Consider the following 144,179-nt stretch of genomic DNA (forward strand, 5'->3'; position numbering starts at 1 on the left):
ACTTGCAAAATGTGCATATTAGTCAAATTTGCACTAAAACGCTGTAGAATTAGCATGAGGATTTTTTAAAAAAATGCAAATTATTGCAGAAATGTAAATAATTGAATTTAAGAGCAGAGACACACTTACTGTTCTGCCGGTTAGTGTGTCTCCACATCTCTTTTCTGAAAATGGGGGCCCAAGACACTAGCCACACCTCACCCCTTTTTACTGTATAATCTGGTGGGAGTAGCTTGAGTGTTGTTTTTTAATGCTTCAAAGAGATTTTGCAACTGACTGGCAGATCAACCTGTTGCCCCTCCAGATGTGGCTAAAGGAAACACTTTCCAGTAGTTGACTAGTGTGTTCACAGCCTGAGACTGGAAAAATGAGAAACTGAGAGAAGTGAAATTGACAGATCTTTCCATTCCTAGGTCCTGTCAGTCAGTTAAGAAAAAGCAGACAGAACTGAGCTAGATGGACTGATGGTCTGACGTGGTATAAGCAGTAGTGTAGTGGTAAATTCAGAAGTACGGGGTCCCTTCATGATAGTCATGCCACACCCCCCATAGCAACGCCCCTCACAGTCACACCCCCTCACTCACTCACTTGCTTTTCGTCATCCTTTCCACACTCCTTAGTTCTCCTCCAGCATGCCTTCTCCCACAACAACAGATGTTCCTAGGAGCCAATCAACATGATAGGAGAGTGTGTTAGCTACTGACAAGAATCTTCCCAGTGGCTGATTCACCTCCTTTCATTCTGTTTGGCTCCAATCAGCAGGAAAGGACAATGAAGCATGTTAGAAAATTCTTTTTAGTGGCTAACACACTCCCCTTTCATACCGATTGGCTTGTAGGACAGTGAAGACATAGGGACCTGGCTGGGACCCTGCTCCCCAAAAAGTAAAGGGCCTAAGACTTGCCCCTCAGACCCTGGATGACTACACCCCTAGTTAAGGGAGCTGGGAATTGTAGCTCTGTGAGGGGTAAACAACACTTCCCAGGATTCTTGGGTGGCGGCGGTAGACCTCAATGCCAGGATAGGATCTAATAATGAGGTCCTCCTGGCATCGAACTTATGGAGGGGTGAGGACAACAATCACCTTCACCCAATTCACGAATGGACCTCTAAGGACCCCAGAATTAATTATCCGGGAATTTGCCTTTACCGCCTAGTGGGAATACACGACTTAGTTATTCTCAACGGTTTAAATGCACTGGATTCACTTGCTGAATACACCTACATATCGGGCAGAGGAAGCAGCGTAATAGATTACGCCATCATCTCACATCAGCTTCTACAACAAATAGTGGAATTTTTAGTAGAGAAAAGACAAGATAGTGATCATCTTCCCCTCTCCCTTCTAGTGCAACTAAAAGAGAAGACCCATGTGTCTAAGGACTCCAAGCCTTTGGCTAACACAGTGTACTTTACACACAGAAGAACCATCTGGACGCTCCAGGTGGCTTCCATGTTGACCACCTTTATTTCCTCCGATACAGCTCTGGCTATACAAGAACAAATAACGGAAACTGTCAGCCTCCAAACGGCCCTAAACGCTTATGATATTCTGAATGAGTCCTTGAAAACTCTTTTAGTACCAAAAGCTATGGCCCACAGAAACACCCAATCCACAGGAACCCCTAGCTGGTTCGATAACGAATGCCAGCATATCAAGAGGCAGTTGAGACAGCTGTATAAACAATACCGCCAGGAAAATTCTAGCTCTTTACCAGCTGAATATTACAATATTAAAAGAAAATATAAGTCCCTTCTAGCTTTCAAAAAAAGACAGGCATTGCAAGAAGGATGGAAGTCTCTAATTCAGGCTTCAAAGTCCAACAATTCTAAAAGTTTTTGGACTTTAGTATCAGGTGCTTTCAGGCCCACAAATTGTGCTCCCTGCCACATTCCTGCTCATATCTGGGAAACATATTATAAAGTTACTCATGCCAGTATTACCCACCGGCCCCTGGAACATTCCTTTGATTTTGACATTGGATCCCTACCTAATTGGCCACCTGTTACCCAGAGCGAAATAATAACTTTAATAGGTGGTCTAAAAGCTGGCAAAGCTCCGGGCTGTGACAATATACCACCAGAATTTTTGAAATGCCATCAAGACTGGTGGGCGCCCATGCTAGCTAATCTATTCACCCTGGTAAATAATACAGGACGTTCTCCTGAGGCCTGGCATGAAGCCATAATTATACCCATTTATAAAAAAGGCCCAAGGGATGACCCAGCTAGCTATAGGCCCATCAGCCTTTTGTCAATAGTAGGGAAACTGTATGCCAGTTATCTGAAAAGAAAACTGAGCGAATGGATGGAGGAGGAAAACATATTGGGCCCCGAGCAGGCAGGATTTAGGAGCGGTAGATCAACCTTGGACCATTGCCTCTTACTACATCACCTGGCTGAAAAATATAAGAACCAAATGGGAAAATCCCTTCATGTTGCTTTTGTGGACTTAAAGTCCGCCTTTGATTCTATTCCTAGGGATATTTTATGGGATAAACTGGCTAAATCTTCAATAGACAAAAGACTTTTCTTTCTAATTTATTCCCTTTACCAGGAGACCTCTGAGCGAATACGCTGCGGAACTAATGGGGGCCTTACCAGGTCAATTCCTACTACTAAAGGTGTCAGGCAGGGTTGTGTCCTGGCCCCTTTACTTTTTAATTTTTTTCTAAACGACGTGGCGACAAGATGTACTTCCCCAAATCTACACTTGCCCAAAATTGGTGAATATAGATGCCCCATACTGCTTTATGCAGATGATGCCGCTCTTTTGGCATTTACCCCAATTGGCCTTAAACGATTACTTCGTGTTTTTATGAACTACTGCTCTGAAAACCAGCTTAAAATAAACTTCTCCAAGACCAAAATATTAGTTTTTTCAAACCGTCCTCCTGCTGAGGAGTGGTTAATAAATGGTCAAAAAATTGAGCAGGTCAAAAGTTATAAGTACTTAGGCATTATCTTCCACTCTTCCCTCTCATGGTCCCCACATTTACGTGCGGTGGTCGCTTCAGCTCGCACAACAATGAAATGTATCCTACGTTATTATTACATCAAAGGAGGGCAGTTTATCCCGGCAGCTATCCAGATTTTTAGAGCAAAGGTAATACCTCAACTCCTATTTGGTGTTCCAATCTGGATTGCTGCCTTTAACACCTCGGTAGAGGCGGTTCTCTCTATCTTTTTACGACACCTCTTCGGAGTACCAAGGTGCGTTCCAAGTGCCGCCCTCAGACTTGAAGCCGGCTAAACTCGATGGAATGCCTTGCATGGTCGTACGCTTTTAAATTTTGGATCAAACTTTCCTATGGCCCTGCACATGGATATTTAAAAGGTCTCTGGGAAGACTTATACACTTCTAACTGGATGAAAACATTTCATCCCAAGATCCCTAGACTAGGATTCTCGCTAGAACAGTTATCTCTAATTGAACCATTAACGGCCAACCATCTTATAGGATCCAGACTTAAAGATATAGATAGACAAAGCGCAATTGCAGCAGCAACCAAACCATGTTCTCCGCTTTCTCACAATTTGAGTTTCAACATAAAATCCCACGCATATTACCTGGAGTTTTTAACTATTCCCAAACTCCGACACGCCTTTACCAAGGCAAGGTTTAATTGCCTTAATTCAGCTGTAATGGAAGGGAGATATCGCGGGATACCGCATGCCCAAAGGATCTGTCCCTGTAGGGGGGGAGAGATAGAAACACTCCATCACATCCTATTTGTATGCCCAATTTATTCTTCTGTACGGTCTAAATTCCTCCATTCTTCCATCAAATGGTTTTCTAATAGTCCCCCTGTGAGGTTGATAGAACAGTTTTTAAATGGTACAAACAGGAACCTTACAATAGCTGTGGCTAAATTTATTTACGCAGCCCAAACTATACGAACCAACCTTGTACCCTGAACGGATATTGCAAGCCTACATTTGATGTTTCTTGTAACCCTGAAGAGTTTTAGTTTCTTTTAATTTGTTGTTATTTTAAATATGTATTCGACTATTCCTTTTTTGTAACTAATCTTGTTGTATGGGTCTTTGACCGCAAATAAACATTGATTGGGTGGCGGTGGTGGGTGGGGAGAAGTCACATATACTTTAAATGTGCTTCCTTGGCAGTTCACACAGTTTGGGATCCAGTGTCAGGAGGAGGTTAGTATATGCCCTGGCTACCCCCTGCAGAATCGTGTGTAATTAGTAGACGATAAAAGGAAGAGTGGGTGCTGTTTTTATAATAAGCTTTACTGGGTTTCTTTTCCCGCCTATGGGAAATAGAAAATATTCTTCCTCTACCTCCAGTTGGAGTATCTCTCTACTGATTTCCTGATGTGCAAATGTCAATTAGTGGAAACTGAGATTGAAATTGTTCTTGCAAATCTGCATTTGCCCTAAGCCTTGCTTATAGACTTCTGTGGCACTAACAAAGCAATCTTATACTTGCCTACTCAGAAGCAAGTTCCATAGAATTAAAACGGTTCTACTCTTGGATAAGAGGGTATTTGATAGCAGGCTATGGCTGCTATCTTACTCACACTTACCTGGAATGAGTCTTATTGAACTCTATGGCATTTACTTCTGAGCCAGTACAAAATACAAATATATATCAGATTGCGCTGGCAGGAGCAGATAAGCTGTTCTGTTGCTATGAAGCTACCTCAAACCCAGCAGTACGATAAATCTTCATCTTGCTCAAGAACAGCCACTTGTAACACACTGCATCCGCATGAAGCCATTTGGCTTGTGCATGTTAATTAATCTTCTCCTGAAACTGAAGTCATTCCTAAAGTAATGGCAATAAAATAGATCAGAAAATGTTCCATTTAAACAAGGACCTAGTACTCTCTAGTGGTAGGAAGGAAGCATTGCCGCTATTACTAAACCCGAAGTTCTCTTTCAAGGGTGGGACACCCTTTAGGGTTATGGGATCTACTTTTTTGTTTGTTTTTAAAAGTTATTCTCACTCCTCTCAAGGCAAGATGGTTCCGCAGATGCCCCAGTGGTGACAAGTTTAGGGTGGGAAGGAGAGGCCATCATGGGAGCTGGATGGTGACATTTTGTCAAGCTCCTCCTCTCCCTTCAGGGCAAGATGGTTCTGCATGGCCAATGGCCAGGGATGATGGGAGTTGTCGTTCAGCAACTTCTGGAGGTCTGAAGGCTGCCGACATTTGAGTTAGGAAGAACAATTTTCATATGGTAACTTCTGTCATGTGTTGACTTCACAGCAAGCAAATCTCCTCTAATCTTGAAACGTGATGAGCAGGCCTGGTGTCAGAAGGCGGCCTGTTTGGGCACTGGCTCAAGGGCCCAGAAGTTCACAGAGGCCCACCACCCACCAGAACTGGGCTTGGCACTCCTCCCACCACCTGTCTTTGTTCTTGTGGGGGCCTGCTGGTGCCTTTACAACCACCTCCTCCTCCTCCTTCTCTTCCTCTGTGCTCACTCACCCATCCCTTCAGTGGCTGGAGACTCCAGGTGCTCTGCCAGAAGCCCTTCCACAGTCACAGTCACCAGAAACATGTCTGGCCTGCCTCCTTAGAAGCACATTCCATTGTTTTATTTATTTATTTACTACATTTACGTCCCGCCCTTCCTCCCAGAAGGAGCCCATGGGAAACTTTGCCTCATGGACATGGTGACCACCATGCGAGGCATCATGGAAGAGTGAGGTGAAGTTTAATGTGTCATGGAAGCTGCTTCTCAGGGGGCGGCCCCCCATATGTTTCTGGTAGAGGTGGCTGTGGAAGGGCTTGCGGTGGAGTGCCCAGACCCTCCGGCCGCTGAAGGGATGAGCGAACAAGCACAGAGGTGGTGGTAGTGGTAGCGGCGGGTCCCTGCAGCAACAAAGACGGGTGGCAGGAGAAAGTGATCCGATGACTCCGTAGGCGTCCATTGTGCCCGAGGGCCCCCAGAAATCTGGAACCAGCCCTGGCGATGAAACTCCATGGGCAAAAATGGTCAGCTGGTGTGTATTAGTTATGCTCATGGCCTCATCAATTGCCAGCAAACAGAACACAAATGCAGACACGGTAGCTTTCAGGGACTCCTGTATATTGTCAGCAAGATCGTTAATTTTCTCTCAGCCCCTGTGCAGTAGGCACTGCCTCACCAACCTCAGTCGTCCCTCAACCCATTCCCACTTGCCTGCTTTGTTCCTTACAGTCCAGGAGGTGGCACTGCCTGTCACCTTTCTCTTCCTTCATCTCAGTAGTGCTGCTCTTCTGCACAGTGGAGGATGGGGGCAAAACCAGAATTAGTTGACTTTGTCTGCCATTGGCTCTGACTCCACCCCCTGTTGACTTCTCTGCCTTCCACCCTACCAGTCCTGGACAGCACCAGCCACCAGTACCTGCGTGATGCTAAAATTTTCAAATAAGGAAAAGTTTGTCTGGGACCAATATGGTTGCACTTGTAAGTGCGCCCTTCCTTTTTTTAAAGCAACCTCTCCTTTTACATGTGGCCTCTGCCTCTTTGCAAAAAGATCAGTGTGATTTCACAACATCGTCCTCCTTTAGTGTTAGAAGACTGTCTTGCTACACTTCCAAAGTATTTTTCACCACTTTAATTTTGTTATCATGAAGCTGGCCTTTAAGTTCTTGCGTTTTGTACTGAAATGTCTTTCCAAGAGTGGTTTCTTCAAAACTGCAACCAGTTACTGACAGATGAGGCAAACAGGCTTGCTTTTCACCTCCACACACAAAATAAATAATAATAATAATAATAACAGCATTTGAAACATGGCACTCTGCATCCACTTTGAATTTTTTTTTTTTTGCTGGGAGAGCCAACATTACAATGGATCTCATAAGACTAGTGATGGCTACTCATCATCAGATATCTGTTCTGGAGCAAAGATATTATAAGATATTCATAGCAATGCTAACTGGTAGACAATACTAATGGTTTTTAATGATTATTTAATGATTAATTAATGTAGTTATTTAATGACTATTAAATAGGGACAAAAATGTCTGTCAATTTCAGTTCTCTGTTTTTCATTTGTCCAATCAGTTATCCATATTTTTGCAGCAATTTGCATTTAAAAAAAATTCCTTATGAAAATTCTCCAGTGTTTCAGTATGAATTTCTCCTAAAGAACACATTTTTGTATGCAGTTTTGGATAATTAAACATTTTTGCAAGCATTTTCTTGTCATATAATGCATTTTGTGTGCTATTTTCATTCTGATATTTATTTTTATGCACACTCTCCTAACATGCATTTTTGTAAACATTTTTGGTTGGTGAACTGCATTGCAAAATCCAAATAAGTGCACGTATCAAAGGATGGCTGTATTTCGGTTCTCATACTGTTTCTGAAAGATTTGATAAATTCAGTTGGAAATGCGAACTGAACTGAATTTCTCTCCCATCCCTACTTATTAAGATTATATGTTAAGAATCCAAAAGGCTTTTAATGGTCCGCCCCCGGAGACTAATGGATCCTGAGGGTTTCCAAAGGGCTCTGGGGGATTTCCTGACTGAGAAGACTGGTGCTCCTGTCGAAGCCCTGGTCGGATTGTGGAATACGGAGATGACCCGGGTGGTTGACACAATCGCTCCCATGCGCCCCCTCCTATGTAGAGCTCATACAGCTCCATGGTATACCGTGGAGCTGAGAGTGATGAAGCAAGAGAGGAGGAGGTTTGAGTGCAGATGGAGGTGAACTCCTGACGAATGCAATTATGCCTTGGTGAGTGCCTCTTCTAAGCGGTATATAGTAGCGGTGAGGGCAGCAAAAAAGAGATATTTTGCTGCCACAATTAAGGCATCTCTCTCCCGCCCGGCGGAGCTCTTTAAAATCGTACGAGGGCTTTTACATTCTGGCCCTCGGGACATCATAGATTCATCTGTAGCCCGCTGTGATGAGTTCGCGAGGCACTTCCAGGATAAGATTGCATGCATTCGCCGGGACTTAGACTCCAATATTATGGCAGTGGGATCTAATGAAGCATCCAGAACACGGTCTTGTCCTTGTTTATTGGATGAGTTTCAGTCTGTACAGCTTGAGGATGTTGACAAGATCCTTGGACTGGTGCGGGCGACCACATCTGTGCTGGACCCTTGCCCCTCTTGGCTGGTGAAAGCTGGCAGGACCGGAACCGCTGGCTGGGCCAAGGAGATAATAAACACCTCTTTGAGAGAGGGAGTGGTCCCTGACTGCCTAAAAGAGGCGGTTGTGAGACCGCTCCTGAAGAAACCCTCTTTGGACCCAGATAACCTGAACAACTATAGACCTGTGGCGAATGTTCCGTTCCTGGGCAAGGTGCTAGAATGGGTGGTTGCCGGCCAGCTCCAGGGGCTCTTGGATGACACTGATTATCTTGATCCATTTCAATCCGGTTTCAGGCCCGGTTTTGGCACTGAAACAGCCTTGGTCGCCCTGTATGATGACCTTTGTCGGGAGAGGGACAGGGGGAGTGTGACTCTGTTGATTCTCCTTGATCTCTCAGCTGCTTTTGATACCATCGACCATGGTATCCTTCTGGGAAGACTCACGGAGTTGGGAGTTGGGGGTACTGCTTGGCAGTGGCTCCGCTCCTACTTGGTGGGTCGCCACCAGAAGGTAGTGCTTGGGGAACATTGCTCGATGACCTGGACTCTCCATTGTGGAGTCCCGCAGGGATCGGTACTGTCCCCCATGCTTTTCAACATCTACATGAAGCCGCTGGGTGTGGTCATCAGGAGTTTTGGGGTGCGTTGCCATCAGTACGCTGATGACACGCAGCTCTGTTTCTCCTTTTCATCCTCTTCAGGTGAGGCTGTTAACGTACTAAACCGCTGCCTGGCCGCGATAATGGACTGGATGGGAGCTAACAGACTGAAGCTCAATCCAGACAAGACCGAGACGCTGTTGGTGAGTGCCTTCTCTGCCCAGATGGAGGATGTTCATCCTGTTCTTGATGGGGTTACACTCCCCTTGAAGGAACAGGTGCGTAGCTTGGGGGTTCTTTTTGATCCTTCCTTGTCACTTGAGGCCCAGGTGGCCTCGGTGGCACGGAATGCTTTCTACCATCTTCGCCTGGTAGCCCAGCTACGTCCCTCTCTGGACAGTGACGACCTCGCCTCAGTTGTTCATGCTCTGGTAACTTCTAGACTGGACTACTGCAATGCGCTCTACGTTGGGCTGCCCTTGAAGACTGTTCGGAAACTACAACTAGTCCAGAATGCAGCGGCCAGATTGCTGACGCGGACCAGTAGGTCCGCTCATATAACACCTGTTCTGGCCCGTCTGCACTGGCTTCCTGTTTGTTTCCGGGCTAGATTCAAAGTGCTGGTTTTGACCTATAACGCCCTACACGGCATGGGACCGCAATACCTGGTGGACCGCCTCTCCCAATATGAACCTACCCGGACACTGCGCTCAACATCTAAGGCCCTCCTCCGAGTGCCATCCCATCGAGAAGCTCGGAGGGTGGTGACTAGAACCAGGGCCTTTTCCATGGTGGCCCCTGAACTGTGGAACAGCCTCTCCAATGAGGTGCGCCTGGCGCCGACGCTACTATCTTTTCGGCGCCAGGTGAAAACCTTTTTATACTCCCAGGCATTTTAAAGTGTGTTTTAATAGCATTTTCATCATTATTTGTATTTTGGATGTTGTTTGGTTCTTTTATTGTTTGTTTGTTTTGTTTTCTTGATTTATTGTATTTATTGTATTTATACATTGCTTGTTTTTTATCTTTTTGTACACCGCCCAGAGAGCCTTCGGGCTTAGGGCGGTATATAAATAAAATAAAATAAAATAAAATAAATAAATAAATAAATAGTCATGAATGAGTTGAAGCCAATCTGAGACACATACACTCCTTATGCCCATGAATGAACTTTAACGATGCTTCCTTTACTGCTGCAAATAACAATTCAAATCAAATCAAAGGTCACATGGCATCATGAATGAGTTGCAGGCAATCTCAGACAACCCCCTTATGTCCAAGAAGCAACTTTAACAATGCTTCTTTTACTGTTGCTAACACATTTACCCATGTGAAACTGCTCACCAAGATTTCTAATGTTGCTGTGCTGTCAGTTGAGCCGTCAACTGAGGAACTAAAGGAGAAGCATGAGAATTGCTCCTCCAAGGCTTTCCAATCATATCAGAGTGCTATGAAAACTCCCTGAGGAGGACACCAAGAGTATCTGGATTAAAATTAATGGGGCAAGGAATAAAAGGAATATTGTGGTTGGAGTCTACCAGACCACCCAATCAAAGAGAAAACGAGGATGAAACTTTTGCAAATAATAAACTCAGAACAATGGTGAGTAACATTCTGTGGCAAGCAACCCTAATTACAAAAGGGACTCCTAATTAGAAAAGATGGGTAGGAGTTTCTAAAAAAGGAAATTCTAAATGCACAACGGCAAACAATTCCATCAAGGAAAAAAGGGGGAAGACAGCAGAAGAAGACAATGTGGTTTCATAGAAAGCTTAGAGATCCTGAAAACAAGAAAGGACACATACAGGATGTCAGAATTCTATTGAGTTGCGTAGCAGAGCGGAGCGTATTGAGTGAGCTTATGTGTGTGTGTTTGAATCTTTGCTAAGATTCTACCTTTCCTGCAAATTAGTCAGAGATAAGAAAGAACTACTTTATTCTGGAAGTACATGCTTGATAGGAAAGAGTTCTATATCTAGCTAACTAGCTATGTTGGAGCAGCCTGCACTGGTCCCAGTGCAGCTCTCATGCTGGTTGAGAAGGAGAGACAAAGGAAAGATGTCTGCTCCCCTATCGAGAGAGAAGGAACTGGGAAGGCAGGAAGGAACTGGGATCAACATCCTTTGCATATCAGTCTAGCAGGAAGGGGAGAGACGCAGAGCTTGGAAAGGTACTTTTTTGAACTACAACTCCCATCAGCTCAATCCAGTAGCCAAGCTGGCTGGGGCTGATGGGAGCTGTAGTTCCAAAAAGTAACTTTTCCAAGCTCTGGAGAGATGGCAAGGATCAAAGGACAGGTATAGCCTAGCAACCGAGAGGTCTCTTCCCTAGCTACCCTTTTTAACCTCATGCAGCCTCAACCCACCACGTTGGAGTTGAACCTCATACATTCCAACACAGGAAATGGAAGGAACGCCAGGCCACAAAGGAAGAGTACAGACAGGTATCACGGAATTGCAGGGATGGTGTCAGGAAGGCTAAAGCTGAGCTGAAGTTTACGAGATAAGCCAAAAGCAACAAAAAAGCTTTCTTCAGGTACATCCATAGTAAAAGACAGAGAAAGGAAATGGTGGCACAGCTACTCAATGAGAATGGCAAAATAACAACAGATGACAAAGAAAAGGCAGAAGTGCTCAATTCCTACTTTGGCTCAGTCTTCTCCCAAAAGAGGGTTTATGACCCTCCTGGGAAATGTGAAGTTGAAGGGGCAGGATTGCAGCTTGAGGTTGATTCGTCAAGGAATACCTAATCACTTTGAATGTTCAAATCCCCAGGGCCCAATGAACTGCATCCAAGGGTATTGAAGGAACTGGCTGAAGAACTTTCAGAACCACTGTCTATTATCTTTGCAAAATCGTGGAGGATGAGTGAAATGCCAGATGACTGCAGGAGGGCTAATGTTGTCCCCATCTTCAAAAAGGGCAAAAAGGAGGAACCTGGGAACTACAGACCAGTCAGCTTGGTCGATCCCTGGGAAAATTCTGGAGCAGATTATAAAGCGGTCGGTCTGTAAGCATCTTAGAAACAATGCAGTGATTACTAGAAGCCAACACGGATTTGTCAAGAACAAACCCTGCCAGACTAATCTTATCTCATGTTTTGATTGGGTAACCTCCCTGGTAGACTTCAGGGAGTATATGTTGACTTCAGCAAAGCTTTTGACAAAGTGTCCCATGACATTCTGGCTAAATGTGGGCTGTATGGAACAACTATCAGGTGGATCCACACTTGGCCACAGAATCGTACTCAAAGAGTGCTTATCAATGGTTCCTTCTCAAACGGGAGAGGAAATGAGTGGGGTACTGCAGGGCTCAGTCCTAGGTCCAGTGCTCTTCAATGTTTTTATTAATGACTTGGATGAGGAGGTGCACGGAATGCTTATCAAATCTGCAGATGATTAAAATTGGAAGGAATAGCTAATACCTAAGAAGACAGAAACAAAATTCAAAGGGATCTTGACAGCCTGGAGCACTGGACTGAAAACATCAGAATGAAATTTAACAGGGCTAAATGCAAAGTTCTACACCTAGGAAAAGAAACCAAATGCCCAGTTATAAGATAGGGATATTTGGGTCAGCGATACTACATGTGAGAAGGATCTTGAGATTGTTGTTGATCACAAGCTGAATATGAGCCAACAGTGCAATATGGCTGCAAAAAAGGCAAATGCTATTTTAGGCTGCATTAACAGAAGTATAGTTTCCAAATCGGGTGAGGTATTTGTTTCCCTCTATTTGGCAATGGTCAGACCTCATCTTGAGTATTGCCTCCATTTCTGGACACCACACTTTAAGAAAGATACAGACAAACTGGAACAGGTTTCAGAGGAGGGCAACAAGGATGATCAGAGAACTGGAAACAAAGCCTTATGAGGAGAGACTGAAAGAAATGGGCATGTTTAGCCTTGAGAAAATAAGACTGAGAGGAGATATGACAGCACTGTTCAAGTACTTGAAAGGTTGCCACACAGAGGAGGGTTGGGATCTCTTCTTGATCATTCCAGAGTGCCAGTCACAGAATAATGGGCTCAAGTTGCAGGAAACCAGATTTCAGCTGAGCATCAGGAAAAACTTCCTGTCAGAGCAGTACAACAATGGAACCACTGACCTAGGGAGGTGGTGGGCTCTCCAACACTGGAGGCATCCAAGAGACAGCTGGACAGCTATCTGTCCGGTATGCTTTAATTTGGATTCCTGCATCGAGCAGGAGGTTGGACTCAATGGCCTTAAAGGCCCCTTCCAACTCTATGATTCTATGATTCTCAAGCAGGATGGGAGTAGGCTGCTTGAGAAGGATACAAACGGTCCCAGCCAGTGGTGTAGTGGCAAAATCAGAAGTGTAGGATCCCTACATGATAATCACAGCTAAGCCCCCTCCCCCCCCTATTTTTCTGCCCGGTTGAGAATGAGATTCTTGTTCATGCCTTCTCCCACAACAGACATCCATTGAAGCCAATGAACATGAAAGGGAGGAGTGTTAGCTACTAAGAAGCGTCTTCTCAGTGGCAGGCTCATCTCCTCTCACTCTGATTGGCTCCAATCAGCAGGAAAGGCCATGGAAGCCTGTTAAGACTCTATTCAGTGGCTAACACACACCCCTTTCATGCTGATTGGCTCGCAGGATGCTGGAGACGTAGGGACCCTGCTCCCAAAAAAGTAAGGAGTTTAAGATCCCCGGAGACCCCAGATGACTACACCCCTGCTCCCAGCCATTGACAATATCAGCTGGACAGCGAGTCAGAGACTGGAGCCACATCTGTACCACATGTTTAAAGCACTATGCTACCATTTTAAACAGTCATGGCTTCCCCCCAAAATCTGGAAACTGTAGCTTGTGAAGTGTGATGAAAGTTTTAGGAGACGTCTTGTTCCCTCTCACAGCAATTCCCAGAGTTCCCCGTGAAGGACTGATTATTAATTGTCAAATGACAAGTGGTCACTTTGTGAGATGAACAAGGGTTTTCTAACAGCACTTTAAACAAACTACAGTTCCCAGGATTCTTTGGGGGGGGAGGCCGTGACTGTTTAAAGTGGTATAATACTGCTTTAAATGTATAGTGTGGATGTGGCTTGGAATGCCACTTGGGAAGACTTTGTTTCTTTGTGGTGCCACAAGGCCACTGAGGAACACATCTGTTGAAACGCGTTTGGCCACTTTTTGTATTTTATCATGTATGGGCATTGATTTGAAGTTGTATGTTGAAATGTGTGAATGAATTTATACCGGTTTTATAAATTGTTTACAATAAATTACACTCTTTTCAATTTAGTGGTTTAAATGTGTACCTTAACTCTTTTTTTTTGAGCCACCACCAGTGCCAGTAAATTGGGTCAAAGTGCTCTTCGGCTGGTGAGCAAGGCTTGGTGGGCCAGATTAGGTACACAGCTTAGTAGTTATCTAACCTGGGTTCAGATACTGCAGTTTTCTTGTTGGCACCCCCCCCCCTGCAATTTATTATGAATTCATATCCATGATTGTTGCAGTAAAGATTTATTATTCAAGATACTGGAAAATGCCAATGGTTTCCCAGTTGCCCAAAGTTACTTATTTAGAATATTGTGCTTTATAGTCATGCTTTATAGTAGCAAGAATATAGTCATCCAGGGTCTCAGACTCCTTAGTTTTTTGGGAACAGGGTCCCTATATATTTCCAGTATCCTATGAGCCAATCAGCATGACAGGCCAGTGTGTTAGTCTGAGAAGTGTCTTTTAACATGATTCCATGTCCTTTCCTGCTGATTGGAGCCAGACACTCTCAGTAGCTAACACTCTCTTCTTTCATGCTTATTGGCTCCTGTTGTGAGAGAAGGTACAGTATTAATATTAGGTCTCATTGAGATCTCATTCTCAACCCTGCAGCTGAAAAAGGGGTAAGGGGTGTGGCTGTGATTAACATGAAGCCACCCGGCACTTCTGAACCAGGCCCCCATCGTAAAGCGGAAATCGCCGTAAAGCGAACCCATTGACTATAATGGGTTGCGTCGCACAAAAATGCTGCAAAATGCCGCAAAAGTGCAAAATCGGCTTTAAAACGGGATTTTCCCCTAATTGAAAGCTGCTGCATCAGCGGAATGCTGGAAAACGGAACACCGTAAAGCGGGGCCCTACTGTACTGCCTGAGAGGCCCCCAAAAGCAACTTACAAAAGATTCTCACAATGATAGTCAAGTCCAGTATCAAGAACAGAAACAAGACGGTATCCCCATAGTGCCAGGATTATTCAGGTGGCATTTCCTGCTCTTATTCTGGGGTCTTCCTTTTGGTCTCTGCTTACCAGGCAACAGGTTCCACAATGATGTTCTTTGAGGCAAAAGATCTGAGACTCAGCAGCTGGGCAGTTAGGTTGCACTCCTATACTCTCTTACCAGCGAGAAAGACCCTTTCTTGGAGAAAGTGAAAAGGATTGCAGTGCAAACCGTATTATCATGTGACCATGTAGAAATTTACTAATGTAATTTGCATAAAAAAGACAAACATATGACAGCTTTGTTTAAAATTTATCAATATTTATGGAGTACTGAACCTTCCCCCTGCATATATCAATGGACACGATCCATATTTTATATTTGAATACTAAAAAAATTGTTTTGATTATACAGTTTTGTATTTCTGTCCACGTTGTTATTTCAGTATTTCAGTTACAACATTACAATTTATTTACACAATTAATTTGTTTAAAAAATTATTCCATGTTGGATGAGGGCTCCTGCGGGAAGGGCGGGATGTACATTTAACAAACAAACATGTTAGCAATGCCAAGAAAACGACTGTATTCCTTAACGTTCCTTCTGGCGAAATTTACCCAGCAACTTTCTTGGAGGCCCTCCGCCCCTCCCGCCTCCTTTGCGTCACGTGCTCCTCTCCCGCCTCGTCGAGACACATCGAAGAGGCGGGGCTCCTTTTTCCCCGTGCGCGGGCGCTAACCGTTATTCTCGGCGTTTCTCGCGATATCCCGTCACGCCAGGGTGGGAGGGGGAGAAGGCGAGGAAGAAAAGAAGGGGGAGCCAAGGAAGGGGGGCCGGGTTTTGTGAGGGGTCCCTCCCCCGCCCCCCTTCCTCCTCCCTCCCCGCTTTCCCGGCCGGCGGTTGCCGACACAAAATGGACGCCGCTGTGGCCGATGTCGTTTCTCCGGTGGCGGCGGCTCCTCCGGCCCCTGCCGCTGCCAGCCCGGCCCGCGAGGAGGAGCCTTCCACCTCGGCCGCCTGCTCTTCCTCCTCGCAGGAGCCCGGCGGCCCAGAGGAGGTACGGCGTGGGGAAAGGGAAGGAGAATGAGAGGCGGCGGCGGCCTCTAGACTGCGTGCCAGTCACCTCCCTTTGCTCCCTCAGGCGCGCCCTTAAAGCCCCCCCCCGTGCCGACCTCTGTGTAAGCTCAGAGGAACTCTCTCTTTGACCTGCGTGTAAGCTCAGTGGAACTCCCCCTTTTTGTTTTCACCCCCGTGTGCTGAGAGGTCCATATATAAAACTGCACTTTGTTCTTTGAGACACCATATATATCGGGGCTCCTGTGGCCCTGCAGGCGTTGTTGGGCTCTCAGCTCCCATCAGCTCCAGCCAGCATGGCCAATGCTCGGGGATGACGGGAGTGTGGAGTCCAGCAACACTTGCAGGGCCACGCACGTTTTGCGCACATTGGTGGTCAGGGACGGGGAAAAGAAGGTTTATCGTGCTCGATTCTTGCTGCCAGCGTATTCTTATACTGAAATGCTCCTGGAGGAAGTGTATCCTCTGGGCACCAGTTTTTGGGTTGGGAGTGTGGGGTAAGAGGTGGTGGTTTGGCAAATAATGCCACGTGCAACCTTCTTCTGAGATGTCAGTTGCAGGGAACAGGGGGGGGGGTTGAGGGCTGTTACTTCCTTATGGAGAGCCAGTGTGGTGTAGTGGTTAGAGTGTTGGACTACGACTTGGGAAATCAGGGTTTGAATCCCCACACAGCCATGAAGCTCACTGGGCGACCTTGGACCAGCACTGCCTCTCACCCTCAGAGGAGGGCAGTGGTAAACCACCTCTGAATACCACTTACCATGAAAACCCTTGGGTCGCCATAAGTCAGGATTGACTTGAAGGCAGTCCATTTCCATTTTTCACATTATCATGCCCAGATTTTAAAGTGTAGCTTCCTAGAGGCATCCAGTAGGAGATTTAGGATGCAGGACTAGAACAGGGATGGGGAACCTGCGGTCCCTCAGGTGTGTTTTGGGACTACAATTCGCATCCTGTGCGCCTTGTAATGAGTTGTAGGACTGGAACCAGGTAGGTTACAGATGCATACACACCATACATTTAAGGTACATTTCTCCCCCCAAAAGAATCCCAGAAACTAAGGGTGCTGGAACTTGTAGCTCTGTGAGGGGTAAACTACCATTCCCAGGATTCTTGGGGATGGGGAATGTGCTTTAAATGTATGGTGTGTACATATCAAGGGTATGAATCCCTGCTCAGCTGTGAAGCTCACTGGTGACCTTGGGCCAGTCACAGCCTTAACCTTCCTGACAGAGTTGTTGGGAGGATAGAACCGGGAGGGAGAAGTACTATGTTTGTATGCCACCTTGAGCTCCTCGGAAGAGAGGTGGAATAAAAATTAATAATAAATAATCCCTGACACCGTGTTGCCAGGGGCTGATGGGAATTGGAGTCCAGCAACATCTGGAGGGCCACAAGTTCCCCATCCCAGGTTATAACATTCCTTCAGGAGCACTGAAAGGTCCTGGGAGGTGGGACTGTTAGCTTCCCACATCTTTGGAATCTTCTATATGGACTGTAAAGCCCACCTTTCATAGAAGCACACAGAGGGGGGGACCAGACTGACCTCCTTGCAAGAGCTTGCTGAAAAGCTTAACTAGAAATGCTTGTGTTTGAATGCAGTGGTGGTGGTTGTTAAAATGCAAAATAAGAAATAAAAGCAATAGAACAATTAAAAAATCAATATGAATATTCCATGTAATGGATGTGTCACCTCCCATCTTCAACCATCAATCCACAGACATGCCACGGACCAGCTGGATGGAGCTTGTGAACCACTATTTAGGAACCCCTGGACTATCAGGTCTCAGGGTGTGACAATATAAAAATAAAATATAATCAGTTAAAACAATTATAGTCAGAAGAATAGGTTGTGTCCTAAAAAAAATAAGGTGGATATTCAGCATATTCTGTATAATTCAGCAGGTATATAAAGTATTATTAATTATTATTTTATGTTAATATTACACTTTCTATGACATCCTTGCCTACTACTACACTTTATATCGTTCTTCCAAGTAGTTGAAGGTGGCATGCACAATTCTCCACCCCAATTTAATTTTGCAGTAACTCTCAAGTAGGTTAGGCAGAGACTGACTGCGACCTGGGTCTCCTAGTGAGCCTCACATCTGAGTGGGGAGCTCAGTCTGGATCTCCCAGGTCTTAGTCCGAGACTCTTAACTGCTATATCACGCTGGCCCGCAGTGGACTGCATGTATGCAGTTCCTAACTATGATCGCTGAGAATGGAACTTCCATGTTAAAAGGCAGTCCTCTGAGTATCAGTTACTCAGGGAGGGAGCAAATGACAGGGGATGGCCACCATATCCTTGCCTTGCCTGCTGGTGAGTTTATCCAAAAGCATTAGGGTGGCTGCTGTTGGGAACAAGTTGCTGCACTAAGCAGACATTCTGTTTGATCCGGTAGGAAACTCTTATTTGTGTGAGTTCCTAGGCTTCTCTGTTCTTTATATTGCTTGGGGATGAACTGACTTGGGCTGCAATCCAGTACATACTTACCTGGGAGTAAGTCCCATTGAACTCAATGGAGCATTCTTCTGAATAGAAATGCCAATATTAGATTGCAGCCTCGATGATTTCCTGGTCATTCCCATCCCCAACCCCCTTCACCATAGTTCTGGGTTTGCAAACTTATAAAGGAATAGTACATAGGCTAAATGTGATAGGTGCTAGAGGAATAACTGTACGCTTGTTGCAGCAGCAAAACAAAAAGGTGTGTGGCACCTCACAGACCAGACCAGCCTTATGCATGCTTACTCAGAAGTAAGTCCCAGTATACTCAGTGGGGTTAACTAATACATCTTAAAAGTGTAAGAGCCAAGCAGGATCAGACTAGGTTCCATATACTTCAGCATTCTTTAGGAGCCACCATTACGTGGTCCACCAAAATGTTGGCCACTGACCCAGATGATCAGTTTACTCTGCCAGCTTTGTAGATCAAATCCACCTAAACTACATCTCTTATTTAAGGCACAGTTGCTGGCTTATGGTTTACCAGAAACAAGCAGTATGTTAATGAATCCTGCTCCAGTCTCGCTGCCTTCCTGTTCTGGCTCTGCCCACCTATCAAAATGGCCCCACCCCTGCCCTAGAGAGTGATCTAATTTAGCATGTTTATTTTACTTGTTTTTACTAAACCAAGATAAAAAAATTGAAACTATCAAGTGCTATATGTGTTTTTGAAATTTCTCTCAGGTTTAAAAGTAGTGTCCAGTGTGTCACAAGGATGTTTGAAAAATCTCAGGTTCAAATGCCCATAGGGCATGCCTATCTACTTGCCTCACTCCTTGAATCCTGATCAATTTACTTAGGAGATGAGTGCAAGAAACATTTCAGAGTAAGTAGTGGTGGTTTATGCCTTGGTATTGAAAGCTCAAACAGAAGCTCTCTCCCTCATTTCAGAAGTAAAGTACTTCCGTAATTTTTACAGAGGCAGCAATGCCCTCCATTTTTGGGGGTGGGTTAAATGGGGAGTTTGACCCACCATTAGACACCCAATAATTTTTGATTTTCCATCTTATTGCAGAAAAATGATCCTCCATTTCAACTAAAACCCCCTCCAAAGGCATCTAAATCTGAAAAAGACGTTGATCCAGAATATGAAGAAAAGATGGTAAGGTTTCTGATTTAGCAGTTTATCTAATGATAGGTTTACTATGTCTTTTGTTAAGCATGAGTTGTGGTGATAAGAGAATTAAAAATATTTGTATACATAATATTAACTGTTCTTCATGAAAACGTTGACAAATTGTTTCTATGTTTAGTGTTAGTCAGCTTTTAAAAAGAATGTAAACATTTCAAAATATATCTGGAACAATTTAACTGAGATTTTAAAGGAGCATGTTGTGTATCTGTATCTAGTCATCAGAACATCACAAAAACAAAGATTTAACAGTACAAAAGTAACAGAAGGTAATATCAATATAAGTTAACTTGGGCCCAAATAAAACTACAAGGTAAACAAACTTAAAATGCCAAATTTCCCTGGCAGATCACAGCATGCCTCTTTGAAAAAATGTGCTTCTTTTAACAAATATTTAAAATAAATAGCTTGAATTACTCAAATCTGAACAAAATTAGAACATTTAATTGATGTTCACATGTACCCCTTCAGAGAATCCTTAACACACCAAATCAATCACTATAGTGACTTTGTGTGTGTAATATATGCACATACACAGCCAGATCCTGTGCATGTTTACTTGGAATCCAGTCTTTCCTTCTCTAGTGGGGCTTACTCCCAAGAACGTATGTAAGAATATGTGAAGCATATGTTTGTATCTTAAGCATGTACTTTACATATAATAAAGCAGAGGTGGGGATATATGCACTGTTATACAAAAGAAACAAGTGTTTGAGGGGAGTGCAATTCACTTTACTTTACTTTCCACAGTTTTTAGCAGATGTATCTCTCTCTGCTCACCTTACTTGTAGTATTGGTCTGGTGGAAAATTGCTTTAAAACTGCAGAGCGCAGTGAGATAAAACAGGAAGAGAGGACAAGTTTTGTTCCATTCTCTTTTGTGCTCCTGTTAAAGTAGATCTTTCCATCCCAATTTATATGTGAATGGGGTAAGCATGTGTTTAAGATATACATGATTGTCTAGCAACTACAGTTAAAAGAATTTGAATGAGATACAAAATTGGAAGAGTCACAGTTTTATAGTACAGACTAGGATTAGCCAGTGGGTGCTGTTCAGAAGTTGTGGGCAACAACTTCCATCATTCCTGGCCATTGGCCATGCAGGTTGGTGCTGATGAGGACTGGAGTCCGCAACTTCTGGAGGACACCATGTTGGTTACCCCAGTATAGAAAGACCTCTAATACAAAGGATTTGTTGAGAAAAATTATAGTACAAAGTTACAAAGTGTCCATATTGGAAATCCTGTTGTGTTATGAATTCTCCTGAATAATGACTAGATCTGAAAGTCTACAGATTTCATTAGAGACTAAACTGAATAACTAATCTTTAGTCACTCACTGAACTTGTTTCTGCAATGTCTTTACCAATAACAATTACAACAATAATCCTGCAGTTTCTCAAAGCTGGCAGCGGTATCAAACTCTTCAGGTAGCTAGTATTCAAAATTCTTGTAAACAAGGAACAAAAATGTAAGTCAGTCTTTAAATTCAAAATAGTTGACGCTTAGTTGGTTTCCTGGTTCCTTGAGGAAGCTTTGTGTTGTTGCTCCCAAGTTCGTGGAAAGACAAACCGTGGCTGCAATCCTATATGCATTTACTTGGGAGTATGATTTCTGAGTAGACATGCATAGGAGAGCACTGTGTCTACTACAGACTGTAGGTTCTTTTAGACTTCCAGAAACTTGTCTCTCTCAACTCCCCTCATTTCTTAAAACCGTGGCTCCAGCATAGTTTCTGAACTGGGTCTCAGAAAAATAGAAAAACAAAGGAGAAAGAAATAATCAGAAAATAAATGTTCTTGTTTATTACTCTAAATAGACCCTTGCTCAGTTTTTGTTCTAGCACCACTCTGAGGTTTTATTACAATCAAGCAGTATATACATTTTGTTAAATAAAATGGAAATCATAACCCTCCCCCCAAACCTGCATATGTGTGTTTCCCCCAAAAAAGCTTCAAGAATTTTTTATGCAATATTATGTTGCCCTCATGTGGTGAAATGATATGTAATCCGCCTTTTTACTCAGCATTAGAGCGTTCAAAGTTCTTCACATATATTGGGTTAGATCCAGACTAAGACTGCAATCCTATACTTTCCCATCTAGAACTCAGTGGGGCTTAGAGATGTATAGGATTGCAGTACATGTTAGTTGCACTTGGGTTGCATGAAATCAATGTTAGTCACAACTAACATGTTCTGTTGATTTCAGTAGGACCTAAGTATGACTAATTTACAGTGCAATCCTAGGCATTCCTTCTCAGAAGTAGCTTTACTGAGTTTCATTGGACTTATTCCCAGATAAGTGCAACCCAATGCCTGCTATAATAGATCTGGAAGGTATTTATTTATTTAGCGATTTGTAATCTACTTTTCCATTCACTAGGATTCCTAAGGTGACTTATAATCATGAACAATAATTTAAACAAAGAGTGACTGGCTCATGGCCATTCTGTGAGCTTCATGGCTGAATGAGGATTTGAGCCTGGATCTTCCCAAATCTAGGCTGACATTTGTAGTTTCTAGGCTTTTCCCTCCAGTGGGAGGGGACAGAAGGAGCTACAGATGGACTTGGGGGACTAGGTAATGGTAAACATTTTCCCCTTGTTGGAGATGGGAAGCAGAGAAGGTATGGCTTGTCTACAGTCACCTAGCGTGTTCATGGCAGAGGCAAGATTTGAACTCTGGACTTCCTAGTTCACAGCTTACAGTGCAGTTCTGATTGCCCACTGAATTCTTAGGTGAGCATGTATAGAGTTGCTGCTTTTTTCTCGTAGTTGCTACAATTTAGCAGCTATTTCTTATTTTGGCCATATTGTTCTAAAAAAGTATTCATTCAGAATGGAAAAAAGCATGTTTTAACCATGTAGTATATGTTAATATTAATTTGCTTTTTCCAAAATCAGAGCATATAATGCATAGTGGATTCACTTCTAACATTGAGGAATTTCCCATAGACTGTGCTTTAACAAAGCTGATGCTTATTCCTGTCAGGTCTGCGCTGGAGATATTTAGAAGATAATTGTGTTCTTGATTAGGTGGAGTGCTGTTTATATTGTATATGATTGTTTCTGTATGGGATATTCTAAGGGTACGAGGTATTTTAAAAAGTTTCAAATTGTATTTTTGTACTCTTACTGGTTGGTTGTTTTGCTGCACTTATTCTTGCCTCCTTTGTGAGGATATTTTCTGAAAAAGTGGAATATAAATCTATGAAATTATTATTATTATTATTATTATTATTATTATTATTATTATTATTATTATCTAAAATTTATTAGACGCCTATCTGGCAGGTGAAACCTGTCACTCTAGGCGACGTACAACAAAAAAAATACATATCGAAATACAGATTACAGCATACTAAAACAAATTAGAGCATATAAATAAAACAACATAAAAATCAAAATGAATTATGACAGCCAATCCACATCCAACACTGAATGGCTATAACAGATATCCCCACCAACTTAATCAAAAAGCCAGGTCTTCAGCTGCTTCCGAAAACACAAAAGTGATGGAGCTAGGCGAATGGCCACTGGCAGGGTAAATATTGCTTTTATTATGTTGAATATAGAAAACAGATCGAGCCAAGAGATTTGAATTCCTGTTGAAGCAGACAGAACTCTTTGCACATTTTATTCAACCAGCGGCCCAGAAATCACCAACATCTCCCTTAAAAGTGAAACTTGGACGACCACGAATAAAGAAGGATGAAAAACAGAGCTTGCTTTCAGCTGGGGAGTATGTCTTATTTTTATATGTTTGAAAAATATATTTAAATCACTGTTTGCCCCTTAAATATTGTTACGTGTATTTTATGTGGTGGTGTCTTTTATATGTAAGCCTGTATTAACTTAAATACTGGGATCTCATTGAAGTGCATAACTGGTTGCAGGATTGAAGCCTTGTTTTCTAGTGATATGGCTTGTTTAATTTCCCCTCTTCCCAATTGGTGTTTCAAGAGCTTTCTCTCTCTGAACTATTTCATTTACACTATTTCATGTGCCTCTTGTATGTGATTACAGTAGGGCCCCACTCATACGGCGGGTTACTTTCCGGACCCCCGCTGAAAAGCGAAAAGCGCTCAAAAGCGGAACTCATTGAAAAGAATGGCGAGCAATGCCTGAAAACCGCCGTAAAAGTGGAACAAGCGCCGTATGAGTGGGGCTTTAGTCTAATTGCGTCTAATTGAGACCTCTGCATTAGCGAAGCGCTGTAAAGCAAAGCTCTGTAAAGCGGGGCCCTACTGTATTTGGATACAGCTGACATGCGTTTTCTAGGGAGCCTCCATACATTGTATCATTGTAAGTGCATGGAATCAAGGAATAGACTAACTTTGTGACCCAAGCAAAATTTATAGAGCGATGGCTCAAAATGCGGTCCTGATGCTGAAGTAACTTGGACAAATTTAGGTCTAACTCTAAATGAGCTGGTAAACCTGTATCTGTGTTGTACTGCTTTAAACTGCAAGTGTGGGCCCACACTGTTGAATGCTCAACAGTACAGAAAATTCCCATAGAAAAATAGCATGTGAGGGAAAACGTGAGCAGAACCATTCTTGTTTATATGTTCGTTTTCTGTCTCAAGATTTTTTCTTCTTCTAAATATAGGAGCACTCGACCGTATGAGTCTCCATCTGCAGAGGGACAAACCAGACACATGGTTACCATCTCAGTGAGAACTAGGCCTCAACTACAGTAGTAAACGGGCATATTTGTGTTTCAGGTTGGATTTGGCCTGCCAGGAACAGTTAACAAGATTCCTCATTGCACGTTTTGGAAGGGGAAACAGCCAGGAATGTGCCATTACTGGCAGAGGTGTCACACGCTTGGGGAGGGGAATAGAACATTGGACTTAATGTGATAAGTTCATTTTCTACAGGGAATGGGGAGGAATCCTTGGATGGGTTGCTCCTCCCACTCACTCCACTAGGTGGAACTATGTGAATCTGAAACACATCCCTACTGGAGGGGGAGAGAGCCCCCACCAGTTCCGGAATGTACCACAGTTGATTGAAAAGACTTGCTCTAAAAACAAGAGCAAGACAGTCCTGAAAACAAACAGAGAAAAAAGAAACAGAAGCAACGGCCTGCTGAATCACTGTCCTGCTGAATGAGGTTTTGGCAGAAACAAAGGGATTCAACTTGTAATGCCACTCAAATGTAGACATGGAAGATCAGGTGGTTGTTCTACAGAGCACTGGTGCTGAAGGCAGCAGAAGTCAAAGCACTCTTGGTGAAATGGGCAATAATTCCTCCCAGGCACAGGAGATATGGCACCTAGCAGTGCAAGCCCTGACCCAGCAAGACAGTCCTTGCCTAAAGTCCTTCCTGTTTCTTGAATAAATCTTCCCTGCTCTGCAAGTTTCACGGGAATGCCATTCTCGCTTCTTAGGATCCAGATGAAACAATGGCAAATAACCTCCAGTTGGTTCCATCCTCAATACTACCAAATATTGGTGAATGATACAGGCCCCCCAATGACAAGGTTTTATGAGCCAAGGGAATGGCTGTTAAACACAGAATCTTCCAATTCATAAATGTCAAAGTTGTATGCCTTAGGCTCAAAAAGAGATTTGGCCCCCTGAGCACCTTGTGCATGTCCCTGTTGCTGGTGGTCTCAGCAGTATGCCCCCTCCCCCAGTTCTTAATGTGGTGATGGGATAATAAGTAACTTAGCATCTGTTGTAACCTGTGCTCTGGGTGGCTCCCATACAACCCGCTCCTATAGGAGCATTAGAGTAAGCCACCATGTCAGTGACTACTGGCCTCTTGGGACAGCCTCACTTTGCAATGAACCTTTGCCACAATGTCTTCCTGGAGGCACTGGGAGTGTCTCCTTGCCCACGGCACAATGTCCATGGATGACACCATTTACCTCTGTAGTTGGGATAAGAAAATGAGGTCCAAATGGGAGGTCAGAGCTGGCCTTGTGGATCTGTGGGCAACTAGATCACACCTGCTTTGGTATTCAGAGTCACTTTCCTCTTGATCTTGACGGAGTCTTCACTATAAGGGATCCTGTAGGTTGGGAATACGAAAGGTTGATTAAGCTCGGGGGGTGGTTGATTTGAGGGATTAGATAGGATATCTTGGGCTATGCTGCGGCCTGCTTCTTCTGTTGCCTGTCCCTGCAGCTGGGCTGCCTCGTGCTGGATGGGTTGTGGCTCTTATGCCTGACAAAGGTGGGATGTGGTCTGAGAGAGTGAGTGGCCTCTCTTGGATGCTGGGATGGCTGACATATCTGAGTGCAGGTGGAAGGAGGTGAAAAGGAAGATTCTTCCCCATTGCTGGTGTGGGATTTTGCATTGCCACTAGGCCTGCTTCTCTTGGCATGCCCACAGATGGCCATCCTCCAATGGGAAGTCCCCCCAAATCCTGGATTATAGTCTGCTTTGTCTTGCAGCAGAATTTGAATTGCAGAGATTTGCCATCTGTGACTGAGAGTAGGGGAGACTCTCCCAGTGTGATCACGCTCCAGGGTTCCTATAGTTACCTTAGCTAGGACAGATCATGCAGTAGACCCTGGAATGGAGCAAGCCACAGCCTACTTGGCCTCTGGATTGTCTGCCTCATTGAAGGGGCGGGGACAGAGCCCTCTGTGGCTCTGTTGGTCTTGGCATTCAAAGAGGGCTTCTCTCCTCTTACTGCTTATAGCCAGTGCTTCTCTGATGCATAGCCAGAAGAATCCTCTGGGAAGACTGGGCTGGACTGCTCTAAAGAGGAGGAAAAGATTGCAAATGCAATGTCCTGCCATTGGTCTAAATAAATCTACCTCTACTCTTCTCCCCGAAGACCCTGATAATTGGGTGAGGAGCAGCCCAAAAAGGAAGCAAAGAGAGAAAATAAGGGTTGCCAGGCCTGCGAAAACAGGAGCTAGGCACAAAGGAACGGGGAGAGGGCCTCTCCTAACCTTGAGGGATGTGTTTCAGATCCATATTATCCTGCCTAGTGGGGTGAGTGGGAGGAGCAACTCATGCAAGGATCCCCTGCTCCAATGCAGAAAAAAGTCAGGACTCCAGATATGGCATACTGAAAGGTCCTTGTTGTAAATGCTTCTTATGTGCATATGCTTGATTTTAGTTTTTTCGTTTCTTTTGCAGTTATCGCCATAGGCGCACAGAGCAAGAGGAGGATGAAGAGTTACTTTCGGAGAGTCGAAAAACTTCTAACGTGTGTGTTAGATTTGAGGAGTCGCCTTCATGTGAGTATATCCATTGACTATTTTCTCCATTTGCTTAAATGAGTGAAGGAATTAATTAATTGCTTATTTATTTAATTTGTATACTGCTTCATACTTGAAGCCTCTAAGTGATTTATAGTGTTGTGAAAAATCAAACAAAATTACACATTTAAAATACAAAACATTTAAAAGACACCATCTTAAACATTAACATTAAACATAATAAAAACCAAATTGATTTAATACAAAACATTAAAAAACTTAAACATCAATATAACCTAAAATAACATAATAAATCACCATCACTACTAACAGATTAGAACACAAGTATACCAGGAAGACAAACAACCCCACTCACCAAACACAAGAGCATGTGTATACTGCTAGCAGCATCACTCCCGCTTCTGCTGATACCACTCCAATTTATGCTTTCACCAAAAGGTGGAGCAGCACTATAACTACCCATCCCTGGAGCTCCCTCCTCTGGCCAGGGAGCACCCACAATCATTCTGTCCCCACACAACATCCATAACGGGGTGTAACACTGTCATCCTGAGGATAATGCACAAAGTGATCTGCAGTATCACAAATCATATGTCTATGGACAGGGAGTTGAAGATGTATTGAAACCATCTAGCAGCTATACTTTTAGATCGTAGTATAATCAGGGACATAAGTAACAACGTGGCATTTTATGTTCTTTGCAGATGTTAAAGGAGGAACGTTACGAGACTATCAAGTTAGGGGTTTGAACTGGATGATATCTCTTTACGAAAATGGTGTGAATGGCATTTTGGCAGATGAAATGGTAAAAAGCTCACTTTTGAAATAAATCATTGGGATGGGAACAAGGTGTGTGTCTCTGGGAAAAAGACTACTCCAAAAGATATATATATATATATACAAAGTGGGAAAAAGTGGTTCTAAATAAGAATGTAGCTCCCATTGAAGTCAGTAGCCACAAGTCAGAGGTGTGTTTCTGTTGGTAACTCTGTGATCAAATCCTCAAACTACTTTTTAAGTTCTCATGAATTAAGGAACAGTTTTAGACTTTAGTTCACATTCCCTATACTCCAGGTAATTCAGTTGGTTTTAGTACATCCTTGCAAATAAGTCTATGGAACTTACTAGCCCATAAATTATTAGTTATTTAGGGGATATTTGGGGTAAGATGTTTAATCTATCTGCCTCAGTCATCGTGCAGCTATTACTAATAGCAGTATAGCTTCTCATGACAGTTGTGATTTCCAATAAGTCATGATTCCCAATAACCCAGTCTGATGAAATTGATGACACAAGAATCACAGAACAGAAAATCCTTCAGTTTCATATATGCTGTGTTAGTCATTTGTGGTGCATGATTAGGCTGATAGGAAAAAAGAAACCATGGATCCCCAATTTACATAAAAAGTTTTTCTCTGGTGGCCTGTATGCAATTGTTACTTGCCCCAGTTGATGAGAGGAATGGCTGTTTACAAGCCTGTTAAGATTACTACTATAAAACAAATGGTTTACAAGCCTGCTAAGTGGACTACTGTACAACAAATGTGGAAATGGTGCAGATGAGACACCATTTCCAGACTTATTAAGAATGTAAAAGTCCTGCTAGATCAGGCCAAAGGCCATCTAGTCCAACATCCAGTTGTCACAGCGGCCAACCAGATGCTTAGGGGAAGCCTGCAAGCTGTATCTGAGTGCATCAGTACTTTCCTAAGGTTTATTGAAATGAATAGCAAATCTCCCATTCATTTTCTTGGTTGTGAATTGTGCTGCATGAGTTTGACTCACTGGTCCAAGTAAAGCATATTCATCTTTGTCTAATAAACCTATTAGATCAAGAATGAGTGTTGTGTCTGCACTGTTACATCCTCTTCCCTCCATCCTTCTCTACAGCACCATAATGCAATGCTTCTGGGGTTTGTTAAGCCAGACTTTCTCATAAAATATAAACTGAGAAACTGGTTCATTAACCTTGAACTGCAAACCAGGATCTGATTTGCATTCGTTTCCTGTTTTGTAGGTCAGGATTAATAACTCATAGTTTCCTTATTCAGATGTAATGGGGAACTGTGGCTTAACAAACTGCAGAAATGTTCTTTTATGGCACAGATGAGAAGGAGAGGAGGCATCATAGAGGCACAGTGCTTGTTCTCTATCTCTGTATTAGATGAAGATCACTATAGCTAAGCTGGCCCACTAAGCTCATGAATGACTTCTCATAGGGTCATCAACACCAGGTCTGCTGCACTTTGGAACTGGTGGAAATTTGATTGGGTATGGTGACAGAGGAAATAAGTATCACTACTAGCCGTCCCTTGCATTTCCTATTATGTAGGCATTTTCTCTCTTCTATGTGTAGAAAATTAACTGAATTCAAAGAGCCAAGGAATAATAATTGTGTGCAATTCAAGGAAAATATGCATAATGCATATCAAGAGTACAGACTGAGGCTAAGATATTCAATTGCAACATGGCTAAGAGGAAAATGTAATTAAAATTTTCATTCTCTGTAATAATTCATGCATATTAGAGAGGCATGCTTATGAGAAGTAGTAGTTTTATTATCTCAAACTCTAACCAGAGTTGTAATTTGCATATTGCAATATATTGAAATTATGGCAGATTTCTGTTCCATAAATCGTACTGTGTTTGTAGACTTTTCTGCTCATTATTATAAATGGAAATTAGTTCACTGCTGGTAAGAATGATGCATAACATTAAATAATTTTTTAAATACTGTTGTAGGGTTTAGGAAAAACTTTGCAAACAATTGCATTGCTGGGCTATCTGAAACATTACCGAAACATTCCTGGCCCTCACATGGTTCTGGTCCCAAAATCGACTTTGCACAACTGGATGAATGAATTTAAACGCTGGGTTCCATCTTTACGTGCTGTTTGTCTCATTGGAGACAAGGATGCCAGAGTAAGTGAGCACCAAGTTAAAAATGACTTCTTTTTCAAGTTGGAGTGAGATGCCTCTTTTTTTCTGTGTCTATATAGCATCATCAGTGTGCATGACACTTTACAGCTCATCAATTAAACCTCATATCAGTACTGTTTTTATTATTGTTCTGCCATGATTTTATGTATTCACTTTTAAAAAGTTTGTATGGCTGTTTTATTTATTCTTGTTAGCCACTTTGGGCCCCATTTGGTGGAGGGGGGGATATAATAATTTTGTATGTCTGTACTTATTCATTCGTACATAAATAAAGGAAACAACACACTGTATTTTAAGATGAACTTCTCACACCAGACTTCATCTGATAAGAGGCATTCCTTTCTCTGTGTCCCTCATTTTTTTTTAATTATTATTATTCAATTTATTTATATACTGCATTTTCCACAAATACATATGTGCTCAAAGCGGTTCACACAAACAGTCCAAATGCTGTAAGACTTTTTTTAAAAAATGTATTTATCTTAATAGACCATGAAGTGTTTACTAGGAAGTGACAGTCATAACATTAACATTTATAGAATTTATTTATTTATTTATTGCATTTATATCCTACCTTTCCTCCAAAGAAGGTGGTGCATAAACATGATTCGCCTCCTCCCAATTTTATCCTCACAACAACCCTGTGAGGTAGGTTATGCTGAGAGACAGTGACTGGCCCAAGGTGAACTTTATGGTGAAGCAGAGATTTGAACCGTGGTCTCCCAGGTCCTGGTCCAGCACTCTATTCACCAGAGCTGTGGAGTCGGTACGCCAAACCTTTGACTCCGACTCCTCTATTTTTCTACTCTCCAACTCTGACTCCACCCAAAATTGCTTCCAACTCCATAGCCCTGGAAAAGGCTGTAAATATCAAGCTCTCATAGGAGCATTTTTATCGCTGCCTGAATATGCTCTGATCTTGGCGTCACAGCATTTGTCTTCATCTGGGTCCTGTGTCATACACTGACACACAAAATGTTTCCCATCTTGAGTTATGGTGAAATGCTCAACTACAGCTGACTTCATGGGAAGCTTCTTTGACATTTTGAATTTATATTTTAAAAAATTTGTCAATCAAAATTTATTCTGAAGTCGGAGTCGGTACATTTCTACTGACTTTGACTCTGACTCCACCCAAAATTGCTTCCAACTCCACGACTCTGACTCTGACTCCACAGCCCTGCTATCCACAACACCACACTGGTGTGAGAGATTTCTCCTCTGTCTCTGTGTGTGTTTGTTTGTATGTGTCTCCTCCATTGTTCTTGGGGAACTCTTTCCCCTAATACCAGTGTATGGCTGTGGCAGCAGCCTCCTAAGTAGTTAAGTGGCCCTTCTGAACACCCGTTGAATGTGTTCTTTTTTCATTAGGCTGCTTTTATCCGTGATGTTATGATGCCTGGAGAATGGGATGTGTGTGTGACCTCCTACGAAATGGTAATTAAAGAGAAGTCTGTTTTCAAAAAATTTAACTGGAGGTATCTGGTGATTGACGAAGCCCACCGAATAAAGAATGAAAAATCAAAGGTAAACCTCAATTTTATTTCTGTAGGTATCTAGAGAAATACTACAGAATATTAGAATAGTGGACACTTGGAAAAAATATGGTAACTTTTGTAAGGAAGAAAAACTTTGTGTATACTTTGAAAAATTGAGAAGTATGTGTTACAAAATAATTCCTTTCAGAAGGGAGGATTACAGTCGAATTTGAAACAACTGTTGCATCTGATTTATTCATATTGTTTGTAATTATATGTTAGGAGATTATGGCAACTTGGGGCTTCGTTTTGAAATACTCAGTACTTTCATTTGTAAACATTTATCTTTGAATTATGGTAGTAATAAGTACTCTTCTAAACATTTTCTAGCTCTCTGAAATTGTTCGTGAGTTCAAGACAACAAATCGGTTGCTATTAACAGGAACTCCCTTACAGAATAATCTCCATGAGCTCTGGGCATTGCTCAATTTCCTTTTACCTGATGTCTTCAATTCTGCAGAGGTGAGGTTGGACTTGGTATTATTATTGTTTAACACACTTTTTATGGTAACCTACCTTCTGCCAAGCACTCAGAGTGGTTTCCTCCCCTATTCTAATGATTTACAATCTGAGAGAGATGATAAATGAATGGGGGAGGGAAGAGACAAAAATAAGCAAATTCACATAGCAATTTTTAAATATTGTTTCATAGTGAAATTTTGTATTGAGCAACTGAAATGGTTACTGTAGGTGAGGGGCTAAATGGAAATTGCATCTCTCAGATGCAGCCAGGTAGAATCGGTTTATAGTATTGGCGCATCTGAATTGAATTGCTTCCTATTGACTTACCGTTTGGCCAATGTATTATACACTAGCACTCAGAGGGAGGAGTGCTACTGTTGCTCTTGAGATGCTGGGGACATTTTAATGTTGATCTGCACGTTATGTGAGATGAGGTGCTGCCACTAAAAATGACATCCCTGTGTTGAGTTCTCCCTTTTCATAATGTGTAGCAAAACATACTTGTGCCCTGACATGTTGTATGTGTTCTCCATCCTTGCCAGTAATGTATGTCTGAGGCAAACACTTGATGTCAGGACACAGCTGTGTTTATTAATGTTACATGAGTAACATTAATGCTGTTGTTAATGAATGGGGGAGAACTTGACAGAGGTATGCTGTTTTCAGTAGTTAGCTCCATGTTTCTTGCATTCTAAAATTTCTGCTTGAGTTAACCTAAGTCCTGATGACTTTTGAAATAACAAACACAGTAACAGCAGCAACATTTTTTACAGGACTTTGACTCATGGTTTGACACAAAAAACTGTCTTGGTGATCAAAAACTTGTAGAGAGACTTCATGCAGTAAGTATGACAACTTTGCTTGCTAGAACAAATTTACTGTCTCTTTCAGTGTATGGTAGAAACAGCAGATTATTGTCAGTATAACATCTTAATGCATACATATGAGAAATAAAGGATACGCCTATATTGTGATGTAGCATAACGCAGAATTTGTGGAGTTCTGCCAATGCAATCTTTTGTTTACTACATATTTAGCATAGCTTTTTGTATGTGTTTATGTGTCTCTCCCTCTTACCCCTTGAAGCAAAGCATCTAGTTATTTATATTATACACTCAGTAAATGTGTTTAGAATTTCACTAGTTTAAGAATGGGGAGGAGTCTTGAGACTTCTCTTGAATGAGCTCTGATGTCATTGGGAGACACAGTCTGTGCAGGAGGAGATGATGATTCTGTGCTCCTCTCAGTCCTAAAAATGCAATAGGAAATGGTGGTCTTCCTGAAAATGCTCAGTTATTCTGCGTAAGCTTAATACAGCACTTGAAATTTGTTTTTTGTTCCTAAAGTAGCCACATAAAAACTGATTGGGAAGAGGCACCATAAGAACACTGTAAGAAGTCTAGCACATTGGCAGAATAAATTCTTGAAACACTGAGTATATTAACACAAGACTTGTAGCAATCTGTAATCACTTGATTTTTAGGTTCTGAAGCCATTTTTATTACGACGCATAAAAGCTGAAGTGGAAAAGAGCTTGCCTCCTAAAAAAGAAGTAAAAATTTATCTAGGACTCAGCAAAATGCAGAGGGAATGGTAAGAGTTTTTTTCTTAATTTAATGTAAAATTGGTCTATTGTGCTGTGGTAGATTAATACCTTTAAACAGGGAAGCCCCAATTCAAACCTCCACGTAATGTCAGCCACAACTTCATTAAATGGCTTAAGCAAGCTACCATACCTCATTCCCAAACCCTCATCTTAGTCTGTTGGAGGAAGAAAAAAATAATCTTAACACTGCAAACCACATTTAAATAAACAGCACGTGCCTCTTAGTTAATGTACCTAGCCCTGGAATTTAGATGCCCGAAATGCCTTCATGGTTATATGCTTTCATGCTTCAGCACCAAAAGTTGTTTTGAAATTGTCAAATAACCTTTTAGGTATACCAAGATCCTGATGAAAGATATTGACATCCTCAACTCAGCTGGAAAAATGGATAAGATGCGATTGTTGAACATTCTGATGCAGTTGCGGAAGTGTTGTAATCACCCATATCTGTTTGATGGTGCCGAACCTGGCCCGCCCTATACCACTGATACTCATCTTGTGACCAACAGTGGCAAAATGGTTGCTCTGGATAAATTATTATCAAAACTCAAAGAACAGGGTAAGAAGAAGGGCTTTTTATGAAAAACTATTAATTTAGAAATCGAACTAGTCAGTGTGGCATGGTCAAGAAAACAACAAATGATGGAACTATACAGGAAAGAGTTGTTAACGTTCTCGGATGAATCCCATTGAATTATGAGGAGCAAATGGGTTGCAGTTTGGGGTGCAGTTAAGAGGGGGCAAAACCCAGGGTCACTGGGGAAGACAGCAAGTTTAGCTCCCATTGCATTCATTCATATGGGGAAGAATACAGTGCTTGCAATGTGGACCTTTAAGTAATGCTGTATTGAGGACAAACTCTGACACCCTTGTCATAGAGGGCCTAGCCTTCAGCAAGGCAGCCCAAGGTGATGTGCAGTAAGTCTGTATTCTGCAGAGACACACATTGTACCCTCCCGATGTTAGCCAAATAGGTATGTACAGAGTGATCTCTAAAGGATGAAAAGCAGTGGGAGAAAGAACGAACAAGGGCTGGAACTAAGAGACCTGACAGTAGGAATGCCAGTTGTTACCCATGTGGCCTTTTGGGAGTGGGGTGCCTGAGACTAGGAAACTCCGGTGAAGCAAAGAATACGAGCTCAGAATGGGGAAGCGAAGCTTCAGTATGGGGAAGGGACCAGAGATTAAGAGGCAAAAAACCTTGCTGTTGAATGTTGTGGAGCCCACAGATATTTCTATCTAACTTTAAAAAGCAGGGAAATTGGGCAGCTATAGTGAATGCACCAGGGGAGCAGGAGACTTGACCTGCTGTCTGAGGTATTGTACTGCCCTACAAATTGGTCAAAATGCAAACACAATTTGGGTTGGTCTTTCACAGTCCAATTCACTTCCTGTGTAGCTTGGAAGAATTTGGTAACTGCTCCCCTGGTGCATTCACTATAGCTGCCCAATTTCCCTGCTGTTTAAAGTTTGATAGAAATATCTGTTGGCTATAGGTACGTTCTTAAACCGCAAGGTTTTTTGGCTATTAGTGTCGGGAGGATGAGCTGGGCTCCTGGGGGGTTGTCAGAAGAGGATTCAAATGGCTGGCAGAGGGAGGAGGGAGGAACTTACCCTCTGTGGAGCGAAGCCGAAACAGAGGACATGCCAGAGATAGGGTCGCCTAGCAACGGGGAGCCTGAGAGCCTTGAAGTTTTAGAATCCCCCCCAGACATTCCCAGGCCCTCCCTTCTCCGCAGCTCAGAGCAAGAGGGAGGGCTGATCACAGCAGAAAGGCGGAGAGATGGTTTACCCTCAGCTCCACCTTTATCACCCATAGTGGAATCGGACACTTCAGAAGAGGAGGAGGTGATGCCTCCCCCCTCACCACGCACACGCAGACGGTTGAAAAGACAGGAGAGAAGGGGGGGAAGGCGGTCAGTAGCTGAGGGGGAGTTAAGGAGGAGCGAAAGGTTGCGTGCCCGTTTAGCCCCTTCTTAAAGAACAGGCGGGAAGCAGCCCCTTGCTCTGTCAACTTTCTCCCAGTGTCGCAGGACCTGTATCCCTGTATTGCTTCATGAGAAAGCGCAGTCTTTGTTGGACATTACCCTAATAAAACACGAATTAACTACAACCTCTGGTCTGGTTCCTGAGTCGCATCCTGGGCCTGACAATTAGTAAATTTCTCTGCTTTTTGATCTGGGAGGTAATAAATGAGATCCTGTGTAAGTATGCTGAGAATGGATTGATCATTTGCATGTTTATTGAGTTCAGTGGGATTTACTCCCCTACAATCATGCTTAGGATAGGTGAAACTGACTACAGGGGATGGGAAGGAGAGGACGAAGAGGAGGGAGGGGAGGAAGGGCAGAGGGCAGGCAGGAGAGGGAAGCAGGCAGGTGGGGGAGGGGAGGAGAAGGGCAGGCTTGATCATCCGCATGTTTATTGAGTTCAGTGGGATTTACTCCCGTGCAATCATGCTTAGGATAGGTAAAACTGACTGGGGGGAGGGGGAGGGTTGGAGTGGGCATGGGAGGAGTAAGAAGGAATAGGGGAGGGGAGGCGGAAGGGAGAGGAGAAGGGAAGGAGGGGAAAGGCAGGTCTGATCATTTGCATGATTATTGAGTTCAATGGGATTTACTCCCATGCAATTCTGGTTAGGATAAGTAAAACTGACCATAGGAGAGGAGAAGGGAGAGGAGAAGGGAGAGGGGAGAGGAGAGGGAAAGAGAAAGGGAGGGGAGAGGGGAGCGGAAGGAGGGGGAGGGAGAGGATTGGAAGGGGAGGGGCAAAGGAACGGCGAGGGGCAAAGGAAGGGGGAGGGAAGGAGCAAAAGAGGTGATGGGAGGAGGGTAGGGCAGGTTCGATCATTTTCATGCTTATTGAGTTCAATGGGATTACTCCAGTGCAATCATGCTTAAGATAGGTAAAACTGACTGGGGGGGGGAGGGGGAAGGAGGAGATTGGAAGGGAATGGGGAGGGGGAAGGAGGGCAAAGGAAGAGGGAGGGAAGGGGCAAGAGGGAGGGGGAAAGAGGGTGGGTGGGTTTGATCATTTGCATACTGTTGAGTTCAGTAGGATTTATTTCTGTGCAATCATGTTTAGGATAGGTGAAACTGACCTGGGGAGGGGCAGGGAAGGGAGCAGGAGGGAGAGGGAAGGAGATTAGGTGGGTGGGCACTGGGCAGAGGGGAAGCCCCTTTCCTTTCCAAAAGGAAAACATTGTGAACAGTATCATTGCTTTTCAGCATTTCCCCCACCTTTTTATTCTACAGCAGGCACATGTAGCCTCCCACCCAAATTTCAACCAAAGCTGTCCCTGGCCACATCCACACCAGACCTTTATGCCACTTTAGACAGTCATGGCTTCTCCCAAAGAATCCTGGGAAGTGTAGTTAGGGAAGGGTGCTGAGAGTTGCTAGGAGATGCCCAGTTCCCCTCACAGAACTTCAATCAGTGCGGCTGACTGTTAAACCACTCTGGCCACTGGAGCTCTGTCAGGGCAATAGGAGTCTCCTCTCAGCACCCTTCACAAACTACACTTCCCAGGTGCTTTGGGGAAGCCATGACTGTCTAAAGTGAAACAAAGGTCTGGTGTAGGTGTGGCCCCCTGATTAGGTAAGCCCCGCAGCTATGAGTCTGGCTTTTAGAACACTGACAGTTGGTTCTTACTGAGCATGCCCAATGATATCATTGAGTTCCGTGTAAAATTTCTTAAATTACTAAAAATCAGCCAGGCATTTTTTAAACTTTTAAACTGCAGACAATGAAGGTATGGGGCAAGATCAGTAATAGGATTACAGGTTCTCTGTGAACATGGCTGATTTTTAATTACTTTAAACAAATTATGAGAACTCTGACAGAAAAAAGTCCAAAAGGTTTTTCTCTCTCTCTTTTTACACTCTGAACTCTCGATTCTCTCTGACTGTTTTGTGTATCGCCCTGAAAATATAGAGGGTTGTTAAGCGAGCATTTCTGAGTTCAGGACTAGCTAAGTTTTGTAAGGTTTTGTTTTGAAATGAGCTTATCGGAAGGATCAAAATGGCATGGGGGTATTTTGAATTTAACATTTAAAATCCACGCTGGCTATAGTGTACAGCCACTCTTGTGGCTGTTTAATTACAGAGAGTAAGGAGCAGTGTCAGAAGGCATAGGGGAAAGTAAAGAGTAAAATGGAGAGGCAATGTATGTATGGAACAGAGAACTCTTGTATTTAATGTGATTCTCAAATTTGTTTTTTATTTATTTCTTAAATTTATAACGCACCCTTCCTCTCAGTAGGAGATCAGGTGGCAAACAAAAACGCTCTAAAACATCTTAAAAACATTTTAAAATATATTAAAACAAAACATATTTAAAAACATCGTTTAAAAAAAGCTTTAAAAACATCTTAAAAAGCAATTCCAACACATACATAGACCGTGTTTCAGCTAGGCAGTTTGATGAAATGTATTTTTGCAATTTATTTATCTCTCAGGTTCCAGAGTTCTCATTTTTAGCCAAATGACCCGTCTACTGGATATACTGGAAGATTATTGTATGTGGCGGGGCTATGAGTATTGCCGATTAGATGGGCAAACCCCACATGAAGAGAGAGAGGTGAGAAGGATCTGTCTAACCCCTTGAATTTTCATTCCATTTGGCCTTGGAGGCAGGTTGGAGCCTGGACAGTAGCTGTCCAGTGACTCTTATACAGTGAGTAGTCATTTCTCTGCCGGCGTTTACACTTCCAAAAGTGCCATCTTGCTAAGTAAGGATCTCTTTTGTGAGTAGGGCATGTACACAGAGATCGATCCAAGGTTTTAGAATGCTTCCTTGAGTTTCTTTTGTGTCATTTAGTCTTCTAATTCGAATTTAAACAGTTATGTGAAAGGAAAAATAAGTGAAAGGTGTGTTTATAAAGAGTACCAGTGAGAATAATCAGCTGGAAGGTTATCTAATTCACTGGTTAAGGGAGTCTTGTAGCACTGCTGCTGAAGTTGAATGAAATAATTTTGATTCACAGTGTTCTTACCATATCCATATTTGGCCCAATAGTTTTTCCAGGAAAAATAAGATAAATAGCTTAGAGAATTTAATATCTTGTACAAGGGTTATTTTTGTAATGTCCCTGTGATTTTAATTGAATTGTTTTTCTTCCTCTTTTAAGGAAGCAATAGACACCTTTAATGCTCCTAACAGTAGAAAGTTTATTTTTATGCTGAGTACAAGAGCTGGAGGCCTGGGGATTAATTTAGCAACAGCTGATGTTGTTATCCTCTATGATTCTGACTGGAATCCACAAGTTGATCTGCAAGCAATGGTGAGTATTCTTTTAGTGTATCTCAAGTGGAGTTTGAGTTTTTACTTGATTAGTTTATCTCTAAATATTGAAACAGCAGTACATGGTAGGTAAGCATCTTAGAGAACCAAAACACTGTCCGCCAGCTAAGCCAACGATGGGGAACATGTGGCCCTCCAGATGTTTTTGGACTCTAACTCCAATCAGCCCCAGCAAGTACCAGGGATTATGGGGGTTGTAGTTCAAAGTGAAAACAGTGGAAGAACAAGCTGTTTATGTTAATGCATACCAGCTTTTGAAGTACTTCTTAAAGTTGGGTAAATAATTAAACAAAATATTTCCATTTGTGCTAATCTTGATATTTGCTGGATGGTGTGTGTTTGTGTATGTGTGTATTTTTGCTCATGTCAGAATTTCAATTCTATTAATTGTGATTTAGGACCGTGCACATCGTATTGGCCAGAAGAAGCCAGTTCGTGTATTCCGACTTATCACTGACAATACTGTTGAAGAGAGAATTGTAGAGAGAGCTGAGATAAAACTGAGGCTGGACTCAATAGTTATTCAGCAAGGTACTGCATAATATTTATATTACTTGATATTTCAAATGTTCATCCTGAAAATTTATAGTAAAGAACGAGAGAAGGGAGACCCTGAGAAGTAGTCTGGTAGAGTGTTTTGCAGTACACCTAGGAAACGTGGCTTTTAATTTTTCCAGTTACTATTGGGACAACTTACTTTCTGATCACTTCGTTTCGCATATTAAAAAGGGTGGTAATGCCAGTTGACATCACAGTATTTTTTGCATAGATGAGCAAGTTGTTATGTTATACAAACAAAAAGCAATTATTTAAGGTAAAACCAGTCCCTGTTGTGGCAAGGATATTTGCTGAGCGAAGGTAATTACTGACTACTCTTTACTCATTCAGGTAGAAGACCCTCAAAACCAATAGACCTTTTAATGGGTAGGGAATATAAAGTGTACCTCTAAAGATTAACTTAATACTAGCAAATATTACTTTTATAAAGCAAATTACAACTCGGCTCTCAGCTGGTGAAAGCTCTGTTGAAGTAGTTGGAACTTTGTGGCTATGATACATTATGTAGGCCAGCCACCGTGTTTATTTCCAAGGGGTTTTAATAAAATATATAAATGCTTGGAAGGCAGCATAACATTCTTAAGTCATACATGTAGGCTCAAAGGATTTTCCTGTGGTCTACAACATCTTTGTTAGCTTTTGGATGCTCCTGGCATTCTATGGGGATGTTCTAAAAACATGACAATAAAATAACTGTGATTGGAAACAAAAAATGCTACTAAAAGAACAAATTTTTTGCTCAGCAACTCTTCTGATATTGAAGTCCTTGTGTAATGGTATCTCAAAGCCTGTCTCGTATATTTCACAGAATATTGTGTTATAAATGCTTTTTGTTCACAAACATTAGTTGGACATCAGGTCTGTGTATTTTAAAATGATAGTTAAGTTATGTTAATTTAAAACAACTAGCTTACATTTCTGATGTGACCCTCAGTGCCAAATGAATGGTCTATAACTTGCACAGATGGTATGTTCCTTAGCAGCTACAGTAAGAACAGTTGCTTAATATTTGCTGAACCTATAAAATTGCATTCATTTAATGTGATGCTTACCGTAGCTCATTAACTTTGCCTATAGAATTTATTTTTAGAAATTCTTCAACTTTGGGATTTAAATCATGTTAGGATCCATCCTTACCCTCCCCTTATTACAGGCCCTACTTAGATGAGAAAGGAGTTCCTTAATAACTCTGGTATGAAAAAACTGAGAAGCTTTGGATTAAAACTGTCTCTGTGTTTCCTGTATCAGGGAGACTTATTGATCAACAGTCTAATAAACTGGCAAAAGATGAAATGCTGCAGATGATCCGGCATGGTGCGACACACGTGTTTGCTTCCAAAGACAGTGAACTGACTGATGAAGACATTACCACTATTTTAGAAAGAGGTGAAAAGAAGGTGAGAAGATCTGGGGTGTGCTATAAAGTTACTTAAACGCCATTACTTTCATTATTGTTCGTCTTACATCTGTATAATAATCATCAGCTCCGAACCGGGGGAAAAGAATAAGGTCTGTTTGAGTTAACTTTTCAGGCAAATTAAATCAGTTTTTACTTTTTATTGATGAAAAATAATATTTCTAAAGATAGCTGCATTCTTTTTTTTGTGACCTGCTTTAGACAGCCGAAATGAATGAGCGTTTGCAAAAAATGGGTGAGAGCTCTCTCCGAAACTTCACTATGGATACAGAAATGAGTCTATACAATTTTGAAGGTGAAGATTACAGGGGGAAACAAAAGGTACCTTTTCTCTGTACTGTTAAGTATAAATTTATGTGTTTTCATTGCAGCTGTACAGTTATGTGAATGAAATTGTCCTTAAAAGAGGTAGAAAAAACTTACCCCTCAATGTTCAAAGCATTATGTTGAAAAGATTTAGGATTTCAATGCACATTTTGCTCTTTGGTTTGCTTTACCTACAGCACTTTTTAAGGGTATTGTCATATTTAGAGTGTAACTGTATCAAAAAGAAAATGCCTCAGTCCTATAAATCAGATTTATGCAGTTGCATAAGTCATTATTGATGTCTACTGTGTGCGGGACAGAGTGCAAAAAAGTCGCGCAAGTGCACCCTGTGCGTTGAGCAGGCTACACTGCTTTGGTAAGGCACCATTCTTGTTCCAGAATGCCTTTAGATCTTTTCAGACATTCTCGTCCTGAGAGCACATTTTCCATTTGTCTGCTTGGAATTTGAACACTAAGAGAAAGCAAATGAAATATAGCAGGGCATAATTCTACATTTCATGTCAGAAAATCAGCTTAGTTCACCCACCTGTATTTGAGGGAGTTAATAATATTGTAAAATGCACTCAGTAAAAAAAGACTAGAAGGGAGACATAAAAAGGTTGTGCAGGCAGACTGAGAGGCCTCCATTCAATAAGATACCAGGATGGAATCCTGTATATAAGGTGAGGGGAGAATAATGGCAGACAACTGTGAAGTAAAGAATCATTATAAGTGAATGACAGTAATCTATCAGAGTGTGAGATGGGGCAATGAAGCTATAAAAGCAGGACTTTCTTTCTTGGTAGATGCAAACCTAGGGCTGGAGGATTCTATTAAATCAAAACAACTACTAGTGCTAAAATGCAGACTCTGATCCAGTTCAAAGGAAGTCCCAACAGGGTTACATAAATCCAACTAGGTATCTTTAGAGAGACAAGGATTATGAGCTAGGTTCAGGTTCATGTGTTTGGAATGTTCTGTTTGTTTCTCTCATTATTTTTTTAATACAAAACTACTGCAGATTAAGTTATGGCAATGAAGCTTGGTATTCACATAAACAAATTTCTTCTGATTTGCTTAGACCAGTGGTTCCTAACCCTTATGAGTACAGGATCCCCTTTGTAAGCTCAAAACATTTTGTGACCCCCCCCCATTATAATTTTAGTCTCTGTTAATTGAAAAAATGGTGTGTGACAAAATCACATGTCCAAATATCTCTTTCCATAAAAAGCTTCCTGCAGACAGGGAGGTGTTGCTTTCTTTTCTTAATGTTAACGTCCAATCAAATTGGGATCCCTCCCCCCCCCCCGACAGTCTGAAGACGTACAGTCCTGTCTCCCAACACCAGTGGTTTACAGTGTTGGGCTAAGATCCAGGTTCAAATCCCCACTCAGCCATGAAGCCCACTGGGTGACCTTGGGCCAGACACAGTCTCTCAGCCTGACCTATCACACAGGATTGGTGTAAGGATAAAATGGAAGGGGGGGGGAACCATGTGCACCACTTTGAGCAACTTGGATGAAAGGTGGGATATAAATGCAATAATAATTAAGTAAATAAATTTCAGCTGCAGTATATGGACCTCAGCCAACCTGCTGAGCTTTTTAAAAATCATCATCAAGAAGCAGGGGATGCTAGACTGTGAGACAAAAAGGTGGATAGGTTAAGGAGGGGGATTAGTGCTTTTAGGCCTTGGGATGATCATCAGAACTGATAACATGGTTAGCGTGCACTTGAGGAATGAGAGTGAAGCAGAAGACAGATCAGCGCATGCACACACACTAACGTATCTGACCCTCCTGCAAGTATCTGCAGTGCATGCATTTGGGCACATGGGAGGGGGGAACCCTCAACTGCTGCAGTATCTTGGAGAGAGGTGGGGGGGGCAGAATGTAGGTTGAAGAAAAGGGAGGCACTGACACATACACAGCCTCAGAGATGGGGGTGAGCAAGTCCTGAGCTTCCTCACTGCTCCTTGGCTCCGTATGGGCCGAAGGTGAGATCTGGGCAGCCTCACAAATAAGAATAATTTTTAAAAGGAGGTGGCAGTGAAGCAGGGGTCAAGAAAGGCAGGCAGGCTGGCTGCCAGGAAGGAAGGGGGAAATCAGCCTTTCCTTGCAGCCTTGCTTCTTTTGCTTCACAAAAAGCCCTCTCCTCGCATTCTGAGTAACTGCATCAGCAGCAGTGGCAGTGCAAGGAGATGGGAGACAGTGATGGTAATCCCCTCTTCTTCCTGGTAGCTCCATCCTCAGCCTCCTTTGGCATCTGCCATGTGTGATATAGGCAGAAGCCTGCCCTTGGCACACCTGAACGATGCTCTGGTGCTTCAGCAAAGTCCTCCCCTCTTGTTTAGAACAAGGGGGAGATGTCATCTGCAGCAGCAGTGGAAGCAGACAGCGTTCAGGTAGTGAAGACTTTTTTAAAAAAATTAATAAATAATTCATTTCTCTACTGTTTGCAGCCCCCTCTGGATTACTTCACGGCCCCCAGGTTGGGAACCACTGACTTGGACAACTAAGAAAAGTTTGAAATTTAAAAAATTAAACCAGAAAGAAATGCTGTAAATTCAGCATTGCTATCCCAAAGTAAGGCATATTTGAACCAAGTGATTTGCTATTGTATCCATTCCTAGCAATTTAGATAATTTGATGCTTGTGTTCAAACATACCTTAGTTTTCATTCCAGTCTTCCTGCGTTCTAGCCTTGTTTTAACATAATCGCCTTTGTTGATGATACCAATTGATCAATAGAATATGATCTACTTACAATCTTTTGGTATTTTTAAAAGATTTTAAAGTTTATTTGCTTTCTAGCTGAGCATGATGGAATGGATAGAACCTCCAAAACGAGAGCGTAAAGCCAACTATGCCGTCGATGCCTATTTCAGAGAAGCTCTCCGTGTCAGTGAACCGAAAATCCCAAAGGTGAGAGTATTATGCAGCCATGAGAATGGCTGTATACTATAGCTAACTTAGATTTTTCGCATTCCACATTGTTAAATTGAAAATACCCCCATGCCATTCTTCTGCTTCCCATAACCTCATTTCAAAATAAAACCTTACAAAACTTAGTCCTGAACTCAGAAACGCTTGCTTAACAACCCTCTAAGTTTTCATAGTGATATGCAAAACACTCAGAGAGAATCAAGAGTTCAAAGTGTAAAACGAGAAAAATAAATCCAGACCCCTGATGGACTTTTTTCTGTCGGTGGTCTTATTATTTGTTGAAATTAATTAAAAATCAGCCATGTTCACAGAGTACCTGTAATCCTACTACTGACTCTGCCCCATACTCTGACCTTCATCTTCTGCAGCTTAAAAGTTAAAAAAAAAATATGCCTGGCTGATTCTTAATTAATTTAATAAATTTAACATTGGAGTCAATGATAAGTGTGGGCATGCTCAGTAAGAACTGTCAGTGTTCTAAAAGCCAGACTTCTGTTTCTGTGAATATGTGAAGTACAGCAACACTTTGCAAAATTTACATTAAAAAGGCTCCAGAAACAATTGTGGAATAATGGCACTGACTATTCTGCATAATAGTCTCCATTGGACAAGAGCAGTGTCTCAGTTTGCACACAATAAAACTGTGGGAAGTGAAAATATAATTTTTTAGGTTAGATTCTCTGTAGAAATAGTAGTAACACAGGAATGAAGCAAAGTAAGAAGAACACCAACAAACATGCAAAAAATGTAATTCTCCATCTTTGGAGATGTAGTCCTGACAGCAGGCGTTTCCACCACTCACTGTGTGGTCAGATTTTACCAGATTCTTCTAAGCGATATAGGAAGTGGATTGGACTGTGAAAGACCAACCCAAATTTTGGTTTCATTTTTACACATTTGTAGGTCAGTACAATATCTGAGAGAGGAGGTCAGGTCTCATGCTCCCCTGGTGCATTCACTATAGCTGCCCAATTTCCCTGCTTTTTAAAGTTTGGTAGAAATATCTGTTGGCTATAGGTACTTTCTCAAACCGCAAAGGTTTTTTGCCTATTAGTGAATAGTTTTGTAGTTCATACTGGTTGTCTCTGCCTCACCGCTGCCACCTGTGTAATAACTTTGTTATATGAAAGAGCCATATTGCCGCATGTCTAAATGTAAACATAAAAATCACAGTGTAGCATCAAAGGTATATGTATTTCATTTCAAAGGCTCCACGACCTCCAAAACAGCCAAATATTCAAGATTTCCAATTCTTTCCTCCACGGTTGTTCGAACTTCTTGAAAAAGAAATTCTTTATTATCGGAAGACCATAGGCTACAAGGTAAGGATGTATTTTCCTTTTCTCCTCTAATAGAAGGAAAGAAGCAGAAGGAGCAGAACAGAGGGAGCTGTCTCAGTTGGTCCACAGGTGAGGAGATATAAGCAAGCCAGCTTTCAGAGATCTAGCAAACAAAGCGAACGAACAGGGAGAGCAAACAGGAGTTTTACAAAGGAGTTCGACAGAGGAGGTCAAGGGGGAGGTCCCTAAAAAAAATAAAAAATACCAGTGGGACTCAAGTTTACCCTGAAGTAGGACAGGACAAAGCACAGGCCACTCTAAAACAAGTAGTCAGAAACAAAAGGTAGAAGAGAGTATGAACGGGAAGTGGTTGTGACCTGCAAGGTGTGTGCCATGTTTGTTTTCTTGCCTGAGAACAACATGGCGTACATGTGCAATAAGTGCAAGCTCGTGGCACTGTTGGAAGAAAAAGTGAGAGGCCTGGAATGGCAGGTGGCCACGCTGAGGACTATAAGAGAAGATGAAGAGTTCTTAGACAGAACACTGGAACAACAGCATCAAAGAGAAGTGGAGGTAGAAGAGCAACAGCATGTGGTACCAGAAGAGGAGGCTGCTTTGGAGAGGAGCAACGAAGTGGAGGAAACTCCATGGGAAAGGGTGACAGGAGCAGAAGAGCTAGAAGACACCCTTCACCAGTGGAACTATGGAACCGCTTTCAACCACTTGAGGATGAGACTGGAGGACAGCCTGTGGTGGAAGAATTACAGGAGACCCCGTGCGACAACGTGCAAGAGGCTGAAGCTCAAACAAGCAGGGGCAATGAAACCATGCCCCACAACAAGGAGAAGAGTAACTAGTAGTGGGAGACTCCCTACTGCGTGAGATCAAAACCCAAGTATGCCGAGAAAATCTGTGGACTCGCCAGGTATGCTGTCTACCGGAAGGACAGATTAGAGATGTGACGGAAGGGTTGCCATCACTCATCAAGCCCACTGACAGGTATCCCTTTCTCCTCATCCATGTGGGAACAAATGATACTGCCAAATGAAGCTATGAAGAAATCACATCAGACTTTGAAGCTCTGTGAAGGAGACTCAAGGACTTTGGGGCCCAGATAGTTTTTTCATCCATCCTTCCAGTACTTAGAAGAGGAGTAGAAAGGGAAAGAAAAATACTCTGTGTGAATGAATGGTTACGAAGGTGGTGCCAATGTGAGAGATTTGGATTCTGGGACCACGGGCTATGCTTGCTGGAAGACAAACTGCTGGCAAGTGATGGGTTGCATCTCACAAGGACTGGGAAGAATGTGTTTGGCCACAGCATGAAGTTCATCAGGAGGGCTTTAAACTGAATCCTAAATGGGAGGGAGACGTAAACTTGGTGGTAACGACTGATGAAGGCTTGTGCACAGTAACAGGAACAGAGAAATCGGCTCTAATAGGGCCCAGTAACAGTCCGCACAAAAATGTAGTAAGGAAGCCAAGCCAAAAATCACATGGTCTTCAATGTCTGTATACTAATGCGCAGAGCATGGGAAACAAGCTGGATGAACGTGTACTCTTAATACAGGAGGGTAATTACTACTTGATAGGTATAACTGAAACTTGGTGGGATGACTCTCATGACTGGAATACAGCAATTGAAGGGTACAATGGACTGCCTTCAAGTGGATTCCGCCTTATGGCGACCCTATGAATGGGTTTTCATGGTAAGCGATATTCAGAGGGGGGTTTACCATTGCCACCCTCTGAGGCTAGTCCTCTCCAGCTGGCTAGGGCCTGCTCAGCTTGCCACAGCTGCATAATCCAGCCCCTTCCTTGTCCGCAACTGCCAGCTGGGGGGCAACTGGGCTCCTTGGGACGATGCAGCTTGCCCACGGCTGCACAGGTGGCAGGCACATAACCCCTGAGCCACTCACTGCCGGAGTGATCTTTAGCTGGCCCTTTACACCCAGGTGACATGAGTGGGGATTTGACCTCACAGATTTTGGACTCCCAGCCAGGCTCTCCTCTCCACTGTGCTATACCAGCTGTTGAAAGATATAACTTGTTCAAAAAGAAGGAATAAAAAGGGAGGTGGAGTTGCTCTATATGTTAAAAATATATATCCTTGCACAGAAATACAGGAAGATGGCCTTGGTAGCTCCACCAAGAGTATCTGGATTAAAATTAATGGGGCAAGTAATAAAAGGAGTGTGGTGCTTGGAGTCTACTACCGACCACCCAATCAAGGAGAAGACGAGAATTGCTTTTGAAAAGCAAATTGCCAATGTTTCAAGGAGGCATGACGTAGTAGTAATGGGGGACTTCAATTATCCTGATATCTGTTGGGAGACAAACTCTGCCAAACATGGCCCTTCCAAGAAATTTCTGACTTGTGTTGGAGATAACTGTCTCCTACAGAAAGTGGAGGAAGCGACCAGAGGATCAGCTATCCTGGACTTGATTCTAACCAATAGAGATGATTTGGTGGATGAAGTGGCAGTTATGGGAACTCTGGGGGAAAGTGACCACACCATACTTCAATTCTTGATTTTAACAGAAGCAAAAGCTGAGAGTAGCCATACGTGCACCCTGGACTTCAGGAAAGCTGATTTTACTAAACTCAGAACAATTGTAAGTACGGTTCCATGGCAAGCAACACTAATGAGGAAAGGAATCCAAGATGGGTGGGAGTTTCTAAAAAAGGAAATTCTAAAAGTGCAATGGCAAGCAATTCCAACAAGGAGAAAAGGGGGGGGGGACAGCAGAAGAAGCCAATGTGGCTTCACAAAAAGCTTAGAGCTGACCTGAAAACAAAAAAGGACACATACAGGAAGTGGAAAGAAAGCCAGGCCACAAAGGAAGAGTACAGGCAGGTATCTTGAAATTGGAGGGATGGTGTCAGGAAGACTAAAGCTGAGAATGAACTGAGGTTAGCGAGGGATGCTAAAAGCAACAAAAAAGCTTTCTTCAGGTACATCCATAGTAAAAGACAGAGAAAGGAAATGGTGGCACAGCTACTCAGTGAGGATGGCAAAATGATAACATGACACAGAAAAGGCAGAAGTGCTCAATTCCTACTTTGACTCAGTCTTTTCCCAAAAAAGGGTTTATGACTCTCCCGGGAAACATGAAGTAGAAGGGGCAGGATTGGACCTTGAGCTTGACAGACAAATGGTCAAGGAATACCTAATCACTTTGAACGAGTTCAAATCGGCAGGGCCTGATAAACTGCATCCTAGTGTATTGAAGGAACTGGCTGAAGAACCGCTGTCTATTATCTTTACGAAATCGTGGAGGACTGGTGAAGTGCCATATGACTGGAGGAGAGCTAATGTTGTCCCTGTCTTCAAAAAGGGCAAAAAGGAGGAACCAGGGAACTACAGACCAGTCACCCTAACATCAATCCCTGGAAAAACTCTGGAGCAGATTATAAAGCAGTCAATCTGTAAGCACCTTGAAAACAATGCTGTGATTAATAGGAGCCAACATGGATTTATGAAGAACAAATCCTGCCAAACTAATCTTACCTCATTTTTTTATCAGACAACCTCCCTTGTAGACTGTGGGAATGCTGTGGACATAATATATCTCACCTTCAGTAAAGCTTTTGGCCAAGTGCCCCATGATATTCTGGTTAGCAAACTTGCTAAATGGATGGAACAACCATCAGGTGGATCCACAGCTGGCTCCAGAATCGTACTCAAAGAGTGCTTATCAATGGTTCCTTCTCAGACTGGGCGGAGGTAACAAGTGGGGTATCACAGGGCTTGGGCTTGGACCCAGTGCTCTTCAACCTTTTTATTACACACTTGGATGAGGAGGTACAGAGCATGCTTATCAACTTTGCAGATGATACAAAATTGGGAGGTATAGCTAATACTGTGGAAGACAAACAAAATTCAAAGGGACCTTGATAAGCTGGAGCATTGGGCTGAAAACAACAGAATGAAATTCAACAGGGATAAATGCAAAGTTCTACATTTAGGAAAAAGAAACCAAATGCACAGTTATAAGGTGGTCGATACTTGGCTCAGCAATACGACATGTAAGAAGGATCTTGGAATTGTCGTTGATCACAAGCTGAATATGAGCCAACAGCATGATGTGGCTGCAAAAAAGGCACATGCTGTATTAGGCATTAACAGTAGTTTCCAAATCACATGAAGTATTAGTTCCCCTCTATTCAGCACTGGTTAGGCCTCATCTTGAATACTGCGTCCAATTCTGGTCTCCGCACTTCAAGAAGGATGCAGACAAACAAACAGGTTGAGAGGAGTGCAACAAGGATGATTAGGGGACTGGAAACAAAGTTTTATGAGAGACTGAAAGAACTGGGCATGTTTAGCCTGGAGAAGAGAAGACTGAGGGGAGATATGATAGTACACTTCAAGTACATGAAAGGTTGTCACACAGAGGAGGGCTGGGATCTCTTCTCGATCGTCCCGGAGTGCAGGACACGGAAAAATGGGCTCGAGTTGCAGAAAGCCAGATATCGATTGGACAGCAGAAAAAACTTCCTAACTGTTTGAGCCGTACGACAATGGAACCAATGACCTAGAGAGGTAGTGGGCTCTCCGACACTGGAGGCATTCAAGAGGCAGCTGGACAGCCATCTGTCGGGAATGCTTTGATTTGGATTCCTGCATTGAGCAGAGGGTTGGACTTGATGGCCTTATAGGCACCTTCCAACTCTACTATTCTATGATTCTATGGTTCTATATTGATATCCTTGTATTCACATTTTGAAAATGTGTTGCATTCATGTTGATTTTCTGTAAATGGGGGAAAGTATAAATTATGTTTTGTGTTCAATGGTGAAGTGGGGTGTGTGTGAACACACAATGGAGGGTGATTTTGACAAGGAAAATGGCCCACAAGGAAAGAAAGGCACCCATTCCATCCCGTGGAAGACTCTGATTCCAGTTCCAGTTTCTTTGGGTTACAATTAAAATGAAACAAAAATCTCAAGGAAATCATGAATGTTACTGAGAATCATGTGAAGTTTGACCCTAACCCACAAAGGAATGGGGACAGGAGGCATTCTGGTGGCTTGAACTTGCCTATGCAGGAGTTCTGTCATGAGGCTATATGGATGTTTTGTGGTGACAGTGATGACACCCAGTTACCCCAACTGACGACACTTCTCCCATGAGTGCTTTTTGTTGTTGTCAGGTTGAGCCTCCAAGTGGTTCCACTATCTGTCATCTGTAGTCAGCCTTGATAGCTCTGTCCCCATAACTTCTATGCATTGCTTCCAAATAAGCCTACATTTTTTAAACTGTATTTTGGGTACATTTTCAAATGAAATGCAACCCTAGAGTAGGTAGATGACATGAATAATATTGTTGTGCTTGGAAAATAACTGTTTGCCTGTTCTTTCATCTTCAAACCATGAAATCAGAACTATTTAATTGTATATTTCTAAACTTTACTAAAACATGACTGACGTGTTTTAATGGAAATACTAAGTAGCTAATTTATATCATTTCCAACAAGATTACCTTTGTGCTTTCTAAAAGTGATTTTGCTATGGTTACAATTTGTCTCTAACATGCTCTATATAATGTCAAGATTATATATGCACTGAAATCAGTGGAATGTCACTTGTGTAAATCAACATCAGAGATAAAAGTAAGCTCCAATTCCTTGTCCTGAAATAACGCATGAAGATATCTCTCAGGCTTCTTAAATATGATTGATAGGAGATCTATTATGTTTCAATACCAGCCTTGTGAAGTTAAGTATCATTTAAAAATGAATGCCAGAAGTGTGTAGTAGATATGAACACATTTTCCTCACTGCAAAAGGTATAAGTTATAATTTCGAAGGCTTGCTGTGAATAAAAGAAGAAAAAAACAAATTGAGGAATATTTCCTCCTAAAGAATACATTACCTATCACTGGTATTGAGCTGCGGATAAGATCTTCATCCTAAGATTGCATTTCACATTACGAACAATAACATTGTTTTTCATGATGTACGTGGAATTTTACTGACACACATAAAACTGTTCATCCCATTCAGCTGGGGGAGAGGTCATGCACGTTGGACATTTTTCTGATTTCTTAGATTGTCTGGGTGCTAATTTGATCTTATGGTCTTCAAAACACAGAATGCATATAGACAGAGTAGGAGTCTGACTAGGCAGCCCAGGACACCAATTTTCTCTCTCTCTTCCGCCTGCCCCCCCCAACTGGTCCTAACTGTGTCACCTGCCTCCAGGAAGAATATGCAGTGCAAGATAGCAGAGAGGTCAGAGCAGAATTATGAAGCTAAGCACGGGTCCCATGTGTTACAGCTTCTGGTATCAGGACTTCCGTACACCAGTTTTGGTGTATCTAAAGACAGAGGCTGGTGATCAGGATTGGGTGGGTGGGTGGCATTCCTGTGGATTGCCGTAGGGGTGGGAGTACCCTCCTTGTAGGTCTGACAGATTGTGGATGGAGAGTTTTAATTAATTAATTTATATATATATATATATACACATATCTAAAAATGGTTTCTAAGCGGTTTACAACATAAAATCAGTTACAAAATGCATACATCGTTAAAATACCAAATTACAATTCAATTAAAACATCCTTAATTAAAATGTACAATAAAACAAACCAGTTAAGAACAAGGTAATTAAAACAGTTAAAAACAATCAAGCCACTTAATAAAATCAAAAGTTGAAGTGCAGGGGAATACTTGCCTAAAAAAGTGTATCTTCAGGAGCCAGTAGAATGCCAACCTCTCATATTTCATCAGGGAGGGCATTCCACAACACTAGTGCCACCAGTTAAAAAGCCAGCCTTCATGTTACCAGAAGCCGGTAATCATCAGGCTGTGGCAAAACTAACTGGGTTCCATTTGTTGACTGTAATGTCCTTACCGGGCAATGGAATGGAAGACAATTTTTCAAATAACCTGGCTCAGAGTTATTTAGGGCTTTGTATGTTAGTAGCAGAATCTTAAAATTTGCTCAGTAGCTAATAGGCAGCCAGTGCAGATTCTCTCAACCCTGGCATGATTTGTGCCCAATAAGGAGCACCACTCATGGCTGGGCCGTGGCATTCTGCACCAGCTACGGCCTCTGGACCAGCTTCAAGGGAAGCCTTACATAGAACACATTACAGTAGTCCATTCATGAGGTTATCAAGTTGACCACCGGAGTGAGAAATGGGTGGCTTTGTAGGAGTGGTGGTCCAGAATGAGACTAGGCTATTTAATAGGGTTTCTTTTTAATTGGAATGTGCTGTTGCCCTCGTGTGATAGTTAGGAGGGTCAAGAATGGGTAGGAAGAAGTGCTGCATGGCAGGCAGGGTGAATTTTTCAGTGTTGTCAGTACAGCTATTAAGTGAGTTCATTACAGTAATTAAGCCCTCATTTGAGCTCCATTTATTTTCACCCAAATCTTAGGATGATTTATTAATGACATATGCTTAGTTGGTGCATGCTGCCTCTTGGTTAATTACATTGTCTGCTGTTTTTGATGGATCAACTGAATGTCGCTGTAGGTCAGTAGTTGACATTTCTGGAGTGATCGCTAGTTGCCTGGGTAGTAGAGGGGCTCCCATTGATAAAATTATGGGCATTGATGGATGGATGGACCAGGTTAGGAGAAGAGGTGACAGGTATGTTCAGGTTGTTGCTTCTTCTGGTCTTAACTGTTACCCATCAAGTCCCGAGTAGCTGTATTAATCAACCTTCCAGCCCTTTTCTGTTCTTGTTAATGCCAGGCTGTCCACAATAAGACATTTATCATCCATGAGCTGATCGTGGATGAAGGATTTGACCTGTCGTGTATTATTGAGACTTGGGTGGGCGAGCTAGGAGGTCCTGATATAACTCAGCTTTGCTCATCTGGGTACTTTGTGCGGCATCAGCATAGGTTGGAACATAAGGACCTATCTTCACCACTATGCTTGGGGCTGGATTAGAGGAGCTGTACCTAGTGTCAGAACAAAGCATAGAACAGGGATTCTGCCAGTGTGCCATCCACTTCATTGTCCAGCAGTCTCCATACCCAAGCTGGCAGAGAATGGTTTTGAAGAATCCTCAGATAGCTGTGCTGGAAGATTTCAACATCACACTGGGACTGCCTTGAGTGCATGTGTTTGGGACTTCATGGCCACCGTGACACTCATGGGCTTGTCTCAGTTCATATGGCAGAATGGGCCCTTGATCTAGTTTTTGCTATGGAGTGGGGAGTTGATGGTCTAGGAGTAGAAGGTGTTTAGTGTTTCCATTGTCATGGGCAGATTATTTCCTAGCAGGGGTTGGTTTGACATTGAAAGCTCTCCCAGAATCCAAAGGATTACTGAATGCTCTGGGGTGTTTTGCAGTTGACAGGCCTGGTGTCCCTGTCTAGGCTCTTTTTTCACTATGGAATGGTGCATAGGACATAATTGCTCGTATGTGAGCTTTTTGATGATGCGGAGCTTCTACTACCCCCTGGTTTTCAGAGGAGTTAAAGGTTATAAAGCAGAACTTTATAAAGGTTATAAAGTGGAACATAAGTGCTGCAAATCTCATAGTGAATATGACTGAGCACCAATATGTGATTGCTACTATCACTGCCACATGGTAGACACAGAGCAGGCTTATTTTTCCACTACTATCACATCGTCTGCTAGCTGTCCAGCAGAGCTTTTCTAAATGATTAATGAACTGCTGACATCTGTCCTGACGGTTAGGGGGCGATGGAGCCCTCAGAGTCCTGCTGTGACAAGTTAGCTAAGCACTGTCAGGCTAAAGTTGCTCACATTCACTCTGAACCTGACCTCGCTACTGATACAGATTCAGTCAGGCATCTAGAGCATCGTCTAGATCTGTTTCACTGATAGTGATCATAAATGACATTAGGTGCAGGAAAGGAGGGTGTTTGCCCAAAACGGCCTCAAGGTTCCCTACCCTGACGTAGATCCAAGCCATTTAGGACTTGATACCTGAAGAACTGTCCCCTTGTAAGAGTGTGTTGTGTGCTTGTGTATCGTGTTCAAAATCTGAGGCCCTGATGTGTGGCATTTAGTGGGATATGAGAGTGGGCCTTCTCAGTAGCAGCACTCAGACTGCAGAACTCCCTCTTAAAAGAAGTTCAGTTGGCCCTCTCTTTCTCTTGAGTTTTAGAAGGCTGGCCAAGACTTCTTTTTATTTTGCCATGCCTTAATCTGTGCTAATTTCCTGCTGTGGCAGTGCATTTTTGAACTAATCCAGTTATTTATGCCCATGCTGCTATTGTAATGATTTCACTGATGTATTTGATCTACCTCGTTATGAAGATGGGGTAGACATTTTCTAAAATAAATAAAGAGCAGGGGGTGCACAGGTGAGGCAGCCTGGACTCAAGTGGTGTTGGAGAAGAGGCTGCAGGGACGAAATCCATTGGGAAAGGGATTCTGTATGCCGCACCTGTGCACCCCTTTTGCTTTTAAAACCAAACCCTGGCATTCCTTCCCAAGTGATTGCTGCAGGTCCAGTTTAATCTGCTACTGTTGTATCTTGTTTGCCCTATAATATAACCCAGTTGTATATAATTATGGGATGTTTCAAGTGTGTGTGTTTTGGCAGAGAAATAGGAAAGGATTTTAGGCTTATGCACAACATAACTCCAAGAAAACAATTGCAAATTTTTGTTGTTGTTTCAATACATTCAGTAGCAAAGGCGCTTCCGTTTCTTGGAGCATATTGCACAAGAAATCTAGCATGTCATCTTGTTGCCTTCCAGGTGCACAATGTAGCATGCTATTCATGGCCATGGGTAGCTCAGCCCCTGTCACTGCTTTCTCTCTTCTGGTGTAGAAACTACAGTGGCTGAAGGCACATCTGGATTAGGGATGCTTCCTGGTTTCATAATCCACTTCCATTGGATGTTTGTAGAAGTCTGAACATTTTAATGTACATGAGGTCTGAGCAGTAGAGGTTAGATGTAGGAATGCTTCTGATAATACCGTTTAAATGATTGTTTCTAATAATGAGTTCAGCTGGGGAAAGTTAGAAATATTTAAGAAACGCAAAGCACTATAAAATGACATTTAAATATTATTTTAATATAATTTAGCTCAAGTTCATTCCATATAGGATAAATATAACTGTAAAAGTTAATGTCTGCTTCACTGCCTGATCACTGGAGTAATGTGTGTGCGCGTGCAGACACACACACACATCTGCCTCGCTCTCTCTTTCTTGTTCGTGGTATCCTGAAGCATTTAAAGGTTTAAAGGAAACCCTCTTGAGGTGCATTGGTTACTTGCTTGTTGCAGTTATCATTATACTTCATGGACAAGAGCCTGCAAGCCACGAAAGAACAAATGTAGATGGATGAGTTATGATATGCTACATTCACCTCGCCTGAAGAACTTTCTGAGGACTGTAAACATAAGTAAAAGATGTTTTTCTACCAGTGTCCCAATGCCAGGGAAATAATGCCTTCTCTAACAAATACTCGGTAGATGAGAAATGCATCAATCCCACCTGACTAGCTTTTCTGGGAAAACCTGTAAAGGGAGATGGATAGGGCTACATACAGATTCTTTAATACCATTGGTCTTTTACTATTCATTCATCCTACTACTGATTTTAGGTCCCCAGGAACCCTGACCTCCCAAATGCAGCTCAGGTACAGAAAGAGGAACAACGGAAGATTGATGAGTCGGCTCCTCTTACTTCAGAAGAGGCTGAAGAGAAAGAGAAACTTCTCACCCAGGTAAATGATGTTTAAATGTCTTTTTTTCTTTTTCTTTTTTAACATTCAGCTGGTATAGCACAGTGGGGAGGAGAACCTGGCAGGGAGACCAGAGTCTGTGAGGTCAAATCCCCACTCGTGTCACCTGGGTGTCAATGGTCAGCTAAAGATCACCCCACAGTGAGTGGCTCAGGGGTTACGTGCCCTGCCACTTGTGCAGCCGTGGGCAAACTGCATAGTCCCAAGGAGCCCAGTTGCCCCCCAGCTGGCAGTTGCGGACAAGGAAGGGGCTTGTTTGTGCAGCTGTGGCAAGCTGAGCAGGCCCTAGTCAGCTGGCGAGGACTAGCCTCAGAGGGAGGCAATGGGAAACCCCCTCTGAATACCGCTTACCATGAAAACCCTATTCATAGGGTCGCCATAAGTCGGGATCAACTTGAAGGCAGTCCGTTTCCATTTTTTCTTTTTTAACAGGAGAAAAAATAATAATTATAAGCATATTTGTTCACTGTGTGGTGTGCTAGAGTCCAATCAGAAAGGTTGATAGCAGCCACATGCAGTAAACACACCAATTGATAACTGTAGTTTTCCTATGGAAAACCGCTGGTGCCACAATCTGACTATGCATATTGTCTCTTAGTAGTTGCATTAATTTGAAGGACTTTAATTAGAGTGCCCTCATTCCGATTGTCTTGTGTAGCGACTGAGAAAGCGGGATAAAGTCCTCTAGTTTCAAAACAGCAGCTACTAAACTGTCCCTATTGTCTTGAGCGTTTTCCACATGTCTCCCCTCCCCCCCCCCAAAAAAAATGATACAGGTGGATGACAGTTGGGAGAAGAAAGCAGTTGAAATTGACAATATTCAGTTGTTGAATCTCAGGTCTTCATATCAAGTCCCCTTGGAAAGATTCTCTCAGAATGAATGGTCTTCCTCTCCTGACAGTGATTGCTTTCTTGGGTCAGCTTAGTCATGTACGCTTTGGAGGGTGGGTTCAGGCACTTTCAAATCAGGTATTTCTTCTTTAAACATCCACTCCAGCTATAGAAACATAGGCCTGCTTTATGTATTTAACTAGTCCTGTTGAAACTCACGTAATTTGTTTTTTGTGAGTGAAGCAGTTGGGCTACTTTGAAGATCATTTTTAGCCCACTTGACTTTTTAAATATTGTAAGGCAGGAAGCTTAGAATTTTTGTACATTCTCTAATACTTTTCTGCATGTAAGTATTCACATTCTTGAGTTGTGTACCTAAATGGTTATTTTAGTGATTGCCCTTTGAAAAATTTAAATTACTTTGTGTTGATTGAAGTGAATCTCTTGAAATTACAATATGAGCCAGATCAGTTTCTGTATAGGCAGTTTGAAAATCTTTTAATACCTGGAAGTCAAGGGATACTAAAATACCTAGAATTTTTCGTATTTCTTTATAGCAGTACCTTTGATTAAGTCAAAGTCATATGACTCTATTCCTTAGTTGTTTGAAAGCGTTCTTTCTTTGTCAAGTAAGAGTATGAAAAGAACAGCTAAGGATATAGGCTTCTGTTAACATTTGAAATATAAGTATGCATTTCATCCCTTATTCACCCCAAAGCAATTAGAGTTAAAACAGCAAAACAGAAAGATATGTTGCCATTGGTTCCAGGTTCAGAATGTACTATGACCTTCCTTGTTGTTAAATTGTGGTGGATGCAAAAGTTCTCTGATGAAAAGAAATTTAATCCCACAGAAGAAGTAAGTTTGTTGCTGGAATCAGTTATTACTTCAGAGGAAGGCTCTTTCCATTGGAGCAAAGGAAGATGCAACAGTTTGCTCTCCATTATACTCCATCTCAGAAATAACTAAAAGTTGGTTCTTTATAGCTGTGTGCATTATCTGCAATTGGTCAAACGTTAGTTATCTATAGAATCTAGGTGTAAAAAGTGCTACGGGATGAAATTTGGAAGCTGTATATCCCTTCCCTCTTCCCCATGAGGAGTTTTCAATAGAGCCCACCCTGAGAGGTTCCATGCCATTGTTGTGTTTCGAAAGTGGCCAGTATTCTTGTAACTCCAAAATAACTTTTAAAGGGTTATCTAACTATTTAAGAACTTCGGGGGATTTTCAAAGTTCTAATTTAATATGCAATACTATTTTCTGTTTTTTTGTTAGGTTTTTATTTTGCATCTGTCTATAGAAGTTTCTTACAGTTGTAGCAAATGTAGTATGGGGAAGTGGGTATTTTGGCTCCATTTTCTTCCCATCCAGGTGTTCATTTCATTCACCATTTGCTTTGTAAGTATTCAAAACAGAATGTTATTGCATTTAGTTCCAAGATGCCCAGGAGATTGCCAATGACATCTGGACAAGTGCCCTCATACTCTTGCAATTTTATTTGTTACTTGTGCTTGTTCAAGTGTGATATCAGTGAAAATCCATTAAGATTTGGATTGAACTTTGTGTCTTCGAAGAAATGCCATTTACAAGCGTGAATAAAAGGCCTCTCTCCCTGATGCATGAGGAGCTGTGTGTAAAAATATCTCGTTCAGGTTTTTATGACTGAGTAATAAATCCTGGATAATAGATGTTTATGGAAATCCTGCAAGTTCATTAACCCCTGTAATTATTATGTGACATTGTACCAAAGCATTAACGATCAAATCCAACTGTATCCTTCTAAGATGCAAGATCTAGCAAAACATTTCTGCGTTCACCTAATGGCAACTTCTTACTTAACAGGGTTTTACAAACTGGAACAAAAGAGACTTCAACCAGTTTATTAAAGCTAATGAAAAATATGGACGTGATGACATAGATAATATTGCCCGTGAGGTGGAAGGAAAGTCACCTGAAGAAGTTATTGAGTATTCAGGTTTGTCAAGTGTACCTTGAACGATTAAAAACAATTTGAAAAAGGTTTATCATTTGTTGGGCCTCTTTCATAATTCTACAAGGGTAGGGAATTTTGAAGAATGTGTAGTATAGAAAGAATGTAACGTCCTGCATGGAGAGATTTAAAGTCTGCAGAGGGATTATGCTGAGGATGTTACTCTGTATCCCTTTAGCCATTACTATTCTGCTCTTGCTGTGTTTTAGATAGTGACATGCATCATTAGCCACTGCTGTGGATCGCAAGGCATGACAGAGAGGCTGAATTTATTCTTCTCCTTTCTTGACAGCATTTATAATAGTGTTAATGATTTAGGAATTTGGAAGAAATTTCCTCCCTGGGCTCCTACTTGGGAGGAAGAGTGGGATATAAATTTAATAAAGAAATAATTAAAAAAGTACCCAAAATGCAGTTCTGATGTAAACAAACATCATTCTGTTTTGCAGTCCTGGCCAGATCTTTCAGCAGCTGTGATGTGTTTTTAAACTAGTTTCGACCATTTATTGGAAATGGTTCCCAAGTGACCAGTGGTTCCCAAACTTTTTTCCCCCCGTGGACCACTTGAAAATTGCTGAGGGTCTCAGCAGACCACTTAATGATTTTTCTGCCTGTTGTAGCAATTGTGATGCCATATCATTCAAATCGTAATCCAATAAAATACTATATAAGAAGTAAAAGAAGCAATAAAAGATAATTAAAAATCAGTATGAATATTTAATGTGTGTGCCATCTCCCGTCTTCTACAGACCAACTGAATGAATCTTGTGGAGCACTGGTGATCACAGACCACAGTTTGGGAACCCCTACCCTAGACTGACCCACAGCGCTCCCCCCCCCCGATCTTCACATAGTGCCACTGCGCTTAACATGCTGACTGCCTTCTGTCCACTGAGGTGCAGGACCAGCACTGGGAAAAAAAGAAAGAAAGCCGTATACAAGTGGTAGCTGTGCCAGAGCTTATAGTATATTTGTGTGTGCATGTTTCATGAAAACCTGTCATGGGAGACTATGGATTGAGACTAGAGAAGTGGGAGGGGCTGCTAAGCTTTTCACCTCTGTCTTTCTGCTCAACTCTCCCTGCGCCCCATCTCCTGTCAAATATCTCCTATAGCCCTACATGAATTGGCTATTTCAAGCTGAAGCTTCTGCGAAAAATGTAGGCCTTTTCTGGATGAAGTATCTGGAATTCTCTCTTGTAGGCGATTTGAATTATTCCCATCAGGAATGTATTTGCTTTTCTGTTTCAGATATCTTGAGGGGTTTAGGGCCTTGTATAAAAAGTCCAACTCAATAGATTTTAAAAAGTTATTCTAAGTATATATATGGTAATATAACTTGTGTAAATTGTGTTAGGTAATCTTGGGAATGCGTAAACACTTTAATTATATATAAAAATAGTGATTACTGCGATTTTATTACTGTGTGCTTTCATTTAAGGAGGTTTTTATGCTTGAAATTTGCAGCTGTTTTTTGGGAACGTTGTAATGAACTCCAGGATATTGAGAGGATCATGGCTCAGATTGAACGAGGGGAGGCCAGAATACAGAGGAGGATTAGCATCAAAAAAGCCCTGGATGTCAAAGTAATTCTACCACAAATTAATATTTCTTCTGATTAATTTTGTCCCTAAGAAACCAGCATATGGTTATGTTCCCCACTGATAAAGTATTCTCAAGTTGCCTTCTAATTTTTCAGTACAAAGCTTACACTAATTCAGTGGTGGGTGAAGTTTTTCTTTTCTCTGATACATAGTTTGACTTCCTTAAACTATATGGATTGAAATTCCCAGAATAAACACATTAAGATTGTTTCACCAACTGTAACAATCTTCATCTTATGACTGGCTACATAAAGTCTTGATTAGGGGATGGTTTAATGGCTGCTGACTTTAGTGTAATCCCACTGCAGCTAAAATAGCAGAAATGCCCGTTGAATAAAATGCATGCATGTGTTCTTAGTTAAAAAAAATGATTTTTAAAAATTTTAGATTGCAAGATACAAAGCACCTTTTCATCAGCTGCGTATCCAGTATGGCACAAACAAAGGCAAAAACTACACAGAAGAGGAAGACAGATTTTTGATATGCATGTTACATAAAATGGGATTTGATAAAGAAAATGTTTATGAAGAACTAAGACAGTGTGTACGCAATGCACCCCAATTCAGATTTGACTGGTTTATCAAGTCTAGAACAGCAATGGTAGGTAACAGTGTTGGTTTACATGAGCTTAGGTTTTGCATGGCTTTCTTTATTTTAACGTCTTTAGGTGTTTCTGTGTTTTGTTACAAATGGTTTGAATTTGCTGTTTTTTGGTAAAAAATAATAATATAGAGATAAAAAACTGATCATCTATGCCAAGAGTGGGGAACCTATGGCCCTGCAGATACTGGTGGACTCCAAACTCCCATCAGTCCCAGCCAGCATGGCCCAGTAGTCAGGGCTGATGGAACCTATTGTCCAACGACATCTGGAAGACTCCAAGTTCTCCCTCTGTCATTTATGCATATTGTGCCATTCTCACAATAATGAGTAGGACAATAGGTATAAGAATGAGTGCACTTTAAACCCTAGTCCTTTCCTGTCAAGATACTGGCAAGAACCCCTGACACTTCAAATCTATGAGGTGAGTGTGGCTACTAAAATGGCCAGTATAGGTGCTGCAGCAGTGACAATGTGAAAAGGGCCACTATAGAACCAAGCGCACATGAACAGGAAGAAGTTCTTTGCTACTTTTCCTTCCGGCACTACCATGTCCAGAGAAGCTGCCATCTGGAAGTTCCTTAAAATGTAATGTGCATTCTTGGCAACTTAGCCAAACAAATGGGCCATCAAAACTCAGCCTTGAATCTAATGTTGGCCACATATGTAGATTCAGTTCAAAGTGATTTTGGTACTGTTGTGCATTCACTCATTAACATTTAAGTGAAAAAAATTACTCTTGATAGTTATTTTCCAGGATCTGCTGATGCATAGAATGATTCTTTTCCAGAAAATTTGATAAAACGTAAAATGGGAAGAAAGACCTTGGAGCAATTAGTTTTCCTTCTATATTTGTAGCATAACATGAAATAGTTGGTGTGGGGGAAGGAAAATATCCCCTAAAAAGCTAGTTAATAGAAATACTGATTTAATATCAGTCTCTTGATGCAGTTCTGTGGTTTGCTATTAAAATTTGAGTACTTCCTAAAAGCATGACATGCAGCACAACTAACATCTGTCACACGTGGTTGATTCTGTCATGTTTTCCTTTTTGAATGAGGAAGACTGTGTGCGTGCAGTCCTATGGGGAGAGGATTAGAGGATGATGTACTTTTCACAGTAGCAATTTTGCAATGTTATTAAGCCTAAAGGGAAAGACGTGTCATTTCATTAAGAGCACAATTTCTGTTTTTGTGCCCAAGTAAGACCAGAAAAATAATTTCGTTTTGTTCAGCCTGAGCTGAGTTTTTGTCCATTTCGGTTACTCCATGGACAATTTGTCTTCCGGTGAGGAGTAACTTTATAAAGTTGGACAACCAGTGTGAAAATTGATGGTTTCAGTGCTATTAAATTGGCTGTGAAGTTGAGGAAACTGCCCCAAAGGAGCAGAGAAGTCCTCAAGTTAAGGAGTACCTGAGCACCTATGATTTGCAGGCAAGATACCTTTTAGTAAGCAATGGAGACAAGTAGTCTCCGTTTATGACTCTTTACATACTCCTACTATGCCATTTCAGTTGGAGTTAGCAATGCTGACTGCCACTACTGTTTCACTTGAAATTCCAGGTCTGATCATGACCCGATGCAATTCTCATTGCCACATCTGAAAAGTAATATTGTAGAAACGCTAAAACGTACAGAAAAAGGGAACCAAAATGATCAGGAGGCTGGAGCAGCTCCCCTATAAGGAAAAGTCACAACATTGGTGATTTTGGGGGGCGGGTTAGAAAAAAGGCAAGCAAGGGAGGACTTGTTAGATGTATACAGAATTATGTGTGGTGTGGAGAAAGTGGGTTGGGCTATATGACCTTTTAGGACCCTTCCAACTCTACTATCCTGTGATTCTAAAGTGGGCAGAGATACGTTTTTCTCCCCGTCTCATATCACAAATTTGAGATTGTTGATGAAGATGATTGGCTGGAAATTCGGGACAAACAGATGAAAAGTATTGTCTCACATACTACTCATGTACTTTGCTGCTACAAGATGTGATGGCGGCTCCTACCTTAAAAGATTTTAAAAAGGCATTAGGCAAATTAATGAAAGCTAAGATTATCAGTGACTGCTGGTCATGGTGGCCATGCATTATCTTCAGAGGTTTATGCCGCTAAATACCAATTTCTGTGGCCCTCATGTCCTGCCTATGGGTTGCTAAGGAGCATCTGGCTGGCCAGTGCGAAACTAGGATGACCTTTGGTCTGATGTAGCAGGGCTTGTTTTTTTACATACACTGTTTATGACCTGATTTACATACTGTCTTTCAGGGCACAGTTGTTCAGTCATATACGCCAATCTCTGGTTATGTTGGGTTTCTGATATTTTTAAAACATTGTCAATGTCTTAATTGTTGTGTCAGAAATTTGTGCCTGAAAATCCAGCATTTAGTAAAAACAATCCTTTTTTGTAACTGAGTACATTTTAACATATCTTGTTTCTCCAACCCGAATATGCATTTGTTTACTTACTGAATTTATATCCCACCCTTCCTCCAGTAAGCTCAAGACAGCATACATTTTATTCCCACAGTTAACCCTTCGAAGTCAATTAGGCTGATTTGATAAGTGATTGGCCCAAGGTCATCTAGCGATCTTCATGACTGAGTGGGGAACTGAGCCTGGATCTCCCCAATCCATCTGTCATACCTAGCTTTCTCATGATACCATTTCACAGTTGAGGTTCTTACTAGAAAATATTTTGTAAAAGCTTCCTAATATAAAACTCATAATCTTTTTATCATTATTTTAAAATGTAACCATTTTAAGTTTAAAACTGTACTTAGGCAAGACTCCAGGAAAAAAATATGCTTTTCTGCATTTCACTTAGAAAATTCACTTTACTTCCTTGTGACCACTAGATGTCTCTCTGGTTCTAGGTAAATGCACTGATTTTCTTCCATGTTTTCTCCTCTGTGCATTTATATGAACATTTCTCTTCAGAAAACTTCTTTTCTGAAAACCAATATAATTCTTTGTTTCTTATTTTCCTGCAAGCATATGGCTTACACAGTATGAGCTCATAAATGGCTTGATGGGTTCTATAAAATTCCAGTTTTTCTGCACCAGACTGTACTTCACATTTAGATGTTCTGCTGTAGTAACTGTCCTTCTCCTTTGTGACTCTGATGGAGAGGGGAGTGGTAAGCACACCACTGAATTGCAAATGTGTCCTCTTCAAGGGATGACATTTGCCTGTTCTGTCTATATTCTCTTTTCCATTGGTGTAGAATTGTTGGGCTATGGTTTCTCCTGTAAGTAAGGATTCAGTGTGCCTTATCCTTTCTGCTTCATTGATAGCTTAGTTCAGAGAGAGCCAACGTGATGTCCTTCAGATGTTGTTGAACTCCAACTCCCATCAGCCCAAGCCAGCATGGCCAGTGGTCAGGGCTGATGGGACTTATAGTTCAACAACATCTGGAGGGCAGTAGGTTGGCTACCCAGGCTTAGTCTGTGGCAATGGTGAACATCATCCCTTCCTTTGAGGCTTACCTGACACTTCCTGCAGAGGTATGAGCAATTGCAAGAAAGTGCAGGGGCATTTTGAAGTTTAAAAAGCATGTTTACAGCAGGGCTGTGGAGTCGGAGTTGGAGTCTGGAGCAATTTTGGGTGGAGTCGGAGTCAGGAGCAATTTTGGGTGGAGTCGGAGTCGGTAGAAATGTACCGACTCTGACTTCCAAATATTGATTGACAAGAAGTGATTTTGGGTGGAGTCGGAGTTGGACAGTAGAAAAATAGATGAGTCGGAGTCGGAGTTGAGTCGGACAGTGGAAAAATAGAGGAGTCGGAGTCGAAGGTTTGGCGTACCGACTCCACAGCCCTGGTTTACAGCATATCTTTTGCCCATTATGATGCCTACTTTTCTTACTCCAATTGACAATCTTTATAGGTGCCATGTGGAGTTTGTTTTCTGATGGGTGGTTTCTAGTATAAGAGGGGATTGCTATAATTGTTTCATTAGCAAACTCTGGATAGAAAGAAACCCGGGGATTCCGTTCTTAAGCAGTATGATATTGTTTAAAGCCCAGGATACAAGGAAAGTTATAGATACTCTTTTAGAGGTCGTGTGGTGGGGACAAGAGGTCCATAACATGCTCTGAAGCTGTATGCTTTGGACATAAAAACTATATGGATGAGAAAAAACAAGAAACACTAAAGATGGAAATGCAAGAAATGGCTACTAGAGATTAGTGTACAAGCAAAACTATTAAGTTTTTACTTGCTGTTAGCTGGAGGGGAATTATCTTCATATATTGAATTCACACAAGGCTGATTTTTTCACAGATAGAAAACTTGGAAATAATTCCTGAATCCAGTCTGACGTCAGAAACGTAGATTGCAGTCAGCACTAGGAAGAAATATCTGTTCTTAAGCCCTGCACTTCAGCACATGTGGGAGTTGGTGTCATATTCAGTGCTCCTCATAAATTCCTTTCCTGAGGCAGAGTGTTCAGCTTTCTGGAAGCACCAGCAGATATTATTGATAATTCTCTTACATGTATTGCAGTGATGGTATCAGTGACATGGGTAACCTTCAGTAAATCATGAATTCCTCCATGGCCATAGTGCTTCTGTGGTCACAGACACTACATACAGGCATACCCCGCTTTAACATACGCAATGGGACCGGAGCGTGTATGTAAAGTGAAAATGTAGGTTGAAGGAACTTGGCATGTTCAGTCTGGTGAAGAGAAGGCTGAGGGGTGACATGATTGCACTCTTTAAGTACCTGAAGGGCTGTCACATAGAGGAGGGTACAGATTTGTTCTCTGCTGCCCCAGAGGGTAGGACTAGGTCTAATGGTTTTAAGTTGCAGGAGCGTAGATTCAGATTGGACATTAGAAGGAACTTCTTGACAGTAAGGGCGGTTTGGCAATGGAACCGACTGCCTAGGGAGGTGGTGGGATCCCCTTCACTGGATGTCTTCAAGCAGAGGCTGGACAGCTATCTGCGGGAGATGCTCTAGCTGTGGATTTCCTGCTGTGAGCAGGGGGTTGGACTCGATGGCCTACAAGGCCCCTTCCAACTCCATGATTCTATGATTCTATGTACTTAAAGTGAAGCAATTATCCATGCATGTACTGCACTGCAATCGCCTCTAGATGGCAGCGGCGTCATGCCATTAAGTGCCCGTAATTGCGAAGCGCGCGTACGTTAAGCGGGGTATGGTGGCGTATGGAGCATGTCCGTTATAGCGAGGCGACGTTAAGTGAAGCAACGTTAAGCGGGGTATGCCTGTATATTGGTATAGTGGTAAAGAGAGTTCAGGAGTGGTAAAGCTCCTGAAACCTGCAATATTTAAAGGAATGGTGGTGTCTATATTCCCTCTCACATTCCAGCCTATACAAAACAAATGACTTTTCATGCATGACTCTTCCAACATGCATGAGTTGTTTTTTTCTGTCATGCAGTCAGCGTGAAACATTAGTGAGCCAGAAAGTCTGATCATCTGTCTGCTTTTGCCAGCTTTAAACAATGAAACATTTCTGATACATGCTGTTAAATGCATGGGGAGGTAAGACAACGAATAATAATCACTCAGCTTTCAGGGGGACTAAATTACTTCTCTCTCTGTCGGGAGGATGAGCTGGGCTCCTGGGGGGTTGGAAGGAGAGGATTCAGATGGCTGGCAGAGGGAGGAGGGAGGAACTTACCCTCTGTGGAGTGAAGCCGAAACAGAGGACATGCCAGAGATAGGGTCGCCTAGCGGACTTCCGGGAAGGGTGACTTCGCTTGTGCCTGCTTTTGAGACGGGCTCCCGCCTCAAAAGAAGCTTATTCAGATATAAATCAGTCAGAACATTTTTTTTTGACTGATGAAATTTCTCCCGGGCAGGGAGAAACGTAGAGATCAACCTCAAAAGCCTGTTTTTGTTGGGAGGACTGGATTTCATTAATTTATGAGAAAAGGTCCAGCCAGCAATGCCGGACGGACTTCCGAACAAGCTCTATCTGATTAATGCGATACGTTTATCTTTTCTTCAAAGAGAAAACGGACTAACAGGCAAGCACCCTTCTTTCTATTATTTTTTTTACTTGGTTTTACTTGGATTTCTATTCCGAGGAACATTATATTGTCTGGGACTATTCTCTTTTTGGTCTATTTTATTTTGACGAATCTGCTTCTTCACGACACCACTAACTGTTTTGATGCTGGGAACTAAATTTGTTTTGTATTCTTGAACATAGAGAGATAAGGCAGGCTGCTCTGTTTATACTGTGATGTCATCGAGCCTGGAATATTAACCCAATTGTTGCTGAAATAAGAAGTGGTTCTTCTTTATTTTTGTTTTGTTTTGTTTTCGTGGTTTTAAAAATGGCAATCAAGAAAGTGGCTGAGAATCTGGAAGTAATTATGTTTCAGAAAATAATGGATGAGATTGAGATAACGAAACAAACCCTGCGACAGGGCAGTAAGGAGCTGAAAATTGAACTGAGCAAAATGACGCAGGAGCTTAAAGAAATAGGGGATCCTGTGAGAGAGGAGAATGAGATCAGAGATGAGAAAAGAAAAAATAAAGGGAAGATACAAGCCCTGGAGATTGGAACAAATGTGGAATTGGAAAAAGATCTGGAGTTTATGGATATTAGAAATAAAATCTACTGTTTGGAATTTAACGTTATCTCTGAAGAAATTAATGAAGATATTAGAGATAAAGTTATCAATGGCTTGGATAATCTTCTGGACTGGAATGACGTGATGGAGCTTGATATAGAGAAAATCTATGGAATTAACTGCAGCCATGTGACAATGGAAAAACTCTCAAGAGATGAGCCAGTGCATTTTGTAAAAAAGAAGAACACAGATATGACTTTACAACAATATTTCAGCAACTTATTCAGAATTGATGGCAAGAAAATATTTGGGATAGAGGAAATTCCCATCAGACTCTTATTATATGACTATGGCTATGACAGCAAGATTATTATGGAATACTGATAATGGAAGATTGGACACTGAAATTACTGGACTTAACAGGACTATTGAAGATGGAAGATGGAATTAATATGGATAATGGAATAATGGCTATTGAAATTATTGGACCTAACAGATTTTGATGAGATGGATTAATCAATATGTTTATTTGGACTATGGTTATGACAATAAGATTATTATTATTATTAACGAGATGGATTAATCAACATGTTTATTTGGAGAAAAATTGATAGATATATTTCTTAAAGAATTGAAACCTCTCTTTGACTTTTTGTGGAAAGAATAAAGTAATGTTTATGAGATTTGATGATTAATTAAGATAACTACTGGAGGAAAGTGATTTTATAATATAATTTAAGAGACAGGATTGTTATATATTGTAGACCTACAACTGATTTGATCTGCGACAAATGGGAAGTCAACATTTTATTTTTTTGTTTAATCATTTTTGTTTTGTTTTGTTTTTTGTCTTTGAATGTTTTATGATTTTGTTTTGTATGTTTTATGAAAATTTGAATAAAAATTATTGTAAAAAAAAAAGATAGGGTCGCCTAGCAACGGGGAGCCTGAGAGCCTTGAAGTTTTAGAATCCCCCCCAGACATTCCCAGGCCCTTCCTTCTCCGCAGCTCAGAGCAAGAGGGAGGGCTGATCACAGCAGAAAGGCGGAGAGATGGTTTACCCTCAGCTCCATCTTTATCACCCATAATGGAATCGGACACTTCAGAAGAGGAGGAGGTGATGCCTCCCCCCTCACCACGCACACGCAGACGGTTGAAAAGACAGGAGAGAAGGGGGGGAAGGCGGGCAGTACCTGAGGGGGAGTTAAGGAGGAGCGAAAGGTTGCGTGCCCGTTTAGCCCCTTCTTAAAGAACAGGCGGGAAGCAGCCCCTTGCTCTGTCAACTTTCTCCCAATGTCGCAGGACCTGTATCCCTGTATTGCTTCATGAGAAAGCACAGTCTTTGTTGGACATTACCCTAATAAAACACGAATTAACTACAACCTCTGGTCTGGTTCCTGAGTCGCATCCTGGGCCTGACACTCTCTGGTCTTCCTGAGGAAGATTTTTGGTACTTTTGCTCTTCCTTCCTGGGTTGACGTATGTCAAAATCATACCCCGCAAGTACACATCCCTGGGAATGAGGAAAGAAGCAGCTGTAACGGATTGTTGTGTCTGTACTCTTGGTGTACAGTGGTGGAAAAAGAGGTCTAAAGGGAGCGGGTGCAGATGAGATGCCTAGTCTCCCTGTGGCTTTGTTGGTTTTGTAGTTTTTGGTCACTCTTGCTCTCGTTCACTTCTGATTTATTTCAAGTCAGTAGCAAAATGGTTATTACTCTAATATTTATGTCATTTCACAGTGTGTTTCCTTAGCCTCATAGCAGTCCTTGGGAGAAAAGTTAAGCTGAGATTTAGCTGCTTTTGCCAAAGTCATTCCCAGTGAGCTTGGATGCTCAAGGCCTAACATGTTGGAGGACGTGATTTGGACTGGAGAAGCCATGGTGACAGGAGGTTCTTAACCCTCTCTCTGCTCACCATATTTCTGCTGTACATCATCTCCCCCCTGCTTCCCTTTTGTTGCATATTTGACAAGGCTTTTCCCCGAATTAGCTGTTTTCTGTTGCTTATTGAGAAAAATCAGAGATTAATGGGTTTTATAGGCCCTGAAGGGGAGACATCACTTCAGTGGAAGAACATTTGATGTCCCGAGAATCATAGAGTTGGAAGGGATCTCAAAAGTCACCACTTGCAGCCCCTTGCTGATGCAGGAAATGTACTAACAGCATTCCTTTAGATCATCATTAAACATATTGTAAAACGCATATTTATCCCATGCTATAGCGACTTGTGATGTGAATGATGTATGGCATTTACAATATGCGCACAATGTTTATATCTCTCATGTATTCCAAGTGTTAGTTGTATTTGTTAAGAATACAGTCTTATTTTTTAAATTTCTTCACACACGGCATGAGTGACATTTTGTTGGGATGTGGGTTTCACTAGAGAAAGTGACCATGCTCTAATTGGTCCTGTTTTTCCTCTTCCTGTCCCTTGACAGCTGGACTGTTCTGCATGTATGAAATAACCCACAAAAAATGCATTTCAGGTTAGAATGTTTTGTGATTTTTGAGACAACGTGCAGTGCATGATGTCCCAGAAAGTTTTCCATTGTTACAGAACAACTCCTTATTGTAGGTCTCACTTCCTAAGAAAGGACTAAGGAGCCAGTCAGTCCTCTACCTTGTGCATGCAGGGCCCAGTTTTCTGGTTTACCTTAGTTCAGATAGATGTGGACGTGCAGCTCTGAAATGCAGAAGATGCCAAAAATAACTGAGAACAACCTCTCTGTCCTCTGCTTGAAATAGAGGCTTTTAAGAAATTCCTTTGCATGAGGCAGCTGCATAGATACAGCATGACTTTTATACCTGCAGCACTGCGGTCAGAGACTGAGCTGAAAACGACCGACTTCAAGGGTTCATTAGGTTAGCTGCTTTTTTCGCTCCCCCCCCCATACAAATGGCATTTCTTTGTAGAGGTTGAATAGAAAAACAGTTGAAATCTTTTCTGTGAGTTAGTATGAGGAGGGATGGACTACCTGTTTTGCATGCAGAAGGTCTTGGGGCCAGTCCTTGGCATCACTTCTTTAAAGGATCAGGTAGCAGGCAATGGGAGGGACCTCTGCGAAATACCCGATGGAGCTTTTGCCAGTCAAAGTCAACAGTACTGGGCCAGATGAACATATGATCTGATCTAATGGAAGATAATTTTCTTGTCTTCTTCAGTTGGTCAATGTAATAATCCATGACACTGTTTAAGATTCAGCAAACTTGCACACAGCCTTATAAGCTCCTTCCAACTCTACTATTCTATGATTCTATAGTTGGATTCTTGCATTTAGCAGGGGGTTGGACTATTCTATGATTCAAACATATTTTAATCGCCTGGTAGTTAGGAGAATTCAGCTACTTTAAGGGATAGCCTATATTATATTTTTTTCTACATAATTCTACATTTTCAATCGCACCCTTCCTCTAAGATGCTCATGATGCCATGCACGTATCCCTTTTTATCCTCAAAACAACCTTGTGATGTAGGTTTGCCTGTGAGAAAGCTAGTGACTGTCTCAAGGTCACTCAATGAGCTTTATGGTTGAGTACGGATTTGAATATAGGCCTCCCTCATCCTAGTCTGATGCTACTGGTTAAATCTACTGATTCTACATGTTTCCTTTTTGTCATGGCAAGCGGTTACCATACAGAAGTGTCTCACCTTCATAGTGGCATACCATGTCATATAGCTCTTCCCAATCATGTGAACAGTGCAAGTTATCAGCTTGTGATATTTCCAGAGGAATTAGGTGCTGGCGTGGCAACTTCCCATGCAGTCTGTAACAGTGCTAGAGGTTAAATAAGTTTGAAGAGAATTGTCTTGTGAAAGCCTGTTGCCACAGTGTATAGCTTACCCCTGAATCTATTGTGGGTCCACAACTGTTGCCACTATTGGTCAACAGTTGCTTCCTAATATGAGGAATTGGTCAGTTAATTAAAATTTTTACTCAAAATGTGCAGAACAAATTATTTAGTTGTTGTTATAGGTGTTATGTGCCTTCAAGTTGACTATGACTTATGGCGACCCTATGAATCAGCGATTTCCAACAGCATCTGTTGTGAACCACCCTGTTCAGATCTTGTAAGTTTAGGTCTGTGGCTTCCTTTATGGAATCAATCCATCTCTTGTTTGGCCTTCCTCTTTTTCTACTCCCTTCTGTTTTTCCCAGCATTATGGTCTTTTCTAGTGAATCATGTCTTTTTATTATGTGTCCAAAGTATGATAACCTCAGTTTCATCATTTTAGCTTCTAATGATAGTTCTGGTTTAATTTGTTCTAACACCCAATTATTTGTCTTTTTTGCAGTCCATGGTATGCGCAAAACTCTCCTCCAACACCACATTTCAAATGAGTTGATTTTTCTCTTATCCACTTTTTTCACTGTCCAATTTTCACATCCATATATAGAGATTGGGAATATCATGGTCTGAATGATCCTGACTTTAGTGTTCATTGATAGTGTGCATTTGAGGACCTTTTCTAGTTCTCTCATAGCTGCCCTCCCCAGTCCTAGCCTTCTTCTGATTTCTTGACTATTGTCTCCATTTTGGTTAATGACTGTGCCAATGTATTGATAATCCTTGACAAGTTCAATGTCCTCATTGTCAACTTTAAAGTTGCACAAATCTTCTGTTGACATTACTTTAGTCTTTTTGACGTTTAGCTGTATTCCTGCTTTTGTGCTTTCCTCTTTAACTTTCATCAGCGTTCTTTTCAAATCATTACTAGTAGTATGGTATTGTCTGCATATCTTAAATTATTGATATTACTCCCTCCAATTTTCACACCTCCTTCATCTTGGTCCAGTCCCGCTTTCCATATGATATGTTCTGCAGATTAAATAATAAGGGTGATAAAATACACCCCTGTCTCACACCCTTTCCGATTGGGAACCAATCAGTTTCTCCATATTCTGTCCTTACAGTAGCCTCTTGTCCAGAGTATAGGTTGCGCATCAGGACAATCAGATGCTGTGGCACCCTCATTTCTTTTAAAGCATCCCATAGTTTTTCATGATCTACACAATCAGAGGCTTTGTTATAATCTATAAAGCACAGGGTGATTTTCTTCTAAAATTCCTTGGTCCCTTCATTATCCAACATATGTTTGCGATATATCTGGTGCCTCTTCCATTTCTAAATCTAGCTTGGACGTCTGGCATTTCTTGCTCCATATATGGTAAGATCCTTTGTTGTAGAATCTTGAGCATTATTTTACTTGCATGGAATATTAAGGCAATAGTTCGATAATTACTGCATTCCCTGGGATCCCCTTTCTTTGGAATTGGGATGTATATTGAACGCTTCTAGTCTGTGGGCCATTGTTTAGTTTTCCATATTTCTTGACAGATTTTTGTGAAAATGTGGACAGATTCAGTCTCAGTAGCTTGTAGCAACTCTATTGGTATGCCATCTATTCCTGGTGATTTGTTTCTTCCAAGTATTTTAAGAGCAGCTTTCACCTCGCATTCTAAAATGTCTGGTTCTTCATCATATGGTTCCTCTGTGAATGAATCTGCCATCCTGGCATCTCTTTTATAGAGTTCTTCAGTGTATTGATTCAATTTTCCTTTTATTTCATCTCAGTCAGTCAGTGTGTTCCCCTGTGGATTATTCAACATCCCTACTCTTGGTTTAAATTTCCCTTTCATTTCTCTAATCTTTTGGAACAGGGCTCTTGTTCTACCCTTTTTGTTGTCCTCTTCTATTTCTATACAGTAACTATTGTAATAGTTCTCTTTGTCCCTACGTACTAATCGCTGTATTGTTGCACTTAGGGTTCTGACCGGGTTTCTATCTCCTTTTGCTTTTGCTTTCCTTCTCTCTTTAACCGTTTTAAGAGTTTTTTCAGTCATCCATTGAGGTCTTTCTCTCTTTTTAATGAGAGGTATTGTCTTTTTGCATTCTTCCCTGATAACGTCTCTGACTTCACTCCATAGTTCTCTGGTTCTCTGTCAAGTAAGTTTAAAGCCTCAAGCCTGTTCCTTATTTGATCTTTATATTCTTCTAGGATGTTATTTAAATTGTATTTTGGGATTATGATTGCTTTGTTCTTCTTCTTTAGCTTTACTCTTATTTTTGATACGACCAGTTCATGATCTGTACCACAGTCTGCTCCTGGTCTTGTTTTTGCAGAAAGTATGGAACTTCTCCATCTTCTGCTACCAATTATATAATCAATTTGATTCCTATATTGAGCATTTGGTGATGTCCACGTGTACAGTCATCTTTTCAGTTGCTCGAAAAATGTGTTCGCAAGAAACAAATTATTGGCTTCACAGAATTCAATAAGTCTTTCTCCTGCTTCATTTCTGTCTCCTAAGCCCCATTTCCCCACAATTCCTAGTTCTTCTCTGTTCCCTACTTTTGCATTCTAGTCTCCCATGATTATCAGCACATCTTGCTTTGGTGTGTGATCAATTTCTTCTAGTACTTCTGTGTAAAATCTCTCCAGTTCCTCTTCTGCATTTGCTGTTGGAGCATAGACTTGGATGATGGTTATGTTAATTAAATAAATGTACAACTAAATACTCTGTTCAAAACCCTATGAACAGAGTATTTAGTTGTATATTTATTTAATTTCTAAATCTTCCCAAATCAACCCAAATCATCCCAGGGTGCTGTGCACCAATTGTACTCTAAGCGTTTTTAATTTTATTTCTTTATTATGTTGATATGGCTTTCCTTTAAGAAGCTCCCCACCACTACCAATTTTATCCTCGCAACAATCCTGTGAGGTAAGTGAGGCTGAGAAATAGTGACATGGACCATGGTCACCCAGTGAACTTCGTGACCGAGTGATGATTTAAGTCTGAATCTCTGCAGTCCTATTCCAACGATTTAATCGCTATACCACACTGGCTGTGGTATCTAAAATTACCGAAAAACATCAGGATCATTTAAAAACAACAACCAAAATCTCAACTTATTTTGGCAGCACTGCATCTTGAATTGTATATAAATTCAGTGTTTTGTACGGATTTGAAGTAATATCTCAGAAGCTTTTGACTCATTCTGTATTATTTTAAGAAATAATTAAGTTTTATGCAGAGCCAAGTCAAAAAGTGAAAAGGGTACCATAAAAAGAAAGATGAGGGAGAATTGGGAAGGGTGTATGTGCGCACACACTTTGTAACCAGTTGTAAGCTATACAGCACATCTTCATGTACATTTTGGTGCTAGAAATGCTTTTATTGCATTTTATTTTAGATGAACCAGCTTGACAAGTCTAAACTAGGAAGCTCTAGAATAGTCTTGCATTTAAATGGCTGAATGTTTTCGGAAAGTCTTGCTCCAGTAGCTGTGTGGCAATTTGTTCTGCAAAGCTCCTTATTAGGTGGGCATCTGTTTGTAAGTTGCTGTAGAATCTCATAGGATGTAATTAGAGGGGCAGTCAACATTCCATTGAATTTTACCATGAAATACCCATTGATTTAATTACTCTATGCTGCACCTCTAAAGCTGCGCTCAGCAACATGCAACATATTTTAATATGATTTTTTAAATAAGACTTAGAATTTTGACTGGTATAATGTGTGCCTTCTCCCCTGGATATCTTGCTTGCTTAATGCCTCTGTATGTTTTGCTAGACTGTTGGAGAATTTGGTTTGTTTGTTTTTTAAAAAACGTATCCTTTTGCTCAGGAACTCCAGAGACGCTGCAATACGCTCATATCACTCATTGAAAAAGAAAATATGGAAATTGAGGAGAAAGAGAAAGCTGAAAAGAAGAAGCGGGGAACGAAAGCTTCAGCGGTAATTAACTCGCATTTTTGTGTTGTTTTTCTAACGTTTAAAATGTTTGTATCACATTTTTCCAACAGGCATCTTATAACGGAGATTTAACTAAAACAAAATTAACAGTTACATAAAAAGCAATAAAAACAGGAATTTAAAAATGTATTGGTCAGTGGGAAAAGTCGCTGTAGGGAAAAAGCCCAAAGGGTGGGTGAGAAAGGAAGTGGCTTTACAGCCCTTTCTGGAATGAAAGCAAAGAGGAGCAATTCCTCAATTGCGGAGGCCCTGCTTCTAGTGGCAGATACTGCATGAAATAGATGGTAGCCGAAATGGGCCTGATCTGATCTAAAGCATGGTGGGGGGAGGGGTGGTGATTGATCTAGGGAAGAGATGGGGAACCTGAGGCCCCCCAGATGCTGCTACATTACATTTTCCTTGAACATGAGTAATGCCGGCTGGGGCTAATAGGAGGTGGACTCCAACAATATCTGGAAGGCCGCAGGTTCCCCATAATTGACCTAGGGAGCGACAGTTTCTAAAGTACTGTATGTGGATCGTAGGCTTTACAAACTTGAAGGTCCGGCATTATGGATTGATGAACTATAACAGTAGGTTGCTTTCAAAAGACAAGTTGATGGAGAGTCAAATCATAGCAAATCATCCCAAAAGTTTCCTTCCCTCTCCTCCTTTCCCTTTGCCGGAAAGACACCTGCAGTTAGGACATCAGGGCATAGCTTGCTTCTAAGTTTCAGCTACAGAGGGAATGGTTGAAGGTCCTCTGGCAAGGGGGGCTTTTCACAGGCTGCACATATATATCTGGTCTATGTTGGGGGCTTCAGTGCAAGATCGATCTATGCCCACTGCTTCCCCTGGCCTGTCAGAAAAACTAGCTGCTGAGTAGAATGTCTTATGTAGGGAGGAAAGCTCCTCTGCCGTTGTGATTGGCGCTTCCCTATCCCACTTCTTTTCTTCAGCCCCCTCCCATTTGGTGGCAGGGAGGGGAGCGGGAGAGGCCTTTGTGGTGATTTTCAAGCACCGTTGAAATCTGATTTTCAAGATCCCTCACCCAGCATACTTGTCAAGATGGTAAAGACAAGTTTGGAGGAGGGAGGGTTGTTCATTTATATCCCACCCTGCCCACATTCCTGGGCTCTTCTCCTGTCTTGCTCCATGACACAACAAAAATGCTGGAATGCTGGCTAATATATACAGAAGATACTTTATGTTCAGTCCAGTAACACACTAGTTTCCACGAGGGTAGATGTTTGGAAAGCAGAATGATGTGGTACACACCCCATGCCATCCTTTACATTTACTGTTCCTAGCTTGGGTGGACTAATACAACTTCCCCAAAGCTTCTTGAACCGATGACACCTGTAAGCTGAATTATTGATAGGTTTCTACAAGCTCAGTCAATGACAAATAATCATTTTACAAATATGTCATAGATGATACAGCAGCAGCATCTGCAACAATAAAGCAGAATGGTGTATATTTCTGATCAGTCTTAAAACCCAGTTATTGAGAATTTCAATACCTCTGTTGCTCAAATACTAAATGGCTGAAGCCATTGTTATTTTTTAATTTGGCCACTCACTAAAGCCATCAGTTAGCATAGTCATGTGGAGGAGTATCCCTGTAATAACTGCATTTGTGCTCAATGTTCTTATGAAGCAGTCTAGTTAGTAAGCTACCCACTGAACATTTGGGCATTTCAACTGGGGTGAGCAGATCGTTTGGAGTAACTGATCCCTTTAAGAATTATTTTATAGCTGATTCTGCTTCCCTACTGTTACAGTACAGTCTGTCCGAGTAGCCTCCCCCGGTCTGGTGCCCTCCCGATGTTGTTGGACTACAACTCCCATAACCCTTAACCATCAGCCATGGTGGCTGGGACTGATGGGAGTTGTTGTCCAGAACAGCTGGAGGGCATCAGGTTAGAGAAGGTGGGTCTGGAGCCTCAGCCCAGTGCTGAACTTCATAATAAAGCCTTTTTTGTGAAGCACAGTGTTCATATAGGCCTGCCCTTTCTGGTTCTAAGCAGATGGTCTTGTCCAGAGATAGCCAACATGGTGTCCTGCAGATGTTGCTTGACTCCCAACTCCCATCAGTCATAGCCAGTGGTCAGGGCTGATGGGAGTTGTAGTCCAGTAAAAGATGCGAGGTACCATGTTGGCTGCCCTTTGTTTTACCAGTCTTCTGATCCTAACTAGGCCGTTCATACCCCACTTTTTTTTAAAGTCGGGAACTAACATCTGAATTTACAATAGCCATGCAATACACAAATTGAGTACCATGCTAAGTTTGAACTGTCTCCTAAAACTGGATGTTCTTCTTTCATTGGCTCTGTTGGATTGCCTTTTACCTTTTACTGTGTGTATGGGTGAACCTGAAAGAAATCTAGACTCCTTTGTTATCTTCAGCTGGCAACATCATGGCCTATTAGATTTCATACCTTTATATACATGTAACATCAAGCATTGTTATGATGGATGAAAATAAGATGTTTTTCTTCTTCTCTCTTCCCCCCCCCTGTTTAGTCACAAAAAAGAAAAGCAGATTCTGCCACAGAGAGCTGTGGAAAAAAGGATGCCAAGAAAGTGAAGACGTAAAATTGGGAAACAATGCTCAATTAAAGCTGCCATGTTCTCTTCTCTATCTCCCAATGTTACTGACACTGTCTGTGTATTCATGGTACCTCCCCAAAACAAAAATCCCCTGTTGTTTTAATTTTTGCAAATCTGTATATTTTACAATGCCTTTCTTTATCTAATGTGTAGCTTTATATTTTATGCATTCCAATATTTTTGTGCACTTGATATTTTTTTGATTTTTTTCCTCATGTCTTCAGTAAAATTTACTCAGTCCTTGTTCCTCTGAAGCTTGTGCTGAGGTTTTAGCTTTCATATGATTTATATGCTACTGCTTTGACAAAAAAAAAAAACAACCCTTGAATTCTATTGTTGTATTATTGTTGTTTGCTACTTTATATGATGGTGAAAAACCAAACTGAATTAAAACGACCAGAGGAAAAATGTACTATTCATTGTTTTGGTTCCCCACCCCCAGCTCACTCTGTCGTGTGGCCTGTTTTATTTTTAACACAGTGACTGAGAGAATATTTACTGCTGCAGTAATAGGATGCACAAAGAACACATTAATTAACTGTACTTTTTGTATGTGTGTATAGTCCTTTTTTTTATTTTGATCTGTAGCTTGATGGGTTCATATATCCACAGGCAGAAGCAGAATTAGGCAGTAGGAGAGGCTACAAAATGAAGGTAAATTTTTTATAATGCCCCTCCATATTAAACTCTGCAAATAAAAAACTAGCATAAAGGGAGGGGGCTGGATTAGACTTCCTGATGTGTAGGGATTTATTTAAAAACAACATTATAATTGTTGCCCACCACCTGAGGTTCATAATCAGCAGTCCAATCCAAGGCAAAGGACTCATGTGAGTGTGGAGAACAATCTTTAATGGCCTCAGTGGCAAAAGCAGGCTTAGAGTTCTGATGATTGCAACACAAAAGCCAGTCCCACATTTATTATATCTATATATATTTTGCAAAGTCTAAACATAAGCTACTGTGGTGCGGTGCAAAATAACATGAGATGAAATTGCCCAGTGTGCTCCTTTCTATCTCTTTGAAGCAATGGAATCCCTTCACATTTCTGATCTTCGTTGGTAGATGAAGCACCAGCTGAGGTAGTCTTTCTTATTTTGGATTAGCATTATGCTTTGTTTTGGTGTGAATGCCATGCCATAGAGGTATGCAAGAAAGGATCTAGCTTCCTGTTCTGAAATGGGGAGTGAACACAACAATATAAACAAATTAATCAGGACCCCTCTGGACCTGAGGGAAGTGATGTCCGGGGCAACACACTGTGGCAATATTTTACATCCTGCAGGGCTTTGTCATTGGGCACAGCGTCTGTTGGCAGAGCTGAATAAAGGCTTTTTCAGCAGGTGGAAGCTGCTTGCCCAAGTGCCATGAAAGGATTAATACATTCAACGATCATTAAATAATCCCAGAGTTTGGAAAACACAGGGATCTTTTAGGCTGATGAGAGGTCATTTGACAGAGTTTACAGGCAGTACCATCACAACACTGGCTGTATCCAATTTAAAGTATGTCAACTGTTTGTGGGTGGGTAGGTGGGGGAACAGGGAACGGGTGGTTATTGAGGAGCATCTCTTGCACACGCCCTGGTTACATCCAGGATAGATTACTGCAGTGTACATGGGGCTCCCTTTAAAGGCAGTTCAGAAATGCCATTTTAGGGGCTGTAGGGGGTCAGATGCTGGGATCAGGGGACTTTTAATTCTGTACCAGTTGCATTGGTTGCTTCTTTGTTTCTGGGCTCAATTTAAAGTGCTGATTTTGATGCCTTAAACCAGCCTCCTCCAACCTGGTAGCCTCCAAATGTTTTGGACTAAAACACCCCTCACTCCTGTTTTGGACTGATCAGAGATTTATTGATTGTATTTATGTCCCACCTTTCTTCCAAGGAGCTCAGCACCCTCTGCCATCTCAAGATTTCCTGCAGCCTGAAACAACTTTGCCCTTTCTCTCTAGTTGTCCTTTGTACCTAGAACTGTCTCTGGGTAACAACCAACCTTCCTTCCTTAATACTCACCTTTTTGGGGAGGCTTTTGGAACACCCCCATAGACCCAATACTGCAGTCACCAAGGAAAGTTCATGTAACTGACATAATCCAGTATTCTCCGCCTGTTTACTGCTGCTTCCCCTTCCTTCCCTGTCCTCTGTTCTTTCTCCGTATCACTGGATTGTAAGCCCCTTGGGGTTAGGGTGGCTGCTTTGCATCGCCAAAAGTGACAATGAGAACACAGATTTGCACAAAATGTGCATATGGTTATTGAAATGTATAGGTACAGATTAAAAACTACTGGCTACAATTTATGTAGAAATACGATACATCTCACCATCGTGGGGAAGACTGTGACCAGGTGGCTAAGCGCCTACTCAGTGTGCTGTCCACGTGCTCACTGATGATGAGCAACTTGAGGGCCCCTCCTGGTCTCCCCTCTTAGGGTTCTTAAGCTTTACAGTGAACTTGGACCAGACAGTCCTTCAAAGAGAGGACTTTTTCAAATAAAGGGCCATTCTGTAAATAGAGGACTGTTCTTTAACTAGAGGACTGTAAAGCATGACACAAGGCCACTCTACTTGGTTTAGAGACTTGCCAAACCTGTTCTTTGTAAAGTGCCATGTGCATACAGTAGTTGGTGTTACAGATGATGTAATAATAGTCGTCTATGCAGCCATTTGTTAATAATTGAATAGTGGACTGTATAGCTCAGTGGTCAACGCATACTTTGAATGGAGAAGGTTCCAGATTCAATCACTGATACGTCCTTTTAACACAGAACCTTTGGGGAACCTTTGGCCCTCTGTGTGTGGAAGTAGAACTCCCATTATCCCTGGCCACTGGCTGCTTGCTGGGGCTGATGGGAGTTTATAGAATCATAGAATAGTAGAGTTGGAAGGAGCCTAAGGCCATCAAGTCCAACCCCCTGCTCCCTGCAGGAATCCAACTTAAACCACAGCTGGCAGGTGGCTGTCCAGCTGCCTCTCGAATGCCTCGTGTTGGAGAAGCCACCACCTCCCTAGGTCATTGGTTCCATTGTTTTACCACTCTAACAATTAGGAAGTTTTTCCTGATGTTCTATCAAAATCTGGAGTTGTCATTCAGCAACGGCTGGAGGGCCAAAGGTTCCCCACACCTCTGTTAAAAGGATCTCAGGAGAGCTGGGAAAAACTCTGCCTAAGACAGGGGTGGAGAACCTATTTATTGATTAAAATATTTATATATCGCTGTTTTTTAAAAAACAACAACACAAAGCCGTTTACAACAATCATATACCTATATCTATATACAATAAAAACCATGTACAATTTAAAATCAGAAATCAACAACTATTACAGAAAGATTTTTTTTAATTGCTTGCATAAACTTGGCAGCATAGAAAAGTTTTCAGCAGATGTTTAAAGGTTAAAAGAGAAGGTGCTTGCTGAATCTCTACCGGCAGAGCATTCCACAGGACAGGACCACTGACTCTAAAGCCTGAGGGCTGCATGCTCTTCTGGGCAACCTTTCAAGGGTCACATCTATATTCCATCCAGGTAAACAAGGGCATTATCAGAGTTCAAGGATGCATTCCATCCAGGCAAAGACACTCGAGACTGCAAAGCAGGGCTGGTGAGAGGGGTGGCTGAGGAGGGGGTGTAGCCTGGGGAGAGTCACAAGAGCCAGATTGGCCTGGAGGGCTGCATATGGTCTCTAGGCCACAGGTTCCCCAGCCATGGTCTATTTTTAATTAAATAATTAAATGGCTTCTGAGTGATTTACAAGTATAGAATCTAAGCCATGGAGTGACGCTGCCAGTCAGAGCAGACAATATTGGATCAGGTTTAGAGATTCTTTGGCTCTCCAGACGTTGCTGAACTACAATTCCCATCAGCCCCAGCAAGCATGCCCTATTGCTAGGGATGATGGGAGTTGTAGTTCAGCAACACCTGGAGGACCAAAGGTTCCCTACACCTGGATTTTTATGGGCCAATGGTCTGTGCTCAGTATAATATGTCCCATTCATTTGAAATGTCCTTGCCTGAATTAGCATCTCTGCTTTCAGTGTGCCTGTTGAAAATGCTAATTATTGCAAAATTATTGTAACTTAACATTTTTGTAAAGTAATGGCAAGGTCAACATGCTTTTGAAATGTAGCACTCTGAAAGTTGCTCTTTAGTCCACAATAGGAGTATCGGTTAATGTCAGGGCTTTCAAACCATTTGCAGCAAAAAAAGTGAAGACTCTTGAGTTTTGCACACAAAATCTAATTGCCATTGTATTTTAACATTCCAGGCAATTTCCATGACTTAAATAAAGGATCAACCCTCACATTTCATATCATTGTAACATTTGGCCCCCCTTTGCTGAAGCAATGACTTGAATACAATTGAGAGTCCTTCAAGAAGTTTTAACCTGGTAAAATTTTAATTAGGTGTCAGTTGAGGAAAGGAATATAATATGCTAGCATTTTACAGTAAAGTCAGCAACTTAGTAAAATGATTGTATTGGTAAGCCATAAGCTTTTTTACATTTTTATTATCTTTATGCCAATAGCTGTGCTTCCCCTCCCGCTCCTTTCTTCATCTGCATCTTTTAAAAAACTTGACGGTGCTTTTTCCATTGAGGGCCACTTGTCTTTTAAGAATGTGTTCATCATCTATTGCCTTATTTAATATATCTTAATACCATGGTTGGGAGATACAATAGCTGTTTGTGGCTAAATTCATGAACAATTTATTCACAAGGGGGACCTCTAATAAAATGTTGCAGCGTGGTGTTTCTATAAAGAATGACAGCCAGCCAGCCATGCCCTCTTCAGAATACTCCATTCCATTCCCTCCTACGTTTTTTCATTTCCCCCTTTCCAGCAGTCAGATTATTTGGCCACTGAGCACCCCAGTCTTCGTTGAAGTGTGTTTGGGTTTTCCCCTCTTCGATTTTTGTTTTGTTTTTATATTGCTGCAAACCTTGACTGTGCAAAATGACCGATACTTCCTCCTTTTCATGGATGGTTTCATTTTGGCTCCACACTTGCAGAATGAGCTTGCTATCCGCATACAGACTATGCAAAAGAGGAAACTGCAAAATGCAATGGCCAGATTGGTAGCAGGGACCAGACGGTCCGAACATATAAAACCAATTCTGGTCCGCTTGCACTGGCTGCCTTTATGTTTCTGAGCTCAATTCAAGGTGCTGGTTTTGACCTATAAAGCCTTACACGGCTTGGGACCACAATACCTGATGGAACGCCTCTCCCAATATGAACCCATCCATACACTACGTTCAAGATCAAAGGCCCTCCTCCGGGTGCCTACTCCGAGGGAAGCTCGAAGAATGGCAACAAGGGAGAGGGCCTTCTCAGTGGTGGCCCCCAAATTATGGAACGATTTTCACGACAAGGTGCGCCTGGCGCCAACACTGTTATCTTTTCGGCGCCAGGTCAAGACTTTCCTCTTCTCCCAGGCATTTTAGCATGTGTTTTATATTGTTTTAAATTTTTAAATTGTGTTTTAAATTGTTTTTTAAAAGATGTATCTTAAATGGTATTTGTTTTTAGTTACTGTAAACCGCCCAGAGAGCTTTGGCTATGGGGTGGTATACAAGTATAATAAATAAATAAATAAGCAAGCAAGCAAGCAAGAAAGCAGGAATTCAGATTATTAGGACATTTGCTTGTGGCTCTGTTAGTTAATGGGTTACCTTCCATTGAAGCATATTCTGCTATGGCAACAAACTTTGGCAATTCTATCAAGCTCGCTAAGTTGCTATCTAGTAGGGTTGTCACCTGCAAGTCTCCAAAATGAAGGACATATTGTGTGATCATATGAAAATGACAAATTGCATGTATCAGAACATTAGCAGTACAGTAGGGCCCCACTCATATGGTGGGTTACGTTTCGGACCCCCGCTGTAAAGCGAAAACCTCTGTAAAGCGGAACCCATTGAATAGAATGGTGCGCGATGCCTGAAAACCACCGCAAAAGTGGAACAAGCGCTGTATGAGTGGGGCTTTAGTCTAATTGCGTCTAATTGAGACCGCTGTATTAGTGAATCGCTGTAAAGCAGGGCCCTACTGTACTTTATTAGAAAATACAGCCCTTGCAATATATAAGAGAACATAAGAAAAGCCTGCTGGATCAGGCTAATGGTCCATCTAGTCCAGCACCCAGTTCTCATGGTTGCCAACCACATGCCTATGGGAAGTCTACAAGCAGGACCTGAGCTCAAGAGCGTGCTTCCCTCCCGTGGTTTCCAGCAGCTGGTTGAAGATTCCAGCAAAATATGAGTTCATCATATTTCTGAAGAATTGCAAGTGCGTAATTAAGTGCATCCACAGAGAAGCTTGGAGAAAGGCTGTAGCTTACCAGTAGAACAACTGCTTTGGTGCAAAAAGCCCCAGGTTCAGTCCCACATCTCTAAGTAGGACTGAGAATATCCCCTTGTCTGGAACTCCGAAGAGCTGCTGTCAATCAGCGTGGACAGCACTGAGCTAGATGGACCAATGATCTGACTCGGTATAAGGCTGCTTCCTGGGTTACCATGTATTTTATTTGCTCTTGCTTTTATTCTTGATTTGGTTTCTAATTGGAAATTGTTTCATAGTTTTAATTTTGGTTGTACTCTGCTCTAGTATCCTTATGCGATGGGCGAGTTAAAGATATTTTAAAATAAAACAACAACATAAAGATTAAAGCACTGGGAGTCTGGAATCTGTGTTGATCTGTTGCAAATCCCCAGAGATCTACCAGGAGCCCCCAATCTACCTTCGGTCTATCCCTGAACAAAGGCACTTGTAGGATTGACTAAAGGAACTGTCTTTTCTCTTCAGCTCCATACATAACTGTGGAATTTCTCCAGCCGGAGAGTAACACACTTTCTAGCTGGAGATGTTTAGTTCTTCACTTTTGGATATTTACTGATAATTAACTGCTTTTGTATACTACAAATGATCGATGCTTTGTTTTCCACACAGAGATCAAGATTTTCTCTCCCCCCCCCAAAGACAAAAGAGACATCGATTTTGGCAAATTCAGTTGTTGCTTTTTTATTAGGTTAAAGTACTCAGTGTAAATTAATGCTTTGAATTTATGTCCACAATCGATTGGTGGAATTATTGATTCTGGTCACATGAAGCAAAAAGCAAATGGTAAAATTTTCCTGGCATGGCATTTTTTTAATAGTATGAACAATTACTGTAGCATCTGTGGAGCTATAAGGACAAGATCAAATATGAGGAGAAGGCTGACAGATTTTTCTTAAGCAGTGTAGTGAGGTTTTCCGTGAGAGCTGACAGCATCCTATAATAGTTCTTGAAGTGCATGAGTATGTATAGCCCAAGCTGATGCATGACTAGAGATGGGAGAATCTTGTCCATTTTGGTTTCTCTCTATTTATTTATTTATATTTATATCCCGTCTTTCCTCCAAGGAGCTCAAGGTGGCATACGTGGTTCCCCTCCATCTCCATTTTATCCCCACAACAACCCTGTGAGGTAGGTTAGGCGGAGAGACGGTGACTGGCCCATGGTCACCCAGCAAACTTCATGGCTGAGTGGGGATTTGATCCCTGGTCTCCCAGGTCCTAGTCCAACACTAGCCACTACATCACTTAAGTGTAACCACTTATCCACTACACCGATCTTAAGGTCAGTTCTTCCCATTTCCACATCAGTTTGTGATTTTTTTCAAATAAAAAAGCCTTCATGAAAATTCACCAGCGTTGTGCAAATTTCTCCAAATGTTGATTAACACATACATTTTTACAAAGTAACTTTCTCTAATAAAATGCATATATATGCACACGTTACTCTAGTATATGCATTTTGTACACATGACTTGGCTGGAGAACTGCACTGCAAAAAGTGTGAACTAAAGAAGACGGCTGCGTTGAAATTCATGGATTGGGTTTGGAAAGTGCAAATTTGGTGGGTTCACCTTTAAATGCAAACTGAATTGAATTTCCATGGAGATATGAAGCAGGAAGCTTTTTGTTTTTGGGTTGGAGAATTGCTTCACAAAATTTGGGGAAATGTGAACTTTGCATTTTGGTTTCCATGCTTTGGGAACTGCGAATTAGGTTCACATCAGAATGTGAACAGAGCCTAATTTCTTCCCCATCCATAACTACTGGGAACTATTTTCTCTAAAGTTCAGTCTTGCACCTTGCTCTCACTGTTACTTGCACAGAAATAAGCATCCAGGCAAATAAAAGAAACTTAAGCGGTAAGTGGAAAGCTCTGGTTTTCTATAGCCAGAGTCCCCAAATCCAAAACCACACCTCTCCTTTACACAGCAAGTCATCCCTTCTTTAGCTTGACCAGAAGACAGGCAGAAAGAAAATATCTTTATTTGATCGATATAGCTGGAACCAGAGGGACAAGATGAATCGTAAGTGTTCAGAGAAGCAGGTGGCTGAGCATATGCACTAAAGTGGCTTCCATGACTTTTACAGTATGTTGCTCATGCGCTAGTTTGTGTTTTATTTTCCCACTGAGGCAATGAAGGGGGAAAAATGATCTTACCTGAAATCCTCAAGGCTTTGGGTTTTGGATGAGGACCAAAGGAACTAGCTGTATGAAGATAGCCATCTTCATGGTGTCTCACTTAAGATCTTCCCAGGGCTGGTTGGCATGTTTAGCACTATATGCTAGACCAGAGCTTGGAAAAGTTACTTTTTTGAACTACAACTCCCATCAGCCCAATCCAGTGGCCATGCTGTCTGGGGCTGATGGGAGTTGTAGTTTTAAAAAAGTAACTTTTCCAATCTCTGTGCTAGATGTAGCAGGAACCTGATCAAAATCTCAGGTGGAAGGTCTGTTCTTGCATTTAGTCCCACTTTCCAAGACCTCCAGCTTGTCAGTAGGAAATGGGGATTGTGGTTTAAAACGAGCCAACTTCAAATCGTGGGTTATAAAGTTGGCTTGCGATGTCAGTAGGGCAGTGAATCAACTCTTGAGTTTTAGCCTGAACTGTTAAGGAGCTGCTCAAAGTGGTGAACCTATTTTGGGAATACTCTTGAGCACCTTGGACAGCTCCTTGAAAGTTCAGACTAAAGCCCAGAGTGGTGTCCTGTTCTCACCAGGCTCCTAAGAAGGCAAGAGACTTCCCAGCAATAACACAGATGAAGGCAACACCAAGACAGTTTCCAGGGCCAGTCCACAGCCAGAGTCCAAACAGAGTCCACAACAACAAGGGGGTCAGGCAAGAAGAAAGGTCAGAGCAGTCTACGGTCACGATCCAAGCAGTCTGGGGCAAAGCAAGAAGGACAAGGAAAGAGGCAAGTCAGGGCTAGTCTGTGGTCAGGTCTGGAGTCAACAGGAGCTCGATAGACAGGTGAGATGCAGAGCTGATGCATAGACATTGTTCCAGCAGCTCTTCCAGCCTGGAAATTGGGATTTTGATCTGTAGCTGCTGGAACCACACTCTAACCCTCAGCTGATGCCTTTTAATCCCTTTCAGCCAGACCTTTACTCCTGAGGAGTCTGGGCCTGCAGTAGGGCACTCCTCCTGATGAGCTGGCATTTGAGGTGGCATCTCTCCCTCGGACTTGGGACACGTTCAGCATCGATGTCAGAAGCCGAGCTTGACCTGGGTGCAGATGGCCTTTTCTCAGCTTCATCACAAGACCCTGGCTCCTCACCCTCAGATGGAGACTGACTCAGGGCTGGGTCCAAGACCGGAAGCTGCCTGGTCTCCTGATGAAGACTCCCCGCAGCTGGGATCTCACAAGCAGATTCACTGCTCCACTGACATGGGAGCCGCCATTATTATTAAAAAAAATCTTTTAAAAAATCTTAAACATTTAAAAAACAATTCAAACACAGATGCAGATTGGGATATGGTCTCTACTTAAAAGGCTTGTTGAAAGAGGAAGGTCTTCAGTAGGTGCTGAAAAGAACAGAGATGGCGTCTGTCTGATATTTAAGGGGAGGGAAGTCCAAAGGGTCTGTGCCACAACACTAAAGGTCCACTTCCTATGTTATGTGGAATGGACTTCCTGACAAGATGGTATCCGCAGGAGGCCCTCGCCTGCAGAGGGCAGTAATCAGCTGGGTATGTAAGGGGTAAGACGATCTTTCAGGTATCCTGGTCCCAAGCTGTATAGGGCTTTGTACACCAAAACTAGAACCTTGAATTTGGCCCTGTAGCTGAAGGGCAGCCATATCATGTGATCTCTGGCTCACGTATAGCAAGTCAATATTCTTTAAAAGGGAAATGAAATGATAGTGTAGTCTTTCTCCTGCTTGAGTGGGAAAAGAAAAGAGGAGGGGGAGCATGCAAGCCTGAGGCTTTGCAGAGGCTCATCCTTGCTTGTGCATGTAGATCTAAACCAGGGATGGGGAGCCTGTGGTCCTCTAGATGTTGCTGGACTACAACTCCCATCATCCTTGATCAGGTTGCGGAAAGTTGTGTTATTGCAACAGTAGAGAACCTCTGGCTCAGTTAGGCCTGCCAGTCCTCTTCATTTGGCCTGTGAGGCTGTTTTGGCAAAAGCCATGCCTGCCTGCCCTACACTTGGTGACACTAGCTGCCCATCAGCTGCTGGGCTAAATTCAAGGTGTTGGCTTGGGTGTATAAAGCCCTATGCAGCCTGGGACCAGGATACCTGAAAGAGCATCTCACCTCTTACATACCCAGCTGAGCACTGCACTCTGTAGGCGAGGGCCTCCTGCAGTCACCATTTTATCAGGAGGTCCATTCCGCACAACATAGGAAGTGGACCTTTAGTGTTGTGGCACAGACCCTTTGGAATTCCTTCTCCTTAAATATTAGACAGGTGCTGTCTCTTGTCTTTTCAGCACCTACTGAAGACCTTCCACTTTCAAAAAGCCTCTTAAATAGAGACCTTATCCCAGTCTGCATCTATGTAGGAATTATTTTTCAGATGTTTTTAAAATTTAACAACAACAATGATGTTATCTATGGGGGAAAGCCTGTTTAAAGTGGTATAGTGCTTTAAATGTATAGGGTGGATGTGGCCTATATCATCACTAAATCTTATGGCAGCAAGTTCCATAGATTACAGTGCCAGAGTAGACCTGTGAAAGTCTGTTCAGATGTTCAATGTAACTTACTCTCACGTAAGCGTATATAGGGTTGCAGCCTCAGTTTCTTAAGTTTTGCTTCCAGTTAGATTCATTAGAGGACCCCAAGTTCTAGTATAATGAGAGGGAGAAAAAAACCTCTCTATCCACTTTCTCCACACCATGTATGTTTTTATAAACCTATGGTAAGGTCATTCCATCATGACCCAAGTATTACATATTTAACATGTAAGATGTGATACTATTATTGAAACCAGCATACACTTGCTGAATGAGATGGGCACAGAAATGAGCCCATATTTCATACACAACAAACCTGTTAAGATCTCTGAATTTCCTAGTGGATGGGAAGATAGTTTTGTTAATATTTTGGGAAATTCTGCTCTATAAACAAGTCATCAGTATATATGAACTCCTCTTAAAGATGGTGTGTTTAAGTGTGGAAGGCTGACACTTGCAAATGAATCACTGTAGCAAATAACGGAGGCACCATTGATGTGGTTTATATCCCTCTTCCAAAAATCAAAAGGTCTCATAAATACAGTCTCTAAAAATGTCCCTAGTAGAGTTAACATAACTGTACAAGCAATAAGCCTGACCTTTCTGTGTAATTTATTTTAGCTTTGTTCAATCCTTTTTTATTAAAACTAGCACATCTGAAGCAGAATTAAATCCTATTATACCAGCACTGTGATCTGATCAATTTTCCCCCAGCACTGGTGCACGTTATTAAAAGTTACTTTGTTCCACAGAGGCTAATACAATCAGAAAAGCAGATCAGGTCTTTGGAGACTCTTGGTAAAGGAAGATAAGCCTGTTGTCCTTGCCTGGAAAAGATGCGGGCACTGGTCACAGAATATTTATGTATCATAAACTAGCACACCTTTTATAGGTGATCATCGTGGTATGATCACAGTGCTTCTTAATGCACTTGTTAAAAACTTGTTGTAACTGAAACACACATCAGGGTTACAATGAGTCAGTATTTAGTGCCATAAGAACACCAGAAAAGCCCTGCTGGGTCAGGCCAGTGGCCCATCTAGTCCAGCATCCTGTTCTCATAGTGCCCAGCCAGATGCCTATGGGAAGCCCGCAAGTAGGACTTGAGCACAGCACCCCATTCTCCTCCTGCAATGTGCTGCAGTGTTCGACTAGGACTAGAGACGTCCAAATTCAAATCCCTATTCTGCCCACAAAACTCACTGGTTGACTTTGGCCAGTGACTCTCTCTCAGCTTAGTCTACCTCGCAGGGTTGTTTATGAGGATAAAGTGGGGGAAGGGGAAGAGCAACAGAAATCTCTAAGCAATTTACCCAGCTAACCCCCACCAAAAATCCACATCCAAAACCAAACTACTACTACTGCTACCACTCATACTAATTCCACAGTTTCAGTTAAATAAATATTAAAGAAATGTACACAAGAAAAACAACTAAGAATCATAAAAACAATTCTTATCAAAATGAGCAAGATACATCAAAACACAATGTGGTTACAATATATCATAAAAGTTTCATAAATATTGCAAAAAAAACCAATCACCAAAATCATTCCCTTACACATTCACACTACATAAAACGTAACGAACTCCCACAAACAACAATCACTCAACAATCTCCTTACACCTGCCACATCTATTCTCTCTTCATGCAGACCCATGTGCGGCGGCCGTGAAAAAGGGAAATTCCATGCTAGGGATAGTTAGGAAAGGGCTTGAAAATAAAGCTGCTGATATAATGCTGTTACACAAATCTATGGTGAGGCCAATTCACCTATGAGGAAACGTTGTGGCATTTGGGGTTCTTTAAAGAAAATGTGAGTCAGAGGTGACATAGCTACTCTAATCACCACCCTTTATCCAATGAGTGAGGTCAGAGCTGTGACTGATGAAAGATTTGTTAAACACCAGACAATAGCTGGAAACCCTTGCAAATCCTCAGAAGAGCTGTTTGCCTGCTTGTCTCTGCATAGTAGTTAATGGTGTGTGTGTGCACATCATGTGAGCTGAGTAAGTTTACAGGTTTCAGCAGCAGCATGTGTGCCTGCCCGCCCACTTTTCTCTCTGTGTGCACATCCAGCACGAGGTCCAGACCAGAAGATCAAAGAAGCACACAGAGCACAGCAGGATCTTGGTAGGCATGTACAGTAAACAATTTCAGTGATTGATAAAAGTGGACATGCAGGGTTTTTAAACATTATTTACAGAAAACAGAATGGTATGCATTTTATCTATCAAATAATTTTGAACAGAGGTAAAAAAGTGTACATGCAGCTTATGATACAATTGCAATGTGCTATTGTTTTCTAAATATAAAGGGTCATACAAGTTTAAATTTTCCTGAACAGGTCAGTTTATTTGTTTAATTTATAGTTTCTTTTGAAAACCTTCCCAACATCTTAATCCTATACTCACTTTTCTGGAAGTAAAGCTGCAATGCTAATTCCGCATACTTGGGAGTAAACTCCACTGAATTCAATAGGACTTACTTTTGAGTAGACATGGTTAGAATTGTGCTGCAGTGGGACTTTTCAGTAGATGTAGCATAGGATTGTGTTGTTAATCTCTCTCTCTCTCTGTCTCTCTCTCTCTCTCTCTCTCTCTCTCTGTCTGTCTCTGTCTCTCTCGGCAGGGCTTTCTTAGGTGTCACTGCTGTTATTTGGCAGGAAACCAGTGCTGATTTTTTTTAAAAAAAAAATCTGCAATGAACAATTGGTTTTGACAATAAACTGTTATATTTTTACATCTCCAGTGTGTATGTATGAAATCTTTCCAGCAATCCTGTGAGGTATGTTAGGCTGAGAGTTGGTTCAGTCAAGTTGCACATGCTTAGAGAATTTTTTTTTGGGGGGGGAGCTTTTTTCTTGTGGGTATTTTGCTGTATCAGAACTGTGTTATGTTGCCATTAAAGCAGTGTGGGGAGGAATGGTCTCTGAATATGACATATTTACAACTTGCTTTCTTCCTCCCTCCTCATTTTATCTTTGCAACAAAGCTATGAGGTAGGTTAGGCTGAGAGTTGGTTCTGTCACAAATGTTGTGAAGCTGCACATACCTTGAGTATTTTGTGTCTGGTTGCTGTTATCAGGGAATCAAAATAATTGTTCATATTGGTAACATATGTACCTAAGCAGCAGTTCTTGCCACTAGATTGCTGGGAGATGGCTGGGAATGTAGGGGTCCCAATCTACATATAGTGTACCAGACCCAGGAAATCCTGTGGGCAGCCCCGTTCATAAATAACACTAGAACATGTGGGCATCCAATTAAATTGAATGTTGGAAGATTCAGGACAGACCAAAGCAAGTACTTCCTCACATAGCGTGCAGTTAAACAATGGGAATTTGTTCCCCAAAGAGGCAGTGATGGCGACCAACTTGGATGGCTTTAAAAGAGGATTAGACATATTCATGGAGGATCAGGCTATCAATGGCTACTAGACATTATGGCTATGCTCTGCCTCCATAGTTGGATGCAGGATGCTTCTGAATATCAGTTGCTGGAAATGGCAGGAGGGAGATTGCTCTTGTGCTCAGGTCCTGCTTGTGGGCTTCCCCCGGGCACCTGGTTGGCCACTGTGAGAACAGGATGCTGGACTAGATGGGCCACTGGCCTGATCCAGCAAGGCTCTTCTTAGGCTCTTGTTCTTATGTTCTTATGCCCCTCTGTCCAGACAAGGAAGAAGCACTATCAGTGTTCAGAGACACGTTCCAGCCAGGGACAACCACTTGGGGTGTGAAGCAGGGCCAGTGAGGGATGTGGCGAGGGTATAGTTCCAAGGGGGGGGGGGAAAGCACATTTTGTCCCTCATCCCTGCTGCATTATATTGTATTTGTGTTATTGTTGTGAGCTGCCTTGAGCATCATTTGGTGGAAAGACGGGATACCAATTTAACAGACAATCAAATAATGGTAAGTTCCTAGAAAATAGGTCCCTGCTGTCTCTGCTGGGACATTCTAGCGAGAAGGATTTTGATCTCTCTGAAAAACACAGCAGAGGGGGAACCTCTTGGATATCTTCACATAATTTGACTGGAAAAGATGACCGAGAAATCAACAACAACAAACACAAGTAGTTTAAAAGGAAGGAAAAAGAGAGAGAAGGAATAACACTTCCTGAAGAGTGAATGAGTGAGAAAGAAAGTTGGATGGCTTTAAAAGTGGATTAGACAGATTCATGGAGGACAAGGCTGTTGTCATGGGTTTGGGGGTTGAGATAGCTGATTTCTATGGGCCCCTTCCAGCCTCTGATTATGGAACCCTGCACCTGGAGGTGGTGGGCTCCGCAGCTGAGCAACCTGCTCTGCTGGCCAGATGAGTCCCCTTTGTTAGTTTAATAAAGTGGCCAGGTGGGCTAATGGGTCTATCAAATGCCAATTAGCTGGCAAATGGACCAGGGAGAGCCCCCCCTCCTAGGGCCAAAGAGAAGCTCGTGTTTTTAGAGAGCCTGAGGAAAGGCTGCAAACTGGAGACACACAGAGAAGCTGGCTTCCTGCGCCATGGCTTGAGGATGCCTCCTGTAAGCCTGATGGAAAAGCAGGATCTGTTGGACTGCTAATGCTTTGAACCCCTCCATCTTAAACTCAGCTTGGAATGTGTGTAAATAAAAACCATATCTCCTAAAAGACACCACAGTCTTCGCTACCTGCTTTCCAAGGAAATCAAGCCCTGGGTAAGCACATGGAACCCTGGAGATCTCTCACCGCTCAGAGATTTGGGTGACGCACAACACTATCCATGCCTAGGTCCTGCCTCCACTGTTGTATGTCCCTGAGCAGAGCTTGGAAAAGTTACTTTTTAAAACTACAACTCCCATCAGCCCCAGCCAGCATGGCCACTGGATTGGGCTGATGGGAGCTGTAGTTCAAAAAAAGTAACTTTTCCAAGTTCTGTCCCTGAGTACCAGTTGCTGGAAATCACAAGCGGGGAGAGTGTTGTTGCACTCAGGTCCTGCTTCCAGGCCTCCCATAGGCATCTGGTTGGCCTTTGGTCACATCCAGCTGGACATTTTTTGCTGCTTTGGCCACTGAAAGGGAACTGGGTCTTTGCCCTGACCCCAAGGCATGTGCCCAAGGTGCCAGAATACCCTTGAGGAGTGAGGCTGTAAGCACCATTTAGTGGGCCTCACCTCTAGAAAGCTACAAACAATTCTACAAATGGGTGCAGACAGGCCGGACCAAAACATTTTGCTGCTGGAGGCAAAGGACAAGAAGTCTGCTTCCCCTCCCCTTGCCATTCCATGTTAAGAAGCTGATCGGATTGGCAGCTGAATCTTCCTTGATCCTTCTTTACAGCGGGTGAGAGCTGCAAGCTTGCTTAAGGGGTGTTGGATAGGCTGCACGGCACACACACAGCTCTGTCCGCTCATTGCCCCATAGCATCTGATGCCTGCGGCATCTCATGATAGGGCTGGCCCCTGAGTGCAGGATTCAGATGTGTATTTGCTCGGAGACCACAAAGAGTAACGTAAAGAGGGAATTCCTGTACCTAAAAGAGTTGGGGAGCAAGACAGAAATAAAGGCTCATTCAGATGCTGAAAACTCCTCTACATTGAGCTATCTGGGTGTCCCAGTAAATCATAGAACCATAGAATAGGAGAGTTGGAAGGGGCCTATAAGGCCATCAAGTCCAACCCCCTGCTCAATGCAGGAATCCAAATTAAAGCATTCCCGACAGGTGGCTGTCCAGCTGCCTTTTGAATGCCTCCAGGTCTGGAAAGCCCACCACCTCCCTAGGTCATTGGTTCCATTGTTGTATTGCTCTAACAGTTAGGAAGTTTTTCCTGATGCTCGACCGCAATCTGGCTTCCTGTAACTTGAGCCCATTATTCTGTGTCTGGCATTCTGCGATGATCGAGAAGAGATCCCGACAATCCTCTGTGTGACAATCTTTCAAGTACTTGAAGAGTGCTATTGTATCTCCCCTCAGTCTTCTCTTCTCCAGGCTAAACAGGCCCAGTTCTTTCAGTCTCTCCTCACTGGGCTTTGGTTCCAGTCCCCTAATAATCCTTGTTGCCCTCTTCTGAACCTGTCCCAGTTTGTCTACATCCTTCTTAAAGTGTGGTATCCAGAACTGGATGTAGTACTCAAGATGAGGCCTAACCATTGCTGAATAGAGGGAAACTAGTACTTCAGGAGATTTGGAAACTATACTTCTGTTAATGCAGTCTAAAATAGCATTTGCCTTTTTTGCAGCCATATTGCACTGTTGGCTCATATTCAGCTTGTGATCAACGACAATTCCAAGATCCTTCTCTTGTGTAGCATTGCTGAGCCAAGTATCCTCTACCTTATAACTGTGCATTTGGTTTCTTTTACCTAGGTGTAGAACCTTGCACGTATCCCTATTGAAACTCATTCTATTCTTTTCAGCCCAGTGCTCCAACCTATCAAGATCACTTTGAATTCTTCCAGGGTATTAGCTAGCCCTCTCAATTATGTGTCATATGCAAATCTGATAAGCATTCCTTGCACCTCCTCACCCAAGTCATTAATAAAAGTGTTGAAGAGCACTGGAGCCAGGACTGAGCCCTGTGGTACCCTGCTCGTTACATCCCCCCACTTGGAGAAGGAACCATGGATAAGCACTCTTTGAGTACGATTCTGGATCCAATTGTGGATCCATCCACCTGTTGTTCCATCCAGTTTGCTAATCAGAATATCGTGGGGCACTGTGTCAAAAGCTTTGCTAAAGTTGAGATATATTATGACCACAGCATTCCCACAGTCTACCAGGAAGGTTGTCTGATAAAAAAAATTAGATGATTTGGTCTGGCAGGATTTGCAGATGATGCCACGTCATCTGCCTCAGGATGGATGCATGATGGATGCAGCAGGAGGTGCAGCATCCAACTCAGTATCTCCCCTCCCCATTAGCCTGTCACATGCCCATTACTGTTCCGAACTGGGAGCTGTTATTTATTCACAATTTATTTATCCCACCCTTCCTCCAAGGTGCTCAGGGAGGTGTAAATGGTTCTCCCTCCCTGTTTTATTCTCACAACTTAGTGAGGAAGGTTAGGCTAAGAAGGGACGGGGGCGCGGGGAGAGAAATTTGATTCAGTTTGCATTTCACACTTTTGCAAACAATAAAACTAAAACACGGCCGTCTTACGAAAACTGCACTTCTCTGGATTTTGTGGCGCTGTTCTCCAGCCAAGTAATGCGTGGATACAAATGCCTATATTAGCGAAAATACCATACGAGAACACATTATATTGAGGAAAAGATGCTTTGCAAAAATGTGTCTGTTGCGCAAAATTGCATGCAAATGTATGTAAATTAGGATAAATGTGCATGAAAACACTGATGAATTTTCATGGGGACTTAAAAAAAATAGTCGCAGACTGGTGTGGAAATGTGGAGAACAGAACTTAAGATGGAAAAATGAGAAGCAGAGAGGAACTAAAATGGACAGATTCATCCATTCCTAGAGAGGAGGAAACTCCAGTGAGCTTTGTGGCTGAACTGGAACTGAAACTTGGAGCCTCCAAGATCGTAACTGGACTCTCTCTCTCTCTAAGTTACACTATACCACACTGGGAATGTGCTGCCCCCTCTGTGTGCTTCTTGCATGTGGTCTATCCAGGCACACACGCAACACAAATGAGCATGAAGCAATGCGAGAAGTCAAATACTGCGAGACATTTGCCTCCTTGCTTTTTTTGCTAGTCGCTGAGAACAAGTTCACCTCCTTCCAGGACCGCTGAATTGCCAAGTCTGTGAATCCTTCTAAAGCAGCTGGATGTCTCAAGCTCAGACAGAGACGCAAAAGTGGCCTGCTGGGCTCTTGCCTCTCTCTCTCCCCTTGAGTCAGGAAGGATAATTGTCTATGATGCCTCCAGGCACTGCCTGGGGATGGCAAGACTTTTGTCTGAGAAAGGGCAGAGGCACTTCAAACATCCCCAAAGGGATTTGGAGTATAAGGAGAGCTCTAAGCCTTCGCAGCTCAAAGAGACCAGGAGATGGAACGCTGAAAACTCTTCGGCAAATACTTTGCATGCCACCCACTGCAGCGCTTTGCAAATGGTGAATTAGAAATTCTGATGAGGAAGGGGTGAACATGAGAGGCTTTTTTAAATTGGAAAGATGGGGTTTCTATGGGTCTAGGTCAATTGTACTGCCAGGTCTGCAAGTGTGAGCTCTGGAACTGCTTTTGAAGGCTTTCCTGCCTTCTAGGGTTGCCAGGTTCAGGTCTGATCCTTTATCTTTAGGAGAAGAGAAAGTCAGCCAAGTGCTGGTTTTCTTGCAACACTGTAATGGGAAAAACCACAAGGTGGAATTCTTCCTCTCCCTGCACAACTTTTAAAGATACAGAAGACCTCTTGGAGGCTGGGCCTGGCAACCAAGAGGTCTTCTGTATCTTTAAAAGTTGTGCAGGGGGAAGGGAGAATTCCACCTTGTGGTTTTTCCCATTACAGAGTTGCAAGAACACCTGCACTTGGCTGACTTTCTCTTCTCCTAAAGATACAGGATCTGTCTCACGCCGTGAACCTGGGAACCCTACTGCCTTCCCTTTGCTAGTCACCATTTTAGATTTATCAGTTACACTCTGCTGGGAGTTGTCAAAAATGACAGCTTGCTTAACAGAACAGAGAAGAGCTCCCGAGTGCAAATTTTTCACTAATTACTTCCACCGCTGCATTCTCTATCAGAAGTTACTTTCAAAAAACGTATCAAATAGCTTTTTCGCACTTAAGCGAGAGCCCATGTCAAGATCCTGATCTAAGCATCCATCTTGGTTGTGAGCTAGCCACACCCCAGGGTCTAGGGCAATAGTAGAGTTGTTTTCTCTTCTGGACAGGTTACATGTATGAGGCTGCCTTATCTAGCCTAATACTGTAAACTCAGAGAGAGGCCTTTTCTAGCAAATATTGCCTGACCTGCAGAGAATCAAACGATGGAATTTACTGCCACGAGATATCCTGATAGCCCTCAATGTAGATGGCTTTAAAAGGGCATGGGACAAATTTATGGAGGCTAAGGGTATCAGTAGCTGCTTGCTATGATGACTGTGTCAGAGGCAGTATATCTCTGGATGCCTGCTGCTGGGGATCACAGGCAGGGAGAGTGCTGTTCTGCTCAGATCCCGCTTGTGGCCTTTCCAGAGTCATTTGGTTGGCCACTGTGAGAACTGGATGCTGGACTGGATGGGCCAGTGGTCTCATCCAGCAGGGCTTGTCTTAGCAAATCCTTTACTTGAGACAGAATCCGAAACCTTGTGCATGCAACGTACATGCTTCACCACCAAGCTGTGGCCCCTCAACAGGGCCCTATGTGGAACGATAGCTCAAGGGCAGAACATATGTTTTACATGCAGAAGGGCCCAACTTCAAACCTTGACCTCCCCAGTTAGAAGGATCTGGCAGCAGATTATGGGAAAAGACCCCGGAGAGCTGTTATGTATCTTAGTAGACAATACTGTGCTGGATGGAAAAAATAGTCGGACTTGGTACAAGTCCAACTTCCTCTGCTGAAGCATACTCTATTCTGGAGATACCATTTGTCTTTGACTCATGGGCTACGCCAGGGGTGGGGAGCCTTTTTACCTTGAGGGCAGCATTCCCTTCTAGACAACCTTTTGAGGGCTGCATGCCATTGGTGGGTAGGGCCAGGAGCAAAAGTGGGCGGAGCAACATATTTTAATTTACTCACACATCCCTCTCTAGCTTCCATCTAGGCAAGCAAAATGCACGATCTGAGTTCATGTGTTCACACACCTTCTAGGCAGGCAAAAACACTCAAGAGGGTTGCAAAGCAGGGACAGTGAGGGGTGTGCCCTAGGGAGAAGGGGTGTGGCCTGGAGAGAGTCCCAAGGGCCAGAGAGAGAGGACTGGAGGGCCGCATTCAGATCTTGGGTCTGAGATTCCTCTTCCCTAGGCTATGCTTTGTTCTCTGCTGGCTTCCACACACCTAGGCAGCTGCTCTCCTCTGTTCCACTCTTGAAATCTGTTCTACTCTGGAAATTTTTTGCAGTGCATTCTCTGTTCAGATCCTGGTTTTATGGCCTGCTGCCGTTAACCAAAATGGAGGCAATATTCAAGAAATCAGAAGAAGGCTAGGACTGGGGAGGGCAGCTATGAGAGAACTAGAAAAGGTTCTCAAATGCAAAGATGTATCACTGAACACCAAACTTTTAAAAGTTTGATAGAAATATCTGTGGGCTACAGGTACGTTCTTAAAACGCAAGTTTTTTAGCCTGTTAGTGAATCTATTGTTATGAGCATGGGGGTTGGAATGGATGATCCCTGTGGGTCCCCTTTCCAGCCTTTCATTTGGAATCCTGTGCTTTGGAATGAGGAACTCACTCTGCTGGTCAGATGAGTCTCTCCTTTGTTAAGCTAACAGAGTGGACAAGTAGGATAATGGGTCTATCAGTTGCCCAGCAACTGGTGAATGGGCCAGGAAGACCCTTTTGTCATTGAAACTCTTTAGGAGAGCCTTCCCCCCCCTTCCTGGCCGGTAGCAGAAGTTTGTGCTTTTAGTGTTTTTAGAATTGTCTAGAGAATGGCTGGGGCTGGAGGCAGGCAGAGAGGCTATCCCTCTGCACCATGGCTTTAGGATGCCTCCTGCAACCCAGATGGAAAAGCTGGATATTGGACTGCTGATGCCTTGAACCCGTCCATCCTAAACTCAGGTTGGAATGTGTGTAAATAAATAAACCATATTTCATAAAGACACTGCAGTCTTCGCTGATCTTCTTCCCAAAGGAAACCAAGCCATGGATGAGCGCAGGGACCCCGGAAATCTCACCGCTCGGAGATTGGGGAGGCGCACAACACTATATTTCAAATTGATTTGGAATTTGGCAGCAATCCTAACAAACTTTTCAGAGAAGTAAAAAATGAGCTGGCATTTAGTCTTCCCCCAAAGCATTACACAGGCTTCACTTCACTTCGTACATCATTGGAGTGAATTGATTAGAATGACTGCCAAATTCTAAATTTGGTTTGAAATTTGCCATGCCACTGAAGCAGAACAGAGTTCCCTAACAGCTGGCGGACTTGCCAAAATCTGCAATGTTTTCATCAAATCAACACCCAAGAAGACCTTTCATGTTGCTCATTACCAAGGTAATGAACATTCTGATCCCTTAAAATGTTTTATCTAAACCACCTCCTGTAATCTCATAAAATCCTGTAATAAAATAGTCCTTCCCATCTTCTTTTTCTTTTGCCAAATCACTTTTGAAATTGTGAAATTGTGTTCCTAAGTTCTCTTATACGAAGAGGGCTTATGCTTCCTTAGCACTATGAAACCAATGATGCAGCACGACTGTGACTGAAAACAGCTCTCTATGAGAAGCTTTGGGAACCTTCATCTGAAGCAAACAACTAATCAAGTTTGCAGGAATGGGAGCATAAACTCGCTGAAATTCCAATGGGCAGAAATGCTTCGAATTGAAAAATGGCTGTGATTTGAAAATGAAAGTGCTCCTACGTTCATCTCTGCCTTTTCATCAGGGTTTTGTGTCCCAGAATGAGGACGGACAACGTGCAGAGGGTTTAGCTGTGCATCTCGCAAGCAGTGAGCCCAGACTGTGTTTTACAGCTGACCAAGATCAAGTGCATTTTGTTGAGTTTACTGTTTCTATTTAACAGGCTGTTTACTACCACACTATATCAGTCACCAGGTTTTTTACTGTGCATATTTCCACCCGCATATGACAAGTTTACAGAGAATAATAACAACAGGCATATTTTGTGTGTGCAGGTTAATGCTGTCTCTCTCTTTCTCTCCCTCGCCCAATCCAGACTCATAAATTGTTAAGGGTCTTTCACTTGGAACTGCAGCATTTTGTCCATCTGCTTGGCTTCTGTAGAGTAGGTTTTATAAAAGGCTGGGGAAGGATTTTGCTACAAATGGGCCTTGATTATAGCAGCAAACAAAGCACCTGGGGCCAATTTAGATCAGAGATTGTTTTCCACTTCCAGAAACAGTAAGGTATCATGTTGCCCCTCTAGGAATCCCACATACAGTGTTGCCATAGTATCAAGTTGGATCATTGGTTCTTCTGGCTTAGTATTGCCTACAGTGACTGGCAGCCAGGGGTGGAGCTGAATCTGTCAGTTTCAGGGTCTTTCAGTTTCTTGTTTTTCCTGTCTTAAGTTCAGTTTGCAACGTTTCTGCATCAGGCCACATACACACTATACATTGAAAGCAGGATCATACCACCCCAAACAGCCATGGTTTCCCCCAAAGAATCCTGGAAACTGTAGTTTGTTACCAGTGCTGAGAGTTGTTAGGTAGCCTCTCTTCCCCTCACAGGGATACAATTCCCAGAGTTTCCGAGGGAACTGGAAACTGAGAGCAATGCCGTCAGGAGTCCAGACCAAGAGGCTAGACTCCTAGCAGGGGCACCCAAGGTGGAATGGTCAAAGCTGAGACACCAGACTAAGATGCATCCAAACTCAGAGGAAGGCAATGGTAAACCACCTCTGAATACCTCTTACCATGAAAACCCTATGAACAGAGTGTCCAAAATGCAACATGAGATAGTGCTGGAAGATGTAACCCTAGGTCAGAAGGCACTCACTGAGCTACTGGGGAAGAACAAAGGACAAGTACGAGTAGCGCTGTGACTAATGGCGCAGCTGGGTCAAAGCCGAAAGGAAGCCCAGAGGCTGATGCGCACAGATGCAAAAGGAGAGTCCAGAGTTGTACGACGCATACAATAGGAACATGGAGCGTGAGAAGCATGAATCAGAGAAGGTTAGAAATTGTCAAGCAAGAAATGGATCAAGATGAAGGAGGTGTGAAAATTGGAGGGAGAAATATCAATAATTTAAGATATGCAGACAATACCATACTACTAGCAGAAACCAATGATTTGAAACGAATGCTGATGAAAGTTAGAGGAAAGCACAAAGCAGGACTACAGCTGAACATCAAGAAGACTAAAGTAATGACAGCAGAAAATTTATGTAACTTTAAAGCTGACAACGAGGACATTGAACTTGTCAAGGATTATCAATATATTGGCACAGTCATTAACCAAAATGGAGACAATAGTCAATAAATGAGAAGAAGGCTAGGACTGGGGAGGGCAGCTATGAGAGAACTAGAAAAAGTCCTCAAAGGCAAAGATGTATCACTGAACACTAAAGTCAGGATCATTCAGACCGTGGTATTCCCAGTCTCTGTGTATGAATGTGAAAGTTGGACAGTGAAAAAAGCAGAGAAGAGAAAAATCAACTCATTTGAAATGTGGTGTTGGAGGAGAGCTTTGCGGATACCATGGACCATGACAAAGACAAATAACTGGGTGTTAGAACAAATTACACCAGAACTATCACTAGAAGCTAAAATGATGAAACTGGGGTTATCATACTTTGGACACATAATAAGAAGATATGATTCACTAGAAAAAACCATAACGCTGGGAAAAACAGAAGGGAGTAGAAAAAGAGGAAGGCCAAACAAGCGATGGATTGATTCCATCAAGGAAGCCACAGACCTGAACTTACAAGATCTGAACAGGGTGGTTCGTGACAGATGCCATTGGAGGTCACTGATTCATAGGATTGCCATAAGTCATAATTGACTTGAAGGCACATAACAACAACAGCAACAAAGTTAAAGGAGGACAGATTGTGGCTGAATATTAGAAGAGACTTCTAAAGAATGAGGGCAGATCAACAATCAGTGGAAAGCACCTTGGACAACTCCATGAAAGTTCAGACTAAAGCCAAGAACGGCTTCACTGCTTCACTGACATTAGAGCACTGGTGACCCATGGGGGGAGGGGGAGCACTGGTGACCCATGGGGGGAGGGAAGAAGTGAGTGATGGTGCCCTGTGGGGTGGAGGGAAGGGAGTGCTGGTAACCTGGGGGGAGGGAGGGGGAGCACTGATGACCTGTGGGGGGAGAGGGAGTGCTGGTGACCTATGTGGGAAGCCATGGCAATTGTAGGTGGGGTTGGCGAGCAAATCAAGCAAGAATGGAGCCCCTATTAAACCAATTATTTTGATTTGGGGTAGACTTCCCCACTCTGGAGGGAAGTAGAAGCTGGACTGCTGCTCTCTGTTGGGGATCTGTTAGCTCAGGATTTCCTGCACTGAACAGAGGATTGGTCAAGATGCCCTCACAAGTGCCCCTCCAGGTTTGTGTTTCTATTCTAGGGTTTCTTAAGGTCAGAAAGAACATCTTGTACAAGATACTCCTTGCCTTCAAAAAAAGTTAGCAGAGTATCTGCTTAAAAGGACAAGCTGAAAAAACAACCACAATAACCTGGGTATGGATCCCTTTGAAGCACAACAAGTTTCCTACGACATGGGAAGTATAATTGCTGTTCGCTCCTCTGCAAATGCAAGAGAGCAAACAGATTTTTCTCCTTTGTCCTACTTTAATATAGCCCCAACAGCTTTTGCCCTTTAATTTATTATCCTTGAAGATGCTGGAGCAGGGGAGGGTGTTGTGTGTGTGGGAAGTCTTAAAAGCAGAGACGCTCAGAAACGCAAGCAGAGTCACTTCAAATCAGAGGGTCTAAATTAACGGCAGAGAAAGGGATCAGTAAGCAAAGAGGTATGGATACCTGTGCAGGTTTACCAACTACTCAATTAGAGTCCATTATTGTCTTTAAACCCTAAGCCTCTACTTAGTATGCTTGCAACGGTCTCCAATCTAGCTTGCGCTCTTTCATGCCTTTACCATTTTCTTTCTTTGGTTGAGTCTAAAACCACCTAGCTGGGGAATGCCTTGCAAAATGTGAGGCATTAAGTCTCTCACGCTTCACAATTCTTTTGACTGCAACCTGATTTGATTCTCTTGAAAATGACTTTAGTGTATTGGATTTACAGTTCATTTAACAACTGCTGTGGATGTCAATACATTAGTGCAAACCTGATGCAGGTAGTAATTTGGTTTCTAATGAGGTTCCCGAGCAGGATCCTCTCATGAAAAATGGGGCGATGTGCAGTGGAGCTCAGAGTGTGCCAGCCTGAGTGCAGATTTTTTGGCAGTGGGTGGGAGGGAGGTCTTAGCACTTGGAGACGGGCTTTAGGAATTGCTCAGCTTGAGAAAAAGTCAAAGTGCAGTTGGGAACAGAGGAAATCCTACTGCATAGCAGTCTGATTTTATCAGGCATGGAAGAGTGTTGTCATACAGACGTTCTCTGTGCTTTTTGGTGCTGGAATGGATGTTCAGATAGGAAATGTCCCCATGACAAATGGAAACAGCCCCTGGCAACAATCTTAGAACCATAGAATCGTAGCATTGGAAGGGGCCTCTAAGGCCATCAAAACCAGCCCCCTGCTCAACGCAGGAATCCAAATTGAAGGATACCCAACAGATGGCTGCCCAGCTGCCTCCTGAATGTCTCCAGTGTCGGAGAGCCCACCACCTCCCTAGGCCATTGGTTCCATTGCCATACAGCTCTAACAGTTAGGACATTTTTCCTGATGTTCAGTCAAAATCTGGCTTCTTGTAACTTGAGCCCATTATTCTGTGTCTGGCACTCTTGGATGATCGAGAAGAGATCCTGGCCCTCCTCTTTGTGACAACCTTACAAGTACTTGAAGAGTGCTATCATATCTCCCCTCAGTCTTCTCTTCTCAAGACTAAACATTCCCAGTTCTTTCAGTCTCTCCTCATAGGGCTTTGTTTCTAGTTGCCTGATCATCCTTATTGTCTTCCTCTGAACCTGTTCCAGATTATCTGCATCCTTCTTAAAATGTGGTGTCCAAAATTGGACAGAGTACTCAAGATGAGGCCTAAACAGTACCAAATAGAAGGCAACCAATACTTCACATGATTTGGAAACTATACTTCTATTAATGCAGCCTAAAATAGCATTTGCCTTTTTTGCAACCACATCACACTGTTGGCTCATGTTCAGCTTGTGATCAGTAACAATCCCAAGATCCTTTTGCATGTAGTATTGCTGAGCCAAGTATCCCCCATCTTATAACTCTGCATTTGGTTTCTTTTTCCCAGGTGTAGAGCTTTGCACTTATCCCTGTTAAATTTCATTCTGTTATTTTCAGCCCAATGTTCTAGCTTATCAAGAACCCCTTGAATTTTGTTTCTGTCTTCCAAGGTATTAGCTATCTCTCCCAATTTTGTATCATCTGCAAATTTGATAAGCATTCTCTGCACCTCCTCGTCCAAGTCATTAATAAAAATGCTGAGGAGCACTGGGCCCAGGACTGAACCCTGCGGTACTCCGCTTGTTACCTCCAGACAGCAAGAGAAAACTACATGTGAAATAAACATATATGTATAACATCATCATCATCATCATCATTATTATTATTATTACCCACCCTTCACCACAAGGTTCCAGGGTAGATTACAGCAATTTAAAAATACATAAATTAAAAACAAAATGCATATTATTATTTATTCGATTTGCTACTAAGAAAGCAGAGTTTTTATACATGATTTACATTGTCTTTGTGGTTTCTGTGACTGTTGCTTTTTCTTATATACACACACACACGAGAGAGAGAAAGAGACAGAGAGAGAGAGAGAGAGGCAGGCTGAGCATATATGTTGGGAAGGGCCTTTTCTCACTGGCAGAGCATTTGCTTTGCATGAAGAAGATCCCAAGTCCAGTCTTTGGTGTTTTCAGCTAGGGCTGGGAAAAGCTCCCACCGGAGACCCTGAAGAACTGCTAGCAGTCCATGTGGACAATCTGAGCTAGATGGAGCAATCGTTTGATGCAGTAGAAAGCAGCCTCCTAAGTTCCTAGCCTGGTCAGCTCTTATACATTAATTCATTAATTCATTCATTATTTGATTTATATCTCGCCCTTCCGCCCAGCAGGAGCCCAGAGCGGCAAACAAAGTCACTAAAAACACTTTGAAACATCATAAAAACTGACATTAAAATACATTAAAACAAAACAACTTTCAAAACATATTTTTAAAAGCTTTGAGGACATTTTTTAAAAAAGGTTGAAAAACATATTGTTTGGGGGGGGAAAGGGTTAAAAGCATATTAAAAAGCAATTCCAGCACAGAAGCAGACTACATTGAATGGGGATAGGTGGCATCTTATTCTTCACCTTGAGCAGCAAAATGTCTTGGGCCGGCCCTGATGTTGAGGAATGTGCAGAACCAGTATGCCTCCATGAATGTGCAGGATGCTTGTTCCAGAGCATTATAGTTACTAATTGAATCTTCATTCATTCAAGGCAGGAGCTTAAAGTCTGGCATCCCAACCTCCCTGCTTTCAGCTATCTGAGCTGTGTCAATTAACAACTTCATCTTTAAGCTGTGTTGCCTCTCAGAGCCCATCTTTGCTTGGCCCACCAATGACTGATCCATTCTTCTTCTTGCCCATAAATGATTTGCGTTCTCACCCTTGGATTCAGATTAACCTTCAACTTTACTGGGCAGTTTAATGAGCTGGTTGATACATTTTGAGCAATGATTGCTCGATTCGACCAGGTGTTACAATGTTCAAAATGACTTAAAATATTATCAAGGCTGCCGACTGCAATGATCAGAGAAATACTGTGTCTTTAGAGACATCTCTCACCAGCAAAAGTTGTGAAGACACCAGGGGTGTAGTTGTCCAGGCTCCCAGGGGATCTTAGACCCCTTACTTTTTTGGGAGCAAGGTCCCAGTGTCTCCAACATTCCTTCCTGCTGATTGGAGCCAACCCAGAATGAAAGGAGGCAAGTCAGCCACTGAGAAGACTCTTCTCAGTAGCTAACATATTCTCCTTTCATACTGATTGATTCCTAGGGACATCTGTTGCTGTGGACGAAGGCACGTGCAGGAAGGACCAAGCATTATGGAGACAACAAGCAAGCAAGAGAAAGTGGGAAAGGAGGTAGGGGAGGAGAGAACCTGGGCTGAAGGGGGATTTCTCTCTCTGCTGCACGGCCTTCAGTTTGTTTGGTAACAAGGATCTTATTCTCAACCCAGAGGCAAAAAGGGGGGGGGGAGAGAAGAGGGAAGATGTGTGGTTTTGTTCTAGCTTAAAGCCAGGAGATATTGGGGAAGAGTGGGGAAGAGGGAAGAACCATGTTCAGCGGGGGGGGGGGAGAAAGTGTGTGTGTGTATGTGTGATGTTGCTTCAGCTTTTAACGATCTTCTCTCTGTCAAGGCCTTCAGCTTGTTTGTTTGTTTGTTTGTTTGTTAACAAGGATCTTATTCTCAAACCAGCATAAAAAGGGTGGGAGAGAGGGAAGATGTGTGGTTTTGTTCCAACCCAAAGCCAGGATGATGATGATGATGATAATTATAATTTGTATCCTGCCCTTCCTCCCAGTGGGAGCCCAGTAGGAGAGGAGGGGGAGGGAAAGAAAGACAAAATACATTGGGGGGAAGTGTGTGTGTGATAGTGTTACAGCTTTTAATAATGATCGATATGTGTGTGTCATGCATGGTAAGGTGAAATGCGTTCCTGGACATTACTCCTTTAACAGAGACTTTGTTACCGGTGGTAGGGCTAACATGGAAAGTACAGGGATAGGTTCCTAAACTAAAAGAAAGAAGAGCAGGTCAACATATTTCAGCAAACTTTGTATTCAAAACCAACAATACTCATGTCTGAAATGAAACAACCAGGTCAGGTAAGACTTGCGTACAGACCACCTGAAGGCTTCTTGCAAAATTTGTATGCCACACTTTTTTGTAATTATCTATTAACTTGCATTTCTTTATGGGTTTAATTATGTTTTTAATTTTTTTATTGATGTATATCTATATTGTTGATTATGATGACTAGATTTTAAATGGTATATGAAATGCTTTCTCTGTTGTACACCGCCCTGAGAGCCTAGGCTATGGGCGGTATAAAAATTCAAATAAATAAATAAATAAATAAAAAATGCATCGGGGGGGCTGCCTTGCCTTCCCCTCCCCCTTTTATCATGTAGCATCTTGCTATAGCAATCTAAGGCTTTGAGCACAGTTCTCCTGTCCATACACTCGAGCAAGCAGGCAAGGGGAAGCCACCCCCCCGTGCTTGCTCTCTCTCCCTCTCTCCCCCCCATCTTCCCTTAGACTCAATCAGACGTGTCTGCAGTAAACAGTGCTTCCAGGGCACCCGAAGCACTGTTTCCTACAGAGGTGCTTGCGCCACCTGGCAAGGGGCCCCATTCCAGCCACGTGTGAGAGACCTGCCTGCAGCAGCTGCAATCTAGTAGACAAGGAGCCACATTCGGACTATGTCAGAGTGTGTGCCCCCCACGCCCCCGCACCCCAAAAAGACTTTGTTAAAAGGAGCTTCTTTCCTGAAGGATTTGTTAACTGAGGGATTACTGTACTCTTCTAGACCTACTCCTAACCCCAAACCACCTCATTCACCCTAATCCCAGAAACACTGCCTGTCAAATTTCATTCTCCCCACCAGTAGACTCCTTGTCCCACAACATTCCATCCTCCAAGTGATTCCCCCCCCGCCATCCAGTCCCACTACATTGCCCTCCACAGAGCAACGGCCAGACTGACAGTCCCATCTAGTCCAAGATATTCCAGCCCCACTGACTATGGCTGTGCTATGGTATCACAGTCAATTATCACAACCACACCATACAATTAAATCACTATTTGTACCGAGAGAAATGCAGAGAAGGCATATGACACTCAACATTCACGGAGAATCCTGGGAGCTGCAGTTTGTTAAGGGCGTTGACCTCACAAAGCTGAAATTCTCAGCACCTTTAACAAGCTATAATTCTTAGGATTCTCCACAATTGTTGAGTATCATAGGCCTTCTCTGCATTCCTCTCAGTGCCTGCTTAAAACTTTTCTGTTCAGGCAACCCTTTCCAGACACATAGATGTGGACCTATTTTAATCCTTTTTGTTAGTAGGGATGACAACCTTAGCGAACTACTAGAAGGTTTCCCTATTTTGAATAGAGTCACTAGAGACCAAATAGTAAATAAGTCTGGCTTAGCCCTTTTCCAGTTAATCCAAAAATTTCATCTGGTTTGCTTAAATGGCTCCCCCTGGGATCTTTCTAAAGGTTCCTTTACATACCTAGCTCGGATGGGAGCTAGCTTAGTTGACTATATCTTAGGCACTCATCCCCTGATAAACAGAGCTAAGGAACTCAACGTTCTCACGAGATCAGAAAGTGACCATCTTCCCTTAAGGTTAATCTTTATGACTGCCTCAAATAGGAATTTCGACTATTTAGTTGACCTTAGTACAGGTACCCAAAATGGTTGAAAACGTCTCAAATGGTCTCAGGAGATTGGAACAAGGGCTTACCACCTGTTGTCAATAAATTCCCTCTCCCAATTACGACACATGGCCATAACAGATCCTCAGAATTGCTTAAGGGCTTACGAATCTATAATATTTTTTGTAAACCGCTTAGAGGTCTTTATATTCAAGTGGTATATAAATTTTGTCAAACAAAGTAATAATAAAAAAATAAAAGTGCTTTAAATGTATGGCGCAGATGTGGCCAGTGTCTGGATATCTGCAATGAGCAGCAGATCCCTACTTCAACCCTTTGCTATGCCAAGGAGATTTCAGTTGGTTTCGTTCTACAGCCTCAGCTACTTAACCTTGTGGCGGTGCTTTCTGATGTTGTTCCTCATTACCTTTCTCCATTATATATTACTTGGTTTTGCTACAGTCACTAGACTTTAACTGCGTTGACAGATTACTATTTAATGGCATAAATGACTTCATTGAAATAACGTCCTTCAAATAAGTACACTTGGCACTCTGAGAGTGCAAGTGGACAACAGGAGATGCTGATGTGCTGGATGATGCACCCTGGACTCTTGCACTGAATGGCAAGAGTGCAAAACCAGAATGTGGGTGTAGCTTTCAAATGTTCCTTCTCGCAACCTTTGCAAGGTATGGTGATACATCTTGCATAAAATATCTTTGTTCTAGAGACTGAAGAGGAGCTGGTATGTAACACAGCAGTGCCCAGGACAGACGTCCCCCCAAAGAATCATGGGAACTGTAGCTTGGTCAGGGTGCTGAGCATTGTTAGGAGACCCCCTCACAGATCTACAGTTCCCAGAGTGATTTACCAATCAATTCTTCTTCTTTGGGGATGTTGGGAATTGTGAAAAACCTTTGGCCCTCCAAATGTTTGGCCCTCCAGATGTCAGCCCCAACCAGCATGGCCACTGGCCAGGGATTATGGGACTCGTTATTCAGCAACATTTGGAGATCCAAAGGTTTCTCACCCTGACTGGCAGTGGTGTCTTTCCAGGGTTTCAGGCAAGGGATTCTCCCAACCCTGCCTGGCGATACCAAGGATTGAATCTGGGGCCTTCAGCTTCCAAAGCCAATACTCTGCCACTGAGCTCTGGCCCTTCTCCAGTGACTTTCCATTGCCTCTGGGACTTGAGCACTGCAACTCTTCACTTCTCCTTGAGGTCTTCCCATTTTATTGAGTCAAAAGGAGAGTTTAAATCGACACATTCTGTCAATACAATTGCTTTTCCTCCCTAACTCATCGGTATCTGTCTGGCAAGCCAATATAAAACAGTTTAGTTGCTCCTTTCTATTACCTATATTTTCCCCGTAAGAGTCTAGTATGCCTCTCTCTATAGTATAACATCACCTTTATCTTGAGAACGGGAAGAGGAGATTATTGGTGTATCTTCACTGAATGCACCAGTTAATGTTTATCAAGACTGAGAAGTGCAAAAAGAAAATAGAAGAGGAAAGGGGCAATCGCGACTGGCTGCTTTCTTTTCTCTCCCATCCAAAGCAACATTGACAAATTAAGAGTTAGGTATATGCTCCATATGGGGTAAAAGCAGGCCTAGCTCTCACCTGCCCCTTATATTTAAAGGACTACTATACCACTTTAAATAGTCATGGCTTTCCCCAGTTGGGAACTGCAGTTTGGTAAGGATGCTGAAATTTCCAAAAATGGTTTAGCAATCAAAACTTCTTCCAAGGGAATTCTGGGAACTGTAGCTCTGGGGGAGAATGGGGGGACGTTTCCTAAGACCTTAACAAACTACATTTCCCAGGATTCTTTAAAGGAAGCCATGACTGTAAAGTGTAATATACTGCTTTAAATGTATGTATGCATGCATGCATGCATGTATGTATGTATGTATGTATTATTATTATTATTAATTACATTTATATCCCACCTTTCCTCCAAGGAACCCAAGGATGCATACAAACAGAGTCCTCCCCCTCCCAATTTTATCCTCACAGCAACCCTATGAGGTAGAGTGGGCTGAAAGGCAGTGACTGGCCCAAGGTCACCCAATACATTTTATGGCTGAGTGAGGATTTGAACCCTGGTCATGCAAATCCTACTCTAACCACTACACCACACTAACATTGTCTGGGGAACCCCAGCACTTGCATTTAAAGTTGGCTCAAGCAAATCTGAGGGTTTGTTTTTTTTAAAAAAAGAGGGATTTTCAGTAGATGATGATGATGATTTCAGTTTATATTCCCCCCTTCCCCCAAAAAAGCAGCCCAGGGCAGCAAACAACAAGTGATAAAACAAAAACATTTAAAACACATTCCTTATAGGAATATAGTAGCAGCGGTGGCTCCATGTCAGTGGGGCAATGGAATCCATTCCGGTTTTTATTCCCAACTTTCAAGGAGCCACCCAAGGGGCTTCAGAACCTTGGACAGCTCCTTGAAGTTCAGACTAAAACCTGGAGCGGCTTCCACCGCCCCACTGACTTGGAGCCACCAGCCGCCATTGAATGAAGGATAATGTTATGTTGTGATTTGAAGTGGGGACAGTGATCAGGGCTGATAGAGAGAGCTGAAGCAAAGAGAAGGAGAGAGGAGCTGTTGCAAACATATTGGGTTAGTATCTATCCCTTAGAAGCGAGTCTGAGACACAAATTTCAATTAAACGAGGATTTTTTTTGCATCATTCCTCAATCCTCTTCAGATAAAAGGACTTTTGGAAAAACACACATAATCTCAACACCATGATGCTAGGTCATAAAGCGGACTGAATATCTTTTTGGACCAAAGCTGAGCTGTACATATATATGAGTCTGTGTGAGGGAAAGAGTTGGAGTTCATCTCAATATCTAAATCCACTTATCCATTTGGGGGCTTTGAAATAATTCCTGGGCCTTTGGCTGGCTCAGGACTTGGAGTTGAACTCAACGGATTTTGCCCCTTCTCCTCCTCGAGGTCCTTTTGAACTGTATTTATTTACTGAAATGGAATACTTCACCAATCTCTGAGGAGCCCGTGTGTTTGTGGCTGTGCTGTACTGCAGAGCCAGCTGAGAACATTAAAGAAATACGCGCTCCCATGCTGCAGCCTTCTCCCTCAATCATACAACCTCAGTACAGTGTAACACATATATTTTAAAAAGAGGTGTGTGTGGGGAATTTCTCTCTCTCTCCTGCCTTGCATTCTAGTCCATCTGTCACCTCCGCTCTTCCACACAGGCTGATTTGTACTCAGTTCTTTATAATGACCATTTATTTATTTTATCATTGATTACATTTGTAACCTGCCTGTCCTCCAAGGAGCTTAAGGTTGCCCTGTCTGGTCCCCCCTCCCATTTTATCCTCACAGTAGCCCTGTGAGATAGGCTAGGCTAAGAGATAGTGCCTGCTCCCATGGTCACTCAGGGAGCTTCATGGCTTAAGGGGGAGTAGGAGTCTCCTAACAACTCTCAGCACCCTTAACAAACTACAGTTCCCAGGATCCTTTGGGGGAAGCCATGTTGAAAGTAGCATGATACCACTTTAAATGTATGGTACAGATGGGGTCATTCTGTCTCACTCATTTGCCCTGACCCTTTCCGCCGTGGTGGCTGGTGGCCATTGGGACAGGTAGGGCAGAAGGCAGGGATCCCAACGGTAGGTGAGCCACAGCTGATGCAGTCAGAACCAGCTTATTCTAGTTTTGTCCCCATCCTCCTCCCTGCTGAGTTTGGCCAGGGCAACCCTGAGACTAAGGAGGAAACTGACAGCCAGGGCCACCCCCTAGGCTCGTTATAAGTAAGAAGGCCATGTAAGGAGACATACGTATTTGGGGTTTTTTAGTGTTTGGTTCATATTAACGGTCAAGGCATAGGAGCCTAGTTGCAGTGACCTCTGAGACACAGTTTCAGGATGGCCAGAAGTAGTTTCCTGACCCCAGGAACACACGCACAGACAAAGCTAAAAAGTAATAAGCAAGGTTCCAAATTACAGGTTTACCTAAAGAATAATCTCTCTAACTGAACAAAGACCCCAATCCACCGTAGAAGTCAAGTGAATGAAACACACACCAGAACAGCAAGTTCTTCTCAGAAACAGGAATTTGCATTTGCACATAGCACCGGAGACAGCAGGCCTAAACTTTAACTTCACCCAGGTAGACAAATAGGTCAGAGGAAATCCTTTGAAGTTCCACATCACTTACCTGTACGCCTCCCAGTTTGCATGCAATTTAATGCAATCCCCAAAAACATTTAAGGTTAGGTTTTGCCCAGGTTAAGCATGCATTCTCACAGTTCCAACGACTTCCTGAGGCTTCACCCCACCCATTTGAGACATCAACTTACTGCGTGGGATGTCGGACCAAGGAAGTGTGAGATCTTTTGTGCCTGGCTGTTGCTTAGTTCTGCGGGGAAAGCTTGACTGTTGCAAGGCACAGAAATCTTATTTCCTGACTTTGAGTCTCAATAAACTTCAGGAAAGATATATTTCTTCTGACTTATTTTCTTCTTGCTTGGGTGTGAGTCTGTGTATTTGCAATCTTGGAAGTGATAGGGGCTGCTTTCACACATGGGACTTATTGCGTCAGTTTTGCAGATTAAAATGGTAGTGCTTCTGTCCCAATTTCTAAAATTCCTTTCACACTGCAGTATCTTACGTTAAGGGACTGTGGCTTTTCCGGATGATATACTGGCATTTTGCACAACTGTGTTTCATACTGCTGCAATGAATGATGTCATGTTTTCATCCCTCGCCCGTTATACACGTACACACTGTAGTTCCCCACTGTATAGGAGGTCTAAGACCCTGTCCTGTCACCATGCGGCCCTTCTCCCTTTAGATCTGACATTATTTTTGTGGGGTGTCTGGACACAGGTGTGTGGGAAAAGAAGGAAGGGGAAGCTGCTACCCACACCTATGCCAGAATAAAGGTACAATTTTCATAAGGGAGAAAAAAAGTGATTCATGCCTAAAGGGTGGGGATGCATTGCTAGATGCTGGGATGCCTGTAATGTGAGCAGCTGCACCTAGTGCAAAACTCCCACAATTTTCCAGATTCCCGAGCTTGCAAATAGATTATTTCTGGAATCATTTATCACAGCGACGAGTGCTAAATTTCCACTATATTCCACTAGATTTCCAGAACTAGCTTTTAAGTCCTGTGAAAGATCAAATAAAATGCACACACTATCCGTTAAGAAATGGTCAGAATCATGGAACAAAGTGCAATATGAAACCAGCTTAGGTGTAAGGTGTATCTATACTTTCATTGTTCTAGCATGTGATTGTGTTAGAACATTGCCTATCAATACATGTAAATGAAATTCTGTATTCTTCCTACTTCCTCTTTCAATAAACCAACGTTTATTTTACCTTCTCTGTGTGCTTTCTTGGGTTATTACAGGTGGAATTAGATACATTAGAGCAGCCTTTCCCAACCGGTGTGCCTCCAGATGTTGTTGGACCACAATTCCCATCTTTCCTGACCATTGGCAATGCTGGCTGATGCTGATGGGAGTTGTGGTCCAACAACATCTGGAGGCACACTGGTTGGGAAAGGCTGCATTAGAGCAATGTGCGGGTTTAATTCCAGCAAAAGGTTCCGCTATGCTCTTGGAGGTACACTTGGATCTCTAGTGCGTAAACACACATTGGGGGTTCAAACATTCACATGTAACAGCAGACAGGTGCTGGCTGGTTGAGGGCGGACTGAGGGCAGTGGGACCATATCCCACTAGCCCCAACTGGGCATGTTTGGATGGAAAGACAGGGTACAAATGATTTCAATGTAAATCAATAAAAAAGGCAACCTGGAAAGGTGTGTGCATAAGCCTGGATCCCCATTTTAATGCCATTTCTTCACCCAGCTAATTTTGTATTGAAAACCTGACACATTTGGCATTAACACTAAGCGTAGCTGGAAAATGTACATCCAGGGTTTTCTTCCATTTATGCAAGAAATGGCCATTGGCTGAATGATGTCATCATGATAATTTACTATATATATAGCCTTATTGAATTCTGAAACGACAGGAATGGGTGAAATTTTCATTGGTGTTGGAATGACACACACACACATTTACAGGCTGTGAATCCATCAGCTGTGCTGACTGCAGATGTCATTCACAGCCAAGGTCTGATGCCTTTGTGAATCCTCTTGATGCTTTGCCTGGTGTCTGGGAGGGTTGCTTGTAACAGGATGGGGTTGCTCTTGTTTTACGTACAAAGAAATGGGTGACTATTTGATTTGCTGGGAAAAACAAAGGTCGGTTTAGCGTTGCTGTAATGCAAGCATGGAGTAGCTTCGACCTCCAGATGCTGGTGAACTACAACTCCCATCATGCCTCACTATTGGGTGTGGTAGCCAGGGCTGATGGCACTTGGAGTCCAGCAACCTCTGGAGGGCCACAGGTCCCCACACCAACTGCAATGGTAAGATTTCAAGGTAGTGAACTTCACCTTTCATTCCAAAGGCTGGATATTACTCTGAAGGACAGAGAATGGAACAGCCCTTCTATGGAAGCCAGAATTTGGCTCCTCCTCAGTGCTCCATAGGACACAAGAAACCCTTTCCTAGGGTTAGCTTTTTATTCGCATATTTTACATGCATTTTGCATATTTCATGTACAGTCTCCTCCCCAAGACTAAAGGAGAATTGACTGTAAAATATGTAAACTTACGAAAAAATGCAGATTTTTGACCCTGTCTGCTCTGATCCCACCCGCCATCAGAAATGGCCCTTGGAAGATTGGCCAGGTTTGAATCTGGCCCTCGGGCTAAAAACAGTTCCTTTCCCCTGGACTACCAAATGCAGGGAGGGGGGTTGAATGTATGCATGCCAAGGGTCATCCTGAAAGGGAAAGGGATCCAGGGGATGGGGGCTAAGCTGAGCTGTAGGCATAGTGGGGAGGCAGGTGAGGGGAAAGGTGGATCATGCCCATAGTTTCTGTGAGTTTTGTTGCAGAGGTAGCCAGTCTGGTGCTCTCCAGACACTTTATTAAAATGAGAAAGCATTGGGACCGTGATGCCTAGTGAGGGGGTTTAACCCTTTATCCCCATGCTGTGATCCCAATGAAAAACACCTGTCCTGAAGGTGCTGTTTTGCCAGAGAGGGACATAACAATTGGCACCACTAGGGGGGCAATTTTCACTGGGGCCACAGCACTGGGGAAAGGGCTCAATCCCCTTCCCATGCATCACAGTCTCGCCTTCATCTCTCTGACTGCTATTTTTCAAGAACCACCACCACTGGATACATCAAAGTGTGACCACACATTTAACATAGTGTTTTGCGCACCCCAAACTCTGAGTGGTGAGAGACCTCCAGGGATTCCAGCACTTAGGCAGCATTTTATTTATTTACTTACTTACTTACTTACTTACTTTATTTATTTATTTATTATTTGATTTATATCCTGCATTTCCTCCCAGCAGGAGCTCATTCATTTCTTGGAATGAAGGTGACTGGAGGCTGTGGTGTCTATGATATATGGTTTTATTTACAGATATATACAACCTGAGCATAAGATGGAAGAGCTCACAGCATTAACACTCCAATAGATCCTGCTTTCCAATTAGGTTTCCAGGAAGGCATCTCAAAGCCATGTCCTTGGATTCAGCACAGACAGCAAGCCTCTTTTCCAGCTCCCAGCTGCACCTCAGACCAATACACACACAGGGTAAATCTTGGCCCCAGGATGGGGGGTGGGAGGCCTACCCTTCTTGGCAGAGCATCATCAGCCACTTGTTCCTATGGCAACACATCTCCTCTTGACCAAATCTTTAGACATGTTAAAGCAGCTTAACAGGTCCATCAACTTAACAAAGAAGCTGGCTTGACCAGCTCAGCAGATTCCTTTACTACCAAATCCACCTCTACAGATGCAGAATCACAGGCTTGGAGGGTACCCACAGATATCATCCCAAACCAACCCCCACAACCCTATAAATCTTGCTTTTGAGCCAGGAGTATGGATTCATAACCAAGGATTCCCCATAGAAAAAAATGTAGTGATTAGAATGTTGGACTGGGACCTGGGAGACCAGGGTTCCCTGCTCAGCCATGAAGCTCACTGGGTGATCTTGGGCCAATAACTGTTTCTTGGCCTAACCTACCTCACAAGGTTGCTGTGAGGATAAAATTGGGAGGGGGAGAACTATGTTTGTAAGCCACCTTGAGCTCCTTGGAGGAAAGCTAGGATATAACTATAATCATACATAAAAAATAAATATAGAAGGGGTAGCCAATGTAGCATTGTTCGACTTAAACTCCCATTATCCCTGACCATTGGCTATGCTGGCTAGGATTGATGGGAGATGGAGTCAAGAACATCTAGAGAGCACCCTTCATATAAAGCTCACAGAGACTAAGGACATGGTCCATACTCCCCCCTCTCTCCCTCCCTCCCTGCTGTGTCTACACCCAGGGGATTTCCAAACAGCTCAGCTTATGCCTCTCTCTCCTTGAATGCTGCCTCTTCTGCCCTACCCTTGACATACATACATGGGCACCTGCAGATCCCAGGGCAATATCCATTATTCACAATGCAAGGCTAGCAATTACTTCCTCGTGTGCATCTGACCTCTTTCTTTTCCTCTCACCCTGCCTTTCAAGATACTCCTCTTGAAGAAAAATGGATTTTGGGTTCTGGCCAATGTTAGTTCTACTCAGAGTAGACCTGTTGAAGTTCATGGACATGACTAACTTAGGCTGTGTATGCACCCAACCATTTGTAGCACAAAAATGTAGATTAGATCCAGAATTGTTCATGCTCAACCTTAGCATGCTGTTTTAAATCTAAATTGATTCTAGATTCTGCTGTCCACAAGGGTGGATGCGGTTACTCGATCTGTGTTTGAAAACCCTCCCCTTTATTAGGTCATCCACATTTTTTCCTCCCTGCATGTGCCCCAGGAGACGTGACTGTAATCTTGGTAGAAGCCCACCCACAGCATCACTGGGCAGATGTGGACACATCCCTCCATTGCTGGGACCAACGACATTGGTTTTCATCAGTTTTCAAATGGACACACTACAGGGTAACACAAAATCAATCTGTAATGAGCTATTATTTTCGGAACTAAATCAGTTTCTCAAGGACAAAAAATATGCAATAGATTTAGACTGTTTGTAGGAAAAATCAAGTTCCCGGTCTCCATTGATTCTAGAATAAAATGCCATATGTAGGCGGTCACAGCTCCATTAATTTTAGTGGGCTTACTCTGAGTATAATTTAGGTAGCTACAACCCTGTGCCTAATTCATGCCTAATGTGACAAAGGCTGGTTGATAAACTGTAGCCGTGCTCAGGTGTTTGCCTGAACATGCAGTGTTTAAAAGTGAGTGAAAGGGTGCACCCATGTGTCCTGTGCACATCCAGTCTCTTGTGCATGAGCCCCATTCTTCCTGTGTTGAGTGGGAACAGTCTGCGTGGGGAGTGGGTGGGTGTTACTTGAATGTCAGTAGAGCCTTCCATGCAATCGGGGACTCTGCTTTATTAGAGAGTAAGCATAATAGCCTCTTGCAGCCCTTCCCCACTCAAAAGGGGAATGTCAGGGGCTATGCAAGGCTCTGATAAGAGGGAGCCCTTTGGCTCTTTCTCAGAGCCCAGATAAAGCAGGGAGGCGGAGAGTGGAACTGCCGTAGATGGCAACCAGGCCCTGGCAGGAGTGAGTAGGCAGTAGCCCTGAGTGCCCTGTTATAGGGTAGAAGGGTGGCATAGAAATATTTTAAATAAATAAATAAGTTAGGCCAACGGTAGGCCCTACTGAGTCCAGGAGCCCTTACCAAGGTCCAGCCTGGGTAAGTGCTGGTGCCGAACTTGCTGTCTTCTAGTTAGCTATGTCTGAGGCAGTCCTTGCAAGGATACAGTTGGCTTTTCCCCTCCACCCAATGATCAAATCTCTTTTTCATTTTTTAAATTTGAAAATAGCCTTTGTTCAGAAGCTGATGTTCGTCAAACTCCTTGTTTTTTCTTTATTCCTTAAATGAGCTCTTACACCAAAATGTAAATAATGTTACATAAGGCAGAACAGTTTAAATCTTTCTTTCTCTTCCCCCCCCCCAAACTTATTTGCTTTCAAGCTATGTTGAAACACAGGTATTAAGTGAATTCTGAGCATCAGCCGCCAGCTATATAAAATCTTTACCTTCACACATGAGTTGAACGTGGCTGTCTTGTATGATGAATGACACAAGCAACTGTGCTTGCAAAATCCAAGTCAGTCTGCAAGAAACATACTCGTTCAGAGGAGCATAAAATAATTAGAGAAATGAAACAGCGCCACAGGATCACTTAATGGAGAGCAATTCAGCAAGAAGGCACCATATATGACCAAAACCCCATGAAGAATTATTTAAGCTTGTTTCCACAGTAGAGTAGAGCTGTGGATTCTGACTGTCACTTGAGTCTCCATCTGCTGATATCAGTGGCAGCACAAGAGCTGAGTCTTTTCTCATCTTTCACTTAATCCCCATTCCACTTCTGAAACCTGGAAATCTAGATAACATAACCGGTTGCCTTGGAAATTGATTCTCCTCTCTGTTCTACCATTACAAGAGTCTGGGCTAGATGTCAAGGACTAGGTAGAGGGATAGAGAAAAAAATGTGGAAGTTAAAGTCAGTTTATCTGCATTAATCAAAGGTCATTGCAAGTTCTTCCTTTTTTTAAAAAAAAATTACATAGCAGTAGTTAAATTTCAGCACTTCTATGTCAGGTGGAAGAACAATTTCTTTCACAAGTTTAGATCTAAGATTCTTACTCCGCACCAGGGATGGAAGGATCTGTCAGTTTTCAATTCTCTTAGTTTCTAACTTTTTAAATTTAAGTTCTCCACATTTCTGTAGCAATTTGTGAATCTCTTTTTTAAAAATCCTCATCAAAATTCTTCAGAATGTTCATGCAAATTTCTTCTAATAAACACATTTTTGTATGCAGTTTTGCTAATGTACACATTTTTGCAAGCAATTTCTCCTAATAAAATGGATTTTTGTATTTTATTTTCACTAATAATGTTTTGTGTGCCAGGTTCTCAAGTGCAGGAGAAGGCAAGATTGCCTGGATTGGGTTGAACTCCCCTGGAAGGAGCAGACTTGCAGCTTGGGGGTACTCCTTGATCCAACGTCGCTTTGAAAAAATGTGTTTTGAAATGTGTATATTTGTTTTTAATGTTTTAATTGTTGTAAACTGCCCAGAGAGCTTCAGCTATGGGGCAGTATAAAAACATAATAAATAAATAAACAAACAAACAAACAAACAAACAAACATTGTCACTGAGGCTCAAGTAGCCTTGGTGGCTAGGACTGCTTATTTTCAGCTCTGGCTGGTTCATAAGCTACGGTCCCTTTTGGACACAGATGACACGGCAACAGTACTCTGTGCTCTGGTAACTTCCAGATGGGATGTTTGCAATACACGCTACGTGGGACTGCTCTTGAAGGCGACTCGGAAACTTCAACTGGTCCAAAATGCAGCAGCTGGATTTAGAATCCCAGTTCAAAAACAGTTGCATTGGTTACCCGTTCGTTTCCAGGCCCAATTGAAGTTGTGTTTAAAGCCCTAAATGACTTAGACCCCAAATATCTTAGAGACCGCCTCCTTCCTTACAGACCCTCTCGGGTGTTAAGATCACCAGAGGGGAGCTTCTTGGTACTTCTACCACCTCAGAAGTTTGGGGGATGTTGGCCAGGAGAGGGCCTTCTTTGTGGCAGCCCCTCAGCTGTGGAATTCCCTCCCTACAGAGATGCATCTGGCACCTTCGCTGTACAGTTTTTGGCCAATACTGAAGACACACCTCTTTACTCTGGCTGTCGGCATCTGAGATGGATGTTTTCAGGATCCAACCTCCTTCTGTGGAAGCAATGTGTTTTAATGGTGTCTAACACTGTATTTTAAATGTCTGTAACCCGTCCTAGGACCTAATGGCAAAGGGTGGGCAATATATATAAACATAATTTCATTTTAGGGACACTCTCCCTTAATACAAGCATTTTTGTAGACATTGGTTCATTGAAGAACTGCATCACAAAATTTGGATATGTGTGGATTGTGAAGGATGGCTGTGTTTCAGTTCTCACATTGCTTTAGAAAGTGCTAATTTTATAATTTGCCTTTAAATGTGAGCTGAATGGAATTCCCCAATTCACGCAATACAAGCGTGGCCGATCCCCTTAACCAAAAAACAAGTAAGGGCATTTCTGGGTGTGGCTGGATTTTATAGGAAGTTTGTGAGAAATTTTGGGGAAATAGCAACCCCCTTGTATGAATTAACAAAGAAGAAGTGTTCTGAGCGTGTGGTATGGACGGATGAATGTCAGAAGGCTTTTGATCTACTGAAACAAGCCTTGTGCCAAGGACCCATATTAATAGCACCAGACTATGAGAAACCATTCATCGTGGCTACAGATGCGTCGGACCTGGCGCTGGGAGTCGTCTTGCTACAGGAGAGAGAAGGCACCAGACATCCAGTGGCGTACCTGAGTCGCAAGCTGACGCCGAGGGAGAAAAACTATTCGTCGGTCCAGAAGGAGTGCCTAGCGGTCGTGTGGGGACTGAACAAGTTGCGCCCATACGTGTGGGGACGAAGATTCACAGTGACTACGGATCATCGGGCCTTGTTATGGTTGCAGACTATGAAAAACCATAACACTATGCTGCAGAGGTGGTCCTGGGCCCTACAGGACTATCAAGTGGACTTCCAGTTCATAAAAGGCAAGGACAATGTACTGGCCGATGGACTTTCCAGGCAAGTGGCTGGGACTGCAGTGACGTGACCAGACAGAGGAACAAAGAAAGACATTTTCCCCATAGAGACTTTTATTTGTTAACGCGACGTATAAATCCTGGAACAGGAATAATACTCTGCTGTTGTTTAAGGGGGGGGAAATGTGATGTTCCTATATACTAGTGTATATATGGTAAGTGCTGGTTGTTTAGAGTATACATGGTAAGTAGTGAAAGAGGAGGGGGAGTGAATAGGCAATAGAATGCTTGATGATTGGCTGAATGTTTAAAATGGCTGACGGTATAAATGAAAGGATGACAGGTAAATCTGGGTGAATGTGAGGTGGTGAATTGTGGAATCTGGGGGGGAGAAGAGAAAGAGTGGATTGTTTGGTGGGGTTTAGAGAGTTGTTTACCAGGAGGGAGGTGGAGTTCGGATTAGTATTGAGTAAAACCATATGCTTATGTGCCTTAAGAAGAAATCTTGTTAATCTTGTTAGCTTTGTTATCTGTAATAAATACTTAATTTGGTTTACCAAAGGCCTGATCCTTGGCTGGGGTTTCACAGACCAGAAGGGAGGGTAAGGTAATGACCAAGGCTGAAGGGGAACTGTAACAAATGGTGGCAGTGGTGAAGAGAAAAACAATACCAGTATTCAGAGTCTCTGGGAATACTAGTATTGGGACGTTACTGGTGGTTGCCTAGCAGGGGGATCTGTTGAGATCTGTGCTAGAGCGGGGAGAGAAATCATAAGAGAGAGCGGTCCGGACTGGTGGAGTCCCTGGTGGTGCCTAGAGACAGGCAGTAACCACGAGCAGGTAGGAACCTGACAGGGAGAGCCAGGGAAGGACGCATCACATGTGGTGCCTGCAGCAGGTTTCCCATCTTCCAGCTGTATTGCTTAGTTCAATTCACCATGTGAATCAGGACCATTACATTGTGAGTTTTACTGCCATGTTAGCAAATACCATGTGACTTGTGAGCAGGGAAATTCATAATATGATCACTGCAATTCATGTTGTTAGGTGTCCTAAATCAGAGGTGGCAAATGTTCGGCAAGAAACAGAACTCAAAAAGCAACATTTTGGAATTCCCCTTACTCAGCACTTAACAGTGTCTGTACAGACACACCTCTACTTTGAACGGGGTAGGGATATCCTCAGGCCTGGGGACAAAATACAGCCATCCAGGCCTCTCTATCTGACCCTAAGCCATGCCCTGTTTCTCCCCTGGCTATACCCTTCACTGGCCTTGCTCCTGGAGTGGCTTTGCCTGGCTGGAACGTGCCCTTGACCCAGAGCTTGGAAAAGTTACTTTTTTGAACTACAACTCCCATCAGCCCAATCCAGTGTCCATGCTCGCTGGGGCTGATGGGAGTTGTAGTTCAAAAAAAGTAACTTTTCCAAGCTCTGCCTTGACTTCTAATAATGCCAGGCTTTACCTCTCACTGGCCCTGCTCTGCTCTCTCCTCAAGAGCTTTTGCCTGTCTGGAATGTATTCTGGGGAAGGGCCGCAGCTGAGTGGGAGAGCATCTGTGCAACATGCAGAAGGGCCCAGGTTCAATCCTCGGCATCTCCTGGTAGGGATGGGAGATGCTCCTTGCCTGAAATCCTGGAGAGCTGCTGCCAGTCAGTGCAGACAGTGCTGAACTAGATGGGCCAATGGTCTGATTTGGTATAAGGCAGCTTCCTGCATCCTAATTGTCTTTGTGCCTGCCTGGATGGAGAGATGTGCCTCACTGTCAGTCAGCCTGTGTAGAAACCTCTGATGTTTGCATGGCTAGAAGATATTGGCACTGTGCAAAGGTAAGAGCTGCATCCATTTCTCCAGCTGCTTTTACCTCTGCCCACACCTGCGTCTGGCCACTACTGGCATGTGGCCCCAAAAGGTTGCTTATGAGGGAATACGGCCCTCAGGCTGAAAAAAAGGTTCCCCAGCCCTGACTTAAAGGAAGGGAGGTCCACCTGTCCAGATAAGATGATCCTGGGGAGAATCGGTGCCTGAATTTGCTTTCTTCCCTCGTTCCTTTCCCCCTGTCCAGCTCCTCCCTCCATCACCATCAGTCACCATCATGTACAGGAAAGGGCCATACTCAGTGGCAGAAAATCTGCTATGCATGGAGAAGGTTCCAGGTTCAGTCCCTGCCATCTCCAGGTGGGGATGGGAAAGTCCCTCATCTGAAATCCTAGAGAGATGTGGACAGTCAGCGCAGATAATGTTGAGCTAGACAGATGGTCTGACTTGGGGCCCGTCCATACAACTGTGTAATCTCAACGTTATAGCTTTGCGTCCTTATTAATTCACCATCATCCATATGACATTGCAAGCTAGTACAGATTTTCATGTTCACAAATCCACATTAGAAATACCACCAAAACCCTGATATGCTTTCCTAAACCGAATCGCATTAAAGTCCGTGCACGCAGATGCAATTCCATGGACTTTCATGCAATAGGCGGTCCATGGGTGTTCCTCTGTCATATGCCAAGCCCCTTCTCTCCTTCCCACCCAACAGCACACCCACAAACTTGTGCATGCATGGGAATAAAAAAAAAAGATAATATGTTTCTGCATGCTTCCAAAAAAGCATGCAAAAAGCAAACAAACTTTGTGGACCAATCACTGAAAAGGGGTGGACTTAGGGGAGTGGCCAATGCTAAAGCAATTTTGACCAAAAAAAATAGCTCATATGTATGGATGCTTGATCATTGGGTTTTCACAATAATCTGACCACAAACAGGACAAGTATGGATCTCGAGGCCACCAACCAAATATGGAAAACACGGATTTTGCAGTTAGGTATGGATGGAGCTCTCTATAAGGCATCTTCCTCTATTGCTGCCATCATTATTGCTTGCCATTTGGCCAACACACCACACATTTTAAAGTTAAAAGCAACTGTCAAATGAGACTGGTTTCTTACGGCATTTCAGAGCTGTGCTGACAGCACCTGCCCTCGATGTGGAGACAGTGTATCACGCGCAAAAGCCGCAACAATGTGGTAGATTAATTTGGTAAATGTAATTGGAGTGGAGAATGATTCAGGAGTGGAAAGAGCATGCTGGAAATGTGTGGAACATTTCTCCTTGAAGCCAGCTTTCTTGAGCCCCCTTTAAAGTAACAGGAGTGCTTGTGTCAGCAGGGTGATAATCACGGTCTTCTTCCTGGTGCCTGTGTTGATGAAGGGCACGAAAGAGATATTTGATAAAACTTTAAATTCTTCTCCAAAGCTGGACTTTTGATGCTGTGCTCGTGTGTTTGTCGAAAGCGAATGCGTAGCTGTGTGCTTTCATCTTCTCCTTTGAATCGCTCCTGTGCCTTTTGCAGATGTTACAAGTATTATGTGTGCAAACAAATCAGAGTAGAGAAGAGCGTGGGGACAGGGGTAGAAGGGAATGTGAACCAGGGGATTAAAACATGAAATGTATCCTGATGTTTGCTGGTAAGAACATCCCCCAGAATGTCTCTTTCTCTCTCTTTCCGTCTCTTAGATGCAGCTGCTGCTGTAAATTTCTTGCTACTCAAATAGCTTTCGGCCTTTGTAATCTCTTAATTGGGAAAATAAGCTGAACATTAACAATACACACATGGGGCTTGCAACAAAATCCTGCAGCATGAAGTACTTTAGCATTACAGCCAGCCATGTCCTCTTCCAGGCTGCTCCATTCCCCCCGTCAAGTCTTACATTTCTCCCCCAACAGGCATTAAGCATTCTGTGGCCACTGAACAAGCCTAGTCCTCTCTGAGCTGATTCCACCCTCCTTTAATTTCCCCCCAAGGATTTCTACCCTCCTTCTGAAAATTGTGGCGTTCTCTCCTGCATCTGCTTATCAGACCTCCTCCTTGTTTCTCAGTAACCCTGTTTCATCTACATAGCTATTGTAACTCAGCACCTGACTTTGCTGTGAGTAGATGTTATGATCATTGTACAATAGCTTCTTATGGCAAATCCCATATACTTCTTTGCCATAGGAAACTTCTTCAGTGCTTTGTTGATGGGGCTGATGAGGGACACAGTCCAACAGCTGCTGGTAGACCACAGACTCCCTAATCCTGACATGGGCTTCAGAGTCGTAATCAATGTGATAATACTCTACTCTGCAGTATATCAACATGATGACAGGGGAAGGGCCATGGCTCAGTGGTAGAACATCTGCTTTGCAGCTAGGAGATCCAGGTTCAATCCCTGGCATCTCCATTTAGGGGTGGGAATGTCCCCCGCCTGAAACCCTTGAGCAGGGAGTCTGGTGGCTCCAACGCTAGTGGAGCAGTGAATCCGTGCCGGGTTTTTGTCTGAACTTCCCAGAAGCTGTCCAAGGTGCTGAAACCCATCCCCAAAATAGACTCTTTTGGACAGCAGAGAGCCATTGTGTTGTAGTGGTTAAGGTGTTGGATTATGACCTGGGAGACCAGGGTTCGAATCCCCACACAGCCATGAAGCTCACTGGGTGACCTTGGGCCAGTCACTGCCTCTCAGCTTCATGAAAACCCTATTCAGAGGGTCACCATAAGTTGGAATCGACTTGAAGGCAGTACATTGGACAGCCCCTTGAAGGTTCGGAGTAAAACCCAGAGCAGATTCACTGCCCCACTGACATTGGAGCCACAAGTCTCTGCTGTCCTTGAGAGCCACTGCTAGTGAGGACAGAACTGAGTGAGGTGGACCAATGGTCTGACTCAGCATAAGGCAGTTTCTTATGCAATTCTGCTGCACCATATCATGATTGCTTAGGGAGTGGGGCTAATCCAGAGGGCTCTCAGATCTCAGTGAACCAACTAAGACACTGCTCTTCAACCTTGGGTCCCCAGATGTTGTTGGATTACAATCCCCATCACCTTTGGCCATTGGCTAAACTGGCTCGTGTTGATGGGAGTTGTAGTCTGACAACATCTGGGGACCCAAGGTTGAAGAACAGTGAACTAAGAGATGAGAAGGGATTGAAAATGAATCTCAGACAAAGAAGTCAGGGAAAGAAGCCAAGGCAGCAGAGGAGAGTGAACTGGAGGGCAGAGCTGTGATTGTAAGAGAAGGAACATAGGAAGTTGCTTTATACTGAGTCAGACCATTGGTGCATCTAGCTCAGGATTATTTACAGTGACAAACATTGGCTCTTCAGGATGTCAGGCAGGGGACATTCCTACCCCAAACTGGAGATGCCAGGGATGCAATGCAGATGCTCTACAAATGAGCTACGGTATGAAGTGGAGACAGACCATAGCCATCATAGCCATCATCACTTTCCCCGTCTTGTTCCTGGTCGTGCACCATGTATAAGATAAATGAGCAATGTATATGGGAGATGAGCAAGGAGAAATCCGCATTATCAAAGGGATTATTCCTACCCTTTTGTAGGAAGTCTCCTGTTGGCATGTAACCCTTTCCACCCACTTTCACAAGGATGGACAAAGCAGTTGCTTGTGGCTGGGTACAAGGAAGAGTCAACGTTTTCTAAGCAATAGCCCTGATATCCCCCTCGTAAGAACAGATGGTGCATTTCCAAAATGCCTGCCAGCATCCCCGAAGCATTTTCATATAAATGACACCTCATTACCTTCTGTCATTGGTGCCATTAGCTGTGAGTTAGTGAAGTCTGAATGGGCATTGATTGAGCTGAGGACGCCCTCTTTATGCTGGGATACAGAGCAAGTGAAGAACCAACCCTGCCAATGTAGAGGTTGCCAACAGATTCTCGGGCCAGGTTTTTCTTTTTTCTTCTTCCATAGCAAACAGGTCCTTTAGTGATTGCCTGGGGGGGGGGGAGCACATTCAGACACATCTTGGAAGTCCTTTGGCTAAAGTTGTATGAGGAATCACTATCTGCTGAAGAGGAAGAATATGGCAGGCCTGGGGAACATGTGGCCTTCCAGATGTTCATGGATGCCATCTCCCATCAGCCTTGTCTAGCATGGCCAATGGTTAGGGAGTTGTACTTCAGCAATCTCTGGGGATATGCAGGTTCCCCATCCCAGCAGATGAGCTCAAACACTGTCAAGAGCCTCTCTTGTAGCTGGAATGGCTTGGCCAAATTGAGAGGGCTTGAGCAGGGATGGCACAGCTCATCCAAGTCCATTTAACCCACTCCCCATTGGGGACAAAGGGGAAAGCAGGTGAAGAAGGGCTGAACTAATTGAGGAGGTCCACTGACTGAGTAGTGATAACTGACCACAGGCATTTGCAGCAGCAGCAGTAATGCAAGAGAGTGCACATTTTTCCAGAGGATGCCATGTTCCAGGGGATGCCCTCAGGGGCTAGAGAGTCAGTCTCAGGAGGTAACAGCCTTTTACCAAAACACTTCCTCAAGAGAGCAGGGTTCAAGGCGCAGCACAATATCAACAATCCAAGGTCGAGCATGGCAAACCAGTCTAGATACAAACCATGATCCAGAGGCTATATCAGACAACTGTCCCATCTCAACAGCACAAGGTGTTCAGACAAAGTACAACACTGCAAGACACGGAGACTCAGGAGCAAGGAGCCAGAGACTTATCTTGCTTCCAGCATCTGAAAGGCTCAAGACGGAGACTTTCTATACTGTAGCCTCCTAGATCACACCCTAACCCCTGCGGCTGATAGAAAAGGAGTTCCAGGGACTGCTTACTCCTCAGTCGATCCTTCCTTCATGAACTGTGCAATGACTCTGGGTCCGTAGATGCATGCTGTGTTGTTGCTGTTCAGCCTGGGCCCAGGCCTTTTGGCGCCAGCATTCACAAGGACGGAGGGGTGGCTCCACCTCCTCATCTGACAGCTCCAAGGGTTCTCCAGCAGGTCTCCCACCAGAGGGCTCCTCCAGCACTGCTTCCAGGAGACCCTGCCTTCTCCTTAAGGTCCTTGACCTGTGGTCTGAGGATTCATTGTCTGGCACCAGGTCAGGGCTAGGCATGACAGAGGGCCACAGGGACTAATGGAGGAGAAGAGTCCTCAGTGGCTAAATTCAGGCCATGATTACTCCCTCTGAGCCCCACCGCCTCAAACTGGTTACCACTTCTCTGCTGGTATCTTTCCATTGCCCAAACCAAGAAGGCTTCACATTTCTTCAAATAGATAGCCATCCATCCTGGTGAAGAGCAATGTAACTGTTTCACAAACTAACTTGCTGCCTTCCAATCTGAACATATTCCCTGCACCCTTCCCTCCTTATTTGTTTGTTCGACTGATCTCTCAGCTTTCCATTGGTTTGGCTGAAGGGCAGTTAACAAAACCATCACTGCACAACATGGTTACAACAATTCAGTACAAGCTCACAGCAAACGTAAGCATCATAATATGGAAGGTGATGCTTCTTGGAAGCTTGGAGGGGGGCCTCCATTGAGGCATTGATCGAGAGGGGGGGAGGCATTGTAGCATCCTGCTGAATTAACCCCTGTCTCAGTCAGGAGGGGGCAGGAGACCCAAGGTCTCCTTCCCCTGCCCCTCTCCCAGCTATATGTTTAATTAGGGTTTTAAAGCCCTAATTAAACATTAGCCCCGCCCCTGAACTTATTTGGGACTGGATCCTGGGTGAGGGATGGTCTCTAAGTCAACCCAGAGTGGGCTGGCCTGATGCTTCCCTCCTGGATCAGACCCATGGGGCGGGTAGGGGGGCTGTACACAGCCCTACTGAAATTGGTCCTCCAGTTTCTTGAAAGTTTTCTTCCTCTGAACAAGTGGCTCCCATCTTTCTGCCTCATTTTTAGGGTGCTTGAGAATTTCTTTAGGATTTCTTTAGAATTTTGGTGGGTGCAAGGTTTTGAGCTTACCTCATTGTTGTGAGGTGGGCAAGGGTGGCCTATGTGTTTTTCTTTCCTGTTAACATTTCTCTAGCACTCAGCAAGCCTTCCTGACTGCCTGCACTTCTAGATCTGCAAAAGAAGAAAGCCCACGAGAGGAGTTACTAATGATGTCTTCCTCTGGATTTAATTGATGTGTGGGCATCCGGGAAGGCTGCAGAGTATAGAATGGAAGAAAAGATTCTATCAAGCATCCTTTGGCCACCATGAAAGTAAGGGAGGAAGGGCGGGATATAAATCAAATAATAAATGAATAAATAAATGATGGAGAAGGGGGAAAAACACAGAAGCAAAAGTTTCAGCATGGCACTAACAGGGATGGAACAAAAGTGGAACCTTTCATGTCAGGCCACCTGTTGGGGAGTATGTTCCATCTTTCCTGCATCAAGGGTATTTAAAGTCAGCTTGTGAAGTCTTCATAACTGCTGGTATAGCACAGTGGGGAGGAGACCCTGGCTGGGGGTCCAGAGTCTGTGAGTTCAAATTCCTGCTCGTGTCTCCTGGGTGTCAAGGGCCAGCTAAAGATCACCCCCACAGTGAGTGGCTCGGGGTTACTTGCCCTGCCACTTGTGCAGCTGTGGGCAAGCTGCATAGTCCCAAGGAGCCCAGTTGCCCCCCAGCTGGCAGTTGCAGACAAGGAAGGGGCTGGCTTGTTCAGCTGTGGCAAGCTGAGTAGGCCCTAGCCAGCTGGGGAGGACCAGCCTCAGAGGGAGGCAATGGGAAACCCCCTCTGAATACCGCTGACCATGAACACCCTATTCACAGGGTAGCCATAAGTCGGGATCGACTTGAAGGCAGTCAATTTCCAATTTCCCATGTGAAGTCTTCAGGTCCAAATAGGCTCTTCCCATCTTCACAGGAATCTGACTGTGGTGTTATGTCAGGCCAATATCATTATGTTGGCTTCAATCCTAGACTGAACTTGGAATGGAAAGCTGTATGCTACTCCATAAATAGAGCTCAAATAGGAGGATAGTGGGGGAACTTGTACATTTTTAAATGCTGCACCTGCAAACTCCCTCTGGAGATGAACCTCAAACAGATGCTTGATCCTTTCTCAACACCTCAAAGATTTATTAACGGAATCCCAATGGAACATTCCAGGCAAACTTGTATGTTCTTCCCCTGGTAGCTCTATTGTTTCCCCCCTTTTTCCAATTTTTGTCGGGCTAAAACCTTATTTTGGACAGTTAAAAGTCAGCAAATATAACTCAGAACACTGATAACAAACAGTGTACAGCAAGAGCTAATATATCATCTGGTTACTTGCCCAAGTGCAAGGCTGAAGCCAGAGAATTTGTCATGAGGGAGACAATTAGATTACTGCAATGCATTCTTCATGGAGCTGCCTTTGAAAAAGGTCTGGAAATATCAGGTAGTCCAAAACAGAGCTACAGGGGTTATTAACAGGGGCAGGACATTTTGATCATATAGCACAAGAGGTTTGCCATCCCAGCTGGTCCCCATTCCATTTCAAAGTACTGGTTTTAACCTTTAAAGCCCTGAACCTTCCTTTCCTAACCTGATGCCTTCCAGATGTTTTGGACTACAACTCCCACCACCCAGCATGGCCAATGGTCAAGGATGATGGGTGATGTAATCCAATAACATCTGGAAGGCAACGGGTTGGGGAAGGCGGTTCAAGTGTCTTGGACATCCCCCCACACATCGATTCTCAAATGTTGAGATAATCATCTGAGGTTTTTCTCCTCTGGACTCCACCTAATGAGATCCAGGTTGGGGTTGGGGAGAAGGCCTACTCCATAATGAATGAATGAATCATTTATTTCAATCAAAGATCAGTACATAAAAAAGCATGAGTAAACAATATCATATAAAGTACATAAAACCATAAGTGAGTAAAAAGTACAAAATTAAAATCAGTATAAAATTTCCTATATAAAATCATTTATCATTGTTTCTGACATGCGATAGCAGCAGCACAGAAACTAGCCACTTTTACTGTACTTAGCTAGGTAAAAACACTTGAGGAGGGTGCAAAGCAGGATGAGTGAGGGGCCTGGCTCAGGAGAATAGAGTCCCGAAGCCCTCTGGCCTTCAGTCTCCCAAGCAAGGCCAGGGAGCTATCCAGCAGTGTCAGCAGTCAGAGAGCATGCTGGGTAAAAAAGGTGCTGCCGAGAAGGCAGCTAAACGGAGGGCAGCTCCTTGGAGGCTGTTGCACCATCAGTTTCTAAGCAGCATTTCAGGGCTTAGATGGTCAGCCTGGCTGCCTCACCCTTCCTGCAGTGCCAATGGGGCCCTGACTAGGGTACTCAAGATCCCTCTTGAGTAGGACTTATGTTGCCAAGTGGGTGCCGCACCCTCCGGGCCAAGCTTTAGTTTGAATCTCGAGTGATTGTGGGAGCCCCAGAGTTGGGGGATATGTGTGGTTGGGGCAGTTAGGTCCCCTGGAGAGGGTATCATCCCAGGTGACGGTCTCAGGGGTTCCCTGTGGGTGCTCTGTCTCCTCTGGTCCACAGCTCATGCTGTGGCCTTCAGTGGCCTCCTCCGATGGTGAGGACATCTCATTTGGTTCCAGCTCTGAGAGCTGGCAGGACCTGACACCTAAATGATAAAGAGCAGGTTGACTTCTAAGTGACAGAGCATTTGCTTGCATGCTTTCCCATATATTTCTGCAAGTAAAAGGGACACATGTCTTTTCTGGGAAAAAAATCTAAGCATTCAGAGATGGAATATCCTTGAGGGGGCAGATCCCCACAGTCCGCTCCTTCCCTGATGACAACCCTGCCCAATTGGCACACAGTCATTAAAGTCCAGCACACTTCTCTTTCCTCTTCTTTTACTTCTTCACCTTCCCACCTTCTCATCCTGTTCCTTATCTTACCTGGATGGAGACAGAAGACTGGCTGTGTATTTACAAAGATCAAAGAACTAGCAAGGACATAATTTTATTACAAAGACAGTTTCCTTTCCTCTGTATGATTTTGTATCCTCCAGAGAGATAATGTATTTGCTTTTCAAATTCAAGTTTTAAACATTATTATTCATCATGCCCCTTTTTGATTATTTTTAAATTTCATGGGGAAAAAATCAATATGCTACTGATAAAAGGATAAAAACCCTCAGAATATAAGAGTTCTTTTGAGCAGGAAGGTGCCATTTAGACGTACTTACTTTCCTGAACATAGTTATTTTTCAGAAGCTTTTTAGAAGCAATGTTTTCTGAAAGGCATTTTCTGTTCTGAATTGCCTTGTGAAAATAGATGTAACTGTATTTGAGGTTCTCTACCCTTCTCTTCATTCCCAATGATTTCATTCAGCTAAGTACAATTTTTAAATGCAGGAATTCTGTCTCAAGTGTGAACTCTCCATGTTCGCTTGTGTCTAATTGTTTGGAAAGCTGCAAACCTGATTATCAAAAATAATCATTGATGTCAAAACCAATATGAATGATTACCACAAGTACAAGGAGGGATGCTGCAAATAATTCCTCATTCCCAAAATGTGCACGTCTAACTTTACTGCCACAATCATTGCCTGAAAATATGTAATACGTAATTAATTCCAAGGTGTCAATCTTCATAGCAGATTATTAGAAGATTTTAATTGATGAAGCAGCTGCTCCAGTGACCAAATGCATTTGTGCCCAAAACGGACATTCTGGCTCTAAATATTATTCCACTTAAATCAACATTATTTCCTTCTTCGCATGCCTTGGTATAGCTACGGCAAGTTGTATTTTGTTGTTGTTGTTGTTATGTGCCTCCAAGTCGACTACGACTTATGGCGACCCTATGAATCAGTGACCTCCAAGAGCATCTGTCATGAACCACCCTGTTCAGATCTTGTAAGTTCAGGTCTGTGGCTTCCTTTATGGAATCAATCCATCGCTTGTTTGGCCTTCCTCTTTTTCTACTCCCTTCTGTTTTCCCCAGCATTATTGTCTTTTCCAGTGAATCATGTCTTCTCATTATGTGTCCAAAGTATGATAACCTCAGTTTCATCATTTTAGCTTCTAGTGGTAGTTCTGGTTTAATTTGTTCTAACACCCAATTATATGTCTCTTTCGCAGCCCATGGTATCCGCAAAGCTCTCCTCCAACACCACATTTCAAATGAGTTGATTTTTCTCTTCTCTGCTTTTTTCACTGTCCAACTTTCACATCCATACATAGAGATCGGAAATACCATGGTCTGAATGATCCTGACTTTAGTGTTCAGCGATACGTCTTTGCATTTGAGGACCTTCTCTCATAGCTGCCCTCCCCAGTCCTAGCCTTCTGATTTCTTGACTATTGTCTCCATTTTGGTTAATGACTGTGCCAATATATTGATAATCCTTGACAAGTTCAATGTCCTCATTGTCAACTGTAAATTTACATAAATCTTCTGTTATTACTTTAGTCTTTTTGACGTTCAGCTGTATTCCTGCTTTTGTGCTTTCCTCTTTGACTTTCATCAGCATTCGTTTCAAATCATTACTGGTTTCTGCTAGTAGTATGGTATTGTCTGCATATCTTAAATTATTGATATTTCTCCCTCCAATTTTCACACCAGGGGCTGATTTATTCTAATACTGTGGGAATGAATACCATTCTTTCTATGTGGGGCACAGTGCTTCTAGGTTTCTATCACCCCAACAGAAGACATTTTCAGCAAATTGTTGGTGGAGGATTATGGCCTCTGCTTTGAGGGAAGCTTGGTGAGTGATGGCAAGGGAGAGGACTTTTCAGTTGTGGCTCCCCAACTGTGGAATGCTCTCCCCAGTGAAGTCCACCAGGCACCTTTGCTGACATCTTTTTGGTGCCAGGTCAAGACCTTCCTTTTCCCCCAGGACTGAGCTGGACTTTTGATGGACTGAGCTGATTTTTTTTTTTACTGTTAGTGTGCTGCCAAAGCTTCCTGTCACTGTTATGGGGGTGGGGCGGGGGGACCGGATGTTGTCTTGTATGTGTTATATTTATATTGTAGATGTTTTATGAAAAAGGGTGTTTATGGTCCTGTATTGTATTGCTCATTATTTTGTAGGAGTTTTATGAAACTGTTAATGTTTTATAAGATTCCTTTGCCCCCATGGTGTAATGTATTTATGTTTTTAAAAGGTATAATGTATTTATGTTTTAAAATGTAAGTCACTTGGAAACCTTTTAGGTAACAAAAGACAAATAAGTCTAATAAATCATTATCATCATCATCTAGCAATTTTACAGAGTTCTTAGATTACAAGAAATAATAAGCATTGTTCAGGAATGGCAACATGGGTCAGGGATGTGGGGCTACGCATGAGAGCCCTGCCCCCCCCAATCCCCATCCACACCACTTCTGACCAATGGGAGGAAGGGGAAAGTGTCAGAGATCTAATGGAGATGTGGAAGGAGCCTCTTAGGGCCTCAGTTTCTCTACATTTGTTCTAGAAATTCCCTGTTCTGTAGGTACTAAAGAACTATCATTCCAGATCACATGGATAGTCCCTACCATTGCTACTCTACAGTGGGGAAATCATGAATATTTGTGAGTTTACTGGTCCAAAACTGTGTAGTCTCCATAGCAGATATGATGATGATGATGATGATGACGATGATGATTATATCCTGCTCTTCCTCCCAAAGGAGCCCAGAGTAGCAAACACATCATCATCATCATCATCAACAACAACAACAACAACATCATTATAAAAGCATTCTAAAAACAGTTAAGGACATTCTAAAAAATATTAGCCAGCGATTTCAAGGTTGCCAGGAACAGAGCCTTTGGCCATCACCTGCCTGGGTAAGCAGGAATGTTTTTAAATTTCTCCTGAAAGTCAATATTGAGGGAGACCTTGCCTGGGAGGGCATTCCACACATGGGGAACTGCCACTAAGAAGGCCTTGTCATGGGTCAAAGCCAACCGGGTAGCCCCCAATGGGGGCACCACCAACAAAGCCTCACTTGCTGATCATAGGGTCTGAGGTAGTTGATGGGGGGGAGGTTCTCTTTTAGATACTTGGAGACTGAAGATATTATGGCTGGATCTGCAAATGAAAAAGCAATGAATGGAGGCAGAGGATGGTGTCCTATTAAGTCAACTTTGGAGCTGTCCAAGGTCCTGAAAGTCAACTCTGAGCCTACGTGACCCTAATCAACTCTGAGTGGTTAAGCCACTCTCAGGTGACTCCCACTGACGGCCAGCTGAGGATGTGGAAGTTTAATTGAAGCAATAAAAGCTTTCAAATGAAAACCAATGTTTCTCCAAGGAGACAAAAAGCAAAAAGAAGGAAAATGTGTTATGACGGGATTTGGATGCTGTCTGATGCATTGCAGTCTGGGAGAAAATGCCAACAAAGTGATAATTTGAAAATGATTTTTTTTTCCAAAAAAGAAAAATCTGGTAATATACATAACTTGGTGGGAGAGTGGGGGTGAGAATATGAATAGGGGAAAAAATAAGGCCCCAAAACTTTCATCTTGCCTGCATATAAAATGGAAAGAAAAATGTAATATTCTCCTCTGTAATTCTCATGGAAAAATATTATTCTGGTAGCACTTTTTAAAAAATTACAGATTATTGTTGGGAAACAATGGGATGGAATCATGGGCAAATAAATGCAAAAGTAAAACAGAACAAAAGGAAGCTGGATGAGGAGGTGCAGGGAATGCTTATCAAATTTGGAGATGATAAAAAATTGGGAGGGATCGCTAATACCTTGGAAGACAGAAACAAAATTTAAAGGGATGTTGATAGGCTCAAGCATTGGGCTGAAAACAATAGAATGAAATTTAACAGGGATGAGTGCAAAGTTTTACACCTAGGGAAAAGAAACCAAATGCAGAGTTATAAGATGGGGGATACTTGGCACAGCAATACTACATGCAAGAAGGATCTTGGGATTGTTGTTGATCACAAGCTGAACATGAGCCAATGGTGTGATGTGGCTACAAAAAAGTCAAATGCTATTTTAGGCTGCATTAATAGAAGTATAGTTTCCAAATCATGTGAAGTATTGGTTGTCTTCTACTTGGTACACTTTAGGCCCCATCTTGACTATTGCATCCAGTTCTGGTCTCTGCACTTCAAGAAAGATGCAGACAAACTGGAGCAGGTTCAGAGGAGGGCAATGAGGATAAACAGGGGACTGGAAACAAAGCCCTGTGAGGAGACACTGAAAGAATTGGGAATGTTTAGCCTTGAGAAGAGAAGACTGAGCAGAGATATGATAGTACTCTTCAAGTACTTGAAAGGTTGTTACACAGAAGAGGGCCAGGATCTCTTCTCGATCATCCCAGAGTGCAGAACACGGAATAATGGGCTCAAGTTACAGGAAGCCAGATTTCAGCTGAGCATCAGGAAAAACTTCCTAACTGTTAAGAGTGATATGACAATGGAACCAATTGCCTAGGGAGGTGGTGGGCTCTCCGACACTGGAGGCCTTCAAGAGGCAGCTGGACAGCCACCTGTCAGGTATGCTTTAATTTGGATTCCTGCATTGAGCAGGGGGTTGGAGTCGATGGCCTTATAGGCCCCTTCCAACTCTTATGATTCTGTGATGCTAAGCAGATTTGTATATCACTAAGAAGTGCCCATAATAGTCAGTGCCATCATGTAGAAAGGTTTTAAGTATCCATGGAAATAGAAAAGTGTCACTGGTTCCTGTTCTACAACTGTTAAACTACCAGAACAACCCTCAGTGTTTTATGACAGGTATGAGAAGCAACTAACCCCAGCCAGCATGGCCAATGGTCATGAGAATTGTAGTACAACACCTGCAGGACCACAAGTTTCCCTCTCTTGTTTTATCAGAAACAAAAGAACATTTCTTACAATAAACAATGAAGAACCTTGCATACAGTCATGTTTCCAAACATGTTTTATGAATTAAGGAAGAATTATTATTATTCAGTTTGGAGGAGAGTTAAGGTTATTTCTCTTCTCTTCCTCATAGCGGTTGGGGGGAATCTTTGGCCCTGAACTACATCTCCCATCAGCCCCATCAAGCATGGCCAATGGCCAGGGATAATGGGAGTTGTAGTTCAGCAACATCTGGTGGTCCAAACATTTTCCATGACTGCTCTATAGTTCTGTAGATAAGTGAGAGAGACAATTTGAACCAATTGGTTCAAATGACAAGGAAGGAGGTTTTGCCTAAATATTAGGCAAAACTTCCTGGTGGCATGAACTGCTCATGTCTAGCACAGAGTGCCTGAGGAGGTGATAGATTTCCTTGGTTAGAGGTTTCACAGCAGAGTCTGGCAGCATATTTCTTGTGGCAGGATATTTCTTGAATCAACAAAGGTTACTGATGACTTTGAGGGCCCCTTATCTCTCTGATTCTATTATTGAACCCTAGTGTTTGTATTGCCTATAACTTTGTTTGTGATTTTTTATTCATGGCTTACCTCTGAAGAATTCATGATTTTTAAAATGGTTATATCATTGCAAAGTTTGAAATTCTCAATCTTAGAAAGTTATTTTCTTCTTTGGGAACTCTTGGAAGTGACAGTAGAGCCAAGATGTGTGGTACGCAATGGAGATTAAATTATAACAAGGATCTTAAGACTAAGTTCCAGCTTTTCCGGAGAAATACACAGGGCTGTGGTGGAATGAGTCGTATCTTTTCTGCAAAAACTGCAGCTGGTTTGAGCCAGGGCAACTTTTTCTTTTGAAGTTTTAGTTCATTCTTCCTGTTGCTATTTATAAATGATTTTTTTTCTCACCTCCCCCACAACCCTCAAAAGATAGTTGATATATTTTGATGGAAGGGGGGGGAAATAAACACCCTTATTTTCCTTCTGTAATGTTGACACAGAATGTTTATTTAGAAGGCAACAAAAAGATTAAATCAAATGGGATGGATACCCCTGCAATTATCTATTGCATTGTGTTTGTGATTTGTAGGATCAAGGTTTTGTCATGGAAATGTGCAACTCAATATTTTTGTGCTGGTGTGAGGCTTTTCAATTATGTATCTCAAAGGAAACTTTTTACTGACAAAGCCAATGAAAGAACATTGCCTCTTGTGGTTTTGTGTGTGTGTGTGTGTGTGAGTGTGCTTATTTCCCTCTGTCTTATAGCCCTTTGCTGCCTCTTCAAATTTAAACCTGAATGACAGGAATTCAGGGGTTAGAAAGTTATTAGAGAGATGCATCTGCAGCTAATAAAATATCCACACTTACAATACACAGAAAAAAATATGAGGAAGCATCAGCAATTTCAATATTTAATACACGCTGGAGCTTATATATATATATATTCATATAAGTTTTTGCAAATGCGGCATATGTTAATCTAAGGTTGAGAATTCATCTGGCAGATTCAATTTCCAGTCATAATTTTTCATTTATTAGTTTCTCTTTCTCATAAACACTGCTGTGTATTCATATCTGTTTCGCTGGTATCAGGCGGTCTATCTGGCAAGGAAGGCTGTGATTTATTAGGAAGAGTTATGGACTAGATTATAAAGACGGGGAGCCTGTCAGTGGGATAAATATTGATTATGATTTAAGTCTCTTTCTGAAAAATGTGAACCAACTCAGTACCCAGAATGTCACTTAGGCTTGGTCTACTCATTCTGTGGCTGGTAAGAATGGACTGTATTACTTCAGACTGCAGGAGTGAGAAACCATTTCTGAAAGTTCCCTCAAGTAGGAACTCCATGTAAGGAGAAAGCTTACATCTCAGAGAAAGTCTACCCCTCTCTCTATTGGGCTAGTTTTGTACTTCAAATTATAGAACCATGGAGTTGGAAGTTACCTCAAAGGTCATTATCTCTATACTGATGTTGGGTACCCATTGCTACAGGATCCCTAATAGGTTATAAACCAGCTGTTGCTTAAACACCTTGAACAGAGGACAGTTCATCACTTTCTGAGGTGGCGTATAGCATCAGGAGGTTCTTGACAAAACATAGACAGTCATCTATTAGAATGAAATAAAAGGCAAAGATAATTTTTAAGGTGTAGTGACTGGCAAGCATTTTTCAGACCTCTGAAACAGTCCAATAATGAATAAAATAGTATTTGATTTTGATTATGATATTGAATAGGGTAACACTCTCTTCTGGGAATCTTTCCTGTTCTCTCCAACCACCATGTGTGTATGTGTGTGTACACATTATATAATAGGGGCTGTGCTCTTGCCTGCTTCACTCACCAACCTACCATTCACTGTGCTCACCAACTCCCCTTGCCACTCCACCCCCTGCCACCCATGCAGGCACTCACTCCCCTCGCCAACCCACTTGCCTCACTTGTTCCTCTGCCACCAGTGCCCCCTAGTATCCCCCCAGTACACTCACCACCACCACCTGGCACCCACATTCATCCCCAACCTGCTTGCCTAGTCTGTTATGCTGTCGCTGCCCCGGACAAAGTCTGCAGATGCTGCTGCCGGTCTCCTACCTTCCCATGCACCCACCCAAGCTGCATTCATGGCCTCCACTGCATAGCCTGCTCACTCGCCAAACACTCCACCAACCCTCCCACTCCCCTCACTATTACCACACCCCCAGGCACCCACGATCCCCACCCCAATCCGCTTGCCTCACCCAGTCAGCCATGTTTTTTTCTTCCCATCCTGGTGACTTGCCCCACACTGACATAAGACTGTGTGACATCAACATGGCATGATGGCAGAATATCTTACACACACACACAGACACACACACACAGGCTTTCCTTTATCTCCTAACCAGAGTATCCTGTTTTAGTTGCTGACTTGTTTTAATGGCCTTGTTTTATTGCATATTTTAATTATGGGTATTTATATCTTAATGTTTCAATGTGATTGCTTTATAGTCTTTTAAGTGTGGATGTGTTAATTGTTGCATATTTGCTTTTTCTTCTTGTAAACTCTTAGAAGCCTATTTTGGCATTACGTGACAAATAAATAAATAAATAAATATATTTTTAAATCCCACTGATCAGATTGCAACCCCTTTTTGGTTTGGGTTTTGTCTTATTCTGATGCTTATAACATGTTTGGCACGTGTCAGTCATGTCAAGCTATTTGCTCTCAAAGCACCACTGTTTTAACTGCCCCTGCTTGTTGCTTCTGGCATACCATAGGGGCGCTGTTGCACCAGGTGAGTTGCAGAGGCCTGGTGGACAGATGATCTTGCTCTGTAGCAGTGGTTGGACTCGACCAGCCTTCTTCAGCCTTGAGGTCCCCAGATGTTGTGGACTACAACTCCCATCATCCCATTGGCTAAGACAGCTGGAGATGATGGGAATTGAAGAAATCTGTGCAAGGCTGTCTTTGGCTCTCTCATAGATTCTATCTGTGGCAATGTCTGCAGTAACAGCTGGATCAGCTGTGAAGATATTGTCCCAGCGAGGTACTATCTGATCACTGCACAAACTGCTTATTCTGAAGGGGAGAGAGAGAGAGTGTGAGAGAGAAATGGGTGTTGAGTTGGATCAGAAGATCAAAATTATTTCAGAGGTCTGCCAAACGTCACACCATCATTTTCATTTGAAATGTTAAGTCATGAAAAGAAAAGATGAAACACAGCTGATATTATTAATGATTACAAGATCCAAAGATGCTTCTTTGGCGCTCTTTGTTCAGTGATCTTTAATGAGATGCAGTGGGACCAACGCTAGGAAGATGATTCATTCAGTGTTGGGTTTATTCATGAGATCCGAGATACTTGATAGCCCCCACCTGTTCTGCAGACACGTTCTCTCTTTTTCTTTCTCTGTCCTTCTTCATCTTGCTGTTCCCATCTCCAATAAAGTGTCGGAATGAAACTTCTGCAGCTGTTTGCCAACAGGCATGATAAATGTAACAAGTCAAAAGTACTTTCTTATGAAACAAATATGATCCAAATGCAGTTGCTAACTGAGCCAAAATGTGTCCAGGGAATTTTGCTTAGCAAAAATTAAACCAGTTGGGAGGAAAGTATAAAAAGTTCAAAGAATCAGATGTGAAGCTCATCCCATTTCTCCCTTTGCTATGCAGGCTAATAGGCTACTGAATTTTCATCAAATAGTTTTGTAGTTTACCTGGCTCTTCTAGCAGAAAATGCACCCATCAGTAGGATTTTAAAGTAGGCATAGGCGAACTTGTCACTTTCAGCTTCACATTTTCCCAATCTTACATTCAGTTCTTCACTTCCATATCAGTTTGCAATTTTTTTAAAAGAATGGCCTCATGAAAACTCACCAACTTTTTAGTGTGCATTTCTCATACACATTCCTGCATGCAATTTTGCCCCAAATATACATTTTCCCCTAACACGATGCATTTTTGTCTGTTATAATCACAAATATATGCATCTTATGCACACATTAGTATACGCATCTTTTGTACACATTGCTTGGTTGGAGAACTGCATTGCCAAATTTGGAGAAGTGAGAATTTTGAAGGATGGCTGTATCTTGAAATACAAACCGAATCTAATTTCTTCTCCATCCCTATCTGAAGGTGAAGAATTCTAATAAGGCTTTCTCCTCAACTACACCAAGTGCCCATAATGCAGTTCACGTCTCACTTTCCCCCTTTTTGATCATAGTTGGATCCAGAGGAAATAACATTAGATATTCCAGGTGGCCTGACAAGAGGAGGAAACTGCACTGAAGCTTAGGGAAGGAGGCTGGGTAATATTCTCTAGGGTGGTCTATCCAGCATCAGTTATGTACATCTGACACAAGACAGCTGGGATTTGGTTTGGTGACAAGTACCAAGGTGGTGTTAGCTCTAGAAAGCACACCAGTCAGTTCTCCACCACCATGTTCAAAAGAAATAGGACACTGTGGGATAACTTGTCTTTAGCAGAAACAGGCATTACAGTTAATAGTGTAATGCAATATGTAATGTAAGGAGTGGGCTTGGGGGATTTTCTGCCTGAGGTGCCAAAATAACTTAGCCAAGCTTGACATTTAATGAACCCTGACATTGTGTGTGTCTGTGATCCATGATCTTTTCTTTCCTAGACATATCCTGATAGGCTTTTGAAACATGTGAGGAGCCTTCATGAGGCTAGAAGTTCCTCTGCTTCACAAGGCTACCCTAAACACATTGGAAATAATCCAAAGCAACAACCCAGGGGTGGAGCTACTACGGTCATCTCCACAGCCTCCCTCAAGTGTTAACTTAACATGCTGTCTGTGTGCCTGAAATGGGCTCAGGCAAGGGTACCCAACGTGGTGCTCACCAGATGTTGTTGGACTACATCTCCCATCATCCCTGACCATTGGCCATGCTGGATGGGGCTAGGAATGGGGGAGAAATTGGATTCCATTTGCATTTCAAGCCAAATCTACCGAATTCATACTTTCTGAAACAATACTAGAACTGAAATGCACTTGTCCTTTGGAATTGGCATGTATCTGAATTTTGCAATGCAATTCTCCAATCAAAGAATGTTTACAATGTTGTGCATATGCAGAGTAATTCTGTGGTCTGAGCTGCATTTGCCAGTGTGAGTATTTACCTAAGAATTTATTTATTATTTATTTAATTAAGCTTATATACCGCCCGACTAGCAACAGCTCTCTGGGCGGTGAACATTAAAAATACAATAAAAATAACACAAAACTGTACACAAAACTGTACAGTCTAAAATCAAAATATAATAATTTAGAATTAACAGGAATTAAAATGCCTCAGAGAAGAGAAAGTTTTTAACCTGGCGCCGAAAAGATGATAGTGTCGGCGCCAGGCACACCTCCTCAGGGAGACCATTCCATAGTTCGGGGGCCACCACTGAGAAGGCCCTAGATCCCTATGAGTTGGAACCCAGAGGAGGGCCTTCGTAGTAGACCGTAGTGTATGGGCCGGTTCATATCGGGAGAGGCGTTCCGACAGATATCGTGGTCCCGTGCCGTATAAGGCTTTATAGGTAAGTACCAACACTTTGAATCTGGCCCGGAAGCATATTGGAAGCCAGTGCAAATGGGCTAGCACAGGTGTTATATGCTCAGACCGCTAAGTTCTTGTTAGCAGTCTGGCCGCCGCATTTTGCACTAGCTGTAGCTTCCGAATCATCTTCAAAGGTAGCCCTACGTAAAGCGCATTGCAGTAGTCCAGACGCGAGGTTACCATAGCATGTACCACTGATGAAGAAGCAGGCTTTTACCCTGCATTTAAATCACTGAGACTTAAGACTTAGTAAAATAAGAAAAAGCGACTTATTTATAGGAATATATAGTAGATAGAAAAGACATACCTTGTTCTAACTAACTAAGTTGGAGGCGCAATGCCCAGACTTGGGTAATGCCCTCATGGTTCAGAACAGAGAACAAAGACAGAGATGTCTCCTTTCTCCTCAGACAGTCAAAAAAGAAGACAAAGGAAGGTGGAGCAGGTCAGCTTCCCTGAGCATATCAGTTTACAATGGAAGGAAATTAGGTAGAGAAGAGCAAAGATAAAGGGAGGCAATCCTAGCCAGCTGGAGGACCCAAACTCTATCTTCCTTCTGGAATACAAACAAAAGAACCCAAACAGGAGTTGCTCTTGCCCCTCTCCCAACATACAAAAATGCATAGATTAGAGGGAAGTGTGCATAAAAATGAATATATTAGTGAAAATATACAAAAATACGTCATATTGGGAGAAATTGCTTGCAAAAATGTGTACATTAGTCAAAACTTGCATACAAACACGTGTTAGGAGAAATTTGCACTAAAATGGTAAAAGAATTGTCATGAGGATTTTAAAAAATCTGCAAATTTCTGCAGAAATGTGAACTAAATTTAAGATTGGAAAAATAAGAAACTGAGAAAACTGCAGTGGACAGATCCTTCTATCCCCAGCCGTGTGACTAAACTGGATGGATTACTGGATGGATTCCTATGTCTGTTGCAAACAGGCTAAAAGGATAGCAAACACTTTTCTCCTTTTAATAAACTGCCTGTTTTGTGTTCACTCTCTATAGAGGTCTAATCCTAGAGATTGGTGATGTTCTGCTCTTTTCATATATTTACATCATTTACTCCTTGAAGGCTTTGACTTAGCT

General features: G+C 42.7%; 1 protein-coding gene across 2 annotated transcripts; it reads left to right on the plus strand.

The window, feature by feature from the left end:
• The first annotated feature begins 14,752 nt into the window (after positions 1–14,752).
• On the plus strand, positions 14,753–78,101 carry SMARCA1 (SWI/SNF related, matrix associated, actin dependent regulator of chromatin, subfamily a, member 1). Of its 2 annotated transcripts, none has more exons than XM_061598419.1 (24): positions 14,753–14,882; positions 19,442–19,528; positions 23,131–23,297; positions 26,659–26,759; positions 27,446–27,546; positions 29,484–29,663; positions 31,053–31,208; positions 31,550–31,681; positions 32,455–32,523; positions 33,165–33,274; positions 33,620–33,846; positions 37,744–37,865; positions 38,416–38,568; positions 38,987–39,119; positions 40,395–40,543; positions 40,765–40,884; positions 43,683–43,793; positions 45,023–45,136; positions 55,643–55,765; positions 58,457–58,589; positions 60,071–60,189; positions 60,595–60,807; positions 74,986–75,096; positions 77,619–78,100. In XM_061598419.1, exons 2-24 carry the CDS (start codon positions 19,526–19,528, stop codon positions 77,688–77,690), a joined length of 2,919 nt encoding a protein of 972 aa, XP_061454403.1. In that variant the 5' UTR covers positions 14,753–14,882; positions 19,442–19,525; the 3' UTR covers positions 77,691–78,100. The 2 variants fall into 2 exon arrangements, with proteins under 2 accessions (XP_061454403.1, XP_061454402.1); XM_061598418.1 differs by lacking the exon at positions 14,753–14,882 and adding an exon at positions 15,694–15,900 and having other exon boundaries at positions 77,619–78,101.
• The last annotated feature ends 66,078 nt before the right edge of the window (positions 78,102–144,179 follow it).

This window comes from Rhineura floridana, chromosome 16 (genome assembly GCF_030035675.1).
Source record: "Rhineura floridana isolate rRhiFlo1 chromosome 16, rRhiFlo1.hap2, whole genome shotgun sequence".
Classification (NCBI taxonomy): domain Eukaryota; kingdom Metazoa; phylum Chordata; class Lepidosauria; order Squamata; family Rhineuridae; genus Rhineura; species Rhineura floridana.

Excerpts from the sequence above, each read along its gene's own strand:
- SMARCA1 (XM_061598418.1), top strand. The coding sequence starts at position 15,757 with ATGGACGCCGCTGTGGCCGATGTCGTTTCTCCGGTGGCGGCGGCTCCT. Across the intron at positions 29,664-31,052 it reads TTGGAGACAAGGATGCCAGA|GCTGCTTTTATCCGTGATGT; the intron begins GTAAGTGAGCAC and ends TTTTTTCATTAG. Across the intron at positions 40,885-43,682 it reads ATTACAGGGGGAAACAAAAG|CTGAGCATGATGGAATGGAT; the intron begins GTACCTTTTCTC and ends TTTGCTTTCTAG.